At 36.9% G+C, this 139,383-nt stretch overlaps 19 protein-coding genes and 1 long non-coding RNA gene across 32 annotated transcripts in view; 13 read left to right on the forward strand and 7 right to left on the reverse strand.

The window, feature by feature from the left end:
- Positions 1-7,190: 7,190 nt before the first annotated feature.
- On the forward strand, positions 7,191-13,642 carry LOC130741037 (E3 ubiquitin-protein ligase HOS1). Its single transcript, XM_057593805.1, has 10 exons — positions 7,191-7,485; positions 8,564-8,954; positions 9,195-9,329; positions 9,433-9,608; positions 10,109-10,498; positions 10,606-10,764; positions 11,291-11,767; positions 11,998-12,135; positions 12,346-13,004; positions 13,187-13,642. Exons 1-10 carry the CDS (start codon positions 7,366-7,368, stop codon positions 13,347-13,349), a joined length of 2,808 nt encoding a protein of 935 aa, XP_057449788.1. The 5' UTR covers positions 7,191-7,365; the 3' UTR covers positions 13,350-13,642.
- A 1,742-nt stretch (positions 13,643-15,384) lies between these two features.
- LOC130741038 (peroxisomal acyl-coenzyme A oxidase 1-like) lies at positions 15,385-22,228 on the forward strand. Its single transcript, XM_057593806.1, has 14 exons — positions 15,385-15,687; positions 16,139-16,247; positions 16,360-16,421; positions 16,621-16,830; positions 17,011-17,098; positions 17,176-17,338; positions 18,055-18,253; positions 18,569-18,766; positions 19,806-19,937; positions 20,051-20,171; positions 20,691-20,801; positions 21,120-21,189; positions 21,418-21,601; positions 21,796-22,228. Exons 1-14 carry the CDS (start codon positions 15,547-15,549, stop codon positions 22,003-22,005), a joined length of 1,998 nt encoding a protein of 665 aa, XP_057449789.1. The 5' UTR covers positions 15,385-15,546; the 3' UTR covers positions 22,006-22,228.
- A 141-nt stretch (positions 22,229-22,369) lies between these two features.
- Positions 22,370-23,882, forward strand: LOC130741039 (ethylene-responsive transcription factor ERF039-like). The gene has a single exon (XM_057593807.1). The coding sequence runs from the start codon at positions 23,143-23,145 to the stop codon at positions 23,728-23,730; it is 588 nt and encodes a 195-aa protein (XP_057449790.1). The 5' UTR covers positions 22,370-23,142; the 3' UTR covers positions 23,731-23,882.
- A 2,820-nt stretch (positions 23,883-26,702) lies between these two features.
- On the forward strand, positions 26,703-27,251 carry LOC130737288 (ethylene-responsive transcription factor ERF042-like). Its single transcript, XM_057589039.1, has one exon. It carries the CDS (start codon positions 26,703-26,705, stop codon positions 27,249-27,251), a length of 549 nt encoding a protein of 182 aa, XP_057445022.1.
- A 5,077-nt stretch (positions 27,252-32,328) lies between these two features.
- On the reverse strand, positions 32,329-36,841 carry LOC130737289 (uncharacterized). The gene is made up of 3 exons (XM_057589040.1): positions 36,403-36,841; positions 36,009-36,108; positions 32,329-32,401 (listed from the first exon to the last, which is right to left on the reverse strand). Exons 1-3 carry the CDS (start codon positions 36,839-36,841, stop codon positions 32,329-32,331), a joined length of 612 nt encoding a protein of 203 aa, XP_057445023.1.
- A 538-nt stretch (positions 36,842-37,379) lies between these two features.
- Positions 37,380-37,826, reverse strand: LOC130737290 (uncharacterized). Its single transcript, XM_057589041.1, has one exon. It carries the CDS (start codon positions 37,824-37,826, stop codon positions 37,380-37,382), a length of 447 nt encoding a protein of 148 aa, XP_057445024.1.
- A 20-nt stretch (positions 37,827-37,846) lies between these two features.
- On the reverse strand, positions 37,847-38,416 carry LOC130737291 (glutathione S-transferase T3-like). Its single transcript, XM_057589043.1, has one exon. The coding sequence runs from the start codon at positions 38,414-38,416 to the stop codon at positions 37,847-37,849; it is 570 nt and encodes a 189-aa protein (XP_057445026.1).
- A 6,497-nt stretch (positions 38,417-44,913) lies between these two features.
- Positions 44,914-46,733, forward strand: LOC130735870 (uncharacterized). Of its 2 annotated transcripts, XR_009018587.1 has the most exons (4): positions 44,914-45,011; positions 45,195-45,288; positions 45,757-45,852; positions 46,638-46,709. It is a non-coding gene; the product is annotated as an uncharacterized LOC130735870 (long non-coding RNA). The 2 variants fall into 2 exon arrangements; XR_009018588.1 differs by lacking the exon at positions 44,914-45,011 and having other exon boundaries at positions 45,027-45,288; positions 46,693-46,733.
- Positions 46,734-49,927: 3,194 nt separating this feature from the next.
- LOC130741042 (60S ribosomal protein L15-1-like) lies at positions 49,928-51,492 on the forward strand. Its single transcript, XM_057593810.1, has 4 exons — positions 49,928-50,079; positions 50,201-50,367; positions 50,802-50,999; positions 51,082-51,492. Exons 1-4 carry the CDS (start codon positions 50,076-50,078, stop codon positions 51,325-51,327), a joined length of 615 nt encoding a protein of 204 aa, XP_057449793.1. The 5' UTR covers positions 49,928-50,075; the 3' UTR covers positions 51,328-51,492.
- Positions 51,493-52,666: 1,174 nt separating this feature from the next.
- LOC130741040 (DNA mismatch repair protein MSH4) lies at positions 52,667-61,446 on the reverse strand. Of its 2 annotated transcripts, XM_057593808.1 has the most exons (24): positions 61,189-61,437; positions 60,247-60,450; positions 60,089-60,124; positions 59,880-59,992; positions 59,380-59,425; positions 58,853-58,899; positions 57,830-57,937; positions 57,685-57,760; positions 57,296-57,368; positions 57,065-57,210; positions 56,886-56,971; positions 56,132-56,271; positions 55,883-56,022; positions 55,745-55,795; positions 55,322-55,385; positions 54,802-54,945; positions 54,654-54,721; positions 54,523-54,581; positions 54,043-54,199; positions 53,904-53,956; positions 53,732-53,830; positions 53,396-53,510; positions 53,200-53,322; positions 52,667-52,987 (listed from the first exon to the last, which is right to left on the reverse strand). In XM_057593808.1, exons 1-24 carry the CDS (start codon positions 61,252-61,254, stop codon positions 52,823-52,825), a joined length of 2,379 nt encoding a protein of 792 aa, XP_057449791.1. In that variant the 5' UTR covers positions 61,255-61,437; the 3' UTR covers positions 52,667-52,822. The 2 variants fall into 2 exon arrangements, with proteins under 2 accessions (XP_057449791.1, XP_057449792.1); XM_057593809.1 differs by lacking the exons at positions 52,667-52,987; positions 53,200-53,322 and having other exon boundaries at positions 53,354-53,510; positions 61,189-61,446.
- Positions 61,447-63,475: 2,029 nt separating this feature from the next.
- On the forward strand, positions 63,476-68,374 carry LOC130741043 (phosphatidylserine decarboxylase proenzyme 1, mitochondrial). The gene is made up of 12 exons (XM_057593811.1): positions 63,476-63,749; positions 63,843-63,931; positions 64,089-64,142; positions 64,272-64,337; positions 64,923-64,983; positions 65,137-65,246; positions 65,344-65,591; positions 65,947-66,053; positions 66,367-66,434; positions 67,304-67,381; positions 67,780-67,902; positions 68,074-68,374. The coding sequence occupies exons 1-12, from the start codon at positions 63,602-63,604 to the stop codon at positions 68,233-68,235; spliced, it is 1,314 nt and encodes a 437-aa protein (XP_057449794.1). The 5' UTR covers positions 63,476-63,601; the 3' UTR covers positions 68,236-68,374.
- Positions 68,375-70,276: 1,902 nt separating this feature from the next.
- Positions 70,277-73,989, forward strand: LOC130741044 (VAN3-binding protein-like). Of its 2 annotated transcripts, none has more exons than XM_057593813.1 (7): positions 70,277-70,806; positions 71,320-71,687; positions 72,303-72,693; positions 73,007-73,186; positions 73,286-73,335; positions 73,428-73,485; positions 73,589-73,989. In XM_057593813.1, the coding sequence occupies exons 2-7, from the start codon at positions 71,406-71,408 to the stop codon at positions 73,825-73,827; spliced, it is 1,200 nt and encodes a 399-aa protein (XP_057449796.1). In that variant the 5' UTR covers positions 70,277-70,806; positions 71,320-71,405; the 3' UTR covers positions 73,828-73,989. The 2 variants fall into 2 exon arrangements, with proteins under 2 accessions (XP_057449796.1, XP_057449797.1); XM_057593814.1 differs by having other exon boundaries at positions 70,277-70,774.
- A 4,769-nt stretch (positions 73,990-78,758) lies between these two features.
- Positions 78,759-81,677, forward strand: LOC130737292 (uncharacterized). The gene is made up of 3 exons (XM_057589044.1): positions 78,759-79,437; positions 80,503-80,689; positions 80,771-81,677. Exons 1-3 carry the CDS (start codon positions 78,759-78,761, stop codon positions 81,675-81,677), a joined length of 1,773 nt encoding a protein of 590 aa, XP_057445027.1.
- Positions 81,678-82,722: 1,045 nt separating this feature from the next.
- LOC130741045 (probable aquaporin TIP-type RB7-5A) lies at positions 82,723-84,160 on the reverse strand. Its single transcript, XM_057593815.1, has 3 exons — positions 83,974-84,160; positions 83,413-83,660; positions 82,723-83,261 (listed from the first exon to the last, which is right to left on the reverse strand). The coding sequence occupies exons 1-3, from the start codon at positions 84,098-84,100 to the stop codon at positions 82,902-82,904; spliced, it is 735 nt and encodes a 244-aa protein (XP_057449798.1). The 5' UTR covers positions 84,101-84,160; the 3' UTR covers positions 82,723-82,901.
- A 7,083-nt stretch (positions 84,161-91,243) lies between these two features.
- Positions 91,244-91,984, forward strand: LOC130737293 (uncharacterized). Its single transcript, XM_057589045.1, has one exon. The coding sequence runs from the start codon at positions 91,244-91,246 to the stop codon at positions 91,982-91,984; it is 741 nt and encodes a 246-aa protein (XP_057445028.1).
- Positions 91,985-95,139: 3,155 nt separating this feature from the next.
- Positions 95,140-96,807, reverse strand: LOC130741046 (probable aquaporin TIP2-2). Its single transcript, XM_057593816.1, has 3 exons — positions 96,621-96,807; positions 95,877-96,124; positions 95,140-95,673 (listed from the first exon to the last, which is right to left on the reverse strand). Exons 1-3 carry the CDS (start codon positions 96,745-96,747, stop codon positions 95,299-95,301), a joined length of 750 nt encoding a protein of 249 aa, XP_057449799.1. The 5' UTR covers positions 96,748-96,807; the 3' UTR covers positions 95,140-95,298.
- Positions 96,808-106,118: 9,311 nt separating this feature from the next.
- LOC130737294 (uncharacterized) lies at positions 106,119-107,036 on the forward strand. Its single transcript, XM_057589046.1, has one exon. It carries the CDS (start codon positions 106,119-106,121, stop codon positions 107,034-107,036), a length of 918 nt encoding a protein of 305 aa, XP_057445029.1.
- A 1,628-nt stretch (positions 107,037-108,664) lies between these two features.
- Positions 108,665-115,876, forward strand: LOC130741050 (uncharacterized). Of its 3 annotated transcripts, none has more exons than XM_057593825.1 (11): positions 108,665-108,798; positions 108,973-109,048; positions 109,217-109,327; positions 110,083-110,199; positions 110,578-110,928; positions 111,071-111,393; positions 113,189-113,288; positions 113,368-113,427; positions 114,262-114,348; positions 114,861-115,001; positions 115,287-115,876. In XM_057593825.1, exons 1-11 carry the CDS (start codon positions 108,683-108,685, stop codon positions 115,614-115,616), a joined length of 1,812 nt encoding a protein of 603 aa, XP_057449808.1. In that variant the 5' UTR covers positions 108,665-108,682; the 3' UTR covers positions 115,617-115,876. The 3 variants fall into 3 exon arrangements, with proteins under 3 accessions (XP_057449808.1, XP_057449809.1, XP_057449810.1); XM_057593826.1 differs by having other exon boundaries at positions 113,189-113,279; XM_057593827.1 differs by lacking the exons at positions 108,665-108,798; positions 108,973-109,048 and having other exon boundaries at positions 109,215-109,344.
- An 8,778-nt stretch (positions 115,877-124,654) lies between these two features.
- Positions 124,655-135,491, forward strand: LOC130741048 (uncharacterized threonine-rich GPI-anchored glycoprotein PJ4664.02-like). Of its 8 annotated transcripts, none has more exons than XM_057593821.1 (17): positions 124,655-124,848; positions 124,944-125,035; positions 125,952-127,465; positions 127,625-127,717; positions 127,924-128,169; positions 128,674-129,071; positions 129,306-129,784; positions 130,156-130,208; positions 130,306-130,413; positions 130,495-132,176; positions 132,436-132,544; positions 132,996-133,176; positions 133,588-133,655; positions 133,787-133,902; positions 133,979-134,818; positions 134,968-135,043; positions 135,153-135,491. In XM_057593821.1, exons 3-17 carry the CDS (start codon positions 125,962-125,964, stop codon positions 135,167-135,169), a joined length of 5,970 nt encoding a protein of 1,989 aa, XP_057449804.1. In that variant the 5' UTR covers positions 124,655-124,848; positions 124,944-125,035; positions 125,952-125,961; the 3' UTR covers positions 135,170-135,491. The 8 variants fall into 8 exon arrangements, with proteins under 8 accessions (XP_057449804.1, XP_057449805.1, XP_057449806.1 ...); XM_057593822.1 differs by having other exon boundaries at positions 127,942-128,169; XM_057593823.1 differs by having other exon boundaries at positions 127,966-128,169.
- A 688-nt stretch (positions 135,492-136,179) lies between these two features.
- The window catches only part of LOC130741051 (O-fucosyltransferase 29-like), a 6,605-nt gene continuing 3,401 nt past the window's right edge, over positions 136,180-139,383 (reverse strand). The window contains exons 8-9 of the mRNA XM_057593828.1: positions 138,498-138,826; positions 136,180-136,799 (exon numbers count right to left, since the gene is read on the reverse strand). Of these exons, the coding sequence (XP_057449811.1) occupies positions 136,532-136,799; positions 138,498-138,826 (597 nt within the window). The 3' untranslated portion in view covers positions 136,180-136,531. The remainder of the gene's footprint in view (positions 136,800-138,497; positions 138,827-139,383) is intronic.

The following is a 139,383-nucleotide window of genomic DNA, read 5'->3' on the forward strand; positions in this document are numbered from 1 at the left end:
ATAAAAAATGAATGAGTGGTGAAAACGAATGATGATGATGGAGATGCGCGTAAAACGACCATGATTGATGGATGAACAAAGCTCAAAAAACATAGCTCGCAAATATTACGTCCCTAAGAATGGAACGCTGCATTACTACAATAGAACTAAATCAAAATTTTAACCAATACATGAGTCTTTATTGTTGAACCAATTCATTTTGGGTACCACACCTTAATCTGGCTTAAGGTATCACAACAAACACTTATTTATTTATATATATATATATATATATAAATAATGGACTTTTAGGTTTTAATTTTAAAGTAGTTTATTGTATAAATTTACACATACTTAAAAAATAATAAATAGTGGTCTAGCCCTACCATGTCTTAACCTACATAATGAGTGAATTTCATCACATCCTTTATTAGTCATTAGCTTAATTGCAGTTTTCGTCCCTCATGTTAGGCCCATGTGCAATTTTGATCCTCTTTGTTTAAAACGAGCGATTTTGGTACACCAAAGATCAGAATGTGACAATTAAATCCTTCCGTTAGTGATCTCCGTTCAATTGCAAACAGAATATTCCTATTTGAATTCCTTTTTACTAACTACATCACCAAAAATGACACATCAGTAAATAAAAAACTAAAATAAAATATATATATATAAATGAAAGAATATCCCTAAAATCACTTCTATGACCACGTTCAAAAAAAAATCTTCAGTCTATCATCTTCATTATCCATCTTCTATCAAAAAATTCAAAAAAAAAAAAACAAAACAAACCCACAAAACCAGAAATTTTTTAACGCTCTTCATCCCTTTCCTCTAACAACCCACAAAACCCAGAAATTTAACTCTCATCATCTTCATCTCCCCCTTCATCCTCAACCATCCCCTACATCCCAAAAAAAATTTCAACGCTTTTAACAACACCTCCAGCACATTGTGAGTTAGCACCATTAGGCCCTGATCTAAATTTTCGCAGGGTGCACTTCAAAATTGATCAAAATCAGTGAGCACAATCAGATGAAAAGTCCTAGTAAAAAATCTTGTTCTTCATTGTTTCCCTTTTCCACTCAGATTCATGTTCTTCCCAACCAGATTCACAACCCTTTTCTTCACCATTTCCTTCTCCTCCTCATCTCCAATCACCCCCCAATCACCCCATATCCCAGAAATTACAATCTTCAGGAGGATAGTGTGAGGAGCGACTGACCGCAATCTTCCTCCGCCACCACCGCACGTGCCACCATGACTCTTTCCTCTGGCCCCAATCCCTCCACACACACGCTCCACCCTCTGCTCAGTCGTCCTCTCCTCCCTCTTCCTCTCAACCTCAAAACCCTCCTCCCTCAAAACAACAATGGTTCACAATATAGATCTAGTGAGTTTCTAGGTGTAGATCTAGTATCGACAATGGTGTCGACCTCCTCTCAACCTCAAAACCCTCCTCCCTCGCCTGCGCTGACGGCGATGACGATGGCGTCGACTTGGTATCAACAACGGCAAATCATCGAAATCTGAAATGAGAGTGATGGGTTTTTTAAGGAGAAGAAGAAGACGCAGAGACAGTGCGAGGAACATAAACATGTGAGATGGAAGGAGAATAGACAAAGGTCAGGAACATAAACAATATGGGAGATTCATAGAGAGCTTAGAGAGAGGGACAAGTTGTTGCTCATGTGACAGAGTAAAGAAGATGAACAAAGGGGAGAAGATGAAGATTCAGACATTTTTTTTTCTCTGAAGATTCATATTAAGTGAGATTAGATAAATTTTTAATTTTAGGGTTATATGTATTTAGGTTAAGCAATTTTTGTTAATTTTTTTTTTCTATTTGATGAAGTGGCAGCCCAGTGGCAAATTTTGTCAGATCCACGTCACTAATGAGCTCCACATAGGCTAACTCTGTTAGCAATTTGACGGAAGGACTCAATTATCACATTCTGATCTTTGATGTACTAAAATTGCTCATTTTAAACATAGGGGACCAAAATTGCACAAGCGCTATACATCAGGGAGAAAAAGTGCAATTAAGCCTTAGTCATTTCTCCGGTAAATGTTCTTTGCGTTGAGGTATGCATACAACTTTTCTTACCTTGAATTAAACCATCATCCTCTCACTATAAACTTTTTCAATAAAAAAAAGATAGAGGCTCACTCATGAATCAATTTGACACCTCTAATTGTGATATGAGCTAACTAATTATTCCAATAGATTGAACTGTTCAGTACAGACATATAAGAATTCTATATCATATGTTAAGGATTAGAAAATCTCAAATGCCATGTGATATGCAATCTTTTGGTGCATGCTTTGTTTTCTAAAGTGTGTATCAAATAATATTCGCCCCTATAGCTATCATGACGAGGGCGTCGAGAGGGATGTGCTAGCATTGATATAATGAATCGATTCAACCATTTCATTATTAAAAATTGCATAATTTTGTCAGAGAAAATGATGTGATGAATTGACTTAACTAGGCAAATCCAATCACTATATCTTGAGAGTGCCAAGCAGCATCATCTTAGATCGATGTTTATCTCGAAGGGCTAATAATTATGGTTTTTCATCCCATAAAAATGTCACATTAATCCGGTAAGCATCTTAAACATTTATACACTCCATATATGAACAACAATTACATGGTTTTCACAAAGTACTGAAAGTAGTATATTCGTTGTCAAAGTTGATCACGCTTACATCAACTACCACCCTCCCCCCCCCCTCTCTCTCTCCTGCTAAAATTATTAACTTAATTATCACATCATTCTTCACTTTTGTAGGAGAAGAAAATTAATTATCGTAGTGGAATGAATTGTTATTTTCTTTGCCCATCCTTTTGGAAACAGATAATTGAGGGTTGTCTCCCTAGAGAGTTATCTCATGGCTATCCCATTTCTCGCATTTTGCCATGAAGTGTTAAGGAGAAAACCGATGATTAAAAGATTTCATGATAAGATCCTTTTGGTATACAAGTTCATAATGGAACTTTAAGGTGAGATCCAAATATGTATTTGTTACTCAAATTACCACAGTCGGGTTCGGGTTAATTAGAGTAGTTGAAATATTTTTTCGTTAATAAAATATTGTAATGTTAATTAAAAACTATTATGAATATGACAATTATAATTATAATTGCATATTTGCATGATAGTTCATGATGAGTAATTGAGTATGAGAATTATAATTAAACGTACATGATAATTTTTAATTAATCAGTGAAAATGAATAATCAAGATATCATTTTAAAACACAAGATTTTGATAGGAGCTAATTAAAGATACCCACTTATTTGAGTTTCATCGGCAAATCTAGCTTAATGTAGTATTGATAAAAAAATATTTGTTTTTTCCTTTCACAAAATTAATCACCGCTAACTATTAACTAATGATGTGCAAAAAAACAAAAGACATTAAGAGCATCTTTAGGGGTGTTTTTTATTTTGGATTTTTAAGTTAAGAACATGTCCTTATTTCTCTTATTAGAGAAGATTATAGTTAATTCTTAATTCTTAAAAATAAGAACCAATTGTTTATGCAAACAACTTTACTTTTAAGTTTTTAAATTAAAAAATTATTTATATTTGTCATTCAGTTATCAACTGTTTATATAAATATACGAGATATTGTGATATCCAATCAAAATTAAGAAAAATAAGAACTCATGGTTTGGACGAAATCAACATCAATTGTTTATTAGTTATTTATGTACTACTCCCTTCTCTTCCTAAATGTAAGTTGTTTTAGAATTTGTACTATATTTCAAAATATAAGTTGTTTTACAAAACCAATGCATTTTTTTTCTCTTTCTTTATTATTTACTCTCATTTAATATTATATATCTTAATTACCACATTCAATTTTCACCTATCACAACTATCACTATCCACTTAACCAATAATAACATTTCTTTATCCGTAATATAACACAATTTTAAATAGGGATATTTTAATAAAAAAAATTATCAATTAATAAATTTTTAAATAATGTGTATAACTTATATTTTGGAACGAGGGAGTATGTAACATTTTAAACTTAAAATAAAAAACTTATGGATGAAGATGGTCTTTATATATAGAATATGAAAAAAAAAAAAAGTAGCACTTGTATTATGCATTGGTTGCAAATTTAATTAGGCAATGAGGTTGTGACCTCGAGGTGTGGGTAACCCACGTGGATCCTACTTGGCGCATCATTCTCCATGTCCAATTGGTTCAGAGGGACAGCGAAGCACACGTGTAGAATGTCTATCTCACGTGCACTCTGGGTCAAAGTTACTTTGGACCTGATCTGGTCCACGATCAAATCTCACCTTCATTACTTAACTTAATCACGTACGATAGATAGATATATCCTGCTTTTCTTTATCTTTTAATACAACATGGTAACATTAATTAATACCTATCCCTTTTCTTTCTTCTTTCTCAGCTTCCCCCCACTTTCTTAACCAGCACACTCTTCTGGGATTGTGCGATTCTCCTCCACACGTGCACGTGCAACCACCTTCAAGGAACAAACACACTTCCTGCAAATCACCCAACTTGCATTGCTTAATTTCAAATTCTCAATCTTAAGCATAACAAAGACCTGGCCATGTGACTATCTGAGCTGGTAATCATGTGATTTACAGTTAAACCAATCGTTTAGTTAGTTGCCTTATATCATTAAACATATGGGGATAGATCACATTTTGACGTATTTTTTTAATATAAGAAGCTTATTAATGAGCTAACATTAGTGCCGGTTTCCTGTTTTGTGAGTGGTTTGTTAATTTAGAGATTCTTATTCAGCCAACAAATTATCATGGGTTGGCACACTGGTTGTTAGGACCTAAGTTTGAGTTTCATTCTTCAATGGTATAGGTTTGAATCCCCTGCACACAAAAATCTCTAATTGGTAAACGTTCTTGCTCAAGAGATCCGCCAGCAGTACTAGAGATCTCTAGTATGTCATTGACGCACCATCCAACAAGCCTGAATGTGTCTAAATTTAAGTTATTTTCATCTTTGATATATGTAAATTTATTTGATAAACTGTGGTTATCTCGCATTACAAATGACATTCGTGGTCGAAGGTACTACTTCTTTGATGCTACCATTCTCTTATCAAAAATGAAATAAAATTGATAAATGAATCTATAAAAAAATCTTAAAATTAAACGAGTATTTTCAGAAATAAAAATATTAACCAATGGTCGTTTCATATATTTTATTAAATACTTCCATGATTTAAAAATATTTACTAATTTATTTTTCTACTTTAAATGTAATAAAAATGTACTTATTAATATGTTTAAAATATATTTAACAAATGTAATAAATATGTACACATATGATTTCTCGCATCATTAACCGATAATTCCGTCCTTGTTGCTCTGCACGTGCGGTAGATTTAGGGGCTCTTTCTCGTGTTTTGGAATTAATGAATTATAAAATGAGCAAGTGTCCCAGCGGACGTAAATACCCATCTTATTATTTTTAAGAACCCTTACCTGACCCTGGAGTGAAGGGTATAATCAGAAACATAATACCCTAGGTATGGATTTGAGATATTGATATGTGGTTTAAGCATGTTTTGCCATTTTGGTCCTTTTGAAAGGTAAGGGTCTTACTTATATTAAAAAGGGAGAATGGCTGGCAGAGAATATATATGTATTATTAAGCCACATGGGTACAATGATGATTGTTTATAAATTTCATGTTTTGTTTATGTAGCGTTTGATTACATTAATTAACCCAATCATTTTGCTTATTGATTCTTCAAATGATGAAAAGTTTCCATGTAATTATTATGTGAAGCATGAACCAATGATTACTATAATATGTTCGGATTTATTTTTTCCTTCTAAGATTTCTTTCTTTTATTTTCTTCAAATGAACAATATTGGTTCAAATTCAGCCATGATTCATGGACCCCAAAAAACGGGGAAGGCCCACAAGAAAAGAGTTAACAAAGAATTGATAGCTTGTTGTGAGCATGAGAGGGCCATGGTGTTGGTTTAAATAATGGACCTATTGGCAGGTGTGTCCCCTATTGTTCAGATCTAGTGAGCAATTAGAGAAGCTTTTGGTTGGTGCAAAACGTGGTCTACTTGCATTAATTATCGTATTATGAACCATAGATTGGGGTACAATTGCTTTTACTTGTTTTAGATTAACTTTTAATTGAGGCCGGGTAAGCTTTTTATATGTATGGGTTGTTTGCAAGCAAACACGAAGGTTCAAGGATTGATCTTCCTATCAAACTCCAATAATAACTTGTCACATAACTCTCAACTACTTATAATAATCCTTATAAAAAGATAAGTATAATATACTTTAGTAAACTATGTATTATTTAAAATATTTGAATTAAAATGTCAATTATAAAAATTTATTTTATAATATAACATGACAAACGAAGGGAAAAAGTATGGAGCCCTTTCATTTTAATTTATATAATGCAATAATTTTTTTTTAAATTTATCAGTTTATTGATAGTATTATTTAAAAAAAAAAGATTTATTTTATAATATATCCATAGTAAGGTTTACAATTTAAATACAATTGAAAACTAAAAATTTATATTTTAAATTTTAAATAAATATTTTTTGTGTCCCATAAAAATACTCATACTATGAAACTTTCTAATTATATATAAACTCATACCGTATTTATTAATATGGTCATCTTTGAAGGTGATCTCTGTAGAATTTTATTAGAAAAAACTTTGCATATATCTATGACGTTGAGGCATAATTTTCATCAAGTAACAACACTAAACCACGAGGTGTGATGTGGTAGTTTACTCACCTCGTCCTTTCACTATGATCGGACGATGTTCCATCACCATCCATAGAGATAGGTATATTTCTTGTGTAGCTTACTGCTTCGTATGAACATCTGCAATGTGGAGGTTTATTTAAATAAAATTAAATAGCATCTATTTCAAAAAAATTTATGCAATGAGGAGGTTAATTTTAAAAAAATATCAATTGAAATAGCATCTATTTCAACTGTTTTTGAAATAGCACGGTTTTTTTTTGAGCAAAAAGTAGCACCGTTCCATTACAAAAAAATAATAAAGATTTTGAAACTTGGGCCGCGTCACATTTCGGCCATTGACGAACTCTCACAATCAGCCCAATTTGTTGTCCAAAAAGCCCAATTAGTAGAAAAGAAGAAATGGTAAAGAAAAAAAAACATGAATAAACAGAAGAGTTTCAAAAACCCTCCACTTCCAATCGGTGAAGGTTTCCCTCTCCGAAAAAGCTAGTCATTCTGTTTCAGATCATCGATGGCTTCCTTCGCCGAGGTGTAATCCACACCGTTCACCATTTTTCAATCTCACGCACCATTTCGTTGTTCGGAAGAAATTTTCACGGAGTTCTGAGATATGGATTGGAAGCTCAACGGAACCGCCTCCGTTCATTCGAGCTCCAGCGGTGGTGCCGCCGCCTACACAAGATCTTCTTCCCCATCGTTGCAACCAAACTACAGAAGCCGATTAGTCCGGGTACTCTTCCTCTCAATTTTAGCTTCTGTGCCTTTTGTCCTTAAGCTGCTCCCTAAACCCTAGCTGCCAGTTGCTAAGGCACTGTTTGGTTCAAAATTTTGCATCATTACTTTTCCGTTTTCTGATTTCAACTGTGAGTGACATTCTCTTCTCTTAGTATTTGAATCATTTAAATGATGGCGAGCTTCTGCTGCTTCCTGCTCTGTGTTTGCTACTTTGCTTCAATACGTGAACTGAGCGTTCGAGTCTAATTTGCTTGTGTTTTTTTGGATTGTTTGATTGGAATTGCGAGCTCCGGCTTTTAGTTCACTCTCTCTGCATTCATGCCATTATTGTTAAAGTAGAACTTTGTTTTTGTTGGTTGCATCTTGCAATGCGCTAAGATGTGTAGAGTAGAGTATATGAGATTGATTTTGGTACCGTCCTCACTCATTCACTCACGGCCCATATCTACCGCACTTATGTTTGCGGGAATCAATTACACACCGCGAACATAAGACAAAACATACTTTCTGCAATCATGTTTGCGGAAAATTGCAAAATGGGGATGGTATAAGAATGTAAAGGGGTGGTGCCGGAATTAATGCCCTATATGGCACATCACAATTGAGTTACGCTCGGGTGGCATTTTTGAACTGTATATTGCAAATGGAGACCAGTAAAGTCACACTTGAGTACTTTTAGTAGTTAATGTATACTAACTTTCCAAGTAAAAACATATATACTAAGCAATGAACACCTGCGCTTTATTGCACATATTCATAGAAATTCGTACTTCTTGGTCCTTAACTTGTCTGGATTAGGGGTTTGTAGTGTGGGAGCTTGGTAAGCTGAGATAAGAGCTGTTAATTGATCAGCGAAAGTGAGCTCTTGTTATGTACCAAGCATAATCATAATTTTAAATTTTAATACTTATGAATCACGCATCCTTGGTATCCATGTCGAAAGCTTCATTTGGTTGGAATTTCAGTCTGTATCCTTATTTTGCCTGTTTAGATGTGCATAAAAATATGTTATCTTACTGTTACTTAGTTAATTTTGTCATAGAAAATAAATGGATTGTGATGTTTGATTTCAGGAAACATTGGAACACTTTGCTGCCATTGATCTGATTGAGTTGTGTAAAGAAGCCAAAGTTGAGCGCTGCCGAGCAACTAGGGATTTGAGTAGCTGTGGTCGCTCTGTCCGTCATGTGTTGAATTCATGCGGGCATGCCTCTTTATGTGAAGAGTGTAGTCAACGGTGTGATATCTGCCCCGTTTGTCGAATCCCAATTCCCAAGAATGGTGCTAGGCTGCGTCTCCGACTTTATAATGAGTGCATAGAGGCTGGCCTTATTTCCAAAAGGTGTGATGAGAGATTTCAAGAAATAGAAGATGGGGAGAATCAACTGACTACTGATGTCCAACGCCTTTATTCTTTGTTCGATGTTGCTCTTGAGAATAACTTGGTCTCTTTAATTTGCCACTGTATCCTTTTCAATATCAGTCATTTTTCTGCATAAATAATTTTTAATTTAGAAATTTAAATATAAATACTGTTAATTGGTACGGAAAGGTATATAATAAGATTTTGATGTTCATATTAGTACTATAGAGAAACAAAAATTTATATTTCTTCTGCACTCTTTTTCTGTTTCTTATTTGTTTTAGTATTTTGTGATGTCCCTTTTTGTCTCAACTCTGCTTTTTCTTGACTGGAATTTATAGACATTACAGATGTATGTATGGATGAAACTGCAGTTTCCAGCGATCCTGTCATAGCATTTTTGTTGGATGAAAAAGTGATAAAGGATTGGTGCAAGAGGACATTCAAAAACATCATAACTGAAATTCAGAGAATATGTATCCTCTTTACAGTTTTTAATTATTGGCATCGAAAGCTAGATACTAGTATGAACTTTTTATCTGACTCGTGAATGTTTGTTATCCCTAACATTTTTACTAGATAATCTTGACATTTTAGGAATGAAAAAGAGTTTGAGTTCACTTCTGAAATTTTCATTATACTTGAAAGGCATAGCAAATGTGCTAGACATTTTGGAGTCATCTTTTAAGGGTACTCTTTCAGCACAACTTCATGATATGCACCATCTCCGAGAGAGCATATTAAAGACTAAGCAGGTTCAGTATTTCATGATATTGTGTTCATTGGGTATTTGTATAACTGCTAATTACATTTTGGATCAATATATGATTTTGAACATGTTTCTTGTTCAGCTAATGTTATTATGTTATGTGAATTCACCGTGATAAGTTTTAGATATTATCTTCTCTTTATGGTATTTCTAGCTATTGTGTCTATGCTTTGTGTTGAAACTATATTGTGCTGTTTTGTTGGACGAGGTTTATACACTTATCATGAGAAGTGTGGATGACAATTGGTAACCATTGTTATAGAAATTTGTAGGGATGTCGTATGTTGTGTGTAGGGGGGCTATCTGTAGAAGTCGCTGATTTTTTGCTTACCTTTTCACTGGTATTGTTTGTAATGCTGTTGTGATTATTTTTTTCCCTATATCTGTCTCCCTTTGTCCCGGAGGTATGAAGTTCTAAAAGGTATAAAGTAGCTCCTTGCAATTTCATTCTGGTGATTAATCTATCATTTTAATTGTTCATCCCAGCATATGGAGATTATTATTTGGTGTGCAAGACATTTATTTTTGGAGACTGTGAAATCTCGTTTTACTGCTCGTTCATCATGGGCTTCAGTCGTCCACAAACGGAAATCAGAAGCAGTTAGACGTGCTTGGCCTGATGCAGTAAATCCATCTATGGAATCAACAGCACATGATGGATCCCTATTTATTGAGGATGCATTGAAAAATCTTGATTTGGAGAATGAAGATGGAGAGGGATCAGATATTGCAACTCTACAGAAGGGTGGAGCATCGATTTTCAGATCCAATGCTGATCCGGTGCTACGTTATTATCCCTTCAAAAATCTTCGTGCTGCTGCTGACTTGCTCTTTTTACGTGGAAGTTCTGACATGGTTATTGCAAAACAAGCAATTGTATCCTTTTACCCTGACCTTTTGCTGTGGATGTGGAACTCTGGATATTTCTGTCATTAGTAGTTATTATCTATTGTATACCTTCATTATTTCCTTAACATCTGTAGTTTCTGTATTACTTGTATGATCGCCACTGGACAATGCCTGATGAAGAATGGAGAGATATACTAGATGATTTTGCTGCTACATTTAGTATTAGCAGGCACTCTTTACTTGAGTCTTTGACATTTTACCTTCTAGATGATCACACAGACGAGGCTTTACAGGTAACTTCAACATAATATCATGCTCGATGACTCTCAAATTTTAAATACCATATTTTGCAAATATAAAAAGCAAAGAATCTATTTGTATCAACTATCAAGGTTGGTTTAATGATTTTTTTTAATTACTGACTAATTATCGGCATTATATTCATGTAGGAGAAAGATAAGCTATAGACTGTTGTCATTGATTTTATTCAAATATCTTGAATTTGACCTGAAAATTAAATTTTAAATGTAAATGTAATTGGGCTTGAGTTGTTAATGGGTTGTCGAGGTTATTTTTTGCTAGGGCACGTGATCCCGTTTTCACTCAAAACAAAGCAATCCTGGATATTTGTCAAGTCTACCAGTGCCATTAAATAATAGCATGAAGAATTCCCCCTCCTTTTTCTTCTCTATATTAAAAGTATCTGAACTGAACTTGGAATTATGGTGTAAAAGTTTTGTTGCATGTTGTAACATTGGATGTTAATGTGGACCTACATATATTCGTTTAGAGTAGTAATGTGTTTTATTATTCTGTTAGGAAGCTTGTCGCCTTCTTCCTGAAATATCTGGCCCTGCATCACATCCTAAAATTGCTGAAGTACTGCTTGAAAGGGACAGCGCTGAAATGGCTCTAATGGTTTTGAGGTGGTCTGGCCGAGATGGTGGACCACACATGACTTCACTTACAGATGCTGTCACTGCAGTGCGGGTAAGGGTTGAGTGTGGGCTTCTGACTGAAGCATTTATGCATCAGAGAGTTCTCTGCACCAAAGCGAAGGGAAAAAAATTAAGTAAAGGAGCATCTGGGGATACTTCTGAGAACCGGGTCGAGTGGGAGGAGGTCCTGGTGACTGAAATTTGTTGCCTTTGTATTAGAAGAAATTTAGTGGATCGACTGCTAGAATTGCCATGGAATTCTGAAGAAGAGAAATATATACACAAATGCCTGTTGGATTATGCTGTTGAAGACCCCCTAAGGACAACTGGAAGTCTACTTGTTGTGTTTTATATTCAGGTAGATCAATGAATAATAATCTGTGTCATTAAATTCAGTATTGATGTTGGCTTTGTATAACCTCATTTTCCTATTGTGTTACAATTATTGTTGTAAATAAATATGAACTTCATTTAGCTTCTAAAAAGGTGTCAAGATAATTTAGCATAACTTTCTATCAATCAATATAATATTTAATTCTGAGGAAAATGAAAATGAATTTCTGGCTTATATATTTATCTGTGTTTCAGCGCTACAGATACTCAGAAGCCTATCAAGTTCATACTGAACTTGAAAAGGTGGAGCAGGACTCTATTTCAAAAGGCTCTATAAGACAAGAGTTTCTACCAAAATTAGAAAAGGCTATTCAGTGGAGAGCCAATTTGGTTGTAAGTGATTTTTTTAAACATTTGAAGCAACTATTTCTTCCAGACTTTTCTCCTTGAATCATGATCGGCATAAGGTCTTTTTCTAGCTTGCAGACAGTATATCCTATGCTCATATTCTTTACAAATTCAAGTAAATTCTTATTAGCATGTTTGGAGATAATATCAGTATTTCATAAGTTTGTGAAATAATTTTGTGTTTGAACCAAACAGAATAGATGCTTGGAGTTGTTGCCAGAAGTTGAGAAGCAGCAACTAAGGAGCGGAAATTTGACTGATGTTGCTTTTACTTCTCATGAAGAAGTCGAAATTCCTGACAAATTTGATGTTCCTCAGATTCAGGATTCCAGGTCAACCAGTTTATTGATTCCGTCATCTGCGAATCCTTCCCTCGTACTGCGTAAAGATCATACATCTGGTTTGTGGAGTTCGTCAACTTTAGGAATTTCAGCCAAAATAGGCATGTCTTTCTCCACCGCTGGTCTTGAGCTTGGTAATTTCAATTCCCGACCACATGATCATGAGGGGATTTTAACCAATGATGAGAGAGTTCCAAATCATCAAACCAAAATTGGCAAAATTCTTAGATTTGATACCACTCCAACTCCAAGGAATCATAGGATCGGTCTCGTGAACGGTTCACCTCTGAAGGGATTCAACAGAGCATCACCAAGCAATTCCCAGGGATCTGTACCAAACAAATTGCGAGGAGTTGAGTCGAATCTGCTTTTTGGCCATAATGAAGCCACCAGTCCTATGTACTCCTGGAAGACTACAACTAATCCTGTTACTAGTAGGAATGTCCAATTACATAAAGATGATAGAAGTTGGAATATAGAGTCCGCTAATGATTCGATGGATGTTTCACAAAGGTAAGAATCTAGTTACCTGTTTCCCCTTTAATTCATTGCTTTTCTTTTATTGATATTATCTGCTATGTGAAATTTCGTGTATTAGAGTATGCCTCTGCATTAATCTAATGTTTTTTTAGATTCACCTTCAAGGGTTTAATACGCATATAGACTGAATCATTTTGTGTACTTCATTTCTTTAGCCATATGGAGAAGAAATTAGATACTGAAGAAAAGATCAATGGTGGACTCAGATGGAGATCTGATGAAACTAGTGACGGCGAAGAAGAGCAGGGAGCTATGGATATTGGTTACGATGCAACTCCAACTAGGACAACTAGACGAATCAGAGTTGCTAAGAGATAAAAACACTTCTTTTTTGGTAAAAGGATTCTGGAATTTTATGGGAACAAACAGGGAAGTGCACAAGTGAAACAGAGCTGTTTGTAAGATGAGAGCTATGCTTTTTTTGGACCTTCAATTTTTACTTATGCGTTTACGCTGGTCTCTCTTGTGCTTGTGCAGCTAATTTCCATGATGACATTGTTGTTGTAAAGGTGCATTTTCTCATCCTTTTGCTTCATTGTTAATCCAAGTTATTATTTTTGCAAATATTGGGGAACAATTCAATGCAAATTAATGTTGTTTTGAGCAAAGTATATCACGTATACTTACCATCTCGTTCGAGTGGGTGATGTCTTGATATTCTCTATTGTGAATGAATGGAAGGTTAAGTTCTCAAAATATTGTAATCAATTTATTGGTTTTGGAATGGTACACATTTTCGTATTATGAGGTGGCATTTTCACTCATCGCAAGTGATATTCTTGCAGTTCTCTGCGAACAAAAGAAATGTTAGCAATATATTCTTTAATTCACTTGTGCGTGTGAGCAAATCTTTGGTACTCCCGGTGTATTATTGAGTGCTCCCCCTATCTCAAATATTCAGTTTTATTTTATAAAAAACATTTAAAAAAGAAAAAAACTAACTTTATGGGACGTGTCAATATTTGAATGAGGAGCATGTTATTGGTGTGCTGTATGTTTTCCCTCTTGTGCGCAATATATCCTTCCAACACATGGAACAAATTAATATTGAAATTTAGTGTATGGTTAGAAAAGAGCTGGGACAAAGAGGAACTCAATGGAACAAATTGATAAATCGTCTTGCAAAAACTTTATATAGAAGCACTCATAATTTTTAGATATTGAAAGTTTTGACTTTCCATAACCTTGATCAGAAGAAACAGTCTTAATTAAGTTTCAAAAAGTATTGATAATGTAAAATCAATTATCTCATTTTAGTTATCACATAGGAGTGATTCAATTCTCTCTTTAATTGTTTCAAAAACAATAGCAAAAAATTTATTACATTTTTTTTCGATGAAAAAGAGTTTGGGTGGGTCAAACTCCAATGACAACCATGCCTAAGAGCATGTTTTCAGAACTATAAATTGTTAATCTTTGTACAAAAATTAGTAGGCCTTGAGGTTAGAGGTTAAAGAGATTAACATAATCCCAGATTACAACTGGATTCTATTCCTCGCCAAAGGGCTAATCTAAGGTCTCTAAAGTCCTTTGACAAAAAAATAGGTCTCTAAAGTCCACCATAAGACAAAACAAAGTCCACCGAGCGATAAAACTGTCCTTACTCTCCGTGGGCTGACATGATTGATGGTGGGCTTTACTCCTTAAAGTATCATCTTTCGGAGATAATTATGTTAAAACCGAAAACATTCACATTATGGTGAAGTTAACTCTTTCAGTAAATTTTTTTTCCTTATACAAAACTTAAATCCTAGATTTTACTTGAAAACAATCAAGCATACACCAGTTAAAGTAACCACCCGTTGATTTACATGTGTTAACCAATGTAGCCCAAAAACAGAAGGGATACTTGACCCCCAACCAGCACAATAGAAATAGTCAAATAGAGGTCCCCTAAGATAGATAGATACCTTAGTTAATCTATTATTTCCCGTGCCCCATAAATTTATTTTTGAATTGTGATTAATAATTGACATTTAAATAAATTTAACATATAAGACATTTTTTTTTTGAGGTAAAACATATAAGACATTGAAACATAAAAAAATACTAGTAATACTAGTAACATGTAACAAAATTAATACCAGTATAAATTTATTAAAAATTAATATATTTATTAATTTAAGTGTGGAGTCAAGTTGACGTGTCGAAAATATAAAAATGGTAATAGTAGTGTGAATGAGAAAGAAATCACGTGTTGAAAATGAGAATGTGAATAGAAAAAGAAAAAAATAAAAATACATTTATATCGAAGTCGGAGAAGAGAAAAACTTTGGAAAATGCGTCCACGTTATCAACATTTTTCTTTTTTTAAACATTGAAATCATAAAGCCACTGCCACTGGTGAATATGCAGGCGCTACTATTTTCTATATCAAGATCATCACATCACATTCACATTCACATTCACATTCACATTCACATTCACTCACTGCTACTAGAAGGTAGGTGTAGTAGTATATAATAGCAGCATAGGTAGTTGAACATCACAATCTTCATTCCTCCTTCGAAACAAAATGGAAGGAGGCGTTGACCACTTGGCTTTCGAGAGGAACAAGGCGCAGTTCGATGTTGACGACATGAAGATCATCTGGGCCGGTTCTCGTTCCGAATTCGAGCTCTCCGATCGGATTTCTCGCCTCGTCGCCAGCGATCCGGTTAATTTCCCCCCTTTCACTCAACATTTCTGCCAATTTGATTCATGCTTTTTCTGATCCCTCGCTAATTCCTGTGAAAAAAACAATTCAACTGTATTTATATATTTATTTTCTGATAATTGTTTAAAGAACTTGGTCAAAGTAACGTTACATTTTTATCTAGTTGGGTATTACGGGAATTTAGGGCCTCAGTGGATACTTAGATTTTGATAGAATAATAATATGTTATTTATATAAAGTCAATCATGTGTGTTCCCCACAAAATTTGAGCTATTTGCTTCATATGAGAGTCTCTATGAGTGAATATTACCTTTATTATTTAATTAAAAAGTTTGATTTCAGCATAATGTTAGGTTGATTTTTTTTTTGATAGTAATGTTAGTAAATTAGTACATGACGATCACGGCTTGTTAGTTTGAATTCTGAATCCTTGATTGGTTGTATTTTCTAGGCTTTCAGAAAGGATGACAGAACCACGCTTGGCAGAAAGGACCTATTTAAGAACACTTTGAGAAAAACAGCTTATGCATGGAAAAGGATCCTTGAGCTCCGTCTTAATGGTGTGTCTTCTGTTCTTTGTGTTGTTTGCATTTGGTTTATAATGTTGAACAGCACTCCCTATTACATCAAAATGTACCATTCTTTATCGTGTTGTCAGTTGTAATCTTACAGAAAAGGAAGCTGCCAAGCTTAGGTCCTTTGTGGATGAACCTGCTTTTACGGATCTTCATTGGGTATGATTTTATTTCTTGTCCTGGTTTCGTCTCTACCTTTCATGCCTTGTTTTATTGATATAGAAGGAATATGTAGATTACCATGATAAAAAGTGAGGGAATGGGATCATTTCTGCTGGGTGCAATATTAGTTTAAGGATTTCAAAGGATTAGCTTTATCTGCTTGTAGTAAATTTTAGCTGTTCATATCCTATTGCAGGGAATGTTTGTGCCGGCTATCAAAGGACAAGGCACGGATGAGCAGCAGCAAAAGTGGTTGCCTCTAGCTTACAAGATGCAAATTATTGGTTGCTATGCCCAAACTGAACTTGGTCATGGATCCAATGTTCAAGGGCTAGAAACAACTGCAACATTTGATCCCAAAACAGATGAATTTGTTATTCATAGTCCCACTTTAACTTCCTCCAAAGTAAGTGAAATGGGTGATAATTTCTGAGAGCCTTTACCGGTCTTTTACAATGTAATTTACTCTTTCAGATTTTAGAGTCCTACAATCATGGAAAACTGTCGAACCATTTTAATGCATTTCACTGAGTGTACTTGTTTGTTTTTGGATATACCATCACTCTTTTGTTGTTGATTTAAACAGTGGTGGCCTGGTGGATTGGGTAAGATATCAACGCATGCTGTTGTGTATGCTCGTCTAATTACTGATGGTCAAGAGCAAGGAGTGCATGGTAATTTCCAAACTTTATCATCCAAGTTTCTGGTGTTAGAATCAGACATTTATTGATTATATATGTCCAATATGAAGGTTTCATTGTCCAGCTGCGGAGCTTGGATGATCACTTACCTCTTCCAGGCATTACTGTTGGTGATATTGGAATGAAATTTGGGAGTGGAGCATATAATACCATGGATAACGGGGTTCTAAGATTTGACCATGTTAGAATTCCAAGGAATCAAATGTTAATGAGGTAGTTCAATTTTACCTATTTGTCCACTCTAGCCTCACTAGAAGAAAATCCAACAATTGTAATTGGGGATTTCGTGGTGTATAGTATATAATAAATGAATGATCTTTGGAGGCAAAGTGACTGAAGTTCAAACCACAATTCAGTATACTTGTATCAGTTGAATCCACAGGGTGGTAAACTGAATCTAATTCTAATAACAGTATTGACAAACACGACAACAATAACAGTATCTGGTTTGCTTAAGGTATTTTGTCTATGAATTGAGAACAATACTCTGGCTCATTTTCTTACTTTTAATCAGGCAAGCTATTAAATTCCTACTTAGGAGTAAACCCTAAACCGTAATTGAAGGTTGAAATTGCTACATGATTGGTTTCATTTTTTTTTTCTGTTGAATGCAATTGGTAATGGGTTTCCTTTCAGAATTATTTTCATGGGTAAACTGTAAACAAATGATGATTGAGAATAACAGACGGGAATGAAGGGTTGTGTTCATCCTGTGTATAGCTCATCACTCCTTTCTGATGGTTAGGGGGCATGGAGTTCTGTCATGAATCAAGCATATAGTAACAGGAATTTTCAATAATTATAAATGTCACGATGTGCTTGTCATAAAGCTAGCATGTAGTAACATGACTTGTCAATCACTATAAATGTCAAGGTGTGCATGTTAGTTTTGCCAACAGATTAATGGTGTTTTGTTTTTAATCTACCAGGGTCTCTCAGGTAACCAGAGAAGGAAAATATGTGCAGTCCAATGTTCCAAGACAATTAGTTTATGGTACCATGGTATATGTGAGACAAGCAATTGTGTCTGATGCATCGATTGCTTTGTCACGAGCAGTTTGTATTGCTACAAGATATAGTGCTGTTAGAAGACAGTTTGGATCACATAATGGTGGTCTTGAGTCGCAGGTTAGCTTTAAAACCTTTTATTGATGCAGAATTGTTGCATGTTGGAGAATTCTGATTTTATTGAGATGTTCTAATGGGGATATCTTTTTCTAATAAGCAAATTTAAGAAACAAAATGGAGGCTGAATCTGAAATTACAGTGCACAAAAAAATAAGCCAATTTACCTTTATTTTAGGTTGCATTCATGAAGGTTTGCTTTTTACCAGAACATGTTTTTGTTGAACTTATAGTGGGAAGGTTGATGGGATTTCTCCTTATGCTTGGATTTACATTCGTTGTTGAATGAGTGTCTTTGTGCTCTCTGTTTCTATTTAGGTGATTGATTACAAGACACAGCAGGCTAGGCTCTTCCCTTTGCTAGCTTCTACTTATGCTTTCAGGTTTGTTAGTGAGTGGCTGAGTTGGCTTTATACGGATGTCACACAAAGATTACAAGCTGGAGATTTTTCAACATTGCCTGAGGCACATGCATGCACTGCTGGATTGAAATCATTGACTACTTCAATCGCTGCTGTATGTTATTACTTGAATTCATTTTTCTACCGTTTGACCTTAGTGAATTTAGCTAATTTTAAGCTGTTTAGATAACATTTTTTGGACACAATCTTTAGATACTATTTAAAACATTGTTTATTATTTCATGTTGAGGTCTTTTTTCTATGTTGTGCTGTTCTTTAGGTGAATTGGCATTAATGAAATTTTACGGCTTTTCTCTCTCTATATATATTGAATCTTAGTTCCTTTCTGTGTGCCTTATGCAGTTCATGTTGTTATTTGAAATGTTAATGTTTTGAAATGGGTGGTTGTCATTGTGTATCAATGTTAAAACTTTCAAATGAATTGTCTACAGATTTTTAACCATGATTGTACATGCATATAATCCTCCATCCCATTTGTTTCCAGTTTTAATTTTAAAGTAAAATTAATACGACAGAGCATAGCATGTTGTGGTTTATATATGATGCAAACATTTGCCGAACATAAACAAATGTTTAGAGGAGCCAAAATAATATTTTAATGCACAAATATAAGAATGTGTGTATAGATATGTTTATATATCTGTTAGGATATAGTTTGTTGACATAATATCTCAACAATATATATATACATATATATATATATTATTTTTATAAATAATTAATTATGCATATATAGTTTTAAAAAAAAAATTACGCATATATAACCTTTTAAAAGAAAAAATATCCGTTGGAACCATGGCTCCCCGTCATTGAAATATCCTTCTTTTGCTTGCAAGATCAATTATGCATCATATTTATTTCACTATTCTGTAGTCTGTACTTCCACCGAACCGCTTAATTTTCCTGGAATGCTGGTCATTATAATCTGTTACCATTAATTTATTATTCATGTCATCTATTTCTACGTGGGGTAACTGCCTGGATGATTATTTTTCTCCTTGTTTAAATCGTTTAACTGTTTCTTTTGTTGTTAATGTGCTATTATCCTTTGATGGTATCTTACTATATGGATTTCATTTTATAACTGTGATCTTTTCAAGTTCAAATAATATTAAATTAACTTGATATTGCAGGATGGAATTGAAGAATGTCGTAAACTATGTGGTGGTCATGGTTATCTTAATAGCAGTGGTCTTCCTGAGCTATTTGCAGTGTATGTTCCTGCTTGCACTTATGAAGGAGACAATACTGTGCTGCTTTTACAGGTTACTTGAATGCTAAATATTTTGCATTTCATTTTGTTTATCATTATATAATGTATCTTTACAATTTCCTTCGTTATCTTGGTTTGTTTTGACATCTAGAAATTTTCATGTAGGTGGCAAGGCATCTTGTGAAGACTATTTCTCAGCTGGGCTCTGGAAATAAGCCTGGTGGTACTACAGCTTATTTGGCTCGAGTGGAACAATTGATGCAATATCACTCTGATGTTAAAAAAGGTACCATGAAATTGGATAATATACAATCTTAAAAGATCTTGTGATATCCAAGTCAAATAGGGTTTCAATTAAGATTACTAAGTATGTGATAGGCTGAATGCTGATATTTGGCCAAGGCCATCTAAGGTTTATGTTAGAAAAAATAAAAGGCAGTCTTGATATATCACTATATTTAGTTATAATTTATAAGGCTGTAGTGTCTTGTATGTGGTTGATACTGTTTAGTATCAGAACTCGGTTATGCTTTTATGTGTTGTAGTAGGGTAGTTATGTTTTTATGTGGCAGTTAATGCTTTTATTAGGTGATAGGTATTACTTAGTATTGGGAGGGTGTTGGTTGCAGTGAAGTTATGATGTTTGCAGATTGTACTTCTGTTATATTCAGATCTGGTGGTATATATACCCGATTGATTCTCTAATGAATATTCTGGATGCTGTGTTTAAATTACTGAGTCCAGCACTATGCCTGTGTCCTTTGAGTTGCAATTTTATACTTATTCTGCTTTTGATTTCTCGCAGCTGAGGATTGGTTGAAGCCTAATGTAGTGGTGGCAGCATTCGAAGCTAGGGCTGCTAGGATGTCTGTTGCTTGTGCTCAAAATCTTAGCAAGTTCACTAATCCTGAAGAGGGTAAGTGATTCGATTTTGTTCAACTCAAGCTATATTTTGTCTATTGTAGTTTAGTTTCCTTGACTCTATTGGAAATCACCTGTCTAAAGGCAGGATACTGGTTTCTGACACGTTTGGAGGAATAGTTTGAATATGTAGTCCTGTAAAAAAATATTTTTTGCGTACATTACGTTTGTATATATTAAATACAGTGTAAAACTCACATTTCTATTAAGATGACACACACACACATAATGTAGAAAAGTGTTGATTTATTATTGTAATTTGTGCAAAGTGGTTGAATATTTTGTTATTTTATAATGGATTTTCTGGAAGTAGGTTTTCAAGAACTTACAGCTGATCTAGTTGAGGCAGCAACTGCTCATTGCCAGTTAATCATTGTTTCCAAGTAAGCTTTTTCCCAAATTTTACGCCTCCATTGTTTTTAATTAGCTTATGATTGTTATCTGTATTAACTTCATGTTTGCATCTGGAAAGAGCAAGTCTAATATATTCTAGAGAAGCATAGTGGGAGTAGTTCAAAAAAAAATATACAGTTTAGTTGTGAATTAGAATTCTATGCTTTAAACTATGATTTGTTGGAATATTAGTACATTAAAACCCTGTGTTTTTTCAGATTTATTGATAAGTTGCAGAAAGACATACCTGGAAAGGGTGTGAAACAGCAATTAGAAGTTCTTTGCAGCATTTATGCTTTGTCTCTTCTTCATAAGCATCTGGGAGATTTTCTTTCCGCTGGCTGCATAAATCCACTACAAGGATCACTTGCCAATGAGCAGCTGAGGTCCTTGTATTCCCAGGTTTGTCCAAACATTTTCCAGTCTATAGCATGTTTGAAAATATTTCTTCAATTGATTGTGTAGTCAAAATCAATTATGGGGAGAAGAGTAGTTTCTGAAGAAGAATAAGATGAACCAAACATACTATACATCACTTACTGGTTTCTCTTAACTTTATTACATGAAGGCTGATGATTCATTTTATGTGTGGTTAGGTTCGTCCTAATGCAATTGCACTTGTTGATGCGTTTAATTACACTGATCACTACCTTGGTTCGGTTCTTGGGCGCTACGATGGTAATGTGTATCCCAAGTTGTATGAGGAGGCATGGAAGGATCCTTTGAATGACTCAGTTATTCCTGATGGCTTCCATCAGTATGTTCAACCAATTCTTAAGCAGCAACTGCGTAATGCAAGACTATAGATGATTTTACAATTGGACTGGCGGCATCTAATAAATTTCTCTAATTATTTTGATTTTGAGGCGTCAATAAAGTTGTATGGAAAGATAAATAAAAGTGGATCAGAGGTTTTGTTTTGAGGTCTAAAAGCATATTTTGAACTCATTGACAATTGAGGAAACTAAACCTTCCCTTTACCATGAAATATTTTACTACAAGAATAAACTCTGTTATTACTTATCATCACCTAATTTTGTCAGCTTTATATGAACATTTCTTGCCTCTAGGTAAAGGACAAAAATGATATCATTTTGGGACACAAGCAGGATATTATATGGGCCCACCAATTTATGTTTTTGCTAAAAATATCCATGCTTGTGACCAGAAACGACGCATGGGAATCTGACCCGTACTCTTCTCTTTTTCTTTTTTAATTTTGTGGACCAATGATATAGACACCTGGGTGACACCTATTTTCCTTGTAAATATCAGCTACAATCCACTTAATAAGAGCCACTCGTCGTTGGGCACGAAACTGCATAACGCCAATAAATATATACTATAATCAACACAGAAAAATACAATTTGAACGAAGCAAAGGGTTCAATAAAAAAAACATTGTTTGCCTCACTGTCTTGTTACTTCAAGTATATAGTAAAAAAATTAATAGCACCAAATGTGTTGAATGTTAATCAACTAGCACAAGGTTGAGGCTATTCTAGGGTAAGTGGCAGAGCTCATATTCTTTTATATTAGTCTTCAAAGTCTCGAATTCTTGCCTCCGCCAATTGCATAGTATCTTATATCATTATGATAAGTACACACTGAATTTAGACATCACAAGTTTTTTTTTTCTTATAACATACCTCAAATATCAAATCTATTTACTTTTTTATTTGTTTTTTTCAATTGTCTAGAGTCTAGACTGATTAGTTGTAGATCTACCCAAGGAGGACATGTGTACGGATGTTCTCCTCCAAGGGGAGAAACACGTAAGGATGTGATTGCATTTGCAACTCCTTCTCTTTTTCAGTTGGACCCATTAACAGCTAGCTCAACCCACCCACCCCTATTTGAACTCTACTCTCCACCACATTTTCTATTCACTGTATTGATTTATATGAATATCTTCTCCCTTCACCAGTTCCCCTCCAAACATCATGGAAGAAGATACTGAAGTCCAACCAACCAGTACCACTTCCTCCACTGAAGAAGAAGAAGTGTGTGTTGAGAACAACAACAAGAACAAGAAGTATCGTGGGGTCCGCATGCGTCAGTGGGGTAGATGGGTTTCAGAAATCAGAGAGCCCAAGAAGAAGTCTAGAATCTGGCTCGGCACTTTTCCCACTCCAGAAATGGCGGCCCAAGCCCATGACGTGGCGGCCCTCGCCATCAAAGGCCCATCCGCTTTCCTCAATTTCCCCGAATCAGCCTCACAACTTCCACGGCCCGCCACCACTTCCCGGAAAGATATCCAAGCCGCCGCCGCCAAGGCAGCTACCATGAATTACAATCACCGTGAAGCCCAAGCCCAGGCCCAAACAAGCCCATTCATGTGTTCTTCAAATTCATCATCGTTAACTTGCGATGATGACTCGCTCTTCGACCTTCCTGATCTCTCTTTCGGCTCAAGCCACAGTGGAGGTGAGCTTCATTACTCGGCGCCGTGGCTCGGAGCCGGAGCTGAACACATAGACTCGGGTTTTCGGCTAGAGCTGGAAGACCCTTTCCCGTGGAAGTGCTACTAGTTTGTTAAAGGTTTAATTGTTTTATTGCTTGCTTTGATAGATAGTGTAAATGATTTTCACTTTTCAGGGTAAGTTCTATAGCTTTTCACTTTTCTGTATAAAAAAAATATGATTATGTCTTTATTTGATAATAAAAATTAAAATTGTTTCAATCAACGAATCATAATGAGTAAATAATTGTTTAAAATTTTAAATAAGTTATAAAAACCTATTCAATTTTTTTTTTGGTTAATAATTGAATAGGTTTCTGTATTTATTTATATTTATACTTATAATATATAATATTAAGAAAAAGGATGAATAATATAATATAGTTATTATATTACTATATTATATTATTAAACTATATTAATTGTACCTATATATTAATTGTACCTATTAATTGTCCTCGATGGTTAGCTCAAGTGGTAAGAGCTAGGGGACATGAGGGTTGGGAATGGGAAGGTCCAGGGTTCGAATCCTGGAAGAGATAATTGAAGAGATTTTCTAACTTACTAACAACTAACCACTAACATTTGCCTATAAAAAAAAATCTATAAATTATTTCCTTTAAGATAAAATATCAATGATTACTAGAAAAAAGTTTTAATTCTATGGTGATTATTTAATTTGATTATTTTGCTAAACTTCTCAACTTAGATACATCATTTCAAAAAAAAAAAAACTTAGATACATATTCCTAATTAAATTTCTTAACAATCAATTTACCTTTTTAACGAATTTTATTTGTGGCAAAAATTTAATGTATCAAATCTCATTTGCTATATCTATTCGATTGAAGTCAAATTTGGTATACATGCATAGTAAAAAGTACATTACGATGTAAGTCAAATTTACTAATATTTGATTAGGTTGTTTTGTATAACTTTTTAGATTAAATTTTATAAATTGATAGTGTAAATAAGTTTTACACAATGATTCAATCATAACCCTTCATTTGGTTAGTTCATAATTAATTTTGAATTTAATAATAATTAAAATTGAAAATGGAAGGTTGTGATTGAATGACTGAGTAAATTTTTTACACCGTTGGTGCATATAAATTAATCTTATAATTTTTTATTATAAATTCGTGTTTTCATGTAAGAATCGTGCATACTTATTCTAGTTAAAATTAAAAGAGATTAATTCCTATGCACTAACCGTGTAAATAAATTTTACACAATCATTCAATCATATCTCTTTATTTTGCTATCTCATAATTAATTTTAAATTTAATAATATTTAAAATGATAAATGAAATGACGTAATTGAATGACCGTGTAAAACTTGTTATCAGAAATTAATCTCAAATTAATTAGGCTTAATTCCACTTTGGGCCCCTGATGTTTCATAAATGTGCGATCTGCACCCCCCGTGTATAAAACGTGCGGTCAAGGTCCCTGATGTTTATAAAACGTGCGATTAACGCCCTTCCGTCCAAATCCGTTTGGTTCCTCAGTTGATCAAACGGAAAATGCTGACGTGGCGTTATTTAATTAATTAAAAATTCATTTTTCATATAAAATTATTTCAACATTATTTCAAAACATAAAAATAAAAATTATTTCAAAGCAAAAATTTATCCAGAAGCTTCTCTACATCTTCAACCTCTAACTCATCTTCTTCAACTTCCCTAATCAAAACAAAAAAACTCAAACCCAGATAGAATCCCCAATCAACACCCAACCAACCTGCAACCTCCTCCCTCTCCCACCCACCTGCTATCACCACCCTTAGCTCACCCCAATCAATCTGCAACCTCAACAAACCCACCCCTACACACCTGCAACCGCCACCCTTAACCCATACCTCACCCCAATCAACACCCAACCAACCTGCAACCTCAACAAACCCACCCCACCCACCTGCAACCGCTACCCAACCAACCAGAGGAGAGAGCGGGATCGAGAAATAGAGGGCGAGATCCAGAGGAGAGAGCGAGATCGAGAGAGAGAGAGCGAGATGCACAGGAGAGAGCGAGATCCAGAGGAGAGAGCGGGATCGAGAGAGAGAGATCCAGAGCGAGATCGAGAGAGAGAGAGAGCGAATCTAAGAGATTTGGGGTTGTGGGGTGAGGTTGGGGTGAGGTGAGGTTGAGGTGAGGTTGAGGAAGCCATGGAAGCCATGGAAGGAGGAAGGAGGAAGGAGGAAGATGAAAGAAGAAGAAAGAAGAAGAAGCGTGAAAAGGGAGAAAGAGGGTCGAGTGAGAGTCTGAGTTCATTTTTTTTATTATTGAATTTTAATATTTTTTTATTTTTGTTAGAAAAATGATTTTTTATGAAATTAAATAAGTGTCACGTCAGCATTCCATTTGGTCAACAGACGGAACCTAACGGAAGGGCGTTAATCGCACGTTTTAGAAACATCAGGGACCTTGACCGCACGTTTTATACACGGGGGGTGCAGATCGCACATTTATGAAACATCAGGGGCCCAAAGTGGAATTAAGCCAATTAATTAAAATACAATATTTCAACATTTTCGACTTTTATCACTCTTTATAATACATATCCTTTGACATGTGTCCGGATGTTTTCCTCCTAAACAAAACTAATGGAGTACGCGTAATTAATGTGATTGCATTTGCAACTTTCTCTTTTCCAGCTGGTATTGAATAATTTCGGTAAAACGGAAAATATGTAATTATGATTATAGTCTTAAATCAAGAATATATGATAACTTTACGTAAAAAAAATATCATGGTAACTTTGACCAGTTTTTTTTATTGATATGTATTCTTATTTAATTAGATATAGTGATCCATATATTCTTAATTTAACAATAATCCTATTTACATATAGTTTTCAAATTGCCTATAATATATTTTCCTAATATGGTTCAGAGATTTAGTTTCCATTAATAGTTGGATTCATTTCCTTAACTGCTAAACCCTAGCTACGTACCACCCCTATTTGAACCTCTAGTACCCACCACATTTTCAATTCACGGCATTCATTATATGAATATCTTTCCCCTTGGCTTCAAAAAACATGGAAGAAGACACTGAGGTTCAGACAACCACTTTGTCCACTGAAGAAGAAGCAGTGTGTGTTGAGGACAAGAAGTATCGAGGGGTACGCAAGCGTCATTGGGGCAAGTGGGTTTCAGAAATCAGAGAGCCCAAGAAAAAGTCCAGAATCTGGCTTGGCACTTTCCCTACTGCAGAGATGGCTGCCCAAGCCCATGATGCTGCGGCCCTTGCCATCAAAGGCCCCTCCACCTTCCTCAACTTCCCTGAGTTAGCCTCACAAATTCCACGCCCCGCCAGCACTTCCCGTAAAGACATCCAAGCCCTCGCCGCCAAGGCAGCCGCAATGAATTACCACCAAGCCCATGCCGAAAACACTTGTGAAGCCCAAGCCCAAATAAGCATGTCTGTGTCTTCCTCCCATTCCATTGATGCACACCAATCTTCAGGTTCATCGTCATTGTTAAATGGTGAGGTTGACACGATATTTGACCTACCTGATCTCTCACTCGACTCAAATCATACAGATTTAGGTTTTTGGCTGGAACTGGAGGATGACCCTTACCCGTGAAGAGCTATTAGTTTTTTCTTTCATCACTAGTTTGTTAAAGGTTTAATTATTTTATAGGTTATTTTGTTCGATATATTTTTTATTAGTATTTTTATTTGTTATTTCCTACTTTGTATTTGGTTGGAGCACATATTGTGCTTTCATTAATTTATTTTGCTTACAATTTTTTTATTTATATTGTTAAGAAATCCTTTACAAATTGAACATCTGCTTCGAGGAATTCCTACAAAATTTGTTATGAGAGATAACTACTATAATAAGTATAATTTCTCTAATGAATGTCAACATCTGTAAAAAAAAAGAATAGAAAAAACTTGGAGAGCCTATTTGTATGTTAGTTTGCAACAGAGTCAGTGTTACGTTTGACACCAACCCATGTTTTTGCTGAAAGGTAAGTTTAGAAAGGTAGCACCGGACATGCTAATGTGAAGCATGGTGGCGTGGAAGGTTGCCATTTTTCAGAGATGGTCCAATAACACAAACAGCTCATATTTGTTATTTATGTAGAATGTTTTCTCACTTTGTAATTAAAATCTGTATAAATTGATTCATCTAAATTATTTTATACCTCCTTTCACTCAAATCACTAATGACAATATTAAACTGCACATAAATTACAAAAAAAATCAAGTTAAAAAAGAAGATTTGCAGGGTGAATGGTTAGGGTTTAAATCCTGACGAATGAACTGATTTACTAACAATTAACAACTAAGATTGACCTATAAAAAACCAATAAAATATAAAATTTGTTAAAATGCACTAATCGTGGTTTTGTGCACACGTACATATGGGTTTTGTCATACAGTATTTCCGTAAATCTCTTTGGTCCACTATAAGACCATATACAATGGTTTGTTGAAAAATATTTTGTTTACCCATTCTCTACCTCACTTTTTCTCTTCCCAACACTCCACATCATCTTCTCTCCAATTCAACACTCTCTCAACAATTACCCACTCCAATGGTTTTACTTAACTCTCAACACCCTACCCCACCACTCACCACTCACCCTACCCCATTATTTCACATTTTTATTTAATTTTATATTTTTGTTTTTATGATTACATAAAATTACAGTTATCGATTTAAATTAAATTAAATCAATAAACACTTAACAAAATTGGTTGTTTAAAGAATTCTGGGTGTTGGTAAGAAATTTGATTTGGATCTTCATAGTTGTTGGGATTTTGGTTGTAAAATGGGTTGTTTGAAGAATTCTGGGTGTTGAAATGGTGATTGTTGGGATCCATTTCAAAACAAATGCTAATAGATAGATAAATAAGATGGTGAAAAACTTGGTTTTTTTTCTGTGTCCAAATCAAACGAACCAAGTCTCTATTTATAGAGAAAAAAAATCATGAATTTTGGTATAAATTGTTTTTCCAGAAATTTTTTTTTTGATGAAATAATTGAGTTCAAAAGATAGGGGTAAAAGAAATCTGGCGAACCAATCACGGCCTCACACGTGTCAGCTCCCTCTCTCCTTCTGCGTTTTCTCTCCTCTCACCAATCGGCTCCCGCCATGTGGCGTCCCTCTCTCCTCTCAACTTTGTTGAGAATCCTCAACAATTTGGCCATCCCTCTCTCCTCTCAACAGACTTCAACAACCATTGGATGCTCTCAACAAAATTCAACAAGCCTCAACATCAATCCTCAACATCCATTGCTCATGGTCTAAGGTATGAGTGATTTAAACACACTATTTAAATGAGTTAAAAAAAAAAGAATACAAGTTAATTATGAGACTAAAATAACACACTCGAAAAAGTAATTAAGCTAATACTAGTGTTTTTCACCCGCGCGTTGCACGGGGAATTTATCTATAGTATTTGATAAATTGATCAATATTTTAAACTATAAAAAATTGAAGATACTAAGAAGGTAAGAACAATCATAATAAAGATGTAGATCTTTAAATAACATAAATTCAGACACTCAGTTCTAGTGTTTTATAAAGTTTTGCATATATGAGGTATAACTGAATTTTGTTTGCGAAGATGTATACTAGTGTTGCATAAAAGGTATTGCTTTTGTATATGTAACAATACATAAATATATAATTATTGTTTACATTATTAAAAATACACTTAAGTTATATAATTTTTTTTTTAACTCGTACAAAATTTCATTTTTCATGTAAAATGTTCCTTCCCGTGAGATCTCGTAACTCAAATATGTTAGCACTTAATAAATTTAGGTCATAAATTTATAGTACATATGTATTAATATTTTTTATTCCTTATACTATTCTTAATATCAAATTATTATAGTTATATACATATATAAATATAATTACTCTTAACGTTTCTTTACCTAATCTGAACGGTTCAAATATATTCTAGTGCTTTTTTACCCGTGCGTTGCACGAGGAATATGTCTATCGTATTTGATATGTCAATCAATACGCTGTTTAAAAAATATATTAAACAGATGAAATAGAAGAGTATGAAATGCGAAGCAAAGTGAACAAAAAGACTTCTCTTTTAAGCCTGATTCAGATCAATCGAAATTCGTTTGACATTCGTCATAAACATGAAGACAATATAACAAATCATAGATATAAGGAATTACCAACATATTAAACAACATATGAAATAGAATAGTCTAAAATGCTAAGCAAAGTGGTCAAAAAGTCTTAAATTGAAACCCTTGTTGCATAGATTGAAATTCGTACGATTGAATAACTAATAAAAAGATTGATCCAACGCGCGGGTAAAAAGAATGATAACATAACCCAACACACTGGCTTCTAAATTGAACAAACAAATGCTCAATATATAAAACTTTGAATTCATATTACTAAAAAACTCATGTAGGACTCGTATTCCGGTAACACTCTCATGTTCAATTATCCATGTTTCTTGGTTGAGTGTGTATTTTAATATATTTTGAGTCGGTTATTGCTTTCTTATATTGATTATTAAAATTATAATGGAATTAATTAATTTATGGTATTAGGAGATTGAGTTTGTTAGAAATAAGATATGGTAGTTATTTGTTTGTTTTTGAATTTTAAGTCGAGTTGCGGGTACATATAAGAGAGGAGATGACTGATGCGGTATCTTAGTTAATCAGGGAAAATCTTTTAAAATTTTAATGTTTTATAATCTCAGCACTACATATTTTATTTTTATAATGTAGATCATGAGAAATAATAAAAGGAGAAATCAGGGGATTCCGGTAAATATGCAGTAAATTAGGCTTGAGACTTTTCCTAATTTGAAAAGATAATGAAAACAGTTTCAATATTTGTTTTGGAAATAAATTTAGTAAGGAGTAATCTAGGTAAATATTAGATAATTAGATAAAATCTTTTGAAATTTGAAATGACACGTGTCAACAAAAGATAAGTTATCTTAATGGAATAACACATGAAATTTTTTTATAAACAAAAAATAATACATTACCTAGTTTATCACCTAAAATAGCACGGCTCTACAATCAAGAGATGAGGAATTTAAAATTTTCATTTACATTAAATATAATGTTACATAGTGGCTGAATTTTTTTTTTAGTGATTTTTGCTAGTTTTTACTTTGATTTTACGTAATTTCTAATCAAAAAAACGTTGATATTACATGTTTATTTTTAATTTTTTTTTTGAAAGTGTTTATTTTTAATTCATGAGTGCATGATATATTTATCGAATGAAATTAAAATATGAATTAAAGGAGTGTGCATCCCAGTATTTCCAAGTCGAGTTTTAGAAAATATTTTTTTAATTAAGATAAAATCAAGAAATAAACAATCTAAATCTTAATCAAATAAAAAATTTAATAAAGAACTGATTAAAGATAAATAAAAACTACAAAAATCTAGTAAATCACAATAAAAACTCATAAAATTCTGAATTAAATAAAAATCCGAAAAATTCAATAAAAATACCATACAAATTTGATTTCCCTCTATTTATAGCTCATCTCGTCCTAGTACTAAGTAACTAATATAATAACATCTAACTAACCTAGCAGTCCCTGATTAATTTCCCCTTATGTAACATCGTTACATGAGTTTGAAAATTTAAGTAAACATTAGGCCTGTCCAACTTTTTTGGGCCCGACCGAAACCGACCGGCCCGCTACCAAAAAAGGCCTTCTCGGTTCGATCGGGTCGGGTGCCGGGTTGAGTAATGGAGAAAAACCGGTTTTAACCGGTCTGGTTCGGTCAGGGTCGGTCTGGGTTCTGAACTGACCGGCCCGACCGAATAGGGATAAAAAAAAAACTCCAGCGGCCTAGCCCAGTGTTTGAGTGAAGGGAGGGAAAAAAAAATCCATGTTGACAAAAAAAAAGGCTTCAGAAGTAACCATAGCCCATTACCCCACCCACTATAAATACTCTATTTTAACCCTCCCTCACCCTCTCAAACCCTAGCCGTCCCAACCTCTCCTCCTCTTCTTCTCTCCAAAGTCCAAACTCTGAACCCTAGCCGCCGCCACCACCCTTCTCCTCATCCTCTCCGCGACTCCGCCACCACCCTTCTCCTCATCCTCTCGGCCACTCCACCACAATAATTTCATCACACATCTCATCTCAGACATCTCAAACCCTCACACATCTCAAACCCTAAGCCTCTGAAATCGCACATCTCAAACCCTAAGCCTCTGAAATCGCTTCATCCTCCATGCTTCTCTGATCCGAAAGAGTTTGCTCATCTTCATCAATCGATTCTGATGTGAAATCGCAAGGATGAAGTGAACATTCTCTTTCGCATGAGAAAAGCAATGGAAAAAACTTGTTCTTGACTTCATGGTAAGTTGGTAATGGTATCTCCAGATCTGATCTTCTTGGTTAATTTGTTCTATGCTCTTCATCTTTCTGTTCTGATGTTCTCTGCAAACCCGGTGGAACCCGCCCGACCCGCCCGTTACCCGACCAACCCGAAACCGACCCAAACCGACACAACCCACGGTCGGTTATGGGCCCAGTTTTGTCTCATGCGGGTTCGGTCGGTGGAGCTTTTTGGGCCCGAACCCGACCGGTGGACAGGCCTAGTAAACACACTTCTCTTAGGTGATAAATTGAAACAATGTAAAAATAACTGCAGTCCACAGCTAATGAGAAAGTCTGCCAAATTCACCTAGCAATTATCAAATTTCTGCGTGTCCTTGGTAGCTCTGTGGACCCTCAGCACCAGATCAACTCCATTTTTCCTGGAATTAACATTAAATAAAAATAAGCCAAATTAAGAAAAAATCAAGAAATAAACAACCTCAATCCTAATCAAATCTAAAATTTAAAAATGTACTAATTAAAGATAGATAAAAACTATCAAAATCTAGCAAATCACAATAAAAACTTATAAAGTCATAAATTAAATAAAAATCCGAAAATTCAATAAAGACACCATAAAAAATTAATACTCTAAAAATAAAATAAAAGACTCAAGATAAAATCAAGAAATAAACAACCTAAATCCTAAACAAATCTAAAATTTAAAAATGTAATAAATAAAGATAGATAAAAACTACAAAAATCTAGCAAATCACAATAAAAACTCATAAAATCCTAGATTAAATAAAAACCTGAAAAATCAATAAGAATACCATAAAAAATTAATTTTTTTTGAATTTAAAATTATTGTTCATAGGGAAATAATGCATTCAATGTGTTGAAGAAAACGTTGTAAGAATGCAAGAAAAATATCATAAAATCATCCAAAAACACAGCAATATGGTTGATACTTCATCTATGTTCTACCAAATAACAACATCGGTGTTCTACATTAAGTCTAAGCTTACAATCTGAATCAGACACCCATCATATAGTAGGACATATGTTACCTTAGCACCCATAATTACTAACTAAACACTTTGTAGACTGTTTATAGAAGATGCATATAAAGGAAAAGACAATCAATCAATATAAATGGTCAGGAACATAGAAAAAAAATGCCTATAAATGGATCTCAAAACTTTCAGATGAATGATAAGTATCCTTCATCCCCCAGCATAAGAATCAATAATAACAATTCAAATAGGAACTGAAAGATCAGATATTTGCTACACAAATGTTAGACAATTGCACACATGAAAACATGAGACAAACAACGAAATTAAGCTATCAACTATATCTTCATCTTCTTATGCATCAAACTTTCAAATTAACTTCATTGGAAGCTAACAATATATATTTTTTCTACTTGATAATCATGTTATTCTTTGAGAAGCATATAAGGAGTGATAAGTTTTTCTTTTTAGATACTACAGTCAAACAGATAGGGGAATGAAAAAAGGGAAACATATAAGCATAATCTTTCTCGCTGGCTCTGAAATTAGCTTCTCAAAACCGAGAAACCCAAATCAAATTCTCTATCACATGTGCTAAGGAGATTACTACTTTTAAGGCATGTCATGAGTCTAAAAACTAAATATAAATAGATATTATCTCTATTTAAAAAATTCAATAAAAATACCATAAAAATTAATTAATACTCTAAAAATAAATCAAAAATAAATTAAAATAAAATCAAGAAATAAACAACATAAATCCTAATCAAATCTAAAATTTAAAAATGTATTTTTTTATGAGAATTAATCTGTGAATGACACGTGGAATTTTTTTTATGAGAATTAATCTGAAAATGACACGTCACTAAGAATTAACGTGAGAATGACACGTCACTAAATCAGCCTGATGGAAGTTCTTATTTTCTAATATATATATTGATGCCAATACATTTATTTTTTTCTTTAATTCAATAATTGGGTGGGTCGGCTCCAATAATCACTACCAACACAATCCTTACATTTATAGTAAAAATTAAAAACACAATATTCTAAAGAAAAATGATACAGTATCTCTTTATCAATTGAGTCATCGTATCTACAATCATTTAATTGCTTTAGTTGTCTATCGTGTCTCATGCTGGCGAAAATGGGGACCAGAACCGTGGGCATAAGAAATAATTATATTTATAAAAGTCCAAATCGAGTAATTTATAGACCCACGTGAAGTTTATTTGATACTCACTCCGCCCCTATTTATAAATCATTTTTATCTAATTCTCTAGGATTAAGAAAAGAAGTTGTTAGTATTAAATTTGTAAAAAGTTTTATTAAGTTTCCAAGATAACGCATGAACTTCTTTCTCTAAATTAATTTCTTTTCAAAATTAATTTCTTTTCAAAATATTAAATGCTTCATTGGTGTTATAAAGTGACTTATATTTTAAAACTAACAAAAACTCTAAAAATGTGACTTATATATGGGAACGGAGAAAGTAGTATACACCACGTATTACAATTAGTCAATTATTAATACTACTTAATTGATAGATGGATGATAATTGTGCCATGAACTTTATTGAAAAAAGATTAAAGAGACAATTTAACGAGAAGTTTTGTCGGTACACATCCCATATTTAGCTCCATGTGAGTAATGATATATACACACTTCTCCACTCCTTTTTCACCTTTATTTTTATTTATTTCTATTTTCTTTATCTATCAAATTACCTATCACATTTTTACTTTCTCTCTCATTTCTTCATATCTCTCTTCCTCCACCTCTCTAACTCTAAAAATAAGGTGTGAAGATATAATTACCTGTTCCATGTGGATGTGTGAATAGTATGATGTCTCAAATCAAATGCTTCTATTATTGGCATCATTACATGCCAATGTGCCATGAACTAACCGCCACAGTATAGCCACATGGCGAATTCATAGTACTCAATACTGGTATCTTCCATCATCTCAATCTTAAACTTGTCAACTCAAGTAGAAAAGCTATCCCCCACCGGTCCAGTACTTTTGTTCCCTCCCCAAAGAGGTCTATACTCTATAATGTCACAGTGAAACACGTATGCTTTAGAGCAACTCTAACCCTTGGTTCCTTATCTGGTTTCTTAACACACTATTCAGCACTATTTCTGTGGGCCCGTACTGCCACATCAGACTTAAGAAACTCCTAAGGAACTGAACCAGATTTTGCTCCAACTCATGGTTTCTTAAATTACTATTTGAAGGTTCCCACCCGTGTCCCACCATACAACATAAATTAATAATATTTATTTTCACACAATTTAGATTTAAAATTTAATACTAAATCAATTAAAAAATAATTTAATTAATATTTATACGAATTTAATTTAAATTTACTTAATATTTAAAACAACTAAATTTAAATATCGACATATTAACTTAAAATAAAATAAAAAAGTACATTGTGTTTTTTATAGCAAAAACAATTTTATTGAATGATAGAAATAAAGACGAAAGAAAATACATGACAATGAAAAATAAACAACAATACATTTTAAATGAAATACATAATAACACTTGAAGATTAATTTTCATTATTCTCGTTTTCGGGAAGCTGCCAAATATGCTCCACCAAGTCTGCTTGAAGTTGGTGATGGATTGACCTTTCAATTTGATGTGCTCTTCTTTCCAAGATATTTCTAAAAGCGGGGATAGGACCACTTAATACTTCAGCATCCAATATGTCATTATTGACCTGTTCATAAACAAAATTACCTTGGTACGTGTTGCGCTCATCTTCAACAATCATGTTATGCAATATGATGCAAGCATACATTATTGACTTCATGTCATTCGGATGCCAAAAGCGTGATGGACCACGAACTATTGCAAACCGAGATTGGAGAACGCCGAATGCACGTTCAACGTCCTTTCTTGCTGCTTCTTGTCTTTTGGCAAACTTTTGCCTTTTTTCTCCTTGTGGCATTGAGATGGTCTTCACAAATGTAGACCACGGGGGATAGATGCCGTCTGCTAGATAGTATCCCATGTGATACATTGTTCCATTCACGCTAAAGTTCACCATGGGAGCATTTTCACTCAAAACATCATTAAACACAGGAGATTGGTTTAGCACATTAATGTCATTGTTAGAACCTACAATGCCAAAAAATGCATGCCAAATCCACAAGTCTTGAGATGCCACTGCTTCAAGCATGATTGTGGGCTTTCCATTATCACCTCGAGTGTATTGACCTTTCCACGCAACTGGACAATTTTTCCATTCCCAATGCATACAATCAATAGAACCCAACATACCTGGAAATCCACGAGACTCCCCCCATTGAAGTAGGCGGGTAATGTCTTCATGGTTCGGGCGCCTCAAATATGTTTCACCGAATACTGCACACACACCTTCTACAAAATTCTTTAGGCACTCAATTGCAGTACTTTCACCAATTCGAACGTACTCGTCAACACTGTCAGCAGGTGATCCGTACGCCAACATACGAATAACGGCAGTGCACTTTTGTAATGGTGTCAAACTTTGTCTTCCAACTGCATCAACAGACTGTAAAAAATACGGGTTATGAGACCCAAGGGCGTCTACAACTCTGAGGAACACATCCTTTCGCATTCGAAACCTTTGCCGGAAAAGCTCTTCCGGGTATACAGGATTTTCAGAGAAGTAGTCCATCCACAACCGCTCGTGCCCAGCTTCACGATCTCTCTCTATCACTTTTCTTGTTCGCTTGGGCCTAACAGTGTTCGCATGTTGTTGATAAAACTCCATCTCCTCCTGCATCATATCTTCTATAGTCGTGTCATTGATAAGTTCGTCAATGACAACGTCGTAAATGTCCCATTCGGCCATATTGTTTGGATCCATTATATGACACAATGAGAAACTATCGGTGTAATTTGATAGGAGGAAGACGAGATGAGATAACAAAAGAACTTTGGAATGTTGAGATGAGTGAAATATGACATGTATAAATAAGAGAAACAACAAGGCTATATTCTCCAACGGCTATATTCTCCAACGGCTATATTCCCCAACGACTATATTCTCCAACGGCTATATTCTCCAACGGCTATATTCCCCAACGGCTATATTCTCCAACGGCTATATTACTCAACGACTATATTCTCCAACGGATATATTCCCCAACGGCTATATTCCCCAACGACTATATTCCCCAACGTCTATTTTCTTGAAATTACAACATTGATGAAGTACACAGTAAGAAAAACTCGAATATTGAAATTACAACATTGATGCAGTGCACATAATTAGAAATGCTAAAATTACAACACTGATGAAGTACACATAAGTAGAAATGCTAAAATTACAACACTAATGCGGTACACATAAGTAAAAATGCTAAAATCACAACATTGGTACACATTAAGAAACACAACAAGAACTAAGACATTCCTAGTTCATTCATGGCGTATTGACATAGGCGCTGATGCGCTGCTAACTGCACCTCGTTCATGTTAGATGTGTCCTGCATAAGGATATCCCTGTATTCCCTAAGCAACTTCGCCTTCATAATTTGGGTTTTTTCCTTTTTAATTTTGGTTTTTTCCATCTTCATCTCCGGTTCTTGGGTCTTCAGCTCCTTGAAATTCGCCAATAAGTCTATTTTAGCATTCCCGATGGCTACCATATCAGAATTAGGAACATATAACAGCTCACTTGAAGCAGTGTCTCCTACTTTGGCTTTCCTTTTGATATTCTTCTTTCCCTTTGGGCGGGTTGCTGGTTGTGTGGCCTCATATTCGTCGCCCTCAATTGATGCACTCGGGTCAGACGATGTTGCATACGCCCCATCTCCTGACTTCTTCTGTCTCGTTGAACTGGTTGTCATAAATGTTCCTTCCACTTTGGTTAATCTTTCACCAACCGCCAAGCATTCTCATGTTTGAAATCTTTACCCGTATCTACGTGATATATGGAATGCGTTGTAGCCATGATGTCCTTATCTGAGTGTCCACTTTTCCAATGACTAGTAGCCTTGTTGTGGCAACCGACAAATATTTGAATATCAGCATTCAATTTAGAAAAATGAGACTTCAAGGAGTTTGCTGACCTCGAAGGATAGGCAGGGTCGCGGTACTCCTCATATTGGGCTTGGATCCTATCCCAAAACAATGTTGACTTTTGATCATTTCCCACGACCGGATCGGTAGAAACGTTGAGCCATGATTGAAGAAGAAGTATATTATCTTTACCACTCCATTTGTTGCGTTTCTTTCCGGTTTCTTCAAGCTCAATATCATCTAGACCCCGTTGAGTAGAAAATTCAGGCTCATCAGGCATAGCCCCACATTGTGTATCTGAGACTTTTGAACTGCTGCTACCAGTAGAAGGTGCTTGGTTTTGAAATTGGTATTGTGGTGGATACACGCAATATTGTGGATTGTTTGGATAAGGCATTTGTGGTGAATATGGTCCCATTTGACATGGAGGTTGGCTTTGATGGTGGAACGATTGTGGAAACATTTGATATGAAGGATTTTGAAAATTACCACCGGTGTGACGAGGTTGGTTCTGAGGGTGACACATCTGCGGAGGTTGGCTTTGTGGTTGATACATCTGCGGATGTTGGTTTTGTTGTTGGTACACCGGCATAGGTTGGCTTTGAGGGTGAATCATCTGCGGAGGTTGGTTTTGTTGTTGGTACACCGACATAGGTTGTTGACTTTGCGGGTGAATCATCTGTGGAGGTTGGTTTTCTGGTGGAAACATAGGCGAAGGATGCAAACCTTCACTTGTAGGAGGAGTTTCATTTTGAAGGAGTGAATAATATTGCTCAAAAGAATTATTCATTTTGAGAAATTTGAGAATTTTTTGACAAGAGAGAAATTGTGGGAGTAAAGGTTGGTGTTTCAAATGGTCTACTGCACTATATATAAGCTGGAAAACCAAAGATTGATGAAAAACGGTAAGAAAACCGGTCAAACCGGTAAATTCAAAAAAATTTTAAAAAAAAAGCCCAAACGGGCAGAAAACCGGGTCCAGCCGGTCAAAACCGGTCTGGACCGGTCCCAAACGGTTGGATGACCGGCTAACCCGGTCATCCACTATAAATACTCTCTTATCACTCCCTCCCTCATTAACCCTAGCTGTTCCCCCTTTCTTCTTCCTCTTCTCTTCTTTTCTTCTTCCTCTTCTCTTCTTCCTCACGGCCAACTCCTCACCGCCTTCGACCCGCCACCTCACCGCCACCAAACCCTCCTCACCTCCTCCTCACCGCCACCAAACACCCACAACCTCAAACAAAACCCACCTCTCCGCCACCAAACACCCACAACCACAACCAAAACCACCTCACCGCCACTGACCCGCCACCAAACAACCTTCACCGCCGCCAAACCCGCCTCACCGCCACCAAACACCCACTACCGCAACCAAAACTTACCCCAGCCGCCACCAAAGCTTCAATCTGGACCCAAATCGCCCCTCAAGCACTGGATCAGAGACATGCAGGACTTCTTCAAGCGCCACCGCCACAAGATCGCCCCTCAAGCACATGCAGGCCTTCTACAAGCTTTTGTAATTTTTTTTTTCATTTTTCTTTGTAAAAATTTATTTTTCTGAAGCCCTGTAATTAATTTCTATTTTTATTGTTTGAATAAAATTGTGATAGTTCATACAATCTGTTAACCCTGTTGCTTCCCTCTGTAATCTGTTGGAACTGAATGTGAGAGAAAGTATAGTATTTTATTTAAGAAACTGATAACACTTTTCCTTAGCTAAGGAACCGGAAGGAACCCTGCTCCAATGGGTAAGAAACTGGCCCTTGGTTTCTTAGCACCTCCAACCTGGTTAAGAAACCAGCGTTGGAGTTGCTCTTATTGAGATAGCATAGTACCCAAGTCCCAAACATTAATGTGGCTATGGCTTCCACGTGTGAAAGCAAAAGCTGGGGAAACAATGACTATGAGGCTTCGTTTGGTGGGAGGGAGGGGAAAGGAAAGGGAAAGAAAACACGGAAACCTTAGTCCAAATTCACTCCTCAATTTCCGTGTTTTCTTTCCTTTTCCTTTCCCCTCTCTCCCACCAAACATAGCATGAGAGATCCATCTTCATCTGCTAATGGAGAAATAAAATAAAATCATTAATTGAATTAAGTGAAGTATGAGTGACAATATTTCAAACTTTTCAACATATGCCAATCATATATTGGGAAAAGAAAAAAAAAAGGAAAAATCCATATGTTTTGTTTCATTTCATAAAACTGGAGACTTCAAAGTTCAAACCACCTCTTCACGTTATAATCTTAGAAATCCTCTTTGTTAAAAAGGAAAAATCCATATGTTTTGTTTCATTTCATAAAACTGGAGACTTCAAACCACCTCTTCACGTTATAATCTTAGAAATCCTCTTTGTTTAAATACATAAAGAGAGCAGCTATTTCAAGCTAGTCCAGTGCATTGACATTCACGGAGCAAAGAGGTGGAAAACTGTTGCAGCCAAATCAGGTAAATTAGGGAGCTCCAACCCAATACTAAATACTAAATACTAAATGCATTATTAACAGGTAGTTGGTTAAAGTGGTACATGTTTGATTCCCCTTAAGTAAGGTCTCGAGTTCGAGTCTTATGGATAAAAAAAGCTCCGCTGGAAAAGTACTATGATGTAGATGTTTCCCGACTCAAACATGATTACCAACAAATAATGACATTTGTCTTAAAAAAATATACTAAATGCATTTTTGGTTTCACAAAAATCTAAGTGCATGAAAATTTTTCTTATAATTGCTTATGTATTATGTGAGGAGTTGTCTCATGTTTTGTATTTCTATCTAGGATAGTTGCTCGTAAGAGTAATGTTACTTACACACTCTTTTTTGAGGTGGAAGAGGTGGAATGATGAGAGAGATAGGAAGAAAAGGAAAAGTAAGAGAGAGAGAAAGTATGATATGTGATATATGGTAAGAGGAGAGAGATAGAAACAAAAAGAGGTAGAAATGAAGTGTTTTAAAAATGAGGTGTGTATATATCATTACTGTTGCTCGTAATCTTATGGAGTTTGTGTTTGCTTGCTCTCTAGCTAGACTCTAGTCATAATGGTTTGTTAAAACCTAATAAACTTTTGCACTTTGTCTGGTTGTGAAGAGAGAGACAGAGAAGAGAGTATAGAAGATAAAAGTTTAGTAGAGAGACATATGTGGGAGATAGAGTAGAAAGAGATGAGAAATAATGAGGTAGAAGAGAGAAAAAAACTAAGTTTTGATTAAAAGAATCATATTTAAAATTTTAAATGCAAAAAGTGAAAGGTGTTTGTCAGATGCAATTAGTGGCGGTTAACAGAAACAAAAAAATAAAATAAAAAAAGAGAGGCAACCTTGTTACTGTTCCTTTTCTCTTCAAATTGGAGGAATCCAAAAAGGGATGAGTCCTACTCCTACAACCTCCTCCCTTCTCTCCCTCACTAAACTAGGTAACTTCTCCCGCCCGCCCTCTATCTCTCTTCCTCTCATATCTCTCTATTCTAACTCTCCACAACCAAACAAAGTGTGGGATGTTCTAAATTTGACTTTAAAGTTGTTAAAGGTTATATTTGACAAAACTTAACTCTGAAGTATAAAAAACACCCTATTAATTATATAGTTTAAAGGGTTATGACTCATACACAAGGCCATAAGGAAGAAGAATTTCCATAAAAAAAGAAGAGAAAATTGGAAAAAATCTATTCGAAGACCAAAGAAAAACAACTTCATAACTTGAGGTTTTAATAGTGTAAACGTAGGTCAACCAAACATCATTCTCGATGTTGTAAAAAAAAATCATTCTTGATGATGAGTGTTTTTTTTACCACCTCTTGATGATGAGTGTAAATAAAGAAAAAATCAGAATAATTTCAAATATCATAGTAGTATCTATATATATTAGAAAAGAACAACTTCTAGCATGACGTGTCGCTCCCACAAGCCAAGTTAGTGACGTGTCGCTCTCAGATTAATTCTCACTTAATATTTTACATGTCAGCTCTTCCACCTTGGCCCTACTTGCCACATGTGCCCTGATTTTTCTTTACCTTATTTTTCCTTAACAACTAAACCTAATGTTCTTCCTCCTCCTCTTTTTTCAATTGCACGGCTCACCCTATCTTTTCAATTGCACGGCTCATCATCTTCTTCTTATTGAGTTTGTTACACACCTACCACCTTTCTTCCCCAATCTGTTCTAACCTCTGGGTCGTGCTTCGCCGGTTTCTTTCTTTCAATTTCCACTGACTCTGTGTGAATAGCGCCTGGAATGAATGGTCCTGTCTAGAGCCACCCGACGCCAAGACCCACATGGATTACCAACATAGAGACCCGATGGGATGAGGTAGTGAGCTATTGGCTTCTTCCTTGGAGCGGCGGAAATCCCAGGTGCGACCCATCGTGATGAAGAATCATGGATGGTGGCGTTTTGGGAGGGATTTGTTTCGTCAATGGCGGTGAGGTAGGAGATTAGGGTTCCCAATCTTGCAAAATCAAACAGAGGAAGAAGAACCAACACAGGGAGGCAATGTCAAGGTTCATTTTTCTTCTAACTCTTCTCATTTACAGTTTAGGGTTTTCACCAACTTAGGGGTTTTTCACCTGCTTATTATTGATTCAATTCCTTTGTGACAGACATGACACAGAGCATGAAGGTGCATCATCTTTTGATGGACGACCTCAATCCTCTCCATGGCGCAACAGCGACATCTCAGGTATTCACTTCCTCTTAAAGAATTTGATTTAGTGACTCCCTTATACTGTTCCAGCTTCGCCTTATTCAGTGTTAAGAAGGTCTCTGAAGATAACAAATATCTGAGAACCAACTGTCGTTGTTGTTTTCAGGTGATAGAGAGAGCAAAAGAAGGTGAGAGTTTGGATGAACTGCGGGCTCGAACAGCTGCACAATTTAGTGAAGATAATGGATTTCAAAATGCTGCTAGGTTGTCCAAGAAAAGGAAGCTCAGTATTTTAGATGAATGAATATTAAGTTTAAAGGTTAGTTGATTAGTACGAGGCCAGAGATTCAAGTCTTTGTGCATACATATCCTGAACAGAAGACCAGGGGTGACAATTTTGTAGATTGAAAGTTTTATAAGATGCCATGATGTTCCTTGACATGAACTACTATTGACACTGTCCGAAAGATTGAGCAAAAGGATGTTGTCATATTTTCACTAATTTTAAAAAATAAGTTTGATTTATAACTGAGATTATTTGGAAAGTATAGGAATATGTATCAATTTGATTTGAAGTTATTTATCACACTATTATGAGAAGTGTTTGAATGCATTTGATTTTGTTTTAATTATTCGATTTGATGATTCAATGAAGGAAGGCATAATTTGGTTGAAGGGGAAATGGTGAAAATTGAAAGTGTGAGAATTGTTAATGGAGGATATTTGAGCCAGTTTAAATGGGCAATACCATTATGCTGCAGAATTAATTAAACACAATATAACAGCATTCTAATTCACAGATCTACAACTGAATGAAGGTGCATCATCTTTTGATGGACGGCCTCAATCCTCTGCATGGCGCAATAGCGACATCTCAGGTATTCACTTCCTCTTTTTTCTGTTTTTTTAATGTTCCCGCGTTTGTTAACTGTGTAAAAGAACAAAAATTCATCTCTGTTCATTGGGAATTTTTACCGGATATTAGATTTTGAGCTTGATTTATGGCTTTCTCTTTTGAAATTAATTTTATGCTTAGATAATTGGGTTTTGGATTACAGCATTTAAATCAATAGTCATTTGGAAGGAAGTGGCTACTTAGATGTGCGGGACAAAGGTGATCGATGGATTCGCATTTGGATGAAGGCCGGTGATCTCATCATTTTACCTGCTGGAATCTATCATCGGTTCACTCTTGACACAAGTAACTATGTGAAGGTTTGGAACTATCTTATTCTAACCACAACCATTAACATATGGGTTGAGTTTTGTTGCATAACAAAATGTAAACTGTTGAAATATTGTTTCTTGCAAATGAAAAAGATGCATTTAATCTTTCTTCATAAATATTCTGTCTTCTCGGGCTCAATTGGTTTGAAAGAGTGGTTATTGGAGTTTATTGTCTATCAGACAACATGCTTTATCATTCACAACTTAATTTAATAGAGTGATTCTTAATTTATGTGCATTTATTTTCAGGCTTTCAAATTGAGACTGGTGGGGTCAAGCAAGTATTCAAGTTTTTTGGACTATGGATATTGGGTTGCTGATGTTATGCGTTTGATCAATCCTTATTTTGACATGGTTCCAGCATTATGGTGTTGCAGAAGAGGCTAGATCATAGATTTAATGGCTATCAGGTGCCAACCAAGCCCCGAGCTACCCGCTCCCCTAGGGTAAATAAGTTATGCTGGACCAGGTTCAAGTTCAAGAGGAATGGGACCAATAGAGAATCCTGAGAACACTGGCAGAAGGGGTCCAATACCCTGACATGGGAGGAGTTGATTCAACCTCTGCCCGTGCTTGGGAACTCAGAACCTCCTTGAAAATTGTGAGTGGCAGCTCTGTTCCTTTTTAAAATATTTGCTTTAATTTTAATATTCAGCTTCAGTATAAAAGTCCATGCTTGCAATCGTATCAAAAGTCAAAACTAAGTTACAGTTCACATTACTCATAACGCCCTCTACAAATGATTTTCTTTCTCAGTTCCCAACAACATTCATGTGTGTCCTTATTTGTAAATTGATTTTTCTTTTTGCAGCACCTGAGAAGAAGCACCGTCTCCCATATGCTTACAATCGTTTCATGAAGTGAGCTCAGATTTCTGAAGAGATGTGGATTTTTTGTCTTTGTTTTTTTTCGCTACAACAACACAGTTTGCACTATTACATTCTCTATTTCCCTTACTCTATTTACTTTCTTAGTACTATGACATGTATAACATATATGGTTGATTTGATGTCGCAGGTTCCTTATCTGAATATTCTCAAATCAAATATTAATCGGGGGTTTCTTTCAGCTTCTGAGTTCATGACACATGCTGAATAATAAGGATTAGATTAAGAGAAGAAGGTGGATGATGGCAACAAAACAATAGACCAAGGTAGAAGTTCTGATTATTCATGTGAAAATTAAGATTAGAGCCGCAGAATCTGAGTTTAGTGTCTTATTAATCTTTAATCAATTATTTTGTGCTGGAAGGGGAGAAAAATTTGTATTGGAGGTGTTTGATCCGGCGAACTATGTTAAGAATGGGACTACTTTCTACTTTCCTTTGATTCTGTAGGCTGTAACTGAAGAATAAACAGGAAGGGAATGATGCTGCTACTGTTGCAAAGGAGAAACACTCAGCAAAGGAAAAAAATCATAAAAGGAAAAAGGTGATAAAATTATGCAGTATACATTGAGATTTATTAGAAACATGAGATTAATACAGTATGTGAATAGTGCATATCTAATCATCTCAAACAACTTTTTCTCATTCATAGGGTTGGTTACTGTGTCTTTGGGTTTATATTGAATTTTTTTTGAACTACCTAATAGAACTAGAATTATGGGAGTTATATTCATGTCTTTTGGCCAAGATTTGGTTGTCTATAGTTATTTGTTCTTTTTTCTTTCAATGTTGATAACACTTATTATGTCCAGTATATTCTTATATATGCAACTTGATTATCATCTTTCTATGGTGTCTCACTTTTTATCTCCATTGGAAATTGGGAATGAGAACTTTCTTAGTATATTTTAACCATTTCTAGGTTTGGCATGCCTGCTCAAAGCATCATCAGTGCAAGCTTATTGTAGCTATTAGCTAAATCTTCTGATTTCTTTAGTTATCTTTATTTCAGGGCTTTTCCATGGGAGATGTATGATGGAGACCATAGTAATAGAAGATTTAAGGAAGATTTTGGTTTCATATATTATAAGGCAGTGTTACAAGTAAGGTATATACTCGCTTTTTACAATCTTGATGTTGTGTTCCTGAGGAGTGAGGAAGAATACCACTGATATGTATCAACCTGAATAGAAGTAACTGCACAACACTTATAAACTAATATTATAAGAAGTTTGAGGTGTAGAAGCTTAGATAAAGTGATTTGCTGATTCTAATGGATTTGATTAGAACTCTAGATTGTGTTTATGGTAAAAAAGAAAAGACAGGGTATTTTTGAATCTTTACATTCCCACTACTTTCTTTCCACCCCATGTGACAGTTACAACATTTTACTTCCAATTTCCAAACAGCTGCACCGGTTAAAATGCACCCCTTCATATTCTAGCTGCTTATTTCCAAGAAATTTTGTTTAAACAGTCCCATTATAAAAATTCAAATTAACAAAAATCATTTTGTTTTTGCTTCTTCTATCTGCACAGCTCCTCTTTACATGGCTGTTTTTGCATACGTAAGAAATTGCCCTTTCTAGCTGCATATGGCAGCTTATCTTTTGCAGCCTATATTGAGCAATAATATAAATGAAATTATATACAGCTAAAAAGTAGAAAGTTGAATGTCTTGCAAGAATGTATAGTTGATAAGTACTCTAGGTTGGAGAAGCAAATGCAAGGATGATTAGCTTCTGTTGGGGTAATGATTTTAGTGTATATTGTATAACTTTTTGTGGGTAAAAATTCCAAGTTGCTCTCTTACATGGTATCTATAAAATTTCTTCTTTGATTACATGTGACCTGTCCAGATATTATAATGACTTTTTTTTTGGTTTTGTGAAAGTGTGCTGGATAAAGAGTGCCATACTTGATTTGAACTGAGGATGATTCATCTACAGAATAAGCAAGGAACTGCAGATGAATTAGAGGATAGAAGGAGTTCTCAAAATTATTTGCTAGCTTGCAAAGACCATAGTGGATAAGCAAGTAACTGCAGGTGAATTAGAGGATATGAGTTCTCAAACTTATTTGCTGGCTTGCAAAGACCATGGATATTGTGGGATTCTTCATCTTTAAACATGTAATATATGTTTTAATAACGAGAACTTACAATGGTTGATTTAGTTGGGAAGCTGCTCATTCTCTTTTTTATATTGTGATCTGTACATGTATGATCTTATCTCAATCTTTTTGCAATGTGGGGAATTAGAAGGTGGCTGATATATATTTATCCATGTCAGAACAGTTTTGGGATCTCATGGTTTCATTTGTTTGGAATTATAAGATTGTTAATGGTAAAGAGGGCAACACTCATTTGGTAGTGAAAAAATGTAGTATGAGAATTATAAAATATTTTAATTTGTGAACAGTTTTTGTTTATTTATGTTCAATTACAGGGAAATAAACTTAAAAGTTTGTACGGGAAGTAATATTTTCGCACTTTGGTTAAGACAAGTGCGTTTAATTAAATGTTAAATCTATCATGATTATGATTTTTTCCTTGACTTAAAAGTTTGTATGAGAAGTAATATTTTTTCCTTGATTTGTTCCCTGTTGGGTTTTTATGAAATTTATGTTTTGGTTTTCATTTCAAGCTGTTACCATTCTTACTCTTATTTATTTATGATTAGCAGTCAGCTTTATATTGTTGGCATTGGTATTAGAGCAGTAGTGGCATCAAGTTCCGGTTGGCTTATAAATGAAACTCTAAGAGCCTCTATTTGTTTAGTCTTTTTTTTTTCTTTTCTACATATTGATATATGCATGAATGATCCACACCTCTTAATATCTTCAGATTGTCAAGTCTTCATTTACATGTTTAGGCTTTACCTATCTCTGTAAAAAATGGCTCCCAAGGGGCGTACTTTCATGCTGATCTCTTTTCCCTTTTGAATTAGTTTCTTGCTGTAATTTTTTGACTTGAAAATCTTTGGATTATGTTCTACAATTCAAGAAGTCATGATAGAGGAGAAGGTTCACATTAACATTGTTACCATTAGAGATTTACCTTTATTTTATTCTCATTAAATAATGTATTCACTTTTATTTGTTCACTGTACAAGCTAATTTTCCTTTTAATTTTGTTTACAAAGAAGTTTTTGAGAATGTGTGAGCGGAAATTGACGCTCATGATCGCGGTCACTGCAGAGTAACTCAGCTACTGTTTATTAGACACCGTAAAACCGTCCCCTTTTATGTTTTGGTGAATTTGAGGTTTCGCTAACCAATCTTCTTATTAGTTAATCAGTCGTTTGCTTCGCATTTCAGAAACTTCTATTTTATCTTTGTTTATTAGTTATTCTACGGCACGAATTTCAAACAAGTGATTCAATTTAAGACTTTTATGCCACTATGCTCAGCGTATCATACTCTTCAATTTCATCCGTTGTTTAATATATTTAAAATAATCAACGTATTGACTCACGTATAAAAAAAAACCGTATTGATTGATGTATCAAATACGATAAATCCGTCACCTTATATGTTTTGTAGAATTTGAGATTTCGCTAACAAATCTTTTTATTAGTTAATCAATTGTTTACATCGCATTTTAGACTCTTATATTTCATCTTTGTTTATAATATTTTAAAAAATCAACGTATTAATTTACGTATAAAATACGACATATGTATTCCCCGTGCATCGCACGGGTAAAAAAACACTAGTTTTGGTAGTAAAATATTATTTTCAACGAAAACTCTAATGATAAAACACCTAGATCACCATAAGGGCAGTGGTGGAGAGAACTCCGAAAAAAAAGTGAAAATTATATTTCAATTTTAGGATATTTATTAAATTATAAATTATAAAAAAGCAGGTGCTTAAATAGAGTTATTAATTAAGGTTCCCACTAGGGTGGGCAACCTTTTTTTTTGGTCCACCGGTGGACCATCATTAACCACCGTTGGATCTTGGAATATAAGAATATTCTTCAGATTGATGGCCAGGATTAAATTTCTACCAAAAGGGTATAATAGTAATACCACCATAATGACCTTCTCCCTCCCCAACAGACCTAGAACCACCCTCCCCCTACAACCTGCACATCGCTGCCGATGCTGCACACACTTGGCCGTGCTGAACTTGCTGCAGACCAGAATCAGAGACCGGTAGCGAACCTGATGTGTAATATGATGGTGATTTTGGACAGGGAAGATTGGCACATGACCTTGAATCGGTAAATGGAACGGTGATGTCGGGGGTGGTACTATAAGCCTAGGCTGTTGCAAATCGGCCCGGGCGGTGGGTCGTGTGGGCACATATTCCGGTGCCTGTGCGTTGAGCCGGCGAAAAGAAAAGCTCCTCGAAAGAGATGGATATGGCAAGATATATGGGGTTTCTGACAGTGACTCTTGAGCCATTTTCAATTTCAACTGTTATTGTTTTTTTTCTTTCTTTTCTTTTCCATAGGGTGAAAACCTAGATGGTTTGTGCTTAGAAATTGGATCTGGTTTGGGATTTGACTTCACTGTTACAAGTTTGGCAAAACCCTCGTTTCCTCTGATGTGTTCCTCCTTGACCTCGACGACACCACCGTCATCTCCGTCCTTGACAGTGAAACATAGATCTAGTCGATACCACAAACTTCACTCACCGCCAATTCCCTCACACTGTTTTCTTTTACATAGATCTGGCTTTAAGCTGTTGAAGCATGTCTAGTTCAGATGCGAGGTCAAGGTTTGAGTGGATTCTTGGTCTGAATTGATGAATGAAAGTGTTCGGGTATCGAAAATGGATGAATCTTAGATTGAATGATTTCGAGAAGAAAAAATTTCTGAATAATGTTTGTTTTTTCTTTCTTTATTTTTGTTTCCAGTGATGATATAATGACTTAAGATCTCATCACTCACCAGAAGTGGTTCGGTGGAAAGAGACATTGAGGATGTACCTTTTATCAACTTGCCAACAGTGGAGTATGAGAGATAGCAGATGGGGGTGCGGTGGCCGGTGGGGCAGGGAGGAGAGAGAGGCAGGTGGGTGAGGGAGAGAGATAGGGGTTGGGGATAGGGAATAGAAATTACTAAAGAGGCCCTTGGTCCACCGGTGAACCATTTTATTAATTGCCCACCCTAGTGGGAACCATTAATATTAGGTATACAAAAAGTAATTGTGAAGTTATTAAAGAAAATCCTTGGGCCCGGCCCAGATTACGAAGAAGAGAAGCCCAATGAAACAGACAAGAGCTTCTGTAAAAGGTTTCGACTCGGCCACAAAACCCTATTAACTCCTGGTCATAGTTGCCGTAGGTGCAGCGGAACCCGTTCCCTGAGGAGGCTGCGCGATGGGTACGGTGTCGATTCCTTTGTCATCTCCGTTCTAGATTTCTCATTCTTAGCTCAATGTATTTGTTTTTATTTGATTTGGTGTTGGAGTTTGATATTTTTTGGTTGATTTGGTTGGCCACAGGTGCCTACAAGTATGTTTCAGAGCTATGGCGCAAGAAACAGTCTGATGTTATGCGCTTCTTGCAGCGGGTGAGGTGCTGGGAGTATCGCCAACAACCTTCCATTGTTCGCTTGACAAGGCCGACTCGCCCTGACAAGGCTCGTCGCTTGGGCTATAAGGCTAAGCAGGTAACAATTTTTTCTCATGTTTTATTCTCATTGTAATTTTATTGTTAAGAGGGACAAATTTTACTTGTGTTTATTTTGGTTCATATACTGTACATAGTTGGGTGCTTCCTGAGGTCAGCCACTGTAAACTAGACTATTGACCACTCTGGTTGATTGAATTGTCTTTCTTGTCAATTGTACTTTTATCACTAGTTGGCGCATTCGGTTTTGCCATTTTCATACCTCCTGTTTATGATTTCATTTACATGAGTTTTTGAATAGTTTTCTTTGTCATTGTAAAAGAATGTCTCATGATTTCTCCTGGTAAATGCATACATCACATTATGTCATAGATGTGGAAGAATTGAAATAGTGCCAATTGTCTGTCCTTGTAGAGCTGTTACCCATGCCTCATTTGTTGTGGTCTAGTGTTGATTGTGATTATGATATTGTAGGGTTATGTGGTTTACCGGGTTCGTGTTCGGAGGGGTGGTAGAAAGAGACCAGTTTCCAAAGGTATTGTTTATGGGAAGCCCACAAACCAGGGTGTTACCCAACTGAAATTTCAGCGGAGCAAGAGGTCCGTTGCTGAGGAGCGAGCTGGACGGAAGCTGGGTGGACTCAGGGTTCTCAATTCGTACTGGGTCAATGAGGTTTGTTATTGTACTAGTATTTTTGAATTTGAAACCTGTTTGTGAATCCTGTGTTTGTTGATTGGCTGTACTTTTCTATCAGGACTCCACTTATAAATACTTTGAGATAATTCTGGTGGATATTGCTCATACTGCAATTAGAAATGACCCAAGAATCAACTGGCTCTGCAAGCCAGTGCACAACCACAGGGAGCTGCGCGGGAACACCTCTGCAGGGAAAAGCAACAGGGGTTTACGGGGCAGAGGTCATCGGTACCACAAAGCACGACCATCCCGCAGGGCAACCTGGAAGAGAAACAACTCCCTATCCCTTCGCCGTTACCGCTGATTCTTTTGCAATTATTTTGTTTTTGCTTCATTTTCTGGATACTATATTGAGGACATGTCATTTTACATTTTGACTGGTATTCTATGTTTTGGAACACCGAAATTATTGTTCCCCATGAATCTGAGTTTTGATCGTTCACTGGAAATTAATAGCTGGTGTTAGTTATATCTGCTCTGCCCTATTGAGTTGGGCAACTTGGTTTTGATAGTATTCCTGGTCCCTGGATGATTTAATATTTTTTTTAAAGATTGCTCAGTTTCTGGTGTCTTGGATTGGTTTTGTTGTGCTTCACTAAGAAAATAATCTGAGTCCAAAAATAACACTAGTAATAATATGATTTAAGAAGATTATGAGTCCAAAAATAACCCTATAGTTATAATATTATTTCCTATTACCTCTTTCATCTCTATCCTTTTCTACTACACTGCAGCCATCAGAAATCACCATGTCGGCCAATTTTGCTCCCAAGTCGCTGGCTATGTGAGCAGTGCACAACTTCTGCACTGCTTCTCAGTGAAGACTAAGTACATGTTTGGTAACACATTGGATCCATCTAGAATTGCGTGTACTTGCTTCCTGTAGCTCGGCCAATTCTAGTCATCTATACCCTTATAGGAGAATAACCTTCCAATTCTGTTCTGGTCAAAGTACAAGCCAGGCAGATGAACAAGAACACACTCTCACTTGTAAGCCCCAAGCTATTATTATCCTGTATCAAAATCAGATTCATCTCACAAGCTATTGCATATTATTAATAATGTTGAAGAAACTCAGCTTCAGCCTTTGCCATGGGATCGATCTCAATTTCGTTCACCTTATAATTCTGTTCTCACCATCTAGCCTACATTGCAACTCGTTTCTCAGCTTCCAGACGACACATTTCCTCCTCTTTCTATTTGAGAAGCAACACCTGGAGTATTCATAATTGAAATCTTCATCCCAAATGAATGTGAGAGGTGTTATTGTGTTAATGTTTGAGATCTTTAGTGATACGTGGCTTCATCCCAAAGCAACACCTTGATTCTTTGTTTTAGCATTAGATCTGTAGTTCTTCACTGCTACATGGCCCTCATCGTAAGGGCTTCGTATTATAGATTGTTTATGTAGTAGGATTAAAATTCCGTTTTTTTATTAGCCTCCATCTTATATGATTTGCTTCTATGTGAATTTGAATGGGAAAGGAGGGTGATCCATAAGGAAGAGAAAATAGCAGTGGCTATGGGTTGAGTTCTGAGGTGGTGGGCAGGGAAGGGTTGTTGGCGGAGGCAGGTAGCTGATGATGGGTGGTGGTTGAGAGGAAAGGAAAAGAGAGAAATATTTCTGTTTTTTACAAACGTAATTAATTGAATATTTCTGTTTTTCTGCTTTAACAAAATTTTGTTATAGTGATGCAATTTAGTACAGTTCATTCCAAATTATTTTAATGAAAGATGCATAAGCAGAAAGAGTGAGGAACTGTTCAGCCCATAAAAAAAAGATTGTTTTTTTGCCATCTTCAAAGCTTATGGTTGAGGCAGGTTTCCTTAAGATTTCGCAAAGCTTGCCGAATCGTGTCCTCATCTTGATTAGAATATTTCAGGCATAATAAGCGTTGTGCAACATGATATGCCCTCTGTATAGAATGATATTGCAAGCAATTGACTTTCATCCTCCTCATTTCCTAATGACACATCAAGTCCATATCATGTTAGTACTCATTTTATGTTTGACAGTTAGCTCTATAAACTCAATAATTTGTCAACAGATATCAAAATCAAGCAAAAAACAGTTAATTAACCAATTTAAGGAACCAAGTTTAAGTATCTTTTCTTTTTTGCCTACTGCCTAGTTTAGATTAACATAATATTTTTTTTTAAGTGTGGTTATAATCACCTTCTCTGAAATCCTAGATGTGATCATTCTGGCATTCTCAATAACCGGACTTGGTAATCCTGCCACTTCTGCTAAGAGAAGGCCATAATGGGGGATATGCTTTGGTCCTTCTTTAAGTTGAAACTAAGAAAAACAGAATGTCAGTTAGTGGATATTATTCCCAACTCAAGAAGAAAAAAAATATAACAGACATCACCTTGAAGTCTAAATGGTTGTTTTTCAAGTCGACGTGAAAGTGAAGAATTTTCACGTTGGGATAGATTGTAGCTAATTCTGCCATGTTCTCCATATGAGTGGCAAATATGGTATACCTGACGGCGAAGAAAGAAAGAAGAAAAAAAGTCAGGACAATCCCAGAAGTATAGTTGTCTATCAATTACAAAAACCTGTTCCTTCGATGAGTGATGACAATCCCACATAGTAAAGGAATTTTTAGAGCAAACTAAGACATTCAATTTATTAGCTATCAGAAACCCATGTCTTGAAGTTGCTACAAATGCCTACTGATAATTGAAAATCAAGAAATAATTACGTTTTAAGTGACAAAAGATGCTCGCAGCAACTCCATGCAATTGCAAATCCATCAGACGATGAAGTAGCCCTCCCAAGTTCATCCATAACAACCAGACTCCTGCATCCAACAAAAATATCTAGCAAAAAGCTATCATGTTTACCTGGAGTGAAAAGATCAAAAGGTGTGTTACCTATGTGAGACATTTTGCATGATGAAAGCTGTCTCCTTCATCTCTGTCATGAACTGCACAACCAGATAACTTCATATATAATTCAAAACAAAATGAACAGGATCAAATAGCTTCACAATGAGCTGTCTAGAAATCATACTGTGCTCGAGTTTGATTCAAGATTATCAACTGCACCCATCCTCGTAAACATACGATCAACCACCCTCAGAGTTGAGAAGCGGGCAGGAATATAACACCCAACTTGAGCAAGAATGACTATGAGACACACTTGTTGAAGGTAAGTACTCTTTCCACTCCTGGGGGAAAGGAATACAGAAAATAAATCTCAAAACTTGACATTCTTCATGTAAACATTTATACTCTTTCCATCCAGACAAGCTTTTATGCATCATTAAGCCTAGTTCCACTTTCAACATTTATAGTTCATCAGAGTTTTCAAAGTAACATACTCTAATTGCATTGTTATCTTTTGTGCTTCGTTTGCTCATCAATAACAGGCCAATAGGTGTTTCCTTAGCATTCAGCCAAGATTCGCAAACAAATTTTACAGACCAGTTAAACTCATCTGGATCACCAAATTTAACAGTACTCGTTGGATGTAAAACAGAAAATTTCTTACATATTGGGCCCGGTCACAATCACCATATTTGAGGCTTCAGACAGAAATATATTGTTGGGCTGCAATGCAAAAGATTACTTTACTAAAAGAAATCCTTCTAAAACAAGATAAGTGTTTTTTTTGTTACGTACTACAAAGTCATTGTGTATGCTCTCCAGGATCGGATGTCTACCAGAATCAATTGCCATTGGTCCATTCTCTAGAAAATAGAGTGAAATATCAATTAAGAAGTTCTCCATTGAAGTGCAAATATGTTCCAGAAATTACCAAATTTTTTACCTGTAAATTCTGGTCTTGTATATCTATCAACAGGCTTTGTGGAAATCATATGTGCAAATGAATTCACAATCATATCCAACAAGCAGAGCACCTCAGCAAGCAGTGTCAACACAGAGACATTCTCACGAATGGCATCCATAAGTTCTGCAATTCCATGATATTAACGAGTTGAACAAACATAACAAGAGACTGTTACATGTTAATGCAGATAATATGCATTAGTAATAAGATAGGACTCTGATGTTGAGAAGTTGGGCATCTCATTACTTCTTACAAAGGCCTACAACTTAAAATTCCTTCCTAAATCCCATGAGAAACAAAGTTTATTTAATGATTGGTGATGGCATGCAATAACCTGAATTTTCCCATTCAAAATGATTTTTCATTAGTTTCCTTTCTTGGCACTTGACAAAGTCAACAAGAGTTGTATAATTCATGCACAAATAAAAAAATAGCAAATATGCTGAGCCTGTGAAAGTTTGTATTGTCAGTTGGCACATGTCAGTACATCAAGTACTACCTTCCAGACAAACCTCTGTTCTTGTATAGCATTCTGCAGCTGCAGATTTATTCCTAGCATTCAACTGCGAATTTTATTAAAATAAAAGAAGAGACTTTTCAAGAGCCCAAACATGCTTCCAAAAAAAGTAACATCTTATAGAGTGGTAACATATCAAACAAATGCCTCTACATTTTATGTGTCATTTTCGATCAGAAGCTTGGACTATGTTTCAGTTTGTGTATGAAAACTTATAAGCGTCCTTAGCATATGAGCTGTCTTATGCATGTACATTAGTAGAACTATAACCAAATATGAAATATGTTGCCAACCAAGTACAACTTCAGGTCATGTGTGTGTGTGTGTGTGAGTATTATCCGTTGGCCATTATTTAAGTTGAACAGAATAATATGTTTATAAAATCCAAATGAGTAAGTTACTCACAGATGCTAGTTCCAGAGTTGAACAATGAATGTTGTTCCCATGTTTTACAACCTAATATAAGTAAAAAAGAACATTAGGTTCAGGGAGAAGAGAACTTTAAAAGCATGTTCTTACAAATATAGCCCCAAAAAAAGTAACCTGAATAAACTTGCTTGGAAGCTTTCCTTGAACATTCTTCTGTGGTATAACAAAGTGGAATCCCTGCCTGTTTTTAAAGATAAGCTTTAGATTGGGCAACTTGAATTCCTCTCGATAATTGTTTGCAAGATTGTGGATGGCTGCACAAGTAACATCAAATGCTTTAGGAAAGCCTCATATGGTATGTCATAGTCAAAGGGATGACACTATTCACAAGAAAGAATACTCAAGCAAGGAAATTTATAAAACCTTCACTGGTTTCACAAAACGATCTTCGTGAAATATCCAAGAGACCATCAATCCCTGCCTTGACAGCAAAGCATTGCTGAGTGCAAGCAACAAAAGGAACCCGTGCATGAAGCACATCTTCATCAATAATCTCCCCTATCCTGTGACAAAACTCCCAAAGACATGAGAATTGAATGTAATTACACCACATGATGTTTTTATTTATAATATTGTTAGATATAAAACTATTGATATGTCTCCACTTAACAGCTTAAGCTTTGTGCACTGTCCATTGGGAAGGTTTGTGCATTGTTCATTTTAAACCAAAGGGACTTTGGTTGGTTTAAAGCTTTCAATCAAATATCCTAGATTTAAAAGCAATAGATAGAAAACAAATCATTTGTATCGTAGATAAGGATTGACCTATTGTACGCTGTGTGTTGTACAGAGAATTAGGGCAGAGCAATTCCTATTATTCAGGAACTATATCACAGAGGAAGAACATTTACATGAATATTTACTTTGTCATGCCTTTGCAATATGGAGAACATTAACAAATACCTGTTTGATTATTTGATTTATGTAATATTTTACTTTGAATATTCTAGTCTGTCTGCCCCCCTCATTTCAGCTTCAAACAATACTTTTTTTATAAGCAGCTTCAAACAATACTAACTCAAGTAATAAATGGATTTGCATATAATGCATTAATCATCTAACACGTAACTGTTGCATATGGCCATATATGCATGGCTAGAAGAAAATCTAAGCATACCTTTCCTTAATACGATCATATTTTTCATTTGCACAAACTGACTTGTAGATATTTGAAAGAAGGGAGCTTTTCGCATCCTTAAGCACCTGATATATCAGAAGAAAGGATCTTCTGTAACCAACCTCTTCTCTTTATTTGATTACTTTAGGGACTCTAATGTGGGTTTGTGAGAGAGGTACCTTAGACAGTAAAGGAAGGGCATCCAAAGCAGTTTTAAGGAGGATTACACTCGAGACAAGCATTTGACTCTTTTTAGCACGATCAACTGCTAGGGCCTCAATTGTATCTTTCTTCGGCTTAAAGCAGAAGTGGCATAATACTCTATCTGAAACCATACAGTTATGTATTACCACCGAAGATTTATAAACTACTTAAAGAATAGTGTCTGTTCAATTACTATCCTCAATTACCAGTCTCTTTTGGAAATTTACGCAAAACCTGACAGAGGGCGAAAAATAGTTGTTCATTGCTCATCAGTTCATCCTAAAATGAAATATTATTAGAGGACATATCATAAATTCATAATTAATATATAAAGGAATAATGTTGACACCTCTTTCAGGTAGTTTTTGAGCTTACAAATTCAAATCAAGATACAATTATGAGAGAGGAGACAGTATCTACAAGCACAAGTTCTAAATTTCATGCAATAGCACTGAAGGTTAAAGAATAATAATATATGACTGAAAATCTATAATAAGGGTAGACTTATAAAAAGCTCAAAATAGTAAAAGAATTGAAAGGCTATCAAATAAAGGGTCATAAAAGAGAAATTTGAGTAAGTGTGATTGGCACTGACTAGGCAATCAAGACGAGCACTGATTGTTTCAATGTCTTTTAGAGGCTGCAACAGATTGGCACGAAGGAGCCTGGTCCTGGAGGAAATAAATACAATGTCAATCAACTAATGCTGCATCTGGAAACTTGTGTAAATCATCACATACCCTCCAATAGTTTTAGTTGTCTTGAGCATGTGAAACAGACTTCTTTTCTTGTTGTTTGTTCCCAGTAGGGCAGAATGAAATGGCTCGATAATTTCCAAATTTTGGACGCTGCCATTAAATGTTAACCACAATATCCATTAACACAGGCTAAGTAGATGCTATATGAGATGTAAATTGGACTCCATACCCAAATTTTATTATTGAAACTTGAAAGAATATCTTATTATAACAAATCATATTTTTTCATTAAAAGCGCATTCAGTCCTGTCAGTTACCATAAAGTCTTGCTATTTAATTTGAAATAATATGTTTGTCTTCTAAAACAAATATCAATTCCTATATAAAAAACTCAAGTCCTCATAACTCGTGTGTGTGTGAGAGAGAGAGAAAGAGCGAGAGAAGTTTATCATCATCCTAACAAACCTAACGCAATGTGCCAAAAGAGTCTTACGATGCAAATGATTTGATAAGTCATAACCGCTCGTAAAAAGATTAAAATTGGTATTAGGGAGAGCTAATACAATTGGTACTCTGATAGGCACTGGCACCAGATTGAGAAGAAGAAAAAATTATTCAAAGAATCCTTATTTTCCCTAAGCCTTCCCAAAGTAGGATAGAATCAGATTAGGGAAGAATTACAAAGAACAATGTTGCTGAGTTGGTTCGACTAGATCATCAGCCTACTCCAGAAATTCCTCGAATTCTAAAATTGCTTCCCTCCCTCAAAACATCCCTTGATGACCTAACTGCCCTATAGTGCCAGTTTCACTAGTTAGTTACAACTGTATCACTGGGTTAGTTACAACAGTAACTACAAGTTAGGATCCCCTACAATTCTCCTATTTCTCCTCTCATATGCCTTCTTAATAGAGGGTCTGTTCCTATTAATTTCACCCAGCGCTCACCTCCCCACACTCTTTCTTTCCCTCTCGACTAGAGGTTACTTGTGACTTGTGTCTGTTAATATAATGCATCACCATTCACTAGTAAAGAACAGCTACAAGCTCAAGCAAGCAAGCTTACCTGGTTGCATCAATATTCATGTGATCAAATGATCCATTGAAAGTGACCTGAAATGGTAAAATGCACCCAAAAAAATTGATGACTTCAATCCTCAATATACTAAATGCAGATGTAAGTTTATGTAAAAATAGAAATGGGAGTTTTTCGTATAAGAGTTCGGGCATTGACCACCATCCTAAAGAACATTAATGACTCAGGGAGTAGCAAATAGTTGGAAGTTTACTACGTAAAAACTAGGATTTTGCCTATTCGAAAAAGATACAATGCTTCTTGGGTTTTCTTGGGTGTGAAGATTTGCACAATGCGTCTGTATGCAACCTTATAATGCTGCTTGCATGATTCTTCCACTCAAATTAACAACACATTATAAATGGTTGCTACAGTCATGCTTAAATGGTGCCCCATGTATCATTGTACATTCTTGTATATAAAATTTTTCATTAAGATACAGGCAATGCTGATAAGATAAACAATATTGACTTAAAATTAATAGTTTATCGATTAATGAACAATCATGCAACACGTACCGACAACGAGTGATTTGTAACAACAACTCCTTTTTCTGTTTCCGTCCTGTGCAAGCACAGTCAAAACTTAGTTGCAGGCAATCCAACAGTACGAAGTGAAATTGGTAGTAACGTATATAAATATAAGTGCTTACCAAAAAATAAGGCAAATACTAATGAGGGGCCCAAGGAGATGGGTTAAGAAACCAAAATTTTAGTTTTTATTGAAAAGTACAGCACTTAATGTTACCAATACAATAAATGTTGCTCTTTTCAATAACAAAATTCTCATTTCTTGGTACCTTAACCTAGCAGGACCCAAACAATAACAAATACACACACATCAGAAATGTACGTCTGGATAATCTAAAAAACAAATCTAATAAAAATGGATACTGGCGCAGTGAAAACTTAGAAGGTGAGAATGCACACCATAAACAGTGCTAGAAGTTCCTCCTCTAGCATAAACCAAAGTTCAACATTCAAGATATTGTCTACCTATATCTGAGTAATGGAAATACCACTTTAGGGTGGCGGCAGCAGCAGCCAAACAGAGATAATACTGCTTGTAATAAGTGTCCAAACCAAGTGCTGAAGGATCCTTAGCAGCAAGGCTTTTTATTAAGATAGCGCCCTAAAGCACAAAACTTCAGTGCATTTATTTATTATAAAATCCTAATCTTGAAATCAACTGAAAGACAAAATGTATGTAATGATTCTCGAAGTGGACCTTTGTGTCATCAAAACAACAACGGGCAACCACTACCTGCATATAGAAGGACTCCAAATAAAATGAACATCGAAGTGAGACATCACGCACGAGAGTTTTGCATTGAAAGCACAGCCACAGGAAAGGATGAAGGGAAAAAAGAGAGACGGTGACATTACCTTCTTGACTGAACCATAAAATCTATCAATAAAATCTGTAACTGCAGCTGTAGAGTTGGATGCTGACTTGTTTGGAGGAACAATGATCACAATGGGATCATAGAAATGCAGCAATGTCTTTGTGTTTTGATAGGAACTGCTAGTTTCAATATACTGAGAAAGGTGCAGAGAAGCTGATCTCAAGTCAAAAGCAGCTATTCCAACCTGTCAGATGATTGATAGATTTGATACCGGTCAGGCATTACAAATTTCAGTTATCTAATCTAAAACCAGTTCCTTAATCTGTTATAAAAAGTAATACCAATATGCTTTCAAATTCCTAAAAAAAATTATCCATTCTTTATCAAGTTACAAAAATAATTAACATCAGAACTTTGACTGCATCCCCATATTTTGTCATGATAACCAACATTGTATAACAAAATATTTTTTCTATTCAGTTTGAACATACCTCATCACACTAGAAAAATCATTACAAGCAAAAGTCCTGTTGTGATGATCAATAATAAGTGCATTTTACACATTCTGATGCAATCCTCCATTTACATCTGTTTGATAAATAGCTAATCAAGTGGATATGAAACTAGTTTCCAGCTCCAATAACACTAATCATATATTAATTAAACAGTGACGTTGCACTATGTAGCGTGATTAGCGTCAGAAATTGAAAATCAAAGCTAGGTTTTCGTTTCTAATGCTTGCTGGATTGAAATTCCTACCACGTATTGACAGTAGTAGTATAATCCTGGAAGTAATATGAATTTCGAACAATCAACTGATAGAATGATAAGGATTTGAAAACCAAACAATAAGCGACTACATCGATCGTTTGCTAGGTTGAACAGAAAAGTTGAAGCAAAAGTAAAATGAAAAGGAACTGGTGATTTTCCTATATTGCATGGAAATGGAAGAATGTTAATCAAAAGAATCGAAGATTGATACCTCTTTCGCTCTATTCTCGATGATGCCGACGACGAAGCTCGAACTCTCTCCACCGTCATCTTCCATTGTTGAGTGGTTTCAGATTTCAGTAGATTTGAATTTCGTTTCTGATGCGAACCGTGATATTGGCGGGAAGTTATGGAAGTTCAAGTACCAAAACCTTTTATAAGAAGAGTAGAAGACCATTGTTCATCAGCGAAAGCGAGAAGACTTTATTTTCTTTCTTTTTATTTTTTACACTCATTTTAAATTTGGTAAAGTTACAATGTATATTTTTCTTGTTGAATTTTTCTGACTAAATAACGTGACTTAAGCATCTCCAATGCACTTACTTAATAAGATTCTTATTTTTAAGCAATGTTGCTTAATTTGGAGGAACGGTTGAAGCAGAATGAGATGTCTTCTTGTTGCTTAAATAAGCCAACAATTGCTTATTTTGTTTCTCCTTACTTTTACATTAATTTTTTTTTCCCTATCTTTCATAAAAAATCATATTTAAGTGTAATAAGCAACTATGATTGGAGCGAAATCTGCATGACTTGCATCTTATGAGACAGTTTGGACCTACCAGAATAGTGTTTAAGCAACCCAACTAGAAACTCATGGTTAGAGATGCTCTAAGCCGAATATTATCCAGGGAGACTAAAATATATGTATTTCTAATATTTTAGGGGTGTAAGCGGGTGTGGTCTGATCCAGGAATCCGATCAAAGAGATTCGAACCAAACACATTATGGTGGTTGGATTGGATCATCGGTGTGGTTTTATTTTTTTACTGCACCCAATCACCATCGATTCGAGTATTGAATTTGAGGATTGAAAGACCGATCAATCTGAACCAACCTAATGAATTCATAATTTTTTTTTATATATTCAGCCCAAACACTTCAACCTATTACATTCTCTATTTATATTTATAGATGTTGGTTTTTTTAGATTATATGGATTTTTTTATTCTGTAGAAAAGCTTGACTCTTTTATTTATTTATTTTTATAATTTTTCACCTTTTTAGAATAATTTTTGTGTAAAATTCAAAATAATATTTTTTTATTTAAAATCTGGCTATCCGAACCAATCCAATTGAGATCGGGTTAATACAGCTCAGGTTTCGAGACAAAAATCAGGAAATCCAAATAACTCAAACCGAACATATTTGGTTCATTCGGATATTTAAACACTTTAAATCCGAATCAATCCAGTCTGATTACATTACATCCTACGATATTTGAGATTAGGGATGACAATGAGTAGGGTTTGGGTAGGGTACTATAGTACCCATCCCCATACCCGTATTTTAAAAACATACCTGTACCCGTCCCCATACCCGCGTGGGTAACAACTTCAGTGGCCATCCCCGTACCTTATGGGTACATATATGCCCGTACCCGTACCCAATACCCGCAATTTACTTAAATAAAATATAATTTTTCGTATTTGCATTTTTCAATGAAAAAGAACATGATTGCTATTATAAAATAGAAACACATTAATTAAAAATACAAAACATCATCGAAATACATTAAGTATAAATTCAACACCTTAGTCTCAAAATATAACATAATATAACGTATGTATGAGAAAGAAATAGTGTATGATAAAGAAACGGCCTGATGATGATGAAATAGGGTTTGTATCAGAAGTTGAAAAGATTTAGTGGCAAGTTGGAAATGTATGATCTTAGGTTGGTAATTTCCAATAAGTTTCTTGATAATTGCTAATCAATTAAAACTAATCTTTTTTTCATTTATAGGCTATGATTATATCAACCAAAAGTCAGATTTATTAATATATTTTTCCTATAATAATCTCATAGTAGTTAAGATTTTCGGTTTCTAACCAAATTTAAATTTAAGATATACTTTTAATTTTAAAAAAATTCAGTTTCTAATATTTTATCTCTTTATAATAAAATTTGAAATGTCAACACTCAACAAGTTTAAATAAAATTTTAAAGGTATTGTTTTTTTTTGAAACAAAAGGTATTGTTTAAATTTATAGAGAAAAGTATACGGTATATAAGTTTTATTAATATATATATATTATATGTATATAATGGGTGCGGGTATGGGGCGGGGTGGGTACTATAGTCCCCATACCCACTAAATTTTGCGGGTAATTACCCATACCCAACCCCATACCCATATAGCGGGTTTTTACCCTACCCATCGTGGGTATTTTTTGTGGGTACCCACTGGGTCTCGTACCCATTGCCATCCCTATTTGAGGTGTATTTCAAAAATAAAAATTTAAAGGGACCAAAATCAATAATTTGTTATTTTTCTGGGACCGGAAAGATATTCAGCCCAAACAAAAGAAAGCGATTCAGAAACGACCGCAGAAAGAAGTGGCGGTGAAGCAGCGGAGCGCCGCATAGTAGCTGTCTACGCCTCGCTTCCACCCCAGTTTTCAACAATGAAATATAGAGTTCCGCACAGGTTCCCTGTATTCCCTCACCATTTTCGTTCCCTCACCCACACAAAGCCCTTCACTTCCTTCACCAGAAGGTTTCTAACCCCTCAAGCCCGAGCTTCTTTCAATGGCGGAACCGGAAATTCTCAAGGTCAGTAGTTACTTCTTTCAATTTTAATGTCATATTTTATTATGTATTATCCACATTCAGAAGCTTTGAGCTCATTGCTATGAGAGTGTGCAGGGGATTCTTTTCTTCTACCTGGGGCCACAGTTGCTACCATACTCATGCTTGGTGTTCTTCATGCCAGAAGACTCTACGATGACAAGAAGGTGCTATTTCGATTACTCATCAATTCATTCATACTGTGTTAATATGTTTAGCTTTATTATTAGATTTCCTGTTTAGGTTATCTGTTTACTCAATTGAAGCCTGATATGATTTGTAGTTTACTTGCTCTATAAAATAATTTGTTTACTCTTGTGGCAGACTGAAGAGATGCGGGAAAAAGGAATTGAGTTGGAATTCCAACCTGATGCCAAGGTATCATATTCACCTTTAAACAACCCCACCTAAAAAATAGAGGATTTTTTTTTGTGTGTGTAGTGTGTGTGTATCAGTACAATTATTCAGTTTTAATTCTGAGACCTGTGTTTTATGCATCAACACTAGGCTGCATTTTTTAGATTACTTCCGCTGCGTTCAATTTCTAGATGTTGGGGGTGCTTGACAAATGTGGTAAGAAATAACTTAATCTTTGCATATCCTTTTTCTAATATATATTTATTAAGATGTAGTTTTATTTATTTTAGTTTTTATGTTCGCCTTTTTGTTCTCCTTCTATTGCTACCGATAATTAGAGTATGGAATATTCAGAGTGATGTAGAATATGCTTGCTTTAATTTTTTCGACTACAAAAACATATGTTTTCTCAATGGAAGGAAACCCTTCCTTTCACGTTCGATGTGCTTTGGGAAGTGGAAAACCACAAAACAAAATGCACATAAGCATAAGAAACCTGATGAAGAAATACAAATGGACTTTTTAATATGGACAAAAAGGAATTATTATTAGAAGGAAAATACATAATAAATGAAGACAGGCAGTGCAGGGCTCCTAATCAGGGGGTTAAAAAGTATGTACAAGAAGATACAACAATGCATCATATTTTTAAACTTATATATTTTCACTGATATTTTTCTCTCTCTTTTCTATCAATTCAAGCCTGACTCTATTAAGTTTGAACAGTCCCCATTTTCTGCAGTGTTGTATACTCTACTGTTATATTATTTATGGTTTTACCTATTCCTGAAAAAATTTCAGGAAATACCAGTGTGGTTAAGGCCACATGTCTACAAAGCTTGGGCTCGGGCATTCCATTCTAGTATGATAGTTTTGCCCTCTCTATATTAACATTTTCTTATTTTCTTTCTTTATTTCATTGTAATAGGCCTTTATAGTTTATAGCAATCATGTCATGAAACTAGCAGAATATGTTGGTGATAAACTATGATTTTAATTCTTATCGATGTCTCAGATTTGGAAGAAGCTGCTTTACCTCTGGACAAGTATGCCTCGTTAAGGGATTTTTTTGTTCGTGCTTTGAAAGAAGGTTCCAGGCCTATTGATGCTGATCCACAATGTCTGGTAACTGGTACCAGCTATTTGAAAATCTCAAACATCTCTCTGTCTATACCATTTTCAGCTGATATATAATCTGCTTGACCATGTATATTTTCTGCAGGTTAGTCCTGTGGATGGTACAGTTTTGAGATTTGGGGAGTTGCGGGGAGCGGGGGCAATGATTGAACAAGTTAAAGGGTTTTCATATTCTGTTTTTTCTCTTCTTGGTGCAAGCCCTTCTCTTCCAACAACAGCTGATGACAATATGCAAGAGGAGCATCGCGAATCAATAAAAACTGAGAAGGGCAAGAAATCTTGGTGGAGTGTTTCATTAGCTTCTCCAAAAGTTTGGGACCCAAGATCATCGTGGTAATTTGTTGATGCATTTCTAATGCCTTCTGCTGGCAATGTCTTCATCTGGTTGTAAGCATTGGCATTTAAATAGGATCTGGTTATTGATGGAAATCACATTGATATATTTATTTGTTCATCAACTCTTAAATGTTAATCATGCATCTACTGTTAATGTTTTTTTATGGTGCATATGACAAACTTAAATTTTAAACTTCGTGTAGGTTTTAAACAGGGGCTTCTAATAATAGAAACATATGATTTATCATTCTGTTTGCTTGCTCCTACCTGAGGGTTCCATTTTACTTTTTCCTTTTATAATTAGAAACATAATGCGTGACAGTCCATTCATTATTGAATTTTTCCATTGCAGTCCAAAGAGAGGCCTTTTTTACTGTGTGATTTACTTAAAGCCTGGAGATTACCACCGGATGCATTCCCCAGCTGACTGGAGCATTCTTGTGCGCAGGCATTTTGCTGGTAAAACATCTCATGCAGACCTTATAAGCTATAACTTCTTCATTTCAGATTGTTTTTCCTTCTTTCTTTCTCCTAGGCACCTTTTTATGTTTGATTACTAATGACTAATGAGTAGCTCAGTTGGAGGTTTTAGATTGAGGCTGGATAAGTGTTTTATTAAGCTCTGGTAATCTAAACTACCTCTGATTTGGTATACTATGAAAATAATTAGAACCAGTAGGTGAAAGTATGAGGTAGATGCAGCACTCTAATTTATTTCTAATTAGTTTAATTATATTCTTATTATCTGTTTGGTTTATTGTTTGTGTTGCAGGCCGTCTTTATCCTGTGAATGAACGTGCTACAAGAACAATTAGAAACCTCTATACTGAGAACGAGAGGGTAATTTATATTTGATTGCCATCGGGAGCATAATGTGCCGATCTTCTATCAGCTTTTATGTCAAGGCCTCAGTTTTACTAAGGCTAAATTATACTTTTGGTCCTTTCCAGTTTGGACTGTGCAATTTTGGTACTCTATTTTTTCGAACTAATTAAGTCCCTATATTTTAAAAATTAAGAAAATATGGTCCTTCTATCAATTTTTGTATGCCAAAAATAGTTAAATTTTTATTAAAATATTTTATGGTTTATGATGGAGTGTGATATAAAATAATTTCAAATTTTAAAAGTAATAAATTTAGTGAAAACTTAATAAATGTTGAAGGATTTTGTAAGGTGTGAGATTAGGGTTTAAATAGGTGAAATTTGATGTTTAATTTTAAGTAAAATCTAATATTTTGATTGGTGAATTTTAGTGGAAGAATGTTTAAAAAGATTTAATTGAATCAATTTGTCAATATTTCACTTAGAAAATGAGAATTTAAAAATAGAGTAAAAGTGATTGAGGACTTAATTGTAATAATTTAAAAAATTGAGGGTGTGTGCTAAAAAATTATTGGATGTCCAAAATCACACATTAGTTATAGTAGAGACTAAAGGTATAATTAAGCCTTTTATTTATTTTTGCTATCTAAATAGAAACTGAACTTGTGATTTCTATCTTAATTTTATCCACTTTCACTCCTTGAGTTAATTTCTATCTTATTTTGATGGGGGGAGAGTTAGTTTTAATAGGTCCTACTTTTAATAGGTTTATCACATTGGTATTTTATTGTCAAAGCCTATGTTTTGCCCTGTATGTTATTTGCTTTTACTTCTTGATTGATCTGATTCATGACTGATTAATTTTTTTCACTAAAAACTGTTCAGGTTATTCTTGAAGGTCTGTGGCAGGAAGGGTTTATGGCACTGGCTGCAATTGGCGCCACAAATATTGGGTCAATTGAGGTTTGTTCATAGCTCCTCAAGGATGTAATAGTAGTACTCTAACTTAGTAAAATCAGGAGCGCAACTTCCCCTGAGTATAGCCTGGGATATATTGCAAAGGGTCAGCAACTCTGGGAAAGACTAAAATAGCTCTCACTTCTCAGTTGTGCAAATCCTACTTTTCTTTCCCAATAACTAGTCATGCTATATAATCTATCTATATCAGCTTGCATGGACCAACAAGCTTTCTTTTTAAAGATAAAGATACAAGAACTGAAAAAGAAGAGCCAGCAACCCAATATTTAATGATAACCTATTGGCTGGGATGACTTGTCTGTATCTACTATCTACAGTTGCTAATATTCTGTCATTACTGGCTTTTTCATTAATTGACATAAGTTTAAATTTTCACATGGCAGCTTTTCATTGAACCTGAACTTCAGACAAATAAACCAAAGAAGAAGTTACTACATTCAGAGCGACCTGAAGAGCGAGTTTATGATTGTGATGGTGTTGGCAGAATACTCAAGAAAGGGAATGAGGTTAGAAGTGTGATTTAATTTTCTTTTAGAACTTTTGTGCACGATTCACTGCTAGGGATGGTAGAGCTGCTGTCGAATTTCGGTTCCTTTTTGTTTAGGGTACTTGAACTACCTGTGAGCTGTCATAATAGATTTGGCACAATGTAGCTCTTTGTTTTCTTTGATCTCCAGGTAGGTGCTTTCAACATGGGATCAACCGTTGTACTTGTTTTCCAAGCTCCGATTTCGAAACTGAATCACGAGGGTGATTCATCACAGGACTTCAATTTCTGTGTCAAACATGGGGATAGAATTCGTGTTGGTGAGGCTCTTGGGAGGTGGCATAGTTCGTAAGATAATTTTGTGATTAGCTATTGATATTAATCGATGTATTGACAGTGTTTTCATTGTCTAATTAATGTGTTTTGTGGTAAATATAGTAGATTTGGGAGTGCCATTTGCAATTCAAAGTTTAGCACCTTTTGGATACAAACTGAAGAGCACTAATTGAAGTTTATTTAGTGCATTTTCTAGTAGATAAGCTCTAATAAGTGTGTATTCAAATGGTCTCTAGATCATCTGTAGAAACTTTTACTATGAGGTGAATATTCTAGACCTGGCAGCCATAGAAAAAACCCTTGCTTAAAACCTCAAAATACTTAAGCCCCTAAAAAATATTATGGCCCAAAAAGTATTCAAAATATAGCCTCACATTAAAAATTTATTGAATACTTAACAAATGATATTAATATATTAAAATTATTTATTTATTATTTTTCTATGTAAGTTCTCTCATCTTGATAATTCTTGATTATAAGGCTCAGAACTCAGAAGTGTCCAATTTTTTTTTTTTTGTCCTTTGAGAGGTATTAAACTTGTTTGGGAAACTGTGGTTATCACTTATCACTCCTTACAAATGACCTTTTCTGAGTTTGGTCTTGTGACTTCACTTTTCCACGGATCTAACTTACCTACCAGGCTACCACTAGACTAAAACCTTATCCAACTTGTGGGTGTTGAATTTTGTTTAATATTTTGATCAAATACAGAACATTGTAATTAGGAAAATACTGTAGGAGTAGGCTATAGAACATAAAGTGATATATGGATTTGAGAGGCTCATATGTGGAGTACACGCCTTAAACATTCAATTTCTGGTCGGATAGGAATATCTGGTGGGTATGAAGTAACTTTCAAGTAATTTGGTTCATGATGATGTGCTTAAGACATTGTCACATGAATTTGTGGGCCTAACTTGCACGATTTAAGCTCCGTACTAACATGAACACATTCTTGTTCTACAAAAAGTTTATTTTTTCAAATGGACCATCGAAAACGATCGTTGCTGTCACCAGAACAGCTCATTCGCAATAGTGAGCATATATTAGAGTGATTTTCCATTGAAAATGAGACACCTCGTTACCTAATTAATTAATTGTTGGCTCATTTACTCAATATTTTGCATGTTCCCTTACTAATTTCATATGCCAAGCGCCAAATTTGTGCTCTAATGTTGTCGAAACATAATTCTTCAAAGACTTAATATTTTATTTTTCTTTTGTTGCATGACCATATTAGGCTCCGTTTGGAAGAACTTATTTGAGCTTATCTAATAGCATAAACGCTTGTGTAAGTGTTTGGGAGAACTTATGCAAAGAGCTTATGGTAGGTCATAAGTTGTTTATGAAAAAGAGTTTATGCTTATATATAACTTATTTTTAATTTATTTCAATAATTTTTTAAAAATAGCTTATGAATTAATGCTTAACATAAGCGTTTATGGTCGCTTATGACTATAAGCGCTTAATTAAGTTCTCTCAAACGGAGCCTTAATCCTCTTGTGTTTTCACCTGAAATTAAATAACTATTGATTCCCTCTCGTACAATTTCAACTTAATAATTCTGAAAGAAAACACATTATCCAAAGATATTGCGAGGGGGCTAGGAAGGAAGATAACAAAACAGACCTCAAATCAAATGCTCCACCGTCCAAACTAAAGTCCATTATGCACAGCACAGCTATTGGTTGGTCTTGCATTGCTCACGCTTTTTTTTGTCCCAATTCCAATGTATATATCCAACAAACCGAAAGTATGTACGTAACGCGCTAAACTACATATTTATAAACCCTAAAAAAATATCAAGGCTCAATGGCATTTTTCCCCCTCTAGTATCATTAGTATAATCAATTTTCGTGTTTTACAACGAGCGATTGTGGTTCCTTGCATTTGTTTGATTTTGCAACTATGTCGTATTTTCATCAAAAACTAAATGTAAAAGACCACAATCGTTTGTTTAAAACACGAGAACGAGATGTAAGATGACAAAATTCAACACAATAAACAAATTCATCAATATCTAATTAGGAGATGTATAATACAGAATTTAAAGGGGATAAATTTTATTTTTCTCTTGGGCGCGACGACCCCATTTCAGAACTCAATTTCATCATAATTATGATACTAGACGAACTAAAAGTGCTATTAAAATCTAACTTGAGGATAGCTCATATGTGTGATAGAACTGATTCTCATGGATGCAAACTTGCTAAAACTCATGTTGTAAAATGAAAGACACATCACACATCTATTTTTTGTTGTACCATTAGTTCTCAATCTACTATCACTCATACTTTTCATCGATAACAGTGCTCTGCATGAACCACTACCCGCTTCTCCAGGACTATGTTTTCTTTAATATACAGCACACACTGTTTTTTAAGCTTAGTTAATATAGGACGGTCTTGGACTGTTTAGATAACTTCCACCTGAAATTGTGGTGGTTCATAGCACAAAATTTTGATCACTCTTCCCTTCAATCTCTTCTGTCTCTCTGCCTCCAAATTCTGTCTCCTATAAATATTTTGACACTGAAGCTGATAATCGTAAAGCAGGTGAAGCTTCTATTGATCACTCTGTATAGCAGGTTTCATTTCATTCTCCGTATCTATCTTTTCACTTTTCTTTTATCAAGTGTACAAATTGCTTCATCAAGTAATCTGGCTATAGAAGTTTGATGAAGATCTTATTTGGGTTTCTTCATTTCTTCTTTTAGATTATCAAAGTTTATATTTCCTTGTGGGGGATGAGAAATTGGTTAAATAATCTGCCTCTGAAGTTTGCCTGAAGATTTTGCCGAAGTTGTACTTGTGTTTAAAATTGACCTCATCTTTTATAAGATTAATTCAGTGAAGATTTTGGAAAATTTGAGTGAAGTTTAATCAGGATATTCTTAGATTTCGGTTAGGTTTGCTCTACCCTTTATAAACATTTATTAGACCATATATCTAGTCAATGTGAGACTTCTCAACATATACATATATGAATAGTGGCGCTGCAAAGTCACTTTTGCTTCTGTTTTCTTGAATCTCTATCAGATAATTTATTTAATACTAACCCTTTTTTTCTGCTTCTTGGATTCTGTTTGATAATGTTATAGGTATTGGACAAAATTGTATACTATACACATAACGATTTGAAGTGACTAAAGCATTCAGAATTTGTCAGATAGTGATAGAATCGAAAATGGAAGGTAGTTTATTTCCACCTTGGAAGAATGAGTCCTGGCATGGGTTAGAGTCAGAGGAGGGTGTGGAGGAACATGAGCAACTCAAAATGGTGCCATCCTTGCCAGCCATACCTGAGCCACCGACACCCCTTGAGCCCATGGAGTTTTTATCCAGGTCATGGAGTCTCTCTGCTTCAGAAATTTCAAAGGCTCTTTCAGAGAAACAACACAAACAAACCTTGCTTCATAAGAGTCCACCACACACTTTAGCAGAAGCTATTTCCAAACCTCAATTAGCAGTAAGCCATTCTCCTCCAACTTTTAACCTTTCCTCTCACAAAATGACCATTTGTAATTGATTGAATTGAATGTATATTGAGTAACAATTGTTTTAAGTGTTCTAAACTTCTAGTAGCATGTTTGGTTTTATGCTGAAATATTCTAGTTAAAAGTTACAAGTTTTAATGTGTGTTTGGATTAGCGTAAGCAAAATTGATTTTGAAGTTGATTCAACTAAAATTACATCCGGCAAATATGAGTTAAAGTTGTGTGATTTATGTTTCGGTACCTTTATGGAAAAAAGTGGTTTTGTAGGGCAACGTTATGCAATTGAGTTATAAATTTTAGAATTAATTACGTAGAAGCAACTATGTGCTAAGAGGATCCAATTCTTGACCAATGAAATCAATTTTACTATCATTTCAACTGGTTAGAATTGATTTTAACCAACTGGGAATGATTCTATTTTCCAAACATTATCTTAGTTTCTGATTAAAGGTGAATTTTGTGCAAATTGTATTGTGAAACCAAACAAGCATGGACCGGATCACAAAAAGACTAAAGAAATTGAAATTCAAAGATGAATAAAAACATTCTTTTGATACATTGTGTGGTTTCATGCTACCTTTTTGCAGCTAGGCAATATCACACCTTCTTCTAATTGTAGAAGAATAGGTACCATTGGAAAATGGTTACATCACAAGCATCGTACCAATACAACAAACATCACAATTAAGAAGAAAGAAAAGGCACGTCTAGAAAATGCACGTGTACATTCTGCTATTTCCATTGCTGGTTTAGCCTCTGCACTGGCTTCTGTCGCTGTAGTAAAGGACCCTTCTAGTGACTCTCACACCAAATTGGATCTTGCAATGGCTTCAGCCACAAAGCTCTTAGCATCATATTGTGTTGAAATGGCGGAGTTAGCCGGAGCTGATCACGACCGTCTGGCTTCTACTGTCAAATCTGCGGTTGATATTCAAACCCCTGGTGATCTAATGACTCTCACTGCTGCAGCTGCAACAGGTAGTTTCTCAATCTATCTACTTTGGGAAAATGTTTGTAAGTTTTGTTATATAAGGTATTGATAGGATGAATGTATTAACTAACTTCTATTTAATCAGAATCAAATCTGTCACTATATAGGCTTGATTTCCATCTACATTGTCATCCAGAATTGATTTTACTCTATATTAGAATTGAGTATGTGAGGTTTCTCAACGTAAAAACAAACTATATAGGCTTCTCTGGAATTTAGAATTAAATGTAGAAATGATTTCCAAACAATGAATGAATATTGATTTTTCCTTGCTACATTATTTTCTTGATGCAATATCAGCTCTGCGAGGAGAAGCAGCTCTTAGAGCTCGATTGCCAAAAGAAGCAAAGAAGATTGCATCTATAAGTCCCTATGACAGAGCAATAGCAGCAGAAACGCATTTGCTTCCTGCTTTTGATGGTGAGAAGTTGGAACGTCATCCTCCATGCGTTGGAGACTTGTTGCAACTCACAGAAAAAGGTGATTTATGAGGACTTAGTTTTCTCTTCCAATAATAATACACATTATTCTATTTGGTTATCATTATTTCTAATCAAAGGTTAGTGCACTTTTTCTCAGGTGCATTAAGATGGAAACATGTCACTGTTTACATCAATAAGAAAAGTCAGGTACACTAATCAGTACCTAACAAACAATGTTCATGTGGTTAAATGTCTTATTCATTCACAGATATAAGAAATTAAATGTCTTGTTTTTTCAGGTTAAACTTAAGATCAAAAGTAAGCATGTTGGAGGAGCTTTCTCCAAAAAGAATAAATGTAAGTGCTTTTTAGCATTAAAGAAACTCCTCACAAATAACAATTATGCACATATCTTGCAATTGGGTATTTTCTAATACAATGTAACATTTGTTGTTACCAGGTGTGGTATATGGAGTTTGTGATGAAGATACTGCATGGCCATATAGAAAAGAAAGGGAAGCCTCAGGAGATCTCTATTTTGGTATCAAAACTGCACAAGGTCTTCTAGAATTCAAGTGCGAGAGCGAGCTCCACAAACAAAAATGGGTTGAAGGGATAGAGTTTTTACTTGGTCGTGTCAACTCTTTTGAAGCAACAGAACGATCTCTGCTCTTTTTAAATATCAGTACCAGCACTTGATTTGTTTGGATTGTACATGTTACATCTAAAATTTTGCCAAACAACTATACTCCTAAGAATGTTATACCTATATGACAAAGAAAATGAAACAATAATAGTCATACTAGAGTTGTTTATGACCCAAGAACAATTAGTTCACAAATAAAAATGGTTTTTCTGTAACTTAATTGAAAGTATATTGTAAATAACAAGCATAGTTCATGGTGCCCTGTTCGTTAATACTACTTAACACTAATTTAATGCCTATTGATAAGAACTAAAAACATAAAAATGAACTCATTCAACATCAACCTCTTTTTTATTTAGAAAAGGTTTGAAATTGTGATCCACTAACACGATTGCTCTCACAAGGTAACGAATTTTGGTTCCCCACAAGCATCCCAACCACAATTGCACTCGCATCAGCCCACATTTGTCGGTAACCCTACAACCACAACAGAAAAGGAGGATGCTTCATTGATTATCCATGACATCCACATTGACACTTTTCCTTGATGCAGCTTCTGATATTGCAATCTGAAGGACAAAGCTTTGAGCAATCTTCATCAAGGGCACAAGTTGAATTTGTCAAGGTTTTGGTAGCTGAGTGTCCTGATCCAAAAGGGCATGCACATTGGTCATTGACGCAAACACTAGGCAACCTAAGGCAGAGTTTTTCGCAGCCTCCTCCATCACATTGGCTTTCACAATCTGCATCACTTTTACATTTGTAAATTTGTTCTTGTGCTTCTACTACCATCCTTCTGAATTGTACACCTGCAAACAAAAACATGTAAACCTTTTAAGCTTCATATTTTTTTATGTGTGATTCTGAAATGTTGTGTGTTAGGAAGGGGAGGGAGAAAGACAAACTAGATGTGACTGTGAGAGTGAAGATGATTATCAAGAAAGCCAAATTGGCTGAAGCTGCGTTCATGTTTAGCTGGCACAAAATTAATATTCCTCTGTTATGTTAAGAAATTTGAGTATCAACAAAGCCAATTTGATCCTTATAGTATTTTACTATTTTAGTTATTCATTATTTAGTTTTGTACATGACATGCATTTGTTAATGGTGTGATTAATTGGTAGGTTGACGTTAGGTTAAACACATGTTAGTAGCTATCAAAGTCTTGGCCCTTTTCCCTTTTTGCTGCCAAGTGCTCTGCTATTACTTGATCCAATTCCTGATTTTTTCCTCTTTTTTTTTTGGTCAATTTGATTTTTTCCTCTAAGAACATCAACCCAACACTTTTTTTGTCAAAATATTCTTTAGCCACTTCAGCCTTCTGGTTGTTCACTTGGGCCTCCCAGCCCAATTCTACTCTAGGCCTCAGAAATTAAACTCGAGGCCTAGCTTCTAAATTATGTTTCTGTGAATTTAAACGTGCTATTCTACCAAAAGCTTGGGTCTTTCTCAGATATGAGAAACTACAGGGGGTATGTTTTAAATGTGGAACCATAGGTCATGAGCAAACGAGCTGCAAAAAGCCCAAGGCATACTCTCTACTAAATCCTTTGATTCCTAGATACACTCAAGCTCTCAGTACCCCTCCTGCTCGTTCCCTTACAAGCCTAGCTGCAGGAAGCTCCACACAAGGGAAAGAGGGAGATAAAGCAAATCCTCAGAAAGAACAACAAGGAGGTTCTGTTGAAGATGCGGAACTTGCTTACTGGAAGGCGAAGCTGGGCTCGAAACCAAGAGGCTTTGTAGTATCTGCTGAGAACACAAGCGAAAAAGCTCAAAGCACTGATGCTCCACAAAACCAACAAACCCCTGAGGATAATACAATAAGACAGAACGAGGAAACACATAACATGGAGGTGGAAAGAGATACTCATTCTCTGAGAGCTGAATCCCCTGAATATTTTGACCCGGAACCGGAGGAGGAAAGACCTCGCTCCCCAAATCTTATAGCGGAATTACATGGCTTCTCTCCTTCTGAAATTTATCGAGAAGACACATCTGAACTGAGAAGAGAAAGTGATATGCCCCCTGTTTACCCCCTCAGATTCAGCCAAAGGCTAGTGGGTGATGAGGTCACTACTAACCAAAACCAGCTTTCCAGCACTGAAGAAGAACAAGAAATAGACGAATATGGTAGTAACCTCTCAAATGAGGCCATTCAGAGGTCAAAGTTAAGAGTTGCCCAGATAAATGCTGACCTAGGGGAATTTGGTATGAGAGCTAGGAATGCAGAAATTATGAAAGCTCAGGGTATGGAACACGCCCCTCTTTTCTCCCAAGCTGTCCTTACCAATAGACCAGCTAATATGATGGAGTGGTATGGTAATCCAGTGAATATAGTCCAACCTACATATGCTACTGTTGATCAAGTGTCCCCAAGCACAGCTCCCTGCACTTCCACTCAAACAGGTGGCATTGCCCCTTACAACATCAGAACCTTCAGAAGGATCCCCCGAAGCATTTATGTAACTAAACATTACACAGTAGAAATTCCAAGTGATGATGATGATGAGGAGCAAAGTCTGAATCCCAACCAACTAAGCCCAAGATGTGAACAATTACTAGCTACGGGGCTTGAGAGCGGGCTAACCCTGAAGAGAGCAAGGGAGAACACTGGGAGGGCAGAAATAATAACAATGGATCAATGTGAAGCAAAGAAGAGGAGGATGGAAGTTAAAAGGAAAATTGTTGAACTTAATGTTACAGAGGCTGAGGAGGCGAGCCAAAACTTGCCCCCTAAGGGGCCATGAATACACTCTGTTGGAATTGTCGGGGAGTGGCGGCGACCCCGACCAGGAATGAGCTTAGGGAGCTGGTCACTAAGCACAAGCCGTCGATTCTGTTCCTCATGGAAACACGAGCAAGGAGGAACAGAATTGAAACCATAAAAGTTAGTCTAAAATTTACACACTGTTTTGTTGTGGAACCAGTTGGACTGTCTGGAGGATTAGCTCTCTTCTGGTCAGATAATGTGGAGTTGGAGGTGGTAGAACATACTCAGAATTTTATTCACTCAGTGATCTCATCTAGAGATGATCCCAGCTCGTGGGAATGTACTTTCACCTATGGAGACCCCAATCCTCAGAGACGGAGAATACTTTGGCACACTATCTCAAATCTAGTTCAGGGCCACTCAATTCCTTGGTGTTGTGTGGGAGATTTTAATGAAATTTTATTCCCCTATGAGAAGGAAGGATTAAGGCCAGCTCAAGCTTCTAGAATACGCATATTCAGGGAATTCTTGCAAAATTCGAATCTGATGGATCTTGAATTAAAGGGCAGCAAGTTCACCTGGTTTAGTAATCCTAGAGAGGGCGTTGTGACCAGAGAGAGAATAGATAGGGTCCTTGCCAACTGGGAATGGAGGTCCCTCTTCCCAAATGCAACAGCTATTGCTTATCCTTCCATCTCTTCAGATCACTCCCCAGTCTATTTGCAACCTCTGCCTAGTACCAGAAGCGGGAAACAGTTTAAGTATGAAATCTATTGGGATGAGCATACTGATTGCAAAGGAGTTGTGAAGGAGGGCTGGGATAGCATTAATGGCAGATTTAACGCGTGGAGAAATCTCTCACATGGATTAATGGCAAGCAGAAGCAAACTCTTAGTCTGGCAGCGAAAAACTTTTGGGGTAGCAGACAAGGAAATTCAGGGTGCAAAAGCTGAAGTCCAATTGGAATTAGATAAAGCTCACAAGGACATTAATTGGGAGAAAGTACATGGCTTAAAAGCCAAGATCAAAGAGCTATGGAGGCAAGAAGAACTCTACTGGAGTCAAAGATCTAGGCTGAATTGGAATCAATTTGGAGATAAAAATACCAAATTCTTCCACGCTACTACCATTCAGCGTCGTAACAGAAACAGGTTGGTCAGGCTCAAGAGTGATGATGGGAACTGGGTAGAAGGGCAGAACAACGTTATGAACGCTTTCCTTGCTCACTACAAGGAAATCTACAAGTCTGATGGGGTACACATGGTAGAAAATTGTCTAGAAGCTGTCCCCAGGAAAGTTACAGCAGGTCTGAATAGACTCCTAATTGAAGAAACTAGTGAGGCAGAAATTGTTGAAGCTTTGAATAATCTGGGCAGCTTAAAAGCACCAGGCCCAGACGGTTTTAATGGCCTCTTCTTCAAAAGTCACTGGGAAACAATTAAAGATAATGTTTGTGATGCTATCTCAGCTTTCTTTAAACGTGGTGAGCTACCTTCAGAGGTGAATGAAACGGTAGTTGCTCTTGTTCCAAAAATCTTAGACCCAGAGAATGTCTCTCAATTTCGCCCGATCAGTTGCTGCAATTTTCTCCTGAAGATGATCTCTCGTATAATGGTGACTAGACTGAAGACTGCATTAAATGGGTTGATCACACCTAACCAAAGTGCGTTTGTGGGGGGACGGCTCATTCAGGATAATATCCTCATTGCTCAGGAGGTTTTCCATGGCCTCCAACATAGAGGCGGGGACCTAAAGGACTGTATTGCTATTAAACTTGACCTTAGCAAAGCTTACGACAGGCTTGAGTGGAATTTCCTTGAGAAATGCCTTGCTGCCTATGGATTCCACCCAACATGGATAACACAAGTCATGACTATTGTTAGAGGAGTGACATACAATTATAAAGTTAATGGGTATCTTAGTGAGAGGCTTACTCCTGAGAGGGGCCTTAGGCAAGGTGACCCACTATCACCATATCTCTTTGTGCTGGCGGCAGATGTTTTATCTCACATGTTATTGAAGGCCAAAACAGAGGGGAAACTAGAAGGTATCAAACTTGCTCCCACAGCACCTAGTCTCACCCACTTGTTTTTTGCAGATGATTCACTTTTGTTTGCTAAAGCTCATCCACAAGAGTTGTACCAAGTTCTGGAGATCTTAAATATTTTCTCTATTGCATCCGGACAAAGAGTTAATACAGCTAAGTCAGATGTCATTTGAAGCTATCACTTATCAGCCCCCAAGAGAACACAGATCCGTACCATTCTAAAGATGGAAATCTGGGCAGATCCAGGCAAGTATTTGGGCCTTCCAGCCATTTGGGGGAGAAATAGGACTGCTTCCTTGATGTGGATAAAGGATAAAATCTTGGGGAAGATGGAGAGCTGGAAAGGATCTTTACTTAACCAAGCAGGGAAAGAAGTTCTTGTTAAATCTGTTATCCAAGCAATCCCAACTTTTGCGATGGCGATAGTTAAATTTCCAAAAACCTTTACCTCATCCCTTAATGCAGCAGTGGCAAAATTTTGGTGGAAGAGCCAAGGGAAAGAGAGGGGAGTTCATTGGAGAAGCTGGCAGCACATTTCAAGGAGCAAAAAGGAAGGAGGTCTTGGCTTCCGGGACTTCCACTATCAAAACTTGGCTTATCTAGCAAAACAAGCGTGGCGATTCGAACACTCTCCTAATGCATTGTGGGTTACTGTACTAAAGGCCATCTACTGTCCCAATGGGAATTTCCTTGAGGAGAAGAAGGGTAGGAACCAGTCTTGGATGTGGACGAGTCTTTTAGAGGGTAGAGATCTCTTGAATTCTGGAGGAAGATGGGCAATTGGTACAGGAGAGAAAATTAATGTTTGGGAAGATAGCTGGATCTGGACAGGGGAAAGACTTGCCCGCAGCCAGAACACTCCCCCATTAAAGGTTGCTGAGTTACTCAAGGAATCAGGGGATGGTTGGGATTGCTTGAAAATTAAAAGGGAATTAGATTTCCCACCCCCTGTTTTAGAATTGCCACCCTAGCCTTTTTAAAAAAATGTCGGGACTACCCTCCGGGACTTAAACCTCCATACCAGTCCAGAGGTTGATGTTCTGGACTAGTCCGAGAGTTAAAAGTTCGGATTCTTTAGTTACAGTTAAAATAACATGATCGGTGTCGTGGCCGTCTTGGAGGACTTGCCTAACGAATTGTTGGGTTGAAATGTTTGGTTTGTAATTGTGGTGGTGGTTGAGATTGTAATTGATGAATATGCCTTTTGGTTTGGTCTTAACTTACTGCATTCTGCTGCTTGGTAAGAGTTATCCAGGACTTTAAGTTTCGAATCTATCCAGGACTTTAAGTTTCGGATCCATCCAGGACTTTAAGTTTCGGATCAATCCAGGACTATAAGTTTCAGACTGCTTCATAATTAAATTTACCACCCCCCTTTTTTAGATGTCCGAGAGTTGAAAAACCGGATTAATATGAAACTTCAAGATTCGGATCTTTCAAACCAGATACTGTCACAAAGACAGAAACGTGAAAATGCAGTGACAATAATATGGGACAAACAGACCTCGTTACAATACTGAAGGAAAATATTCTTGCTAATAATATGGTTACAGACATGGTTACAGACATGGTTACAACATTACAAACATGAATCATATTATCAATCTTCTGTTATGTCTGTTAAATCAAAGTTGGTAATAACACGAGGACCAATCCAAACAGTGTGTTCAGCCATAAATGGGGGGTGGTTGAGGAGTTTATGCAGGCCATAATGGTGGTGAGGTAGGTGAAGCTATGGAGTAATGGTGCTGAAAAAGGTGGTAGAATCTGTCAGAGGTGTCCAGAAGTTGAAGTTTCATACTAATCCGAAGGATGAAGTTTCGTACTGATCCGAAGGTTGAAGTTTCGGACTAAAACACGGAGGGGCAATATTGGTTTTTCCCCACTTTTAAATGGGGTGGGAAATCTAAAACAGGGGTGGGAAATCTAATTCCCAAATTAAAACTATGTTTGAACCTCCCGTTGCAGTCAAGATCCTACAAACGCCGGTGGGGCTAAGAGGAGTTGAAGATAGCTTAATTTGGCCTCATACCAACTCGGGAGAGTATACCATTAAAACAGGGTACCATGTTGCAAGATCATTCTGCCAGGAAAGTATTCTTAATCCATCTTCCTCTCTGGTGATTCCTAATGAATTATGGGGGTTCATATGGGGGTGCGATACTCCACAGAAGGTGAAAACCTTCCTCTGAAAAATCTGTAGCAACGCTGTTGCTGTGTTAGCTAATCTTCACAGGAGGAATATGACGAGGGAGAGTACTTGCCCAATATGTAATATGGAGGATGAGACAATTGAGCATGCACTGCTATTTTGCCCTTGGACTTGTGCGGCTTGGTTCGGTTCTCCTCTCCAATGGATTATTAATAGAGTGGGATTTCAGAGGATGGATCTTTGGATCCTACAACAATTCAATTTCCTAAATTCAGTCTCAACCCACGCTGAGGAGGACTTTGCCATCTTTAGCCTCACTCTTTGGGCTATTTGGAAGGGGAGAAACAGGGTTATTTTCCAACATGAAGCGCCAAACACTGAAGCTACTATTAGACAACTGTCACTCTTGATCCATAATTTATCAAATACTAAGCCAGTGATTATTAAAGAAAGAATGAGTTCAGATCGCTCTACCTTCAATGATCGTCCGTGGAGACCCCCTTTACCTAGGATGCTTAAATTGAATGTTGATGCAAGCTGGAAAGCCTCTTCCCCTTTGTGTTCTATTGGCATCGCTGTGAGAGATGAAGCTGGGCTTCTCGTTGCTGGATCAGCTTCCAAAGCTTTTTCTCATTCAGCCCTGATGGCAGAAGCTTTAGCATTTAGGGAAGCAATTATTCTAGCTCATAACATGGGATGGTCAGAAATTGAAGTGGAATCAGATTGCTTACCTTTGGTTGAGGCATGCAGGGATGGAAAGGGACAAGGTGAAATCCACAGCATAGTTGCAGATATTCTTAACCTGAGAAGACATTTCCAATGGTGTGGTTTTTCGTGGATTCCTAGGAACAGCAACAAGGTTGCCCATGAAATTGCTAAGCTGAACTACCTTAATGATCTGGGGCCCTACTGGCTTTTTTCTCTTCATCCAGCAGTGAAATCTGCAGTAATACATGATGCAAGGTTAATCCCTCCAAGAGTCCCAATCTGATCTAGTTTCAGCAATTTTTCTAGTGTTTCATCCCTGTGGCTGAATGCGGTACTGGGCCTTCAATTGTTGTGCTTTGATCCCCCTTCTCTCTTATGTGATTTCAGAGATGAAGATGAGTGTTTGGAGCTGTTCTACTTGCACTGACAGATTCCCTTAGCCTGTTGTCTAACTCTTTTTTCTTGGCAACTGAAACTATCTTTATTCAATTGCCTTCATTGTGGTCCTTATTGGTAGTTTGAATGGTGGCCACCTACCCAAGTATTGTCACATGGCGGGTCCCTCTTTTCTGTTTTTTATGCCTTTAGTCTCATGGCTGGTTAAGTGCTTTTTTTCTATTGTCTACTGATGACCCTTAATGTACTAGTTGCTTTTTCCCATTCCAAACGCTTTGTTTTTTCACTTGCTGGTACCAGCTAGCAGACCCGTGGCTTTGTATTGTTTGTTTAGGCTTTTGTGGGTTTCTGTAGAAAAGGCTGATTTGTACTTGGCTTCTAAGCCTTTGGGTTTGGCCCTTTATCAATGAATCATCAATCTTTGACCCAAAAAAAAAAAAAGAAGAAGAAGCTCATTTACTAAAGAAAAAAAAAACATAAGCTCATGATTCATGAACACATTGTTTTAGTCTCTCACTTTTGAATTTTAAATAGGAATCTAATTACGTCCATATAAAAAAATTTAATCCCCATTTTGCCATCCATAGTGCAAAGTGATTTTTCTAATCTTTGACAAATATAAACTTGTTCAGAAAGTCATGACAGTCCCTCCTAACATGTGATTTTTTGACATTTGAACTTATGTCCTCGCATTTACACGGATTCAGCTTTCAGTCACTCGAGACAAATGTACATATTATGTCCACGTGAAAAAATTATCCATATTTATTTTTTTGATAGGAAAATGTAGTAAATTAGTAGAAATTATGTCTCTTCAGAGTTCGAACTCTGGTCTTTCACCTGCAATTACCCTTAACTCAACCATGTGAGCTGCCCACCCCGCCCGAGAAAATTTTCCATGTAAAAAAAAAGGGTCAAAGGGCCTTCAAAAATCAAAACAACATGCATCATTTTTTTACAGTTTTATTACAAGCAACAAATACTTACAAATAATTAAAGATACAACTTTTTAAAACCAGGAAAAAAAAAGAGCCAAGAGAAATAAGAGGTTTAAGGCAGCAAACAGTTGAACAATTCATGGCAAGAACAATTTCATTTAAGGGTAGGTTTCTTAGGTCGGGATGGGGTGATGGGGACAAATGAAAGCGCCACCGTAAACCAACCCAGCCAAGGCTCCTCCAATTAATGGGCCAACCCAATAGATCCAGATATCAACATAGTTTCCACTAACCACAGCTGGACCAAATGATCGGGCTGGGTTCATCGACCCGCCACTGAACGGCCCAGCGGCTAAGATGTTGGCACCAACTATGAACCCAATAGCGATAGGTGCAATGGTACCCAATGAACCCTTTTTGGGATCAACTGCAGTGGCATAAACAGTGTAAACCAATCCAAAAGTTGCAATAATCTCGAACACCACACCTCCAACAGGGTTCACTCCAGAAGCTAGTCCATGAGTTGGAATGCTCTGCCAATAAATCCCAAAGTAGATCATTTCATAAAATTTATGATAAATTTTATAATCCGGATAGTCTAATTTGAGAGATATAATTTTTTCTAGTGATAACTCTAAAGGAGATAAAACCAATTAGTGTTTTTAAGAAATTTTCCTTTAATACCTTGGAGGTGATAAAATTGAGGAGGAGACATGCGACAATGGAGCCAAGCAATTGAGCAATCCAGTAAAAGAAACCGGTGAGGAGGGTGATGTTTCCTCCAACCGCCAATCCAAGTGTGACAGCAGGGTTCAAATGGCCGCCTGAGATGTTGGCTGCAATGGACACGCCTACAAATAGTGCAAATGCATGGGCCAAAGCAACTGCAACCAGACCCGTTGGATCCAATGCTGCGTCCGATGTAAGCTCATCTATATAACACAACAGAACTATTTCATCATTCTTTGCACCCTTGTATCAAATACTAGTTTTAAGACCCATACAATGAATGAAAAGCAATGTTTTAAAAACCAAATGGTAATTAAAATGTTGATGCCACTAATTCACGGTTCAATAGATCAATTGTGATTAAACTGATATTAACTTTAAAAATTAATATTATATATGAAACAAATTAATATAAAATTGGTCTCACTAGTGAATCATCATATTTGTCTGTCATATGATTAAACATGATGGTTCATCAATGAATCGGTTTTAAAATGGTACTCCAGTTGTACTTACTGTAAGCGATGGCTGATCCAACGCCAGCAAAGATGAAAAGTAAAGTGGCAATGAATTCTGCTAGATAAGCCTTAAGGGAGGTAACGCTAAAAGAGTCATCAAATCTACCAAAAGCTATCTTCACCATTTTTGACACACACCAATTCAAAACAGAGGAGCCAAAGCTATAAGTGTATGCTTTGCATCAGAAACATTTGCCAAGGTTTATATAACAAAGAGTTTAGAGTTTACATAAAATATAGAGTAAAATACACTTACCCCCTCAAGGTTTGTTAGAAAAACACTCCACCCCATTCTTATTCAAAATATATACTCCACCCCACTCATTTTATCAAGTTAACCTCATTTAAAAAGATGCTAACGGAATATTCCATTCAAATCAAAATTATTTAATGTAAACTTATTTTTCCTTTTTTTGTCTGGTTATTTTTTTTTCAGAAAAAAACGTCACTTTCTAATATTTGACCAAACAAATATTCTCAATGCTTATATACTGTTGGAGCTCGTATATAAAGTAACCATTTTATAAAATAATTCAAGAATAAATATGTATGAAATAGTTTTAAATTAAAACTTATGGTAAAAGTACGTTAAACTTCCACTCCATAAAAGAATATAAAGTTATATTATTATTTTAATTAATTAATTAATTTGGATAATATGATCGCGTTGGTTATAACATGTTAAATGTTAAAGTATATATTACTTTTAGTAATTGAAAATGAGGGATGTTATTGATATATGATAAGAGAATTTTATTAAATAATATCCATACATTACTCAATGAATTCATAAGCAACATTTTTTTATAAATCTAGGAAAAAGAAATTTAATTAGTATTTATTTGGTGAAATTTTAATTAGTATGAAATTAATTTCGAAATATTTTTATATAATTCACTTTTTATAAAAATCATTTATAAACTGGGTATTACTAGTAATTGTGATGTTATATTCTTTTTTGTTGAAACTAACGTTTTTTTTTTTAAATGGAACTGACGTTAAACGATTTTTATTTGAAAGTGAGGTTTTTTTTTTGAAAAAAATAAAATAAAAAATAACCAGAAAAAAAAGAAATGGAAAAATAAGTTTATATTAAATAATTTTGATTTGAATGGAATATTCCGTTAGTATCTTTTGGATGGAGTTAACATGATAAAATGAGTGAGATGGAGTGTATATTTTGAATAAGAATGGGGTGGAGTGTTTTTCTAGCAAACCTTGAGGGGGGTAAGTGTATTTTACTCTAAAATATATTTGCATTGTGATTATGATCAAAGGGTCTGGCACCGACCATGGGCCACATGAGTGGTTGGATAATGCTTGATTAATAGAAAGAGAGGGCCTAATTAGCCACCCTTTTCTAATTTATTTTAGAAGTCCTAAGATCAATCTGTGTTTGATACATATATATGATTCATCATGGGCATAATGACAACTAAATTAACTAGGAATCATGAAAAAACAAACTTGGAGCTTATAATGGGAGGATAAGCATATATTGAGGGAATATCTTAAAGTAAACTTCATTAGCATTAAAAAAAGTATGTGAGTCGTCATTTTCCAGGTAAGCAAATGAACAAATTAAAGTGAGGTTTAAATTAAATGATGATGATAACAAGGGTGGCAATAAATATGGTTAATGGGCATTATATTTTTTGCCACAATGACAATGAGATATGAACAGAAAAGTCTTCTAATTCTAATTTTCATGGTTCATAAACTCCAATGATTGTCCATCGATTATTCTATATGCTTAGCTTTATTTCAACAGTACAAACAAGGGCCATAATTTTTTCCAGAGAAATATTGAGGCTAACATTAAAAAATAGAATGTTGTTAAACTCAATGTTTCGTTTCATACTTTCATTGGAAACTTTGAATTGTTTAATACAATGATTATTGAAACTGATTACCAGTGGTTGGGCGGCTTAGTGGAATAGTTCAGCGGTGTTGTTTTTGTTTTCCGCACTCCCTTTTTGTGGACAAGTTTATAAAGGCTTAACTGCACTTGCACTTTCGGTTCACAATTTATGCGGTAAATGAAATCCCTAAACTTTATAAATCACAATTATGGTTCCTCGCATTTATTACTCTTTAAGAACTATGCGCCAACCAAGGAAGCCCCATCACGGCTTGAGCAACACTCATGGGCAGTGTTATTAAACTCGGCCCGGTGATCGACTCGGTCAGGGCACTGGGTCAATGGGTCACTGGTCTGACTACTGGGTCACTGGTTGAACCGTTTGACTCGGTTTACATTAAATAAAATTCATAATAGGTTAGGCATAACATAAAATTAAAATTTATATCACAATTATTTAAATAACTACTGTATAATTAAAAAATTTAATAATTTATCTTGTCAATTTGTTATTAATAACTTCATTTTTATTATCTTTCATTTTTGTATATATTTATAAGTTAGGATTTGAATGGAAAAGAAGAAGACTATTAAAAAACACAGCAACTGTTAGCATGTTTAAAAAAAAGGGGCTGGTACATTACGTAGCAGTAAGTAATAAGTAGAGAAAGAGTATAAAAAAAACACTATAATGAACTCAACTTTACATGGGCCTAGCATAAAATGACCCAACTTCTAAACCCTATCTTCATCCTTATAACTTCTTTAGGCCAGGGTTTCTGAGCGCCGTCGTTGACTATCGGCAAGCCTAGCGCTGGGTCAAGGAGGCTTCCTTTCTTGGCATCTCGACTTCCCCACGCCAGGTTGGGGTTTTTTTCTTCTGGTTTTTCTTCTGGTTTTCTGGTTTTCGCAACAAAGGCGTGTTTCTATAGTTTGTCACAAAACTTGCACTCGACTTCTGTTTCTGGTCTGCGATCGGTATACTGCGGTAGCCATGGGTGATCATATTGACGTGGTGCTTGAGGGAGACGAGAATGAGATTCTTGATGTGGGGGTGCTGGAAGTGGAACCAGCCCTCAAGGAGAACGTGTGGCTATTGGGGAAGGTGCTCACCAAGGCGAAGGTCGCCGGAGGCCCCTTGCGCGCAACCATGAAAGGTTTATGGGAGTCTCGAAACTGCATTGAGGCTGGCCACGTGGGTTCAAACCTCTTCCTGTTCAAGTTCTCAACCACGAAAGACAGGGACTTGGTGCTGAAGTCAGGGCCGTGGTTCTTCGATCGGCACATGCTTGCGCTTAATGCTTTCGACGCCAGCATTAACCCGGAGGATACCCCGATGCTACAGGTTCCTTTCTGGGTTCAGGTCCACGGCATGCCCTACTCCTTCCGAACAGAACATGTCGCCAAGTCTTTGGCGAAGAACTTCGCTGGTTTTCTCGATTGGGACAAGAGAAGGGACGGCGAGTGCCTCCGGATTCGAGTATGGGTGAAGCTGGACACGCCGCTGAGGAAAGGCCAGCTTGTGGCGGTGGCTGGAAAGGCACCTCTCAAGGCTATTTTTAAGTATGAAAAGCTTTATGATTTATGTTTCAGATGTGGCCACCTTGATCACATAGAAAATGATTGTATCATGGTGGCGGTGGCGGACCAAACGCAGCAGCGTTTTGGTGCATGGATGAGAGCTAGTTCACGGCCTCCTAGTGTCCAGAATGTGGCAATAGGCATAGTGAGCAAGGGGCCAAGGCACGTGTTGGACAGCAAGTGGGTGGGCGTGAAAAAGGGAAAAAAATTGCTACAGAGGAAAGCTTTGAACATAATGATGGGGAGGAGGAGCTTAGTGAGGAACAAATAAATCAGTACTTGGATAATGAGAGGGGACTTGACTTTGACATTAACAAGGTCTATGAGAAGAAACATGGGAGGCAGCAAGGTATCAAGATTGGAAAGAACCAGGAGGAAACACATCACTTGGTGAACAACAGGAAAAGAACAAATGCGACTTCTTCTGCATTTGGGACAGGTTACACGGGGATATCCCCACCTTTGAAGAAGTTTAACTCTGATGATGGATTGGGATCGGCGGCGGCTGTGGATCAGCCCCGCCCACCTCAATGAGGATTTTATCGTGGAACTTCCGCGGGCTTGGGAACCTGGAGGCAGTACGGGCTCTTCGTCAGCTCATCCACTCTGAAGCTCCCGATGTTGCTTTTCTGATGGAAACAAAACTTTACACTTCAGAAATTCTTCGTCAGCGTGGTGTTGGTGGTTTAGGTAATATTTTCCCGGTTCAGTGCGCAGGACGTGGGAGAGCACGAGCTGGTGGTCTTTGCTTACTGTGGCGAGAGGAGATTGAGGTAACTATTATAAATGCTTCACTTCATCATATTTTATTTAATCTGGTCCATCAGGACCATCCTACTATGTCTATGCAGGTGTATGCGGTGTATGGCTTTCCAGAAGCGCATAATAAATGGAGGACTTGGCAGATGATCCGCCGTGTGAGACCGGCGGAGATGGTTCCATGGTTGTGTATTGGAGATTTTAATGACATACTTTCCCTATCGGACAAGCTTGGGGGTGATCCACCTGACCTAGGTCAAATGCAAGTGGCAAACCAAGCTTGTGCTGATTGTGGGCTATATAGGGTGGATGTTTCAGGAATCCCTTTTACTTGGGTAAATAATCGTACAGGGGTTGGGAGAGTGGAAGAACGACTTGATTATGTGCTAATGAATAGAGTTTGGGAGGAGCTGTGGCCTTTCACGAGAGTATCCCATTTGATTCGCCATCAATCGGACCATAGCCCTATTGTGTTTCACTGTGGTACCCGTAGGATGGAGATTAGAAGACATCGAACAAAGTTGTTTCGGTTTGAAGAGATTTGGTTGGAAGGTGGGGCAGAGTGTACCGAGATAGTGGCAGAAGGTTGGAGTCGACCACAGACATCTCTCCTAGGAAAGATCGATGCGGTTGGGCAATATTTGAAATCTTGGGGAAGTGAAAAGTTTGGGGATCTTCCAAAGAAGATTGCAGACACAAAGAAACAACTACAACGGCTTCAAGGGGGTGTGCAAACAGATCCGGTGATCACTGAGGCTAAACAGGTGGAACGGAATTTGGATGAATTACTCAAGCAAGAAGAGATTTTCTGGGGCCAAAGATCTCGTGCAACCTGGCTCAAGCATGGGGATAGAAACACAAGATTTTTCCACACAAAGGCTACTTAGAGGCGGAAGAGGAATCTGATTGAGGAAATTCAAGATGATCAGGGGAGAAAATTTGAGAAGAATGTGGATATTGCAAGGGTTTTACAGGAATACTTTGAGAAGCTCTTCACATCGTCGAATCCGCTTGGGGTTGAAGAAGTTGCTGCCTTGGTTGATGGACGCGTCACTGAGGCTCACAGGAGAATCCTCTCTACACCTTTTACCCGTGATGAGGTTGAAGAGGCCCTTTTTCAGATGCATCCTACAAAGGCGCCTGGATTAGACGGTTTTCCAGCTCTGTTTTATCAGAAGTTTTGGAGTATTGTTGGTGATGATGTGACAGAATTTTGTCTACAGGTCCTCCGGGGAGAGGCATCTCCAGGTATGATTAATCAAACTTTGCTTGTGCTAATTCCTAAGGTTAAAAAATCTGTACATGCAAACCAATTTAGACCAATTAGCCTTTGCAATGTGTTGTTTAAGTTGATCACTAAAACAATTGCTAATAGGCTTAAGCTGATTTTACCTGATTTAATTTCAGAGTCCCAAAGCGCTTTTGTTCCAGGTCGGTTAATTACAGATAATGCATTACTTGCGTTCGAATGCTTCCATTACATGAAGAAGCGAGTAACAGGAAGGCAGGGCATGATGGCTCTTAAGCTTGATATGTCCAAGGCTTATGACCGAGTGGAGTGGCCCTTCTTAAGAGGTATTCTCACCCACATGGGCTTTCCTTTGCAATGGGTTGAGCTTATAATGTCATGTGTTAGTACTGTTAATTTTTCTATTATGGTTAATGGTAACCCGCAACCCACTTTCGCACCTCATCGAGGTTTGCGACAAGGAGATCCTCTCTCCCCTTATTTATTCATTTTGTGTGGTGAAGCATTTTCAGCTCTTATTCAGCGCGCTATGTCTGAGTCTGCTTTACATGGGATAAAAATTGCTCGTTCTGCTCCTGTTATCTCACACCTTTTGTTTGCAGATGACAGTGTATTGTTTGCCCGGGCATCTCTTGAGGAAGCAAAGTGTATAAAGAACATTCTTGCATCCTATGAGCGTGCCTCTGGGCAGGTGATAAATTTGGATAAGTCCATGCTTTCAGTTAGCCGTAATGTGTCAGAGAACTGTTATTATGAGCTTCAACAGCTTTTGAGAGTAAAGGCAGTAGAAAGTTATGACAAGTACTTGGGGCTCCCTACCATCATTGGGAAGTCCAAAAACCAAATTTTTCGGTTTGTTAAGGAACGAGTTTGGAAGAAACTTAAGGGGTGGAAGGAGCGCACGCTTTATAGAGCAGGTAGAGAGGTGTTGATCAAATCTGTGGCGCAGGCAATCCCGTCTTATGTTATGTCATGTTTCATTTTGCCGGATGGCCTATGTAATGAGATTGAAGGTATGATTTCACGCTTTTATTGGGGTGGTGATGTGACCAGACGTGGTATGCATTGGCTTAAGTGGAATACTTTATGTCAACCCAAGGTGAACGGTGGTCTTGGATTCCGGGATTTTAAATCTTTCAATCTAGCCCTCGTGGCGAAGAATTGGTGGAGAATCCAGAACCAACCCGATTCCCTCCTTAGTAGGGTTTTTAAAGCTATTTATTTTCCGAGGGGCACCATGATTGGAGCAAAAAAAGGCTATCGTCCAAGCTATGCTTGGACAAGTATCTTGAAAACATCAAATATGGTTCATAAGGGGAGCTCTTGGCGTATTGGTAATGGGTTGCATGTCCGAATTTGGGATGATAATTGGCTTCCACATGGCTCACCAATTAATTTCAGGCAGGATGTGGCGGAAGAGCTAAGGCTCGAGATGGTGGCTCATCTGATCCAACCTGGAGCTGGTGTTTGGAACAAAGAACTGATTGAGTGGACCTTCTGTCCCGCTACTGCGAAAAACATCTTGGCTGTGCCTCTACCTCTTCAACCAGTGGAAGACTTACTATTCTGGACAAGTACAACTGATGGGCTGTACACGGTGAGTTCTGGCTATGAATTTCTTCAAAATTCAGCTCGTCAGGCTTCCCCCCTTCCTCGAGCTTAGCTGCTGCTGGTTTGAATGTGGGTCTTTGGAAGAAATTTTGGAAAACGAGTTCCATCCCGTGGGTGAAGGAGGTGGCTTGGCGAATTTGTGTGGATGCTATTCCGACACGCGCAAACCTCAGGCGACGATCCTTGGACGTTGACCCAAGCTGTCCGATGTGCGGTAATGACGAGGAGAGCTCCAGCCACTTGTTTCTACAGTGTCCGATTGCCCGCGGTTGTTGGTTTGTGCACCTAGGGATACGGGTGGGAGCTGAGTTAGAGATTATGGAATTCATGCGAACTATGCTTAGGGAGCATGATAGTTGGGTCATTGCGCAAGTGCAAACTCTACTGTATTGTCTGTGGGAGGCGCGGAACAAATTGCTATTTGAGGAGAGGAGGGCGGATTGCCAGACGGTGCTTGATCGGGTGGCTGTGTTAGGGGAACCAACGACGCAAGCAAGGGGAGACAACCAGCACGAGAAGACGGGGATAGGGACGTGGTGTCGACCAGCCGCGAATGTCATCAAGGTGAATGTGGATGCTTCCCTTGGTACTGATATGTTTGCTGGGTTTGGTATGGTAGCTCGAGATGACCATGGTGAGATTTTGGCAGCAGCTTCTTCATATCCGACGGTAGCAGCATCAGCGACCGAGGCGGAGGCCCTTTGTCTCCGTTGGGCTATGGTTTTGTCCTCAGAGTTAGGGTTCAGGCGTGTTCAGTTCGAGACAGATAGCTTACAGTTATTCCATGCCTGGAATAGGGATGTTGGCAGGTCTCTTTTGTTTACTGTTGTTCAAGACTGTAAGGGTCTTTTGAATTTGTTTGATTATGTTGCTTTATCTTTCGTTCGTAGACAGGGAAACTTTTGTGCTGATTTTATGGCTCTACCCTCTCAGATGTTGTTTGGATAGAGGAAGGTCCACCGGGTTTGTATGGCCTACTTCAGGCAGACCTTTTGGCTTCTATGCCGCCTATGGTTTAATCAATTTGATGTTTCGTTCAAAAAAAAAAAAAACTTCTTTAGTTCTTTTACTGCGCCGTCTCTTTATTCATGCAGCACAGTGCTTTCCTCTTCAACTTTTTTTTTTTTCATAAATTCCTACTGCTTCTCCTACTGTGCCGTCTCCTCTACATTTTTTTTCATACATTCAATTGTTTCTCCTACTGCCTGTTTCTTGGATTCCTACTGCTTCTACTTCGTAAAAGATGAGTTTGCCTCTACAAATCTGAGATTTTTTTCACCTTTCAAACACAACCGGTCCAACCATTACCGGCCGAGTCGCCGATTTTTACACTAAACCGGTCGAGTCTAACGTTTTTTTCCGGTTCGATTGCACCTCCGATCCAATCACTGGCTCGAACCGGCTATATGGCCGGGTCCCGGTCTTACCGGTTCAACCGGCCGGTCCGGTCCGAGTTTTATAACACTGCTCATGGGTCAAATGAACATCTCTTTGACAAGGATAAGAGAGAGACTTCTCCAGATTCCACACACACCTTAGCTGCAATTGAGTAGGCAAGCAGAGGCACCCACCATGGATGGAAAAGGGTGGCGAAGATGGCGGCAGAAGACGGAAGCCCGCTGCATGAGAGGCACCACCATAGCTTGAACTGAGAGGAGCAGAGGAGAGTGGTCGTGGACGTCAGTCTCAGGCGGTAGTTCCGGTGGTGAACTTGATCAAATTTTTCTTTTATAGGCAAATGTTAATTGTTAGAAATGTTAGTAAATTAGTCCCTCCTCCGAGTTCGAACCCGAGACCCTTCACCCTCATCCCACCCAACCCTTATGTCCCTAACTCTTACCACTTGATCAAATAACGCATCCAATTCTGCAAAATTGGCATTGAATTCCTGATTTTTTCCTCTGAGAACGCCAACCCATCACTTTTTTTTGTCAAATTTTTTTTAACCACTTCCGCCTTCTGGTTGTTCGCTTGGACCTGAAAGTGTTTGCTTCTCCCAGCCCAATTCTACTCTAGGCAGGCCTCAGAAATCAAACTCAAGCCTAGCTTCTATATTATATTTGTGTGGATTTCAACATAAGCTCATGAACACATTGTTTAATTTTAGTTTCTCTATTAAAAAAAATTAGTTTCTGATTTTTTAACAAGGAATCAAACTATGTCCCTCTAAAAAAATTCATGCACATTTTGCCATCCTTAGGTGGTGGGATATGATTTTTTTTCCAGCTCTTGACGGATGTAAATTGTTCAAAAAACCGTGGTAATCCCTTCCAACATATAATTTTTTTAGATTTTAACTTGCATTCTTACATTTACAGGGGTCTTGCTTACCTACCAGATCTAGAGTTTAATTTCAGTCACTCAAGACAAATGTACATAAATACTAGAAATAATACCCGTGCGTTGCACGGGTTATTTACACTTTTTTTAATATAGTATAAAAATTATTATATTATACCAAATATTAAAAATAGATTTTTATTATAAATACAATAAAAAGTTGTGTTAAGTCAAAATAATAGTTTTGGTGTATTAAATTGCTCGTACAAAAGTTATCTTTGTGTAATTAAATTGCTCATACTAAAGTTCTCTTTGGTCGTACCAAACACATATAATAATTTATTTATTTAATCATTTGAAAAATCCTTAAGTGAGTTTGAAATATTTTAAATCAAATAATAATGTTTTAATATAAGTTATAATAACATATTTTTTTATGTTTTTTTATCAACAATTAAATAATTTTAACTTAAAAATTATATTATTTAGTAAATTTCTATTTATTCAATTTTTTTTATAATTATTTTTCTCTGTTATACTTTCTCAAGTTATTTTTACTTCTATATAGTAGATCAAAAATCATATATAAATATTCCTTTTTAAATAATACATAAATTCAACATAGTAATAATAATAAATACCTCATAGAGACATTTTTTTATTTTCAACTATTTTTTCAACATTACTTATTACTAAACATTTTCTATAAGTAAAAAATAGTAATAAGTTTTATGTGTTATTTTTTAAAAATTTATCAACTTATGATTAATAACTAAAATTATAATAATGTAAAGAGTACAAACAAATTATTATTAACAATCTAATATTGTCATTAATGTAAAGGTAGTAAATTTCAAATGTTATTATTATTTTTTAAAATTTCACCTAAAGTTGTCATGAATAATTAAAATTTAATTAATTTAAATATTTAATTTTAAATAATTAAGAGAAATTGAAAAGTTTAAAATTTTAAAATTTAATTTTAAATATGAGAAATTGAAAATATTAACAATTACTAATTAATATAATGAATAATTAAGTGAATGTACTTTTATAATTTTTATAATTTTTTTAAATGTATTTAATGCAAATGAAATTTATTATTTATTCACATGTTTAATGTTATTTTTTCAAGTCTTCTTTACGTATGTAAAAAGATATAAATAGATATATATAGATAAAAAATATTTTAAAAGTATTTCCTCTAAATTATTTATTAATAAATATTATTTTATTTTTTATTTTTTATTTTTGTCAAATGCAAAGCTCAAGTCAAATTTAAGTTTATGAAAGTTGTAATTTAATATAAGTAGTTGAATAATTTTTTATAATACAAATTTTTTTAGTTTTTAATATTTTTAAATTTATTTAATATATAAACGTATAGGAGCTTTATGGTTTACTGCCTGCAAAAACTCAAGTCTCTTTTGCATATGTATATAGATAGATAGATATAATTTTTTTAATTTTAAAAGTATTTTATCTAAATTATTTATTAATAAATATTATTTTATTACTAATTTTAATATTTAATATTTTTCAAATGCAAAACTCAAGTCGATTTTAAGTTTATGATTGGTTGAATAGTTTTTTAAAATACAAATGTTTTCAGTTTTTTATTTATGTATCAAAGAAGTTTTTTATTTATTTAATATTTATTTGTTAGTTTTTAATGTATTTAATATAAAGGTATTGGAGCTTTATGGTTTAATGCATTTAATACATGCAAAAACTCAAGTCTCCTTTATATATATATAGATATTAAGCAGAATTCACATGAGAAAATTATCCATATAAAAGAAAAAGCCAAAAGGGCCTTCAAAAATCAAAACGCTTCATGACATGTATAAATTATTTAGAAATTTATTACAAGCAACGGATACTTACAGATAATTAAAGATACACTTTTTTAAAACCAGGAAAAAAAGCCAAGATGTTTAAGGCAGCAAACGATGAACAATTCATGGCAAGAACAATTTCATTTAAGGATGGGTTTCCGTGGCGGAGACAGAATTATATGGACAAAGGAAAGCACCACCGTAGATAAGCCCACCCAAAGCTCCTCCAGTCAATGGTCCAACCCAGTAGATCCAGTTATCAGCATAGTTTCCACTAACCACAGCTGGACCAAATGAGCGGGCCGGGTTCATCGAGGCGCCACTGAATGGACCGAAGGCTAAGATGTTAGCACCCACGATCAACCCAATAGCAATAGGTGCAATGGTACGCAATGAACCCTTTCTAGGGTCAACTGCGGTGGCATAAACAGTGTAAAGCAATGCAAAAGTTGCAACAATCTCGATGACCACACCTCCAATAGGGCTCACTCCAGCAGCCAATCCATGAGTTGGAGTGCTCTGCCAATAAATCCCAATGAATATGATATCAGAAAATTTATTATAAATTCTATAACATGGATTTGGTCTAACGATATTCTAAAATTAGCTTGAGGGATGATTATAAAAATGTATTTAATTAGTGGTAAACTTTAGATAGAGATGGAACCAAGTGTGTTCAAAATGGGGCGGTCGCCTCCACATGAGATAATTTCCTTTCATACCTTGGAGGTGACAAAACTGACGAGGAGGCATGCGACGATGGAGCCAAGCACTTGGGCAATCCAGTAGAAAAAACCGGTGAGGAGAGTGATGTTGCCTCCAACAGCCAATCCAAGTGTGACAGCTGGGTTCAAATGGCCACCTGAGATGTTCCATGCGATGGACACGCATACAAACACAGCAAATGTATGGGCCAAAGCTACTGCAACCAGACCCGTTGGATCCAATGGTGCGTCTGATGTAAGCTCATCTATATAACACAACACATCCATTTCATCCCCATGTTGTGAATAAAAAACAATGTTTTAAAAACTAGTTGCTCATTGAAATGTTGAAGGCACTAATTCACATTTTAATAGATCAATTATGGCTAAACCTTAATTAAACCAGTAATAATTAATTTTTAAATATTATATAATATATATTTAATATTATTGATCTATTAAATATCATATATATTAAACCAGTAGGATATTTGATCTCAACGGTAAATATCATATTTAACTGTTACATATCTTATTTTAAAAATTAATAATATATATATCTACCAATTATATAATAGTTCACCCATTAACCACTACTCTATAGTATTTATAGTGGTAGTTCACATGCTTGAGTTAAGAGTAATTGTAGGTAAAAGACCAATGTTCGAACACTGATGACAGATAATATGTACTAATTTACTAACAACCAACATTTGTCTATAAAAAAAACTAATCACATGCACGTACTCCAAAAGTACTTACTGTAAGCGATGGCTGATCCAACACCAGCGAAGATGAAAAGGAAAGTGGCAATGAACTCTGCTAGATAAGCCTTAAGGGAGGTAATGCTAAATGAGTCATCAAATCTACCCAAAGCTATCTTCGCCATTTTTGACAAACGCCAATTCAAAACAGAGGAGCTAAAGCTATTAGTGAATGCTTTACATCAGAGACATTTGCCAAGGTTTATATAGTAAAGAGTTTACATAAAATATAGGCTTAATTGCAACTTTGGTCCCTGACGTTTATTAATTCCACAATTTTAGTCCCCCACCTAATTTAATTACACAGATGGTCCCTGACTTTGCTGCCCGTCTGCAATGTTGGTCCTGCCGTTTATTTGTTAACGGAGGAGGCTTACGTTGATGTCCAATTGGAGAGAGAAAGAAGGACTGAAGAGAGAGGGAAACACGTGAGTTGCACGTGAGACCTGCAACAGTCATTTGTGCAGATCGGGTGCTTGCTGGAACACCATGGCTTCAACCTTCAGCTGGGTGCTTCAAGAGTTGCTATAGATTGGGGGTTTGTGGGTTGATTTCGTTGTTTTATGAGATTAATTTCATTCAATTGCCTTCTTCAACCTCCAATTTTATTTTCGACAGGGATCTTTCAAAAATCTCTACCTAGGTTTGCTTCTCCCTCGTAGAAAAGCAGACAAGGAGTGTTATTTTGGTGGATGCAACTTGCAAAGCAGAGGGTTGGGAATGAAAGGAGAAAAAAGAGAAGGATGGGGCTGATGAGATTAGACTTTGTGGTGGTGGTTCATGATGATGATGATGGACATGGAGAATGGGGAGGGATTCATGGATGAAGAAGATGAAGAGATTATTTTTTTATTTTTTTGGAAGAAAACAAATTAAGTTTTTTTTGAAAGAGAAAACAGATTAAGTTTTTTTTAAAACAAACAGATTAAGTTGTTTTACCCCAATTTGAAGATCATAAAACAAACATTTAATTTTTTAATATAAATATAAAATTCACAATACAAATAGTTGAGGGACCAGATTTCAAATTTCAAAAGTTATAATGACAAGGCAACTCATTTACACAAGGCATTCATTGATTGGGTAATTGAGAAACAACATTGTAACCCCCTCTCACAAAACAGCATGTAAAAGTTTGCCTATCATAAAAGTACACTTCATTAGCATTAAAAATGTATGTTAGTCTTCATTTTCCAGGTAAGCAAATTAAATAAACAAATTTAGTTTTAATTTTATTAAATGATGATGATAACATGGGTGACAATAAATATGGTTGACTGGCATTATATTTTTTGCCATGATGACAACGAGATATGAACATGACAGGTCTCCTGATTCTCATTTTCATGGTTTATAAACTCGTCCATCGATTATTCTATATATTTGACTTTATTATTAATTCAATATAAAGTACAAAGTCCAAACGAGGGCCAGAAAATATTCCAGAAAAATACTGATGCTAACATTAAAAAATAGAATGTTGTTAGGGTCAATGCATCATTTCATTCATTCATTGGAAACTTTGAATTGTTTAATACCCATGACTATTGAAAGTTTGAAACTGATTACCAGTGGTTGGGCGGCTTAGTGGACTAATGCAGCTATGTGTTGTTTTTGTTTTTCAGCACTCCCCTTTTGTATACATTTTGTTTTTTAGAAACAAAAGCTTCATCAGTTCAATCTTACACAAAAGATAACAAATGAATAAGCATTAAAGATTCTAAGAACCCCTCCTTGTTCAGAACCTCACCCCAAACCCCGACGTGACATCGACTCTGCTCTAAATGACAGTATTTTTTGGCTATGTTAGGCATGTCATTTCAGCTACTTTAAAGCTTATTTGACTAGCATAAAAACTCTTTAAAAGTGTTTGGCAAAAAAACTCATTTCACTAATAACTTAAAGCTTATGGGTAGGAGCTGGGGACATATGGGTTGGGTAGGGGGAGGTCCAGGGTTCGATTCCTGGCAGGTGCAATTTATCTTTCCGATGTACCAAAAAAAAAAAAAACTTAAAGCTTATAATATTTATTCTCATTTTTATTCTTATCATTTTAATGAAATTCTATCATTACCCTTTCTATATTTATAAAAACACTAAACTCTAATTATTTTTATTTTAAAATAATTACTGTTCAATTGTTAATATAATATTTTGTTAATTTAGACAAATATAAACTTACTTTATTAAACTAAAATATAAATTTATTTATTTTATACTATTTAAATTAATAAAAATATAAAAACGAAAATAAATTAAAAATTAATATTATACTTTTTATATGATAAATAATTTAAACTAAATTATAATATTTAAAGTGGTATTGATGTGTAAATAATGTAATGTTTTTTTTCGAAAATGACATATATATATATATATATATATAATGTAATGTTCAATGTAAAAAAAATTATACAAGTATGTCATTTTATGTCATTTTACAGTTTCAGTTTGTTTAACAACTACTTGTACCAAAAAAAACAACTAGTTTTACCAAATAATTATTTACAATCAGGTAGCTTTTAGCTATCAACTTTCAATTTCCAGCTAGCTTATAAGCTTTCATCTTTCAGCTAGTTTTTTCAGCTTTCAACTAGTCTATTAGCTAGGCATGTCAAATATAGTCTTAAAACCACTACGCCTCTTCGCCCCTCCATGGTGGACCCACATCGTTTGAATCGCAGCCCCTTGCCGCCACTTTATGTGAATGTGCAAGCGGAGTTCTAAACTTTATAAATTACAATCATGATCCCTACATTTACTTTCGTTTAGAATTTTGGTGGTGTTGTCTATATTTCGTAAAAACAATAAACTTTCTTTTATGATGTGTCAAAATTTTAGTGTATTGGTATGTCAATTGGATGATAATTTTGGATTTATTGACTTTGACTCTTTTCCTAGTCCTAAACCCAGAACAACTTATCCTCTTTATCTTCGTCACCTACTCACCCAAATCTTCTTGAGAATGGATCCTCTGCAGCCCAAACTCTTTATATCTCTCTACAGCAGTGTTTTCAACCATTGGATGAAACCAATGTTTCAGATTTGTCTAATAATTAAAGATAATTTAATGAAGTGTTAAAGCCATTGCCACTGTTAGAGGCTAGAGCAGAGGGCAACAACGGATCTCAGATATTACAATACGTACACGACAAGCACCTTTGTCTCCGTCCAGCTTCTGGTCAGCCGTCGGCCACCGCTGTTTTTTCCATTGGTAACTCGGGTCACACAGCAACCTCCTTTTTTCAACATCAAGATAATTAGCAGTTTAATTACCACACGGATTGCATACACCAATGACTTTGCCATTTTTTATCTCACAAACATTGTTTGCCCAAAAAAAAATTGTTTGCCCCCAACAGAGAAGACGATGACACTTATGAGGGGAGGAGCAAACGCTGCAGATGGCTTGCGATGTTCTAAACGGAGAAGTTAGACCCTCAATTTGCTCATTTTTTAATTATTTAATTTTGATAAATTTGAATCGTTAGATTTATCCAATGGTGGACAACATTGCTGTAGAGAGATGTAGAGAGTTTGGGCTGCAGAGGATCCAGATCCAATCTTCTTCTATAAGGAATCAAAAACATTATATTTTTTTATTAGCTTAATTATATAGTTATGGCTAATTGTTTTGTATGTAGTAAATCATTTGAGGATAAAGGAACCAAAAGGAGAATAATTTGTAAAGTGGAAAGAGAAGGAGGTGGATTCAATGCGTCACATACTCACGTAGTCACATTCATCTTTTTTGTTGTTGTTGTCAACAAGTGAAGTTTTATGAACTACTTGATAAAGGCTAAGAAGAATGATAAGTATTTGGTAAGGGAAAGCCACAAGCCCACAACTGGTAGCACACTTGATAATTTTCAAGGAAGAGTTTCTAATTGACCAAAAAAAAAGGAAGAGTTTCTAGAAGGAGAGTTTCTAACTCCCAACTATTTTTTTTGGGTCAATTAACTCCCAACTATGAAATTCATCAAATAGTTTTTTTTTTTGTCAACTAACCACTCATCCACCATTGAATGAAGAAAATTGGACCAAAGGCTCAAATAAGCCCAATAGCAAAATTCAAGACAGTTCTTTATACTTAAGTCTGTGTCTTTAATTACGTAACTATCGCCTAATATGTTGCACATACATGTATAAGTCCTCTTCTTCTTTTGATGCTCTGCTAGGGTTTCTAGTGGATTCTCAAATCTAGGAAGAGTTTTGCATCCAGATCTTGCTGGTTTTTGCTTCCTTTGCCTTGTGCAAGAGGAACTCTTGCTTTCCCCCTCTCTTACATTCCCTCTCACCCTTAAGCTACTGCTCCTTAAGTGAGTAGCTTTGCTCTCCCTCCCCCTTTGCGACATGAGTTCTGGCGTTGAGCTCGGGAAAGACACAGAGATGGACACTGAACCTGATACCCATCTGCACAATAACGCTAAACGGGACAAGCAAACTTCAGGCCTCCTACCCACACCTTCGCTGGATGGAGCTACGCTGGACCTGCAAGTGGAAGAAGACAGTGGGTTAGAGTTAGCTAAGAGAACTCTCATAGGCAAGGTTCTTTCAGAGAAACCGATAAACAAGAATGTGCTAAAATCTATCATACAGAAAGCCTGGAACTACAGCTCTGGAGTTCAGATGACAGACATGGGAATCAACTGCCTTTTGTTCACATTTGAGAAGGAGAATATGGCTAGGAGGGTATACGAAGAGGGCCCTTGGAACATTGTAGGAAATATGCTCAGTCTTCAACAATGGATCCCAGAACTGTCAGTTTTCGAAGTGAAGTTCAACCTAATAGCTTTTTGGGTCCAGATTCATGGGCTTCCCCTGGATGTCTTCTCTACAACAAATGCTACTAAAATTGCTGGCCAAATAGGTGACCCACTGGAGATAGAGAACCCCAAGGTTGATGGCAAACTTCTGAGACCTTTTGTTAGAGTTAAGGTCCTTGTTGACACTTCAAAACCCCTTGCCACTGGCTTTTGGGTACCGAGGAGAGATCTACCCAAGATTTGGGTTTTCTTGAAATATGAAAAAATCCAAGGATTCTGTTTCAAATGTGGAATTATAGGACATGAACAAAAGGGCTGCTCTGTCCCTAGAGCCATGGCAGCATACAACTCAAGTGTACCACGATATACACAGAGTCTAGGTGTGACTACAGCACGTTCCCTTGCTTCCATAGCTGGGGAGAAGAAATTCACCAGTAACAAGGAATATGTCTTTGAAGGCCCATCAGGTACTCAGAGGAGTGAACCACATAAGGAAGATGCAGAACTCAAGTATTGGAGACACAAACTACAGCAGGAAATGAGAGGGAAGAGCCCTATTGATGAGGAGCCCCGGCGGGCAAAAACAAATACATACCAACCACAACCAGCACAACAAGACAATATAGAGGTAAGTGGACAACAAGCAAACAGAGGAGGTGAACATGGGAATCATCCCACCCCAGTTGCTTTGGAGGATTCGGGGAGTTCTAATACTGAGCAGGGTAAAGCTTTTGATGAGCCCTGCTGCTGCCATCTAGAGAAGTCACCGGGGCATACAGAGGAGCATTTTAGCCCGTGGGTGGAATCCCCTATTGAACATAACTCCCCTGAGATTGACTGTTGTTGCCATAAAAGAGGGACCCCTATCAGAAGCAGCAGTTCAAGTATGGTATACCCAAGGGAGGAAGCCACCAAAATTTCCCTAAAGTATAACCAGATTTGCCCAGGTTTGGGGCCAGTGAGTGTTTCTCTACTGGAACTAGAACGAGAATGTATTGGCATCAAAGATAATCCTATTATTTTGGACTATCCCAGTCCTAAGATTAGGGGATCTTCCCATTTTGCAACTGATCTGTCGCCAGAAGATTTACAGAGAGCTAGAAAGAAGATCAATCTATCAAGAGCTAAGAAGCAGACAGAGTTAGACAGTGACGAGCTACAGGATTCAAAAGAGCAAAGCAAGGATTTAATTCTACAGTCCCAAAATAATGAGGAGATCCCCGAGAATAGTGCCTACTTTGTGGATTTTCCGGAGGAAAATGAGGAGTTGAAGGGTAGAACCTTTTTCAGAATGACCAAGTACTGGGAATCTAAGCTTGTACAAAGGTTTAACAGTAGTGTGAGCCTTAAAAGGGGGAGAATTGTGGATGAGGAAGTTTGTTGGGATGATCCACCAGCAGAAGACAATAATAAGAGGTTGTGCTTTGAAGGAGTTCCAGTTATGCCCTTTAAAGAAATTACAGAGAAGGTACCTACGGCTGAGGAGGCGGGCCTACCCATGCCCCCACCCCCTCAATGAGTATTATTAGTTGGAACTGTCGAGGTTTGGCGGCGGCCTCGACGGGAAATGAGCTTAGAGAGCTTTCTACTAAATATAAGCCGTCTATCTTGTTTTTAATGGAGACAAGAGCTAAAAGGGCCAAATTGGAAAGTACTAGACGCAAACTTAAATTCACTCATATGCATACTGTTGAGCCTTGTGGGCTGTCAGGAGGACTATGTGTCCTGTGGAGAGATGGGGTTGATGTAGAAGTGCTTGCTAGCTCCAAAAACTTTATCCACACTTCTGTGGCCCTTACCAGTACAACATGCAGATTGAGATGTTCCTTTATATATGGAGAACCCATTCAAAATAGAAGAAGAGAAGTTTGGGCTAAAATTGCAAGTCTGAAAACTGATCCTCCTGGGCCTTGGTTTTGTGTTGGGGATTTTAATGAGGTTCTCTTCCCTCATGAAAAGGAAGGCCTCCACCCACCTACTCAAGCAAGCATTGACAGATTTCGAAACTTCCTTAACCAAACTGAATTAATGGACCTAGAGCTTAAAGGTTGCAGATTCACCTGGCATAGCAATCCAAGGAATGGCATCATCACGAGGGAGTGCATTGATAGAGTAGTAGCAAATTGGGAGTGGAGAGCTTTATTTCCACATGCCACAGCACAAGCCCTACATGTTGTGAGCTCTGACCATTCTCCCATTCTGCTGGACCCGAAACCAAGCAATAGGAGTGGCACCCATTTCAAGTATGAACTGTTCTGGGAGGAGAATAACCAGTGCAAGGATACAGTAGCAGAAGGATGGAATGAACCGACCCTTGAAGAAAGTAAATGGGGAAATGTGTTAACAAGATTAGAGAGCAGCAGAAGGAAACTTTCCAGGTGGCAAAAAGGAACGTTTAAGGCAGCAGACAAGGAAATCATCAGGCTGAAAAAGAACATCCAACTGGAACAGAACAAGAGGGCTGATCTGATTAATTGGGGAGAGATTTCAGAAATGAAAGTGAGAATCTCGGACCTTTGGAGGCAAGAAGAGATGTTCTGGGGTCAAAGGGCAAGGCTCAAATGGATAAAATATGGGGATAGAAATTCTAAATTTTTTCATGCTACAACAGTTCAGAGGAGAGACAGGAACAGACTTGAGAGAGTCAAGAATGATAGAGGTGAGTGGGTTGAGGGCCAGAGCAATATTATGGAAGCTTTCATGCAACATTATGAGGAGATTTACACTTCTGAGGATTGTGATCAAGTGGAAGAATGCCTCCAGTGTGTACCGCGGCTAGTCTCGGATGAGCTCAATAGGGACCTTTGTGAGGAGGTTTCTGTCCAAGAAATCACAGCTGCCCTTAACCACCTTGGGAGCTTAAAAGCCCCTGGCCAGATGGGTTTAATGGGGCCTTCTTCAAGCACCATTGGGAGACGATCAGAGAGCAGATTGTTGAAGCCATACAACATTTCTTCCATACTAGGGAGATTCCACAAGAGATCAATGAAACGTTAGTGGCGCTTATCCCCAAAATTATAGCCCCTGAGAATGTGGCTCATTATCGTCCTATTAGTTGCTGTAACTTTCTCCTCAAAATGATAACTCACATTATGGTCTCAAGGTTGAAAGGTGCTTTAAATGATATTATAACCCCCAATCAGAGTGCTTTTGTAGGAGGCCGCCTCATCTAGGATAATATTGCTATAGCTCAGGAGGTTTTCCATGGGTTGAAGAGCAGGGGTAGAGAGCTAAAAGAATTCATTGCTGTCAAACTTGATCTTAGTAAGGCATATGACCGATTAGAATGGTCTTTTCGGGAGCAAACTTTGCTAGCCTATGGTTTTCACCCCAAGTGGATCTTCCTTGTCATGAGGCTGGTTAAAGGTGTCACCTACAAGTACAAGATTAATGGGTTCATTAGTCAGAATTTAACCCCAAAAAGAGGGCTCCGACAAGGGGACCCTCTCTCCCCCTACCTCTTTGTCCTTGCTGTAGATGTCTTATCCCACATGCTTTTAAAGGCCCAACTGGAAGGTAGAATTGAGGGAATTAAATTGGCTTATTCAGCACCTAAGCTCACACACTTACTTTTTGCTGATGACTCTCTCTTGTTTGCTAAAGCAACCGAACAAGAGGTTTACCAATTGCTGGATATTCTGAACAAGTTCTCTCTGGCTTCGGGACAACACATAAATACGGCCAAATCAGGCATCATTTGCAGTAAATGGACTCATCCAAATGTTCAAAGGAAGCTCTCTACCATTTTAAATATGAGGATATGGGACAACCCAGGGAACTATTCGGGACTACCCGCAATTTGGGGTAGATATAGAAGCAATGCACTTGGCTGGATCAGGGATAGAATTGCTGGCAAGATGGAGGGCTGGAAGGAGTCCCTCCTCAACCAAGCTGGGAAGGAGGTCCTAATTAAGTCAGTTATCCAGACTATACCAACATATGCCATGTCAATCGTTAAATTCCCCAAGTACTTCTGCGCAAAGCTTAATTCAGATGTGGCTAGGTTTTGGTGGAGGGGCAATCAGAAGGACAGGGGTATTCATTGGAGGCGGTGGAGTAGATTGACACAACACAAGAATGAGGGGGGTATGGGCTTCAGAGACTTTCAGTTTCAGAATTTAGCCTTCCTAGCAAAACAAGCTTGGAGGTTGATTAGAGAACCCTATTCTCTTTGGGCCAGAGTGTTAAAAGCTATTTACTTCCCACACAAGAGCTTTCTTGATGCTACTAGGACTTCCAAACCTCCATGGATGTGGACCAGTCTGTTAGAAGGGAAGGAGTTTGTCAAGAGGCAGAGCAGATGGGCCGTTGGTAGGGGAGACTCAATCCAGGTCTGGGGTGATAAATGGCTTTGGTCAGGTTCAGCTATTTCTGAGACTAATATTCAGCAAAACATGTTAGTGCAGGAGCTTATTACACCTGGATTGGGAGGGTGGAACCACACGAAGGTAAGGGAACTTTTTGATGAGCACACGACCCTGAAAATACTCCAAACCCCAGTTGGACTAACAGGAGGGGGTGATATCTTGGTTTGGCCTCATTCAAATGATGGGGAGTTCAACATTAAATCAGGTTAATGTATTGCCAAGAAGGAGGCTCAGCAGGAGATTTTGATTCCTAATTCCTCTCACAATATACCTAAAGCGGTATGGAAGATGATATGGAAAAACAGAGTACCGCAAAAGGTCAGGATTTTCTTATGGAAGACTTGCAATAATTCACTCCCAGTGATGCACAACCTAGCCAGTAGAAGGGTGGTCCCTGGGGGAATCTGTCCAATATGTCAGACCGCCGAGGAGACCATTGAGCACGCTATTTTACTCTGCCCTTGGACAAGGGCAGTTTGGTTTGGGTCCAAGTTCCAGTGGACCATCAATCCCAACGGTCTTACATCCTTTGACAGATGGTTGCTAAAAGGAGTTAATCTCATTAAGAGTTGTTCTACAGATCTTGAAACAGACCTAGCAGTTCTTTCTTGTATTGTCTGGAATGTTTGGAAGAAACATTGCAAAGCTATATACCAATCTGTTAACCCCAATCCATGGATGGTCATATTTATTATCAATTCCAACCAGCTGGAGTGGAACCAAAGCTTGCACAGCAACAACCAAGAATTAAGGGAAGAGATTAGAACCATACCTGACAGGGAAGGTTGGACCCCCCCACCAGAAGGATTTATCAAGATCAACGTTGATGCAAGCTGGTTGAGTGGCAACCCCTTCTGCTCCATTGGTTGTGTTGCTCGGGACTCTAACGCCAATGTTCTGCTTAGCTCATGTAGGAAGGTCCTGGCTCCAACCCCGTTAATTGCTGAAACTCTGGCTATTCGTGAAGGAGCTCTAATTGGCCATAACCTTGGTTGGAACAACATATCCATTGAATCGGACTGCAAGGTAGCGGTGGATGCTTATGATGCAGGGAAACAGATGGGGGAAATTAGAGTGTTAATACAAGATATCAAAGACTTACAACAGAGATTTCAATCTTGCAGAGTGAAATGGATTGCTAGATGTAAGAACCAGGTCTCTCACCTGATTGCTCAATTGGGTCTCAAGAACCTTCTCCCTCCAGGTTGGCTATGGAACCTCCCCAAACCCATTCAGAAAGCTCTAATTGAGGATGGCAGAGGCATTCCCCCACGCTTCTAGGACTCCCCCTCCTATCTAGAAAAGGCTAGCTATGAGAGATCTCTCCCCTTTGCATGGACACAGGTTGCAGATGAATTTCTTGCTTTGGTGTAGGCCTCTTAATCTCTGCTGGTTTATCTCTGTGTCCAGATGAGGATCTTAGTAGTGGTTTGTTGCTCTTCCTTTGTTTTGGGTCTTCAAGCTTAGAAGGATTTCCAAGAGTTTTTAGTGCTTTGAGGATTTTGGTGGTAGCATTTAAGAGGAAGAGTCTTTAGTGGCTTAGATCAGTGTGCGTTTGGGTAGTTGGTTAAGTGGTTTAGTGCTTTCATGGCTGGCTTCTACTCATTTGTCATGTTGTCGGTTTCTTTTCCATTATTTTTTGTTTGTTGCATGCCTTCTGCCTCTTGCTGTATAGTTGCTCCCCTTGTAATTTCCGGTCCTCTTGTATTCCCTTCTTGGGCTTGTGTCCCTTTTCAATATTACAGGAAACTTTGACCAAAAAAAAAAGTATGTGTCTTCATATTGTCCAAAAAAAATGTTTGTGTCTTCTATTCATCCCAATTATTATTGCAGCCCCTATGCCTTTCGGATGTAATTCCTGTTGTATGGCCTCTGTGTCTTGTCTATTCCCTTTGAGATTGGGCTTTAAGTCCAGTATCAATGAAAGATTTACCACTGACAAAAAAAAAGCAGTTCGTGACAAAAAAAAAATAACTAAATGAAATTAAAAAAACTATTTACAAGTACACCTCAAATATTATTCAAACTGAGCTCATGAAAATAGGACACACTACCGGGGGAACTCCAAACCCTAACCAACTATAGAAAAGAGACAAAGATGGAAGAGGCGGGTGGTGGTGGCAATGTGGTGGAGGAGGTAGCAGTTGAGACATTGGTGGCAGAACGACAACAGTGACAAAGGTGGCGGAACGAACGACAACTCCATCGCTAACCGGACACGTGAACACTTCGTATGAACTCAGATAGATTCAAACATAAAACAAAAAGAATTCTCTTATCATAAAAATCAAAATGTAACTTTACTCCACAAGAAACTAAAACCAAAACACTTCATATTTACCAACGTGATCTAAGAACTATTCACCTAAGTGTCGCAATTGTTCAATTACCCTTGAAAATCAACACCAGACCATGAATTCACAACCATTTTTGGGTTTAACCACATGTATCATTTAATGAGATAATTATGTTCAACTCAAGTGTGATAAAGACCAAAAGTCGAGTGATTTCATCGACCGCTTTAAGGTCACGGCTAGAGAAAGGAAAAAGTGGGAAAAGGAGTTTTAAAAGGCAAATACATTGACATTGGCGGGTGAAGAAAACGCAGCTGAATCAAAAGGTGGTCATTTATAAGTCCTAACGGATCAGTGAGTCTGCTGCTATCACTCACTCACTCGAAAGAGTGGGTGCTAATCAATCTGTACGTGAATTTAATCGCAACATTGAATGCGCTCAACTACCCGATGCTCATCGAATTCAATTCCGCCCACACCAGCTACCTTGTCTGATCCTCACACTCTTCAGGTAACCAACCCACTGCTATTAATTTCAACTCGCTTTCTTCTTCTTCGTCTTCGCTTTGCGAATGAGAGTGGGGTTTCTAGAATACTTCAGAATTAATTAATTAATTAATTAATTAATTAATAATGATGCCTGAGTTTCATCGCGTATTTCAAGCAGACGCTGATGCAGCAGAAGCAGGTGGATGCGGCGCTGAGACCGCAGATTCTAGGGTTCAACCGAGACACAGGCGATCTAATAGGTCTGATTTTTAGTACATTTTTTTATTGCTGTGAATTTTGAATTGAAATAAAAATTAGGGAAACTTGCAGTTTGTTGTAAATGTTGATCTTATTGCTTTTAGATAAATTGCAGTTATAATCTTGAGCTTCTTCATCATGTGACAATTGACATTGCATTTTTGTGCACTTTTCAGTGCTTCTGATAGGAACCTGAAACTCTCAAGAGGTGGAGTTTTGCGTCCTATAGAGAAAGAACAGGATGAATTTGAGGTGAGTTCTGAGACTTCAGTTTATCTTTGATCTTTTGCTTTTCAAGTAGAATTTCATAATTCTTCATGGAAAAACAATGATTAAATTCGTCACGCATGCACTGTGTAGGCCTTGATGTTTTTAGTGTGACTCGAGATAATTCATTTGTTTTGACATGGCTTTGAACAGGTATCAGCTCCTTCAGGGAGGACTTCTAGGTTACAAAGTCCTTTGCATGATAACCTCAATGATGCAAACAAGAATATTTTTTCAGGTCACAGAGCATCCTTGGAAAAAGATGTAAGCTATAGATGGATGTAATGGCTCTTATCTCTCATTTTTATTTGGTGTATACCAAGGATAGTTATCTCGAAGATATCTATATTCTTAACTTCAATCTTTCTTGTGAACAAATCTGTGTAACTTTCCACAGGCTGAGATGACTCAGAATGAGGCTGTGCTGCTTCTTGGTTTTCTCATTTTCCCTTGCAATGAAATTGATTGTAAAAATAGAGTGTTTGTTTTTTTTTTTAAATCAATGATTACAGAAGTTCAATTTACCGGGGGGGGGGGGAGGGATAAAGGGATATTTAATTACACTGGAAGTATACCTATACCTACATGAGAAGTACCTCTTTTAAAAGGGAAATTGATTATATCTTCTTAGAACTTACTGATCCCAAATTGTGATTCACAAAATCCATTTGTCATCCTCTCTTCAAAGGATAAAAAGATTGAAATGAATTTATTGTGGGATCAGAGAGAAATGACCTTTATCAATAATGCAGATTTTTAGAAGCTTCTTAAGATCAAGAAATTACAATGAAAAAAGAGAAAGGGAAGAAAATAATTGAAGGACCATATTTGTTTGTCTTACTGAGAGATGCATCTTCAGTATTTTATCTATTACTTGAAAACAGAAAACAAAAGCGAAGAAACATTCAGGGCTCTACTCTCTGAAAAGACAATTGCAGATAGTTTGGGTTCTTACTTTCCTGTATAATGGCCACAGCTTAGTAATTTATTGATTCCCATAGTCATCTACTGATTTGCAGGTTGAGCAGCTACAGTTACGCCTGCAGCAGGAGAAGTCTATGCGTAACCTACTGGAGAGAGCAATGGGCCGAGCATCAAGTACTTTATCACCTGGACACAGACACGTTGCTGGTCAGGTAATTTGCATTAGAGTGGTAGTGGTTTAGACATTAACCATTCTTGGGCACCCCCTCCAAACAGTTTAACCTTTCAGGTTAATTTGCTTCTTGACTGCTATCTTATGCAGCTCTTCGTATGTTTAGTCTTTTAGCAGAAATCTGATTAATAAACTTAGAATAAGACATTCAAAGTCCACAACTATGAATTATTAGGACCAGAGGAGCTAATGCTAATGTAAAGGATTGTAGCTTGATCAAAAGCATAAAGGGACTTCTTGGATTTTAAATTTTGATTGGCATGCATAATACTCAGTGTAACATTTCTCAGGATTGCTCCTATAAGTATCTGTTATGTGGAAATTACTTATTTCTCCCCCCCCCCCCCCCCCCTTTCAGACAAAAGATTTAATTGCTGAAATTGAGTTACTTGAAGAAGAGGTTACGAGCCGGGAGCAACATGTGCTTGCTATGTACAGGAATATTTTTGAACATTGTGTTAGCCAGCCACCTTCTGAACAGAATTCTAGTGTGACTTCACCTGCTCATACAAGGCATGAATCGAGGAAGCATCCAAGTATAATTTCAAGTGCTTTCTGTTCATCAAAAAAGTTTCCCTTACGGCCCTTGCAAACACTTATTTCGAATAATGACCTGAAGAATAGAATCTTTGGGTCAAGTCATGCTCCTTTATCAAGTGGCAATGGCAAAGTTAATTTCGGAAAGAATGGTTCTGATTCCACCACCAAGGTAGGATATATTGCTATAGCTGTAGTTGCTCGTTTCATTTGCTTTTGCTATGAATGAAAAAAAAGGTTTATATATAATATATTAATGTTGTACTAAAGATTGAATTATCCTCACTAACATTCTCATCTCAATCATATGTCAGGTTCGCGAGAAGGTTTCTATGGCAGAGAAAACTCCAGTATTGCAAACTTTAAAAGACCATTTACACCAGTGCCCTAGCAGGCTTTCTGAGGAGATGGTGAAGTGTATGGCAACTGTATATTTCTGGCTCCGTAGTGCAAAATCTGCAAATGCTAAAAACAGCCGGTCACCTTTATTGTCAAGGTCATCCACTAACGCCATACAGCCTCGCCATGGCGTTGTAGAGGAGCGAGACTGTTCTAGCAAATCAGCAGTGGAAATATCTTGGATAGCTACTCGCAAACGTCATTCTTCTCATGCTTCTTATGCCATCGACAACTACAGGTAAGTCTTTTGAATAGGATAATTTCAATTAGACGTTAAACATATGAGTATATGACTGAGTACCAAAGTTCAATTATTTTTTGAGATTTATACATAAAATTTAAAGATAGTGGCCTGCTAAAAATTATTTCTATGTTTGGAAATTTAGAAATTTAACAATTTATAGTTATTTGGTAATCTTAGAATGAGTTATTTATGATTACCTACTATTATATATATTAATGGCAATCTGTGCAATTCTTTTCTAGATATTTTCTCTTGTGACTGGCAATTCTTATGTAGACATCTTGAATTAGTTGTTTTAGGTTTCCAAGATTTATAGAACTTAGTTTAAAAAATGACTTATTGAAAATAATATTTATTTGCCCGAAAATATATTTAAAAGCTATTAATCATGATAGGATACTTTGTACCATTTGAGATGATAATGTGGAAAAGTTTGGTGATGTGGTCATAAAACACCAAGGAAAATGATGTTTTCTACTAATAATAGTGTTACTAAACTCAAATAAGTGGGGTTAACAAGTGGTTGGCAAATTGATGGTGCGTTCAAAGTTGAGAATCAAGTACATAACATTCTACTGTTTGAAAGGTGAGGGTTGGTAGTGGTATGTGCTGGTGTATCTGATTTAGGAATCTATAATCGACAGCGATCCAATACAAAAAAGGCAAAAGGCTGGACCTGAGACACACAGCACATCCTTGGCATAGGTTTTGGAAGTCGTGGCCTTCTTAACTGTTTATATGCTCTACTTATCTTCAACTGTTTATATGCTCCACTTATCTTCAAAAAATGATGTAGATTATGAGCCATGCACTTTTCAATTTTGTGAGATTAACATGACAATACAAGGGTGGATTTGACAGAATATCCAAGGATAGTGGATTCTTGATAATGACAACGATAGTCATAGATTTGGGCATATGACCTCCAACGATAATCTTGAAAAGTGCTCGGAATTTACCAATCGCAGTTTTGGTGAAGCGCACTTTGAAAGACTTGAATATTTTGTAGAAAGAGGTTCGCATGAGAGGGCTGAATTCTTTGGTGGACAAAGATACTATCAGAAGGTGATAAAAGCTATAAAAATCATGTTGATGTGTGTGGAGTGTTCACATCAAGTTCGTAGGTAGGATACCCGGTCCAATAGATTTGAGTTCGAAGATGGGAAGTTCACTTGACTCAAAGTATTGCTTAACTATGGGAAGTTCACTTGACCAGAAGATAGTGAATGTGATGGAGATTTAAAGCTTTAAGTATCCAGCTCTCACTGTCTCACGCCATAACTGCGTGTGCTGTTGTGAGTATCATTAAGTTCTATAAGTTTGTTGGCCCTATATATCATGTCAAAAATATTAAATATATATTTTGAACAATGGTGGCCAATCATCAATGAAGACAACATCACACAAAGCAGTGATCTTTGTCTGGTTCTTGAAGAGTCGACATTACTTGCGAAGGGCTATTTAAAATCCACTTGCACAAGAAATGAAATGGATTGGAGGGAGTGAAACCCTACACATATATGTAATTTCCATTGGCAGATCTAGAAACCCAAATCTTATGATTGAATTGTTTTGAATTTTATGGGGATTCTACCGAATAATTTGGACTCAGTCTTTATCTAGTGAAACCCACCTAAATGTGCTGGAAAAAATGTGGAAAAGTTATCACGATTATAGAGTTGTTTAACTTATTGTAAGTATAAAGGAAAAATAATCTCATTCTAGGTAGATCAAAAAACATTCTTTTTGAAATGTTGACTTAACGAGTTGTTTTTCTTGTTTTCATTAGGGTTCTAGTTGAACAACTTGAAAGGGTGAATGTCGGTCAAATGGATTGTGATGGGCAAATTGCATTTTGGATCAACGTTCATAACGCTCTGGTGATGCATGTAACATTCCCACTCGTGACTCACCATGATTTTGATTTACCAATTTTCAGCGCAAATAACATTTTTTTGCTGCTCACAGGCATATTTAGCGTATGGAATTCCCCAGGGCGCTCTCAGAAGGCTTGCCTTGTTTCACAAGGTAATTTATTTCTTTACTCGATTGGTATTGTCATTTGGTCAGAAGCAAATTCTCCAAGGTTTTAAATGTTGTGAGAAACTTCTGATGTATAGATTATCTAAACTTGAGTGTTATTGAAATTTTAAGAAATGTTATCCTTTCATACTAATTTTATAAAATTATGCTTTCCACATAATTCTATATGTATCTATGAGATCGAGTATGGAACTATGTTTACTCACTCACCTGTGATTGAGTATTCGTTTTCCCCTTTTCCTGCATTGGAAATCCGGTATTTTACATTTTACATATCCATACAATTCAGTCATTGGATTTTCAAAATAGTGTAAAGAGCTCTGCACAAGCCAATCATTGTTTATTGTAATATCCATACCAAGAACGATAACTAAATAACTTCTGACTTTTTTAATCCATTAAATTACTAAGAAATTACTGTATTTAAACGGAGCAACTAGGTGTGTTTGAAAAGCAAGTAGAGTTTCCACATTAAAAGAAAAATTGAAAGTAGCTTTCGCGGGAAGTGAAATGATTTTGGAAGTTTTAATCATGGATAAAAAGACCTGTAAAATCTTCATCAATACCAAAAACACACCTTCTCTTAATTACTTGTTAAATCATTATATGAATTATCACCAATGGGCATATGATGTGAAATTGTCACGCCATTTGTCGGACATCTGGACACCCTTAAGATTCCATAAACATGTGATGTCATAGTCGTACTCTTTTAGCACTTCCATGTTTCTTATTGGTATCTTAACAGCTTATTTTTTAATATTTTTTTATCTGATATCATGCACAATATGAATTAATGGATACTATTGTATAGTGCAGGCTGCTTACAACATTGGCGGACATATTATAAGTGCAAATGCCATAGAACAAGCGATATTTTGCTTCCGAACACCTCGCATTGGAAGGGTACTCATCCAAACCTCTTCCTCATATAAAAACAAGGGTACCTATAAACTTATAAGAAATATTGTCTGGTTTATCATGAATCTAATGGTGATCTCTTTGAATAGTTCAGCTAATCAGCTCTAATTATAAATTTTCTGTTTTGGCCTGCTGATGGTTACAAATTGCTAAATTTCCCATTATTTGCATTATCTGTGAGCAATCCTATGTTGCAGTAGAAAGATAGTATATGCTTTTGAATGGCATCATTAAATTGGTACTGCATAGCTAATGATTTAATAGTCACCAATGATCTTGTAAACTTGAATAGTCGAGTGAGAAGACTACCATGCACTTTTTTTGTGAGTGATATGCTTGGACCTTCATTAGGACCTTAATTTTGTTTTCTGATATAACACTGTAATTTCCTTCTTCTTTTTAACCCAATTTGATATAAGAACTTCTAACACTTAGTTTGGTGCTGGAATAGCATCTTATATTTCATCTGATTATTATTTCTGCTCTATAAAACACAGTGGCTTGAAAGCGTTGTGTCTGCTGCCCTAAGGAAGAAAAGTGGTGAAGAAAGACAGCTTTTGAGCTCAAAATTGGGTATTACTGATCCCCTACCACTTGTCTTCTTTGCCCTTTGCACGGGAGCATTGTCAGATCCAGTGGTAATTTCTCTCTCTACTTCTTTGTAGTTTGTGTTACACTGGGTATATCAGATATGTGAATGATAGTGGTGTAGGGCTTTACTTTTATTGAGTCTATTTAGTTGAATGCTAATGCATTGATGAAGTAAATATGAGAAATTCTAAATTAGAGGGTTTTATATTCACATTTGCAAGATTTCCTCTTGTAACCAAAAAATATTCACATTTGCACAAATAATACTTCCTTCTCTCTGATACCCTGAATTTAACGAGTTGATGAATAATTTTGTCGGTACAATGCTGCAGCTAAGAGTTTACTCAGCATCACATATAAGAGAAGAGCTGAGTGCTGCCAAGAGAGAGTTTCTACAAGCAAATGTAGTTGTGAAGAAGTCAAGTAAAGTTTTTCTCCCTAAATTGGTGGAAAGATTTTCTAGAGAAGCATCGATCAGCTTAGATGATATCCTAGGATGGGTCATGGATAGTGTCGACAAGAAGCTGCATGATTCAATACAAAAGTGCCTTGATCGTAAATCAAATAAAAAATCTTCTCATATGATAGAATGGCTACCTTACAGTTCTAGATTTAGGTACATGTTCTCGAAGGATCTAATAGACAAACCATGGTGGGTATGACAATTTGCTTCGCTGAAGTGGTTCTTATTGACATTTTGCTATTGCATGGAGCATAGCTTGTTTGAAGAAGCGAGGAAGTTAACTGTAGGTGCCTAGAGAAATTTCCTGTACATTTGGACATAATATGCTTTCTTTGCTTAGATAAAACTAGAAGACACCCAACATGTTGTATCCATAAACTCTCATTTATCTAGGAAGTTGTAGCATAGAATCTAATACTCCATATAGACACAGTATTATTCTGTTCGTAGTTAATGCTAGTATGCGTTTATTAAGGTATGTCACTACCATAGTCCATAAGTATTTCGTGGCATACAATCTTAAATAGAATTTGAATTTGATCGCGTGACAATGGTTGACATTTTTTTTAATAAGCTAAATAATTGTATTCAACCTTGTGCTAAACCCAAATACAGAATAAGAGTTTATGTGAGTGGCTACCACCACAAAAAAAACAGAATAATCTATTTTCCAAAAAAAAAAAACAGAACAATCTAGAAGTTCAAACAAAGTGCAAACAACATGATTTATGGCCACCCACTAGAACACATGATGGCCAAGACAAATGATCCTAACAAAATCCATCCACCAAGCATGATCAAGCCCCATAAGATCATAGACACCCGCAGCAAGCTCCCACAAGATGGTTGACATATAATAAGATCTAGAAAATATGAAGGTATGAATCCAATTAAAGAAATTGTGTTTGTTTGGCATGAACACAATTATAGAAGAGTTCCATTTAGGAATTTGTGTATCATAACATAGGTCTAATTTAACCCTAATGCACGCACTGATCAAGAAGAAGGTCAGATCAACCTTACTTTGCAGCTGATTAAAGCTCAAAATTATCGCTAAAAAGCAGTTTATTGTTTGTTTAAGAGAATAGATAAATGAAGAGAAATAGTATTAAACTACATTTATTACAAGTTAACGGATCATTCATTATTACTTTCCCAGACTTTGATGTTCCTTATATCTATATATATATATGTAAAGCTCACTTGAGCTTTTGCATTAAACTCATTAGCAAAGAGTATTAAATGCATTAAACCATATAATTCTCAAATTAAAAACTAAAAAAAATTATTGTCAATATTAAAAATTAATTTTGTTAAAAAAACTGAAATTTTCTTTAGTTTTGCATTTGACAAATATTAAAAATTAAAATTAGTTAATAATAAAATAATATTTTTAATAAATAATGTAGAAAATAGTTTTAAAATTAAAAAGCGCCGCTAAAATGAATTTAAAGTTAACTATAACATATAAGTGCATTATTGAAAAAATATCTAATAATAATTTTGATCTATGATATATTAGTAAAAATTACTTATCCATGAGAGGGTTGTTCTCATGAATCATTTGCTATTAATAATATTCATCTTTTGTTGTAAAAAAAAATTACTTAAAGAAGCATAATAGAGAAAAATAATAATGGTCAAAGTTGAATAAATGTTCGTTGTGAGAGGCATATCCATTTAATGTATAACATCGAGAGATTATAAGTCTCTTGCCTATCGGCTTTGAGAAAACATTCGGAAACCAAATAAGTTAAATAAATTTAAATTCGCTTGATAATATTTTAAGCTATTTATGTTATCACTTATCATAATTCTAAAATTTAAAATTAATTTATTCTTCTTGACCTTGATAAGTCACAACAAATGACTTTCTTGGTAAAAAGTTGGATTGGGCGAGCCCCCCACACCCTAGAGGAACTTGCCCAGGGACGAACAAGACCTAAAAGAGAGGAACTCGCTAGGGGCGAGAGAAAGGACTTAGGAGATTAGGGACCCCCTTAGGGCAAGCGCCAGGGGCGGTTGATATATGTAAGGGAGTTGAGCCGAGTGAGGTACGACCCAACAAGCTCCATTAGTGGCAAAGTTAGGGTTTAATGTAACCTCTATAAAAGGGGACTTTATGATAATTGCAAATGATCATTCGGCATTTCTTCTAAAGGATTAGGCTATAACTAGACTCATGCTTTACTAGGGTTTGAGGCTTATACCATTCTTGAGTGTTCATTTATTTCATGACACTAGCCCTTAACATTTTTTTACGTAATTTAAATATTTTAAATTAACTTAATAATTTTTCATAAATTTTTTTATTTCTAAAAATCATTTCTATGCTAATAATTAAATATCAATAATAAAATTTGAGTAATATTAATTATTTATACAAAAAAATATAATAATATTTATTGAAATGTCTTAACACAGTTTATTTACAATTATAATGAAAAAAATATTTTTTTATTTATTTAAACTATAATAATTTATATATAATGTTAAAAAATATTGTAAGTAAACCCGTGCAACGCACGGGTATAATATCTAGTATAGAGTGTAAAACTCTAATAGAAAACTAAAAGTTATGTTTAATCAATGGTTAAAACCGTTATGTTGATTAAACATATGTCTTTTAGTTTCTTTACACCCCATATATAAGGGATCTCGAAGGGTGGAAAAGTAGTAATGAATTATCAGTTAATCTCTAAGAAAGGTACACCCTCTGATCACTATTATAAGTAAAAAACAACATTTTAGATTCATTGAATAAATGATGTATCTAGTCATTATTGTACACTAGATACATCATTTATTGAATGAATTTAAAAACTTGTTTTTTTACTTATAATAGTGACCGAAGGGTGTAATTTATTACTGCTTTTTTTTCTTTAATTAGCTGCAAATCAAGGATAATATGACCTTCTAGATCAATGTGTGTGTTAGGGTTTGATCAAGAATATATTTTCACAATAATTTTTCGACTCTTGCTCCTAAAGTAAGAATTTTATTAGTGAACAATTTGTAAGTACCTCTATAAGTGACATATAGTCGGATACATATTTTAACCCATGGTGGTGAAGAAGCCGAAATCTCCCAAAAAAAATTTAATAAAAGAAATCATATAATAATAATGTAATAGAAAATACAAACCGAAGCAGAAAGAAAAATTTGTGGAAACTAAGGGGGTGTTTGTTTCACTTATTGGAAAAGGATTCCCGAGAATGTTTGGGTCGGAATCTACATTCCAGTGTTTGGTAGCAGATTTGAAAAAGATATTCTTTCATTCCTGGGTAAGTCATATGCCCATCCAGAAGCATTTCTCATTCCCATGATGGAGAGGTGGGTAAGTTGAATCCTGAATTTGGGAATGAGATTTTTGGTGTGAAATCTCTAAATTGCCACTACCCACTACCAACTACCCATGTCTTTTACCGCGAAGGGTATTTTAAGAATTTAACTATCTATTCCCAGGAATATACATTTTGAACCAAACATATATTATTGAAGGAAATATTTTCCGTGCTTATTATTGATAATAGACCGAGTATTTATACAAAATACAGTTGACTAAATAATATTGACTAAACCTAATTACTAACGTAATTACAGGAAATAGAATAAATACATTATTCCTATTATTCTATTCTATCACACCCCCGCAGTCGAAGCGGGAGGTTCACCGACGCTGAGACTGGAACGAAAATCATCAAAGAGGACCCGAGGAAGGCCCTTGGTAAATATATCCGCAATCTGATGGCGGGAAGGAACATGAAGTACGCGAGCCTGACCACGCGCGACCTTTTCCCGAACAAAGTGGATATCCATCTCTATATGTTTGGTACGCTGATGGTGCACTGGATTTCCAGAGAGGTAGATGGCACTAACATTGTCACAGTGGACCAATGTTGCCTGAGAAAGAGGAAAATGAAGCTCGAGAAGTAAATTGCGGATCCAACAGGACTCGGAGACAACATTAGCAACACCCCTGTATTCAGCTTCAGCACTAGAACGAGAGAGGGTGGGTTGCCGCTTAGACGACCAAGAAATAAGATTGTCACCGAGGAAAACACAGTAGCCAGAAGTAGAGCGTCTGGTGTCAGGACATCCCCCCCAGTCAGCATCCGTATAGGAAACAAGTTTCGCAATAGGGGAGGGATACAAGTGAAGACCATAAGTCAGAGTGCCACGAACATAGCGTAAGACACGCTTGAGAGCAAGCATATGCTCGGTGTGGGGAGCATGCATGTGCAAGCACACCTGCTGAACAGCATAGGAAATGTCAGGACGAGTGAAGGTGAGGTACTGTAAGGCACCAGCAAGACTCCGATACAAAGTGGCATCCTCACAAGGAGTCCCAGAAGAAGAACTGAGCTTCTGCTTGGTGTCAACCGGAGTAGCAGAAGGGTTGCACGACGCCATGCCGGCGCGGGCAATGATCTCACTAGCATAAGTGCTCTGACTGAGGAAAAGGCCACCGGCATGCCGAGTGACAGCAATGCCAAGGAAATAACTCAGAGGACCCAGATCCTTCATAGCAAATTCTGAAGCAAGAAGTGCCATAAAGGATTTGCGGAGAGCATGAGAAGAAGCAACAAGGATGATGTCATCAACATATAGCAGAATATAGGCAATGTCAGTACCCCGCCTGAAGATAAAAAGGGAATGATCTGAACTGCTGTGTTGGAAGCCAATAGAGGAAACATAGTCAGCAAACCGCTGATACCAAGCACGAGGCGCCTGTTTCAGACCATAAAGAGACTTTTTCAGACGACAGACATAGTCCGGGTGCTGAGAGTCGCGGAAGCCCAATGGCTGATGCATGTAGACAGTCTCATGGAGATCACCATGCAGAAAGGCATTCTGGACATCCAACTGATGAATGGGCCAGGATTTGGAGAGAGCAATGCTGAGAACTGTCCGTATGGTAGCCGGTTTTACCACAGGGCTGAAAGTCTCGTCACAATCCACACCTGCAATCTGAGACCTGCCATCACCTACAAGACGAGCCTTATAACGCTCAAACAAACCATTAGACTGCTTTTTATGGCGAAAAATCCACATACAGCGAATAACATTAACATCATCACAAGGACGGGGAACCAACTCCCACGTATTATTTCTAATAAGTGCATTAAATTCAGACTGCATAGCGGACTTCCAATTGGGATCGGATAAGGCTTGGTTTGGGTTACGAGGCAAGGGTGAGATGGACGGGTCATCAATAAAGACCGAAAGGCTAAAAGGCTTTTTAGGTTTGGAGATGCCGTGCATGCTACGGGTAGTCATGGTCCGTACGGGTGGTGCAGGTGGGACCGGAGGCAAAGGCAAAGGCGATGGAGAAGCAGGAGGGGAGGCGGGAGCCGGTAAGGGAGGCGAAGAGTCAGTGGGACTCGACGGCGGGACCGGAGGGTCAGGTGGTCGGGATGATACGGTTTGCCAATGGTGGATCAAATAAGGAGGGAGGTCCTCGGTGAAGCACTCATAAGAGGGGGCAGGAGTCAAGGAGAGGTCAGCAAAGGGGAATCGGGTTTCATCAAAAATGACATGCCGCGATATTATAATTTTTCTGTGTGACAAATCATAACATTTATAACCTCTGTGATTCATCGGATACCCCAGAAAAACACACGGAGTCGATCGTGGTTGCAATTTGTTTATTGTAGCTGAAGGAAATAGAGGAAAACATAGACAACCAAAGACACGTAAGTGTGAGTAGGAAGGGTCGCGATGATATAACAGCTGAGTAGGAGAATCATTCTGAAGAGTCTTACGTGGCAAAATGTTCAGAAGGTACGTTGCCATTTGAAGGGCATGATGCCAAAATGAAGGAGGAACTGACGAATGAGCTAGGAGGGTGCGGATCATGTTGTTAATGGTGCGAATTTTCCGTTCTGCTTTGCCGTTTTGAGAAGAAGTGTGAGGGCAATAGAAGCGAAAAATAAGGCCATTAGCAGCACAAAACCGATGAAAGGATTCATTGTCATATTCACGTCCATTGTCACATTGAAGACATTTAATATTTGCTGAAAATTGTGTTTTAATAAGTGTAGCAAGAGTAGTAAACAGTTCATAAACCTGAGATTTCTTGCTGATCGGAAACGTCCATAAAAAATCAGTGTGATCATCCAAAAACAAAACGTAATAACGATGACCAGCAGTACTTAAAACAGGAGACGTCCATAAATCACTATGCAAAATATCAAATGGTCTCAAAGTAATAGTTTCAGATGAACTAAAAGGCAACCGAACATGTTTGCCTAAAACACAAGAGTCACAAACAGAATTAGAACGCGAAGGTTCACAAAAAATAAGTTTATTATTCCTAAGATGGTTTAAAGCCGAGGAAGCTGGATGACCAAGTCGATTGTGCCAGACATTAGAAGTAAGACCAGCAAAAGGAGAGGAACGGGTGACTGGGTAGAGGTCGCCGAGGCTATTACATCTCAGGAGAGGCATCCCCGTCTTGAAGTCAGACACCGAGAATCCAAATGGATCAAAAGAAACAGAAACATTATTGTCAGTAGTGAGTTGTCGCACAGAAATTAAGTTTTTAATAATTCGCGGAGTGTGCAAGACATGATTGAGTGCTAAAGGTTTGTGAGGGGTAGGAATAGAAGTGTGTCCCGAACCCTGAATTGGAATGCCCTGACCACTACCAACTATCAGTTTCTGATTTAAATGACTTAAATTAGAATAAGACGTGAGAGTACCTTGAGATGCCGCAGTATGGGACGAGGCGCCGGTGTCCATGTACCACGTGGTGTCTGGAGGAGTCAAGGACATGGTGTGCAGGGCAGCAGCGATATCAGTGGGTGCTGGAGAAGCAGTAGCGGTGTAGGCCTGAGGACGCTGACCTAAAACGCCGGGTTGCTGCGGAGTACCCATGGGACGCGACCACTGAGATGTGGGGTAAGGACAAGGAGGCAGGCCCCAAGGGGAAGGAGCCCAACCAGGGGGAGGAGCCCAACCCCAGGGATTCCAGGATGCCTGCGGTGGCGGGCGCCAGGGGGGTGGAGCGGCAGCAGGGGAACCAGAGGATCCAGTATAGCGGGAGCCACCTCTCTTTTTAGGCTTACCAGAACTACCCTGATAGTGACGAGGTGGTCCTGACCCGGAACGGGGGTTGGAGTGTCCCTGATTGCCGCGGTTGGTGGTGCGCTGCTGAGAAGAGTCATCAGAGTCCCGTGGAAGAGAAGCAGAGGTGTGCAAAGCAGTCTGGGAGGCAAGGCTTGACATCTTGGCGAGACCGGATTCCTCTAGGATCAGCATGGAGCGGACCTTGAGGAAAGGAGGCAAAGGCTCGCTCTGACGGATCAGGGTGGCAACACCACGGAAAGGCTCAGTGAGACCGGAGACCAACTGGAGAACAAGACGATGGTCACTGACTGGGGCTCCAACATTCTTCAACTGATCAGAGATATGTTTCAGACGCTGACAGTAGGCTGAAACATTAGGAAAGTCCTCCATGCGAGTGGAGATGAAATCCTGGTCGAGAGCGACAGCACGAGAGTTCTGATTGTCCTCAAACATAGAAGCTATACGGTTCCAAGTAGCCATAGCAGTAGAACCTTTCTCCATAACAGTGGCGAGAAGATCGAAGGAGATGGTGGAATAAATCCACTGTTTGACAGTAGAGTCAAGAGTGGCCCACCGGGCATACGAAGCATCAGTGCTCGCAGGAGGCTCCATGCCAGCCTGAGGAATGATGTGGTGGAGCACTTGAGTGGCGTGAGCATGAGTTTCAAATAATTCAGCCCACAAAGTATAGTGGTCCTTATCGAGCTCGAGTTTGAAAGGGATGTTGTTTTTGATGTTAGGGACAGCAAGTGCGGGATGAAACTCGGGCTTAGTCGACGGCACAGGTGGAGTGACCACAGTAGTAGCAGTGTCAGTAGTTTGTGCGCCGTTTGGAGAGCCAGGGGTAGAAGCCGATGTAGCCATATAACCTGCAAAATAGATTAGAATTTGGAAAAAAAAAATCGGTTTTTTTTTTTTTTTGGCTGGCTGGTACGGTTGGACCGGGTTGGGTTGAACCGGTGCGGTCTGGTCGAGCCGGTTTCTGGCGAACCGGGAAAAGAAAAAAAAAAAACAAAAAACTGGTTGTGGTGGGTCGGATCCTAGGAACGGATCTGAACCCGTTTGGCTGCGGCTTGGACGTGGAGGAGGCTACAACGTCGAGCGGCGGCCAAGGAGGGAGGAGGGCCGGTGGCGCGCGTTCAGGTGACGGCTGTGAGCAGCGGCCGGTGCAAGAACGACGAGGAGGAGGCTCGGGCGTGGAGGCGCGGGCGTGGTTCGTTGTGAACGAACGTGGCGGCGCTGATTGAACACGCACGGGAGCGACGACGCTCGTTGGTTGGGCGCGGTGGCTGTGGCGTGGCCGGCGGCGTGACGGGAGGCGCGGCGGGACTTGGTTGGCAGCGGCGGCGGCTGCACAAGGTGCGGCGGCGGCGGCTGGTAATTGAATGCAAGCGGAAGCAGAGAAAAAAAAATAGGAAAAGAAAGGAAAAAAAGGTAAAATTAGGTCAGAGGATCTGAGCTCTTGATACCATGAAGGAAATATTTTCCGTGCTTATTATTGATAATAGACCGAGTATTTATACAAAATACAGTTGACTAAATAATATTGACTAAACCTAATTACTAACGTAATTACAGGAAATAGAATAAATACATTATTCCTATTATTCTATTCTATCAATTATAATTATACCCAAGAATATGAAAAAAGATTCTCAAAAATTGATTTTGTGAACCAAACGAATTTTTTAAAGATGTTTGAGAATAACATTCCCATAATAACATTCCTGGGAACAAGATTTCCGGGTATCATTTTCCAATTCGTGAAACAAACACCTCCTAAGGTAAGGTATGAATGTATCCAAACTTTAAGTTACTAATATGATGATTAACGTAAAAAAAAAGTTACTGGACAAAACATTGGGAAAACGTCTCGCCACGCGCTTCTGTGCCTCTCTGAAACGTTGGATTACACCATTTGAGTCTGATCATACACTGATATGACTTATTTACCCTTGACTTCCGAAATTACTACCAATAAGCCGTGTCAACACGACGATGTTTTCCACGGATAGCCTTTTGTGCTTAATAACCCTAGACTAGACTTGTCACTACACTAGAACTAGATAGATACTTTCCACGCGCGAATCACCACCACCACGTGTCTCGCTGTTAACCTCTTCATCCTTTATACCCGTCGGATCTCGATTTCTTACGCTCAGACCCACCTTTGATATTATTCCCCTTCACTTGATCCACTTCTGATTTTCTCGCAAACAAACAAAATTCCCCTGACTCTGCTTTTTCTCTCTCAGAAGAAGAAGAATCAGAATTCGTAGAGAAGAAAATCACCGCTTTCTTTCTGCTACTACTGTCGCCGGTACCCTAATTCGATCCACCGAAATTCGAATCCACCACCGGTGAGGTTCAATTAACCTGGTCACTTTTGTTTATTTTTTTCCATTTTTGTTTTGTGATGTTGAAATCACACTGACGAGGATTTGATTTTTGTTAGATGAGTTTACGATTGGGGAATAGGTGAGATCAAAAGGACTGGATTCCCTCGCCGAATGGAGGGAGGTAGCGTCCTTAGACTTACTTCTTCTGGTACTGTTTCATGTCCGACTTCGGGTTCTTAATTTCACCCCCTTTTTGCATGATTAGGGCACAGCTTTTTTGCTTTCAAATGTTGATTCTAACTGGTTAATCACTGTGTGTGAACAATAAAACACTTATCAGAGTTACTTGATGTGTATATCTACTTAAAACCTGCTGTTTTTGTCAAGGCTAGTGAAGAGGCTGATTTGTGATACTATGGCACTACGCCGTCACAAAAGCTTTTTCACTGTATGGCGGCTCGTGATTAATCCATCTGAATAATTTATGAAATCAACATAACTTGGATTCTTTCGATTATTTAGATTTATTGCGTGCGCTGATTTTTTTCCCCACATGGAATATTGTCGAAACAGCTTCGCAGATCGCTTGACAGTCTACAAACTGAAGACATTGTTCTCTTCTGACCTGTCTTGCAAAGTGCATTGGTTGTAGTTATGGGTGGATTTCTATTACTATAGGGTAGCCTGAGTTGCTTGTGATATGTTATTTTGTTTTTCTTCTATTCAGCTATGTGAGGTAATAGACTAATGTGAATGTGTACATATTTGCTAGTGGCCTTAAAAAACTTGAATTACGGGGTGACAATTAAATGCTTGAATGTACAACTTTTTCCTCCTTTGTTAAATTGAGGTTCTTTGTTATCCTGCTTTGTATTTGGGTGTTTAACTGTCATTCTCAGGACAATAACATTTTAATTTAAATTCTTGAGTTTCTATGTGTTTGTGCATCTGTTTGTCTGTGTAGTACCACATACCTGCTGATACTTGGATGATGGATGCATATATGTGGCAGATCTTATGTGGGCTTCTGTCTGTCTGCTTTTGTCTATGCAATGCATATACTTATATGAAGTTTAAGCTCAGTATTTTTGTTTCTCTTATTCTAATGTGCTTATTTGTTTTAGGGATTCACCCATGGATTATGATGACAATGATTTTCAAGGCCAGAATCTCCATTTAGCTGGTGAAGGTAGCGCCAAATTTCCTCCAGTATTAAGGCCGTATGCTCTCTCCAAGTTTGATTTTGATGAAAACCTTCAAGCAAATGTAAGATTTGATAGTTTTGTTGAAAGTGAAACATTTCTTGGTATTGAAAGTAACGAAGATCACCAGTGGATTGACGCATACTCCCGAGGTGGTAGTGGCATAGAGTTCAATTCAAATCCAACTGCATCTTGTTCTATATCTAGGCATGACAATGTTTGGTCCGAGGCCACTTCCTCAGAATCTGTTGAAATGCTTTTAAAATCTGTTGGGCAGGAAGAGTATATTCCTAGACAAACTTCTATTCAGCAATTAGATGCCTTTGATGAACTGGCCTGCTTAGCTAAGCAAATGGACTCCAATTCTAAACTTGATGATAAAAATGAATTTAAAGATAATGTTGCAGATTTACAACCACCTGATGTTACTCATACTAGTTGTTCTGCATTGAAGGAGGATGTAAGAATGGAGCAGTCTCAGGCTGGAGTGTCCCGAAGTCATGAAGGTGAACCATCCCTTGATGTCTGCCAAAATATTGACATACCTTTGTCTGAGGGGAATCCGACTCCCTTTACAGATGACAAAAGTAACAGTACAAACCAAAGAGAAGTTGAGACTGTTATTGATGACTCACATCCTGGCAAAACTCTAGATGATTCATCAGCATTTGTGGTGCAGACTAATAGTACTGAATCATCTATGCGAAATGTGGGTGATGAGCAGCAAGGTCCTCTGCAAACACTAACTAATGATGAAGATTTGGAATATTCTGTGGTGAACAAAGAAGCTGTTGTAGACCCACGGACTGTGGATGGAAATGCAGTTGAGGGTAATGCACATCATCCTGATAATTCTTTTTGTTCATTCCCCACAGAAGAAACTTTGGAAGGTACAAGTGCAGTTGAAGGCCTTGAGACTAGGTTAGGTAGTTTAGAAGATTCCCTGAGAGCGGGATCTGTTCCTGTATCTGAATTGCAGAAAGCAGAAAGATCTAGTGAGGATAATTGTTCCTTTGATGTGTCTAGGGACAGTGGAAATGAGGATGTAAACTTGCTTAAAGATGTGGTGATGGATGATCAGTCTGTACTAAACACATGTGAATCACCAAAGGTTTCAATTAAAGATGATTCTGTCTATGAGAAGCAGGTGGTTGAGGTTAGTAATTCAGATGGTGAGACTTGTCCTAATCTCCAACAAAATGTGGATGCAGTGGAGAAGAAAACATTTAGTGGGAGCAGTGTTATGAAGGAAAATGAGTTACTGAGCACTGGTGACCCCATGGATGCAGAGATTTTATCTAACAAGTCAGAGACACCTATGGTTACTGCTGAGGAGAATAATTTTTCGATTGTGGTTGAAGGAAATAGTGACAACAGGGTAGGAAGTGTTTCCAGTTTCGGTGTGGTGGCTTCGTTGGCAAAGTCAACCGTTCTGGGTGAGTTAACTCAAATATGTGTAAATAAAAAACCTGACAAACATAGTGACCATGAAAATTTTGATCAAGATGCTCCTGTCAGTGACCAAGAGAATAAAAAGATTCCCTCTGATTCTAGCCAAATGCATTGTGATGTTGCCCAATCTCATGTTGTTATAGGAGTTGTTTCATCACCTCTCAGTGCAGATAGCAGGGAAACTGAATTGACACCTTCCACTGTGTCAATCAATGTCATACCTTCCAATAATTCAGGTAAATTGTAATGGATTTACTTGAATACACAGTTAAAAAGTGGTAGACTATTATTGTCTCATATGATGCTACCTACAAGTGAAAAAACCTTGGTTGCTTCAATGATGTGTCACTTTCTTGTTTACTTATAGATTTAGAGTTCTACACTGATCGTGGATCAAATTTAAATTACTTTGATTTAAATCATCCTTCTGATACTTCTATAGAATTGTTACGTGACACAGCAAGCGGTTATCTACATGATGTAGGGGCTTGTAGTGCTGTAAAGATCGGTGAATCTCAAGGAACAATAGATGATAAGGTTATTAAGGAATGCACCAAAGAGATTGGCGTACCTCCAGTTCTGTGTGAATCATCAGAGAAACAGGGTGATGATCTCCCAGTTTCTATTACTAAGGATGACAAGGAGACTTTAAATGAGAATGATGACAAGTCATCCCCGAAAAAATTAGGTAACCTTTAATCTAGTCTTGTTATCCACTTTTGAAATTTCTTTCAAATGCTGCATTTTTTTGAGGTTGATGTGCCACATATGGAACATGGTTACGTTTTTTGTGATGGATGATTTATTATTGATTTTTGTGTGGATATTCTCATTGTCAAATGATTGTTTATCTGGTTATGCCTTTCAATGATACAACTTTTAGGAACACTGTATTTTATGCTCTCATTCATTAAATATTATGTTTTTTTAAAGAATTAAATATCATGTTAAAGTACATCTTATGATTTCTCTAAGTGGATTATTCCTATGTAAAGTGGGAATTATTGTCCTTCCTCTTGTGCACTTCCAGTTATCATAGCGAATTTTAAACTAAAAGAAATCATGTTTTTCCTTGTGGAGGAATGTTTATCATGTCTTATGCTGAGTTTAGTTTGTAATGTGCATCCCATGTTCTTTTTATCATAACACTCATTCAAATGTTCACATACCTATTACAAGATTAACTTTGTAGGTGATATTTTACTTGGAAACGAAGGACCTATAGCTTCTGCTCCATTACCTGTCTCGTGCGTTGAGTTGCATGAGACTGGAAGCTTTCCTGCCGATAGCACTTTCAATCCCTCTAGTGCATTGGGAAGCCCTTCTCAAACTGAAAAGGATGAGAGTGAAGCTAAGGCTTCTGCTAATCAGACCCTCCCAGTTTCTGATTTAAAAAATAGTGGTGCAAATAATACACTGCCTGCTGCTCAAGATCTAAAGGGGAATGCTGCATCTAAAGATAAGAGAAACTCAACTCCCGAGTTAAATTCAGTTGTTGATTTATCTCAAAAAGAAATTGCAGATGTAAATACAGAAGATGATGGCAAGAGGCAATCAGTTCCTGCCTCTGCAACCAACAATGCAACAACAGTAAGTCTTATTGCAGTTTATAGTCGAAGCTAAGATTTGTAATCTGAAATTCTGAATGGTTTTCTATTTATTGCTTATTATTCTTGATTGAATTTCTTCTTGAATGTGCAAAGGAGCTTTTTGAAACATTCATCAGATGAAATGCGTGGGTGATATATTTTTTTCATTATGAATGGGTAATGGTTTTATGGACATCTTTCATTTTATTCTCCTTCTGCTTCTTGATCATTGAAGGCTGTGGAGGGATCTCCGTCAACTTCTGGGCTATGTCCTTCAAAGACCAAAACTGTAGAAAATGTCTCCCTTGGAAATTCACCAATATCAGGGGGAGTGGTAGCACGTAGTGCTTCTAAAGCTACGCCCGAGCGCAAACCTAGGCGATCATATAATAAGAAAGCTGGAAAGGAATCTTCCAAAAGAGGAAGTCGGCTAAAAGACACAACTCCAGCTAGACAGTCTGAAAGAGGTGATAAATCAACCAAAGTTTCTCTGAGCCCTCCTCCTGGTTTCCAGCTGATGCAATCAAATGAGGGGAAGCAGTATGGGCCCATTGATTCCAATAGTAGAAAGTCACATACTCTTGTAAATACTTCAACAGCTGGCCTTCCAGACTTGAACACTTCTGCTTCAACACCTGTTTCATTTCATCAGCCTTTTACGGATCTCCAGCAAGTACAATTGCGCGCACAGATCTTTGTTTATGGAGCATTGATGTGAGTTCAAATGTTGGTTTTGTTGTTTGCAATTTAATTGATATGGATGGCACAGTGATGTGATATGTGCATGTACTTATGAATCATCAATCATGCATTTTTTAACCGATTCCCCCACATGAGACCTGACCTAGCACCTCCACTCTCCCATGGTTAATCGAAAAATGGGAGAATCTTGGCTGATTGTATTATCTGATTCAATTGTCTGGTTAGAAATTTTAACTTATTTCATACTCATTCAATCACAATGTTATCTGAGGCCAAGGTGCATGGCAGACTTTTAGATCTGCATGATATAGTTATTAATTTTATAGACTTTCCCGCCTGATAATCAACTATGACAATTATTTTTGTTCTTGACGTTGCTGCAGTCAAGGCATAGTACCTGATGAGGCGTATATGATATCAGCTTTTGGGGGGCCAGGTTAATTTTTTTGTTTACTGTGACTCCCTTTCATTCCCTTCTCTGTTCTTTTTCTTCCTAAACACATATTGAGCTCCTGGACATTGTGTTTGTTTAGATGGCGGAAGGAGCATTTGGGAGAATGGCTGGCATGCCTGCATGGAGAAACAGCGCGGTAAAAAATCTCATCCTGTTAACCCAGAAACACCTCTGCAATCACGACCTGGTAATATGTAATGTATATATCTATCTTGTTTCTCTAATTATTTGACTTCACTGACTAACTCTTGATAATTAATTTCTGCAGGGGCTAGAACCTCTGATTTGGCAGTTAAGCAAAGTCCAGTTCAAGGGAAAGGTATCTCTTCACTTCTTGGTCAAGCCAGCAGCAGCAAGGCTACTCCAACAACTGCAAATCCCTTAATACCTCTTTCGTCTCCTCTTTGGAGTCTACCAACTCTCTCTGGTGATACCCTGCAATCTAGTGGTCTCACAAGAGGTTCTGTTGTGGATTATCCACAGCCGCTTGCTACATTGCATCCTTATCAATCTCCACCTGTGAGGAACTTTCTTGGACATAACACATCTTGGTTATCCCAAGCCTCCATTCGTGGACCTTGGATTAGCTCTCCAACTCCTGCGCCCAGCACCCATCTTTCTGCATCACCTGTCTTTGATACAATTAAGTTAGGTTCTGGCAAGGGATCTTCTCTGCCTCCTTCCTCGAGCATAAAGAATGTTACTCCTGGTCCTCCAGCTTCCAGTGCAGGTTTGCAAGGTATCTTTGTTGGGACTGCTTCTCTTTTGGACGTAATCAATGTGGCAGTATCACCTGCGCAGCATTCTTCAGATCCCAAGCCCAAGAAAAGGAAAAAAGGTGTGGTATCTGAAGATCTTGGCCAGAAGGCTCTGCAGTCATTGACTCCAGCAGTCAGTAACCATACATCTACTTCTTTTGCCGTTTTGACTCCTCTTGGCAATGTACCAGTTACTGCTGTTGAAAAATCAATTGTGCCTGTCTCTCCTCTAGATAATCAACCTGAAAATGATGGAAATGTTGAGAAGAGGATTCTATCAGATGAGTCTCTTATGAAAGTTAAGGAGGCTAAGGTATATGCAGAAGAAGCTTCTGCTCTTTCTGCTGCTGCTGTGAATCATAGCCTAGAGCTATGGAATCAGTTGGATAAGTATAAAAATTCTAGATTGATGCCAGATGTTGAGGCCAAATTGGCTTCGGCAGCAGTTGCAGTTGCTGCTGCTGCAGCTGTTGCAAAGGCAGCGGCTGCAGCTGCCAATGTTGCATCAAATGCTGCATTTCAAGCAAAACTGATGGCTGATGAAGCATTGATTTCTTCTGGTTATGAAAAGTCCAGCCAAAGTAACAAATTTTCTCTTTCTGAGGGTACAGGTAACTTGGGAAATGCTACCCCTGCTTCCATTTTGAAGGGTGGTGATGGCCCCAATAGTCCTATCATTGTTGCTGCGAAGGAAGCTGTTAGAAGGAGAGTCGAAGCAGCTTCAGCAGCCTCCAAAAGAGCTGAAAACATGGATGCCATTGTAAAGGCTGCTGAGCTGGCAGCAGAAGCTGTATCTCAAGCGGGAAAAGTTGTAACTATGAATGATCCCATACCATTAAGTGACTTAATAGAAGGTGGCCCAGAGGGATATTGGAAAAACCGAGTCTCTTCTCAGGAAGCTGGATTATTGAATGACTTGGCCAAAGGTCCAGTGAATATTGAGAATGTCGGAGATATTCCTGAAACTTCTCATATACATAACAGAGACATTTCATCTGGTGGTGATTCAGTTCCTATTAAGATAAACGAGAATAATTCAAGAGGTCCAAAAGGGCACAAAGTTTATGATTTAGTTAAGCCTGTTGATATGGTTTCTGGATCTGAGCCTGAAATATGGGCTCCTTCTTCCATTGTTAAAAATGGATCTGAAAATCTTGAGGAAAACAACTTCAAGGAGGGCTCTCTTGTTGAGGTTGTTGCATTTTTTTTTATGTTGAATTAGTGAAAATAGGCAGATTAATGTCAATGGGTTCATTTTTCTGCCACCTACTATGGTGATGATCAGGCATAAGTTTTCAATTAAATTCGCGTGCATTCCTTACATTTTTTAATTTGTTGCTTTTAAATTAGATTTTTAGTTGACCCCACCTGATGGGAAAAGGCTTTGGTGATTGTTTTTGTTGCTTTTAAATTAAAATTTTCCGACTAATTGAAGCTATCATATGTATCAGGTTTTCAAAGATGAGGAAGGGTATAAAGCTGCATGGTTCGTTGCTAATATTTTGAGTTTGAAGGATGATAAAGCTTTCGTATGCTACACATCGCTTGTACCTGTTGAAGGTTGGTAAAGCTTATGTATATTGTATTTTCTGAGAATGAAGTATCTTATTAACCATCCAGAAAAATTGACATGACTGTATTTCCAATTTCTGGATATTCATGGAAATTGGAATAGCCAATGGGTTTGAGGCTTTGAGCTAATTTGTGTGTACAGTTAGGAGGATTCTCTAAAAGGGGGATCATCAGAATGTTAATGCTATGTTAAAAAGCAAACTATATAACTGACTGGTATTTTCTGAATTTTTTATAAGTTAAGAAATTTGTTCAGAGTTGGGGCTCTGAAGAGTAAATAAATTTCAGATAAATCATAGAAAATTAGGTCTGTTGTCTGGGATGGCCTGTATTTATCTGGATGCCATTGAATTCCAGTGCTTTCTCTTTGAGATCTTTATTCAATAGTGTAATTTTGAGTATTAATTCACTATGCATGACAAAATTTGCTGTTTTATAGGTGCTGGGCCTTTAAAGGAATGGGTTTCACTTGAACATGATGGAGACAAACCACCCAGAATACGTACTGCTCGCCCTTTAACTAGTTTACAACATGAAGGAACAAGAAAGAGACGTAGAGCAGCTATGGGAGATTATGCATGGTCTGTTGGGGATAGAGTTGACGCATGGGTTCAAGAAAGGTATCCTTTCTGCTCAATATCTTTTTTATTAGCTTTTTATTAATGGCCATATCTTCCATACATTATTAAGCTTTTGTGTGTGGATATAGAATATAATCATTAATCACTGGCAGTTTACATATGTTCAATCATTTGTTGACTTATGAAAAATAGGGTTGTTTCATACTTTCTCCCGTTCTTCAACTATTTAGTTTTTAAGTTTTTGACAGAAGTATATTGAGTAAAGGGATTTTGGAGTATGTGTACAGAGAGAGAGAGATGACTAAATTAGATAAATGCTAAAACGTGAACTAATTACCATTAAATTAAATTTTTAGAAGCATAAATTTGTATGGACTTAAAAGTAATTTTTACCATAAAAAACTTAATAGGAAAATGAAAGTTTTCTAACATGGGAGCTTTTTTTATCAGCTGGCAGGAAGGAGTGATCACAGAGAAGAATAAGAAAGATGAAACGACATTGACTGTCCACTTTCCAGGTATGTATGTTATTTGATTAAACAATTTTTTGTGCTTAGCTTCCTTTTTCTTTCTTTAATTTTCTTTTACCAAATCATAGCATATCAGCATCTGATTCTTGGAAATATATAATCTGTTTGTTTTTTTGTAGGTAGCGGAGAAACATCGGTTGTTCGAGCCTGGCATCTCCATCCATCCCTTATTTGGAAGGATGGGAAATGGATTGAATCTTCCAAGGTGGAAGCAAATGACCGTTCTACACATGAGGTACTTTGTTTTGAGCTTCATATGATGTTCCAACCTTCGTGTCTGTCTGTGCTAAGATTTTATGTTTTGTACACAGGGTGATACACCAAATGAAAAACGACCGAAGATTGGTAGTAATAAAGTAGAGGTGAAAGGGAAAGTCAAGTATTCAAAAAGTAGTGATGGTGTGGAGTCAGCAAACACTGATGAGACAAGATTACTTAATTTGACTGAAAATGAGAGAGTTTTTAACATAGGTAAGAGCAGCAAGAATGAAAGTAAACAGGATCCGCACAGAATGGCGAGGACTGGTCTTCAGAAAGAAGGATCAAGAGTGATCTTTGGGGTTCCTAAGCCTGGAAAGAAAAGGAAATTTATGGACGTGAGCCAGCATTATGTTGAACATGGGAAAAACAACATTAATGATAGAAGTGATTCAGTTAAAATTCCAAATTTATCAGGATCCCTAGTATGGAAAAACAGTTCCAGAAATGATACCAAAGAAAAACATGGAGCCTCCAAGCCCAAGACCAAGTTTGGAAAACCAGAGAGTGTTTTGGGTAGAGTGATCCCACCAAAAGACATTTCTTTGTCCAATGCATCTTCTACCACCACCGATCTGACAGGTCAAACAGAAAGGACCATGGATTCTTCAAATCATTTAAAAAGTGCTTCACAGAGTGAAAGTCAGGTGGAGAGAGCACCTGATGGAGCAACAGAAGGAGCAATCTTGTTTTCATCGCGGGCTACATCAAGGGATGCTCCTCCGACTAAAAAGGTGTCCACATCAAGAGCAAGTAAAGGAAAGCTTGCACCTGCCGGTGATAAGTTGGGCAAGGGTGAGGTGGAAAAGACTATAAATGACAACCCCTCAAAACCAACATCTGATGTTACTGCTCAACGAAGATCCAATCGCAGGATCCAGCCAACTTCAAGGGTAAGTTCTACAACAGAGTGATACACTCACAAACACATAAAATTTTAACTAGAAAGCCATTTTCATTTTTCACGGCCTTTGAAAAACTGCATTATATGTAAGGCTTTTTGTTTTGAATCTGATGTGGTGGTGGTGGTTCTTGGTGGCAGCTGTTAGAAGGATTGCAGAGCTCTTTGATCATCTCAAAGATTCCTTCATTTTCACATAATCGTAATACTTCCAAGGGTGAGCATCCATGCCTTCCTTGGTTACTAATTTCGAGTCAAGTACTTTTGTTGCCGGTTCAGTCTATTTCAATTATACACTTTAACTGATTCTGTGTAAGTTGTCACAGGTAATAATCAGGGTTGAACTGTAGGAGCTTCCAATGATGAGATGAAGTTTGGAACCAGCCCGTTGTTAGATGGCCGATGCACCAGCTTAGATGTGTATATTTAATTTTATAATAGAGAACCTAGGAATGGAAATTCTTGCTTCCTTTAGGCAGTTAAGTAGATCTTGTCATATCGGTTTTAGTTTAATTTAAATGTATTTAACTCCCTTCGAATTTCTCCATGATGCATTGTTTATAGAGGTTTGATAATCAACTAGATGTGACCCATGCGTTGCGCGGGCGGATAACATGATTTGAGATCAGTTCTCTTTAAAAATGATATGCGATAATTTACTTATACATTTATCTGACATTTCAATTGTATGTTAACACATTTAGCTTAAGGTTAGGTTCTTTTTTTTTTGTCAAATAGCTTAAGGTTACGTTGAAACTAGAGAAGTTTCGCATTGGTGGGTTGAACACAAAAAGTATGGCATATAAGCTTGAATATTGTAGTCCAAAATGTCTTCAGGCATTTTTGGAACCAACCGCACTATCACTTAGCCAATCATACTCTCTCAACCTAGAAGTACGTTTTTTTGTCAAACTTACAAGTATGTTTTGGAACACAAGTATTTTAATAATGTTCGTTTGTGATATTTTATCATAATTTAACTTTTATTGTTGATTGTTTAATTAGGTACTTGTGATAGTAACGTTTTAAAATTTGGAGGATAAAATTATTAATTAATAATTAATATTAGTTAATATTATTAGTTTTAATTTTTTTAAATATACACCGAATCAAGCAGTTCAATTAGTGACTCACTGGTTTGACCAGCTGAGTTTTATAACATTGTGAAAAATGTTACCAACACTCACTTTAACACTCTTTTCAATACTCTTTCGTTCATTTGTTAAAATTCATGTGTTCACTAAATCATATGGGTCATATTTTTCAATTTGGTGGGGATGGGGATTTCACGAATTCTGACCAATAAAAGTTTGTTAAATGAGTGTTGGTCCCCTTTTACTTTTAGTCAAAACGGGCAAAATCATGGAACTCAATTTTGTCCCACGACAACATTACTTCTAAAGAACTTAAATACAATTCACAAACCACTTTATATCTATTAACATTTTGCAACGCGTTAATATCTCTAGGACCTAAACTGAGCCACTCACATGTGAACTGGACCCTCGATGATTTACAAATACAAATCGAGTGTGGAAATGGAGCCATTGCCCGAGCATTTCAGTTCCAATTTGACCTTCCCGATAGCGTTTACAGGCTAGGGAGCTCTAGTATTTTCCCCCCACCCCTGGTCCAAAGTCACTTACTTGATCATGTGTTGGCTCATTGAACGTGGGATTCAGCTTTTGCTGTGAGACACTCGTAATTATTGCAACGTGTTTAGGGAGACAGTATCCATGTTTGTATAGCGTTCTTCTTCATCCACATATGGTCTCTCACATATGCAAGAGTTTGGATATTCATGAAATTCACCTCGTCCCGGTCTCATCTCATCTGGCTCTCCCATAAATCCTCTTTGGCATGCCTTAACCTTTCTCGCGAAGGTATCCCACTCCATCTGATGCCTTCCCATGAACAGTGTGCTGAGCTTCTTTGCATTTGGCCTAATTGTTCTTTTGTGACCCATATATCTCCTGTTATAAACAAAGTGAAAGATTTAACAGAACGCCAAAAGTAAAAGGTTAAGGAAAAAAAAAGTTTAGTCAGGAAAAGCAATTACGACCCACAGGAAGCACATGGGCATGACAGCTCAAGACCCTGATCCAGCATACTTTAGCATCAAGCTTTGAATTTTCTCTTTGTTATAAAATGAAATGCAAATACAGGCTTTCAAGAAACCTCCTGAAGCAAGCTATTACAAATTTTTCTTTAGCCAAAAAAAAAAAGGAAAAAATGAAACCAACTCACTTCTTTTTTGGTAAAAGAGGAATTTCAGTAAGGAAATTTAAATCTCCTCAATTGTTGATTATAGGGGAAAACAAATTTTGGCTGAACATTAGAACATTAATTGATTCTAGAATACAAGTATTAGCAAAGTAGTTGCCTTTTTTATCATACAAGAAAAGATTGACTTGAATGAACCCAACCTAATCTACTATCCATAACATATCAGATCAGGTTTTGTTATTTAGTTCAATGAAGGTGCCTAAGGTCTAAACAACATCTGAAAAATGGTCCCCACTCCGCAGTGAAGGGCATTGTCGGCTAAGCTAATAAGCAACGACTAATCTAACAAGGTTATGGTATGGGAACTATATTTGGTCATATATGATTCAACCTCAACTTTCATTGGAACTTAAGAAGGTAAGGCCCTATAACTGAACTTTGCTGAGTCCAAAATATACCAAATAAGCAATTGTTGATCCTGCTACAAGATCAACTGCTCCTCAATAATGTTCATGTCATGAGAGCTAGCGTCTAGAAGGCTAGAAGAATAGTGAGAAATATAATGTAAAATCATTCATATGTCTTTGTCCAATTAAAGGAACCAGCCAAGAAGAAGAAAACTGGTAGTATTATTCAGTATAGAAAACTACAAGATGCTCTGAGTAATCAGAGAGTCCTAGGCACCTAGCTCCTCTCCCTAAAGCCCAATTACCAAATGTTTCAAAAAGATGATAACTCTCTGTAACTAACTCTCAAACTAAGTGAACTCCCTTAACTAACTAACTAAACCCTGGGACGATGCGGGTACCTATCGTTCAACAGCTTAAGCTTTGGGGTAGTTGGTTCATAACATAGCCAGAGCTTCTATGACCAAGTGGTCTAGAGTTTGATCCTTGTTACCCCCATTATTCTAATAAAAAAATGAATTACAGCACAAGGTAAATGTGTTTGTCCATTGTTTACGCCGCTTCAAGCCCAGTGAGCTCTTGTGTGAGTGAGAAATATAATATAAAACCATTCATGTGTTTCACTCAATAACTTAAGCTTTTGAAGACATTGTCTGTACCTGAATCCTGAACCAATTTTAACCCAGTCTATATCCTCTACACTGTTTCTTTCCACAATTCTAAAGTTCATTAGAGAATCTATCTTAATTTTTCTACAAGATTGCTAGCGAACAAGTATTGAGTAAATTACAATAAGTTTTCCCAACTTCAAGCCAAACCACAGCTCTCCCACATGTTCTCAAAATAGCTTAATAGTAAATAATGCAACACTAGGCACTTCATAATGGAACAATCATAGTTATAATTTTAGTTATTCCATTACTAGATGAAGATAATCCTTTCTTGATTGTGTTTAATGTGATTTTTAGAAGCCAGGGAGTCTGTTGATGAACTAAACAAACATAATGAGAACATCAGAGCAATTTTATATAGTCTTACCTTCGACCTGCAAGAATCTTGGCCATGTTACCATTGTTGTTAGTGATAAATACATCACTTTCATCACAAACAATGTAGTCAACAGCAGCAAGGCGGGATGAGAATTGAAGGAAAGGTTTCAGCTCTTCGTTAGCAAGCATCTCCTTTGTATACATGTTAGGGAAAAGATCTTTCAGAGGCTGCATAGTCTCATCCCCACCATATATTTCTCCTGATGCAACATAGAGGTATGTGTCATTTCTAAAACCAAGTGCCCTCAGCATCAAACCTACTTCATGAGGAGTAAGAGGACATTTGCCTCGCTTCCGTTCTCCATCTGGGCTTAAATCCTGTTTTGCCATTAAAAATAATTAGCCTCAAATTTGAGAAGTATTATGTTAGGACCCGAAAATCCTAACGTGGAGAAACGATAGAGAAAATAGGGAAAATGGGAATATTTTTGGTATTTTATTATAAAAGACTGGAAAATAAAGATAGATAAGAACTAAGAGGCTGGTTCCCCTTAGAACCAAGAGGCTGGTTCCTCTACAATAGGGCTGGTTCCCTTTACAACTCAATAATAATTTAATCCATAACTCTAACCTAAGGAGGGCACTCCTATTTATAATAACTAATCCTAATATAATTAATCCTAACATATTATATGGAAAAATAATCAGGTTATGTGTCACGAAAGAATGCAGGTTTCAACCAGGCTTGTTAATAGCGCGCTATAGCGCGCAATAGCCTATAGCGTAGCGGCCTGGGGGTTCACCGCTACTCCACTATTCACCGCTATTTGCGCTATTTTCCGCTATAGCGCCGCAATAGCGCTCGAAATAGCGTTTTTTGGGCTTGCCGCTACACTACGCTATCCGCCATTAACAACCCTGGTTTCAACACCTTC

Source organism: Lotus japonicus, chromosome 2, assembly GCF_012489685.1.
Source record: "Lotus japonicus ecotype B-129 chromosome 2, LjGifu_v1.2".
In the NCBI taxonomy this organism is placed as follows: domain Eukaryota; kingdom Viridiplantae; phylum Streptophyta; class Magnoliopsida; order Fabales; family Fabaceae; genus Lotus; species Lotus japonicus.

Bases quoted from the DNA above. Each gene is read 5' to 3' on its own strand.
- LOC130741037 (XM_057593805.1), top strand. From the start codon at position 7,366: ATGGATTGGAAGCTCAACGGAACCGCCTCCGTTCATTCGAGCTCCAGC. The intron at 9,609-10,108 runs GTTCAGTATTTC...TGTTCATCCCAG, and splicing joins GCATATTAAAGACTAAGCAG to CATATGGAGATTATTATTTG. The intron at 13,005-13,186 runs GTAAGAATCTAG...TCATTTCTTTAG, and splicing joins TCGATGGATGTTTCACAAAG to CCATATGGAGAAGAAATTAG.
- LOC130741038 (XM_057593806.1), top strand. From the start codon at position 15,547: ATGGAAGGAGGCGTTGACCACTTGGCTTTCGAGAGGAACAAGGCGCAG. The intron at 18,767-19,805 runs GTATGTTATTAC...TTGATATTGCAG, and splicing joins TGACTACTTCAATCGCTGCT to GATGGAATTGAAGAATGTCG. The intron at 21,190-21,417 runs GTAAGCTTTTTC...GTGTTTTTTCAG, and splicing joins CAGTTAATCATTGTTTCCAA to ATTTATTGATAAGTTGCAGA.
- LOC130741039 (XM_057593807.1), top strand. From the start codon at position 23,143: ATGGAAGAAGATACTGAAGTCCAACCAACCAGTACCACTTCCTCCACT.
- LOC130737288 (XM_057589039.1), top strand. From the start codon at position 26,703: ATGGAAGAAGACACTGAGGTTCAGACAACCACTTTGTCCACTGAAGAA.
- LOC130737289 (XM_057589040.1), bottom strand. From the start codon at position 36,841: ATGGATCCAAACAATATGGCCGAATGGGACATTTACGACGTTGTCATT. The intron at 36,109-36,402 runs GTACTGCAATTG...TTGGCATTGTAG, and splicing joins GTACGTTCGAATTGGTGAAA to GTTCTAACAATGACATTAAT. The intron at 32,402-36,008 runs GTATCACATGGG...TGTTAATTCCAG, and splicing joins TTTAGCGTGAATGGAACAAT to GAAAAATGGAGTTGATCTGG.
- LOC130737290 (XM_057589041.1), bottom strand. From the start codon at position 37,826: ATGACAACCAGTTCAACGAGACAGAAGAAGTCAGGAGATGGGGCGTAT.
- LOC130737291 (XM_057589043.1), bottom strand. From the start codon at position 38,416: ATGGGACCATATTCACCACAAATGCCTTATCCAAACAATCCACAATAT.
- LOC130741042 (XM_057593810.1), top strand. The intron at 50,368-50,801 runs GTAACAATTTTT...ATGATATTGTAG, and splicing joins TGGGCTATAAGGCTAAGCAG to GGTTATGTGGTTTACCGGGT. The intron at 51,000-51,081 runs GTTTGTTATTGT...CTTTTCTATCAG, and splicing joins ATTCGTACTGGGTCAATGAG to GACTCCACTTATAAATACTT.
- LOC130741040 (XM_057593808.1), bottom strand. From the start codon at position 61,254: ATGGAAGATGACGGTGGAGAGAGTTCGAGCTTCGTCGTCGGCATCATC. The intron at 55,796-55,882 runs GTTACTTTTTTT...TACTTATATTAG, and splicing joins TTCCAAGCAAGTTTATTCAG to GTTGTAAAACATGGGAACAA. The intron at 55,386-55,744 runs GTGAGTAACTTA...TAAAATTCGCAG, and splicing joins CAACTCTGGAACTAGCATCT to TTGAATGCTAGGAATAAATC.
- LOC130741043 (XM_057593811.1), top strand. From the start codon at position 63,602: ATGAAATATAGAGTTCCGCACAGGTTCCCTGTATTCCCTCACCATTTT. The intron at 65,247-65,343 runs GTAACTGGTACC...TATTTTCTGCAG, and splicing joins ATGCTGATCCACAATGTCTG to GTTAGTCCTGTGGATGGTAC. The intron at 65,592-65,946 runs GTAATTTGTTGA...TTTCCATTGCAG, and splicing joins TGGGACCCAAGATCATCGTG to TCCAAAGAGAGGCCTTTTTT.
- LOC130741044 (XM_057593813.1), top strand. From the start codon at position 71,406: ATGGAAGGTAGTTTATTTCCACCTTGGAAGAATGAGTCCTGGCATGGG. The intron at 71,688-72,302 runs GTAAGCCATTCT...ACCTTTTTGCAG, and splicing joins TTTCCAAACCTCAATTAGCA to CTAGGCAATATCACACCTTC. The intron at 73,336-73,427 runs GTACACTAATCA...TTGTTTTTTCAG, and splicing joins ACATCAATAAGAAAAGTCAG to GTTAAACTTAAGATCAAAAG.
- LOC130737292 (XM_057589044.1), top strand. From the start codon at position 78,759: ATGGAAATCTGGGCAGATCCAGGCAAGTATTTGGGCCTTCCAGCCATT. The intron at 79,438-80,502 runs GTTGGGATTGCT...CTCCCGTTGCAG, and splicing joins ACTCAAGGAATCAGGGGATG to TCAAGATCCTACAAACGCCG. The intron at 80,690-80,770 runs GTGCGATACTCC...TAATCTTCACAG, and splicing joins TTATGGGGGTTCATATGGGG to GAGGAATATGACGAGGGAGA.
- LOC130741045 (XM_057593815.1), bottom strand. From the start codon at position 84,100: ATGGTGAAGATAGCTTTTGGTAGATTTGATGACTCTTTTAGCGTTACC. The intron at 83,661-83,973 runs GTAAGTACAACT...TGTGTTATATAG, and splicing joins TGGATCAGCCATCGCTTACA to ATGAGCTTACATCGGACGCA. The intron at 83,262-83,412 runs GTATTAAAGGAA...ATTTATTGGCAG, and splicing joins TCAATTTTATCACCTCCAAG to AGCATTCCAACTCATGGACT.
- LOC130737293 (XM_057589045.1), top strand. From the start codon at position 91,244: ATGTGCGGTAATGACGAGGAGAGCTCCAGCCACTTGTTTCTACAGTGT.
- LOC130741046 (XM_057593816.1), bottom strand. From the start codon at position 96,747: ATGGCGAAGATAGCTTTGGGTAGATTTGATGACTCATTTAGCATTACC. The intron at 96,125-96,620 runs GTAAGTACTTTT...TGTGTTATATAG, and splicing joins TGGATCAGCCATCGCTTACA to ATGAGCTTACATCAGACGCA. The intron at 95,674-95,876 runs GTATGAAAGGAA...ATTTATTGGCAG, and splicing joins TCAGTTTTGTCACCTCCAAG to AGCACTCCAACTCATGGATT.
- LOC130737294 (XM_057589046.1), top strand. From the start codon at position 106,119: ATGCACAACCTAGCCAGTAGAAGGGTGGTCCCTGGGGGAATCTGTCCA.
- LOC130741050 (XM_057593825.1), top strand. From the start codon at position 108,683: ATGATGCCTGAGTTTCATCGCGTATTTCAAGCAGACGCTGATGCAGCA. The intron at 109,049-109,216 runs GTGAGTTCTGAG...GGCTTTGAACAG, and splicing joins AAGAACAGGATGAATTTGAG to GTATCAGCTCCTTCAGGGAG. The intron at 114,349-114,860 runs GTACTCATCCAA...TATAAAACACAG, and splicing joins GAACACCTCGCATTGGAAGG to TGGCTTGAAAGCGTTGTGTC.
- LOC130741048 (XM_057593817.1), top strand. From the start codon at position 125,962: ATGGATTATGATGACAATGATTTTCAAGGCCAGAATCTCCATTTAGCT. The intron at 129,785-130,155 runs GTGAGTTCAAAT...ACGTTGCTGCAG, and splicing joins TTTGTTTATGGAGCATTGAT to TCAAGGCATAGTACCTGATG. The intron at 134,819-134,967 runs GTAAGTTCTACA...TCTTGGTGGCAG, and splicing joins GGATCCAGCCAACTTCAAGG to CTGTTAGAAGGATTGCAGAG.